A 143,481-nucleotide genomic window follows, 5' to 3' on the forward strand; every position below is an offset into this window, starting at 1 on the left:
GAGCCCAAGTCAGCTCCACAGGCTGGACAGAGCTACCCACAGACGTAGACCCCCTGGCGTTTCCATTCTCAGAGGTGCCTTGGCTGGGCTGAAAGAGAAATTTCTACAGTTACCATAGAAACCACTGGGACGAGCATTCTTATCTGTCCTTCCCTTTTGCTTTGGAGGGACCCCAGTGCTTTCCAAATTGCCTTTCCTGGTTGACGATATCCAGCTGTATCCCAGGAGGTAAAAACAAACACTAAAACAGCAAAATCAAGGCAGCCGTTCTGCTTGAAACATGGAAAGAATCAAAACAATTCTTTTGCTTGGAAAAGTATTAAATTTCTGATTTGTCAAAAGCTATACACATACTTTGCTGAATGTTTGACTTTCTTGGATGAAAAATTAAATGAAGCCATAAGGCAAAAGAAGGGAAATAACCTCACAGAAGTCAGCATGTGTTGCTTTGGGGAAGTTCTCACTTGCATAAAGAATCCCCCCAGCGTGTTTCTATTCTCGTTGCTCCGATCCGTGCTTTCCCACCCCTCTCTCTGGTAGACGTGCTTTCCCAGCCCTGCTTGCATGTCTGTCTTTCCAGATGCCTCAGAGAGCAAAACGCTACAGCCTCCAAGTGCAGGTTTCAGCCAAGCAGAGAGGAGGAACCCGCGGTCAGAGTGACGAGGGCAGCCCCACATGCTCCCTGACTGTCCAGGCCTGTCTGATGGGGTGTGCTCCTGCCTCACTTGCTTCCCCAGACTTTTGTTCCTGCCTTGGAATCCTTTCAGGTTTAAATCCCAATTGGGAACGGGTTCTCGCAGAACTGCCCCTCTCCAGCCTCTGGTGGCCTGGTGGGGCGTGGCTGCATCCCTCCTCTGCATCCCTTTACACAGAGGAAGGGATTTGCAGGAGACTCCCGATTCAAGGTTCATTACAGTTCTCCTGCAGCCCCTCTCCCCCACCCCCCCGAAGTGCTCCAGTGTCCAGGGCTGGCTTAGCTCAGAAAGTGTGTGCTATGCCAGATGCCCGCATTTCTATCCGTGGCAGCACATGACCAGCTGAAATGTGTCCCTAATGGTGCTGCCCAAAGAGTGTTCCGGGGCCCACGAGGACTGACCCACTCCAGTGGCAGCTGGTTTACAATGCACTGCTGGGTCCCACCTCAGATCTACCGGGTCGGAATCTCTGGAGGTAGAATAAAGCCACACAGGCCTCAGGCCAGGGGGGTTCCCGTACCTGCCCCGCTCCCCTGCCCTTGGCAGTTTTGGGTGCTTCTCTTCCTGGACTACGTCATGGAGTGTTCAGAGACAGAGGACACCTTAGACACTGATCCTGTGCCCCAGCAATCCTCGCTAAGCCCTCGCAGGGGCCAGTGGGGGTCTGCGCACCCTGGACACATGGATACAGCGGGACACAAAGCCTACAGAAGTCCCTGCTCCCCCCGAGTGGAGAGAGTGCACGAACAAGACAAGTGAGACGCGCAGGTGTCAGGGCTGGGTGCTGAAGAGAAGAGGCAGGGAACTGGGGTAGCGTGTGCCGAGGCGGGAGGAGTTGCCCTCGGAGACAGGCCAGCCTGTGAGAGCCCATTGAGAAGGTGGCGTTTGCCCCAGCCCTGCAGGAGATGAGGAACCAGGTCACGTGGGTGTGCGGTGAAAGTGTCCCAGACGGAGGGGCCAGCCAGTGTGAAGGTTTAGAGGCAGAAAGGGACGTTTTAGGAACCAAGAGGAAGTCAGTGTTCTGTCCCCCACCAATACAGAATTTTCCACACAACCAAAATACACATTTTTATGAGCTTTGTTGCTCAAAGTTACATATGTGTTATGGGGAGTTTTTCTTCAATCCCAGAGTAATTGGCCAATTAAAATGGGGGCCACACATTTCTTAGAAAAGAGTGAGAAAGAAAAGCTTGATTGGGATTTTCTTCTCCTCTGAAAAATGCAGTAAGATTTTGATGATAAGTTTATTTTTGCTTGTATTAAACAAAACCTCGGTTCAGTAATTGCCACTCTGTGTCGCTCAGGGCAAAGACTGCATCGTGTGTTGATAAGCCATTGTTATTTTTCCTACAAGTTTATTTTTTATTTTTTTTTCCTTTTTTTTTATTGACTTTGTAATAATATTACATTAAAAATATATATGTGAGGTCCCATTCAACCCCACCCCCCCACCCCCCTTCTCCCCCCCCAACAACACTCGTTCCCATCATCATGACACATCCATTGGATTTGGTAAGTACATCTTTGGGCACCTCTGCTCCTCATAGACAATGGTCCACATCATGGCCCATACTCTCCTCCATTCCATCCAGTGGGCCCTGTGAGGATTTACAATGTCCGGTGATTACCTCTGAGGCACCATCCAGGGCAGCTCCATGTCCCAAAGACGCCTCCACCTCTCATCTCTTCCTGCCTTTCCCCATACCCATCGTCCACCATGTCCACTTTTCCCAATCCAATGCCACCTCTTCTATGTGGACATTGGATTGGTTGTGTCCATTGCACCTCTATGTCAAGAGGAGGCTCAGATTCCACATGGATGCTGGATGAAATCCTCCCATTTTCAGTTGTAATCACTCTAGGCTCCATGGTGTGGTGATTGTCCTTCTTCAACTCCATCTTAGCTGAGTGTGGTAAGTCCAATAAATCAGATTGTAGGTGCTGGAGTCTGTTGAGGCTCAGGATCTGGCTATCACATTGTCAGTCCAGAGATTCAAATCCCCTAAATATATCTTAAACCCCAACGTTAACTGCACCTCCAGCACATTAGCATGAAAGTCTTATGAAGGGAGATCCCATCTGAGTCCAGATTCATCACACATAAACACCATTTCTGAAGAGGGGCCATCTGCCCTGGTAGTTAACCCCATCGGCCATGACCATAACTCTCATGGGTCTCTTTAGCCTTCAAAGGAACCAATATCTGGGGGTTGTATCTGCTTTATCTGTCTCTCTGACTCTGCTCAGTTGTGCATGAGGGCAATCCTTCTGCCAGCCTCCAGACTCTTTTTTAGAAACTCGTAGCCATATAAACTCATTTCTCCTTTCCATTTCCCCCTTACTTTAGGTCAAACAGCATTTTAAAGTCATGTTATTTTATGTAGACATGGATATTCTGCTGATCCGCATTGAACCTTCCGTATAAGGTCCTTTTCCAGTTGCATCATCAGTTGGTATTTGATAGTGGTCCCTCGTTGCCAGGGAGGCTCATCCCCGGGTGTCATGTCCCATGCTGGAGGGAAGGCATTGCATTTACATGCTGAGTTTGGCTTCGAGACTGGCCACATTTGAGTAACATGAAGGCTGACAAGAGGAAATTCCCAGGCACAATGTTGCTCTAGGCCTTGTTCTTATTTTAGGTTTATCAGCTCACAAGCATAGTCATTAGCATCAGGGGCTCACTGTTGAACGCTCACTCCCTCCCGGTCCCCGCCACTGTACCTGGGAGACTGTCGCTGCTCCCCTAGGGACCACAACAGAGCACCACTGGCCAGGAACCCAGTACCCCCCCTGCTGTGGTTTTTAATTGTTGCCACTATGAGTATATCCAATCGTTACCATGCACCCTGGACATATGTTCTGTACAGCTCCCTGTCAGCCATATATCACCTGTCATTGGTATCCCATACCAGTATCCCTCCATTGCGATTGTTGAAACACTCTGTGATCCAGAACTCCCCGAAATTTGAAGCCCATTATAATGTCATGGTCCCTTACTAGGGAATGGCATATAGCGATGGGTTTAAAGGATAGATAAAGAACTTGGATAAAGTTAGATAAAGAACTTAGATAAAGAATGTTGACTTGAAAAAATTCCACATCCTATCCTTTTTTTCTTTTTTTCCCCCTAATTATTCAGCATTTCTTCACAGGAGTCCTAGACCACAGCAATGCATATATATAATATACAGCACTCCCATACATCCACCACAAAACCTTTTTCCTTCCACAGCGATACTCTTACACCCTATTCACATCATATTTACTTAAGGTGATGTACAGAGTCTGAGATATTAGCTTTCTAACAAGGTAATATCTGTGCTTACATTATGGTGCATACTTTAGGATACACAGTTCTTTACATTTTTAGTTATCCTATGTTTTACATTATGGTTTACATTATCAGTCTGTCATCTCCTATATGTTATGGTGTAATATTACATGTTTTATATCCATCCTTGTGTACTCTCAAGAAACTCCTCTCTTGCCCCCCATTTACTTTGGTTCCACACATTTAACGTCCATTTTCCCTTCCACCTTGGTGCCCACAGTGACAGCCAACCTCCGTTTCCTAAGGAGCCACTTCCAGAGATAGATGGAATAGTGTTCAGGGCCTAACTTGCTCAACTGCCCCAATGCCCTGGGAGCCACCCTTTCTCTTGAGGGATACAGTTCCCTCTATTTGGTGGCATTAGTCCTCCCCAGGATGTGGGTCCACCCCCACTCTCACTACTTGAGATTCTACCCCATGGTGTCACCCACTCTGGCAGAATGAGCATTTAGACATTCCCCAGGAGCCCGTCCTACATCAGACCCTCCCCTCCGAGCATTCTAATCAGGTAACCCTCTTTATTATATTTTGATATGATTTTCTCGGCATTTTACTCTCCACCACCTCCTGACCCTCTCCTGTGTTCGTATGCTACCCCTCCCTCCCCCCACTTTTGGGCAACGTTACCCAACCGTCCCTCCCCAGCCACCCTCAAACCCGTAAAGCCCCAACCAAAGGCAACCCCTTGCCCCCATTTTATCTCTTCTTTGTGTTCATACTTACCACCATCTCGTCTTAAATTCCACCCCTGCAGACATCGGCTCATATCCTTCCTCCACCCTCCGATTTCCTGTAAGCCTATCGTTCAGTCTCTTGCTATCTAGGGCAGCTTGTTTATTTCATATCATTGAGGTCATGTAGTATTTGTCCTTCAATGTCTGGGTTGCTTCACTCAACATAAGGTTCTCAAGATTCATCCATGTTATCACATGTGTTTGTAGTGTGTTTGTTCTTACAGCCGAGTAGTATTCCATTGTGTGTATATACCACATTTTATTGATCCACTCATCTGTTGATGGGCATTTGGGTTGATTCCAACTTTTGGCAATAGTGAACAATGCTGCTATGAACATTGGTGTACATATATCGGTTTGTGTCCTTGTTTTCATTTCTGCTGGGTATATACCCAGCAGTGGTATTGCTGGGTCATATGGCAAATCTATGGCTAGTTTTTTGAGAAACCGCCATACTGTCCTCCAGAATGGTTGGATCCTTCTGCATTCCCACCAGCAGTGGATGAGTGTTTCCCTTCCTTCACATCCTCTCCAGCACTTGTATTCTTCTGTTTTTTTCATAGCTGCCAATCTAATGGGTGTAAGATGGTATCTCATTGTAGTTTTGATTTGCATTTCCTTGATAGAGATTTGGAACATTTTTTCATGTGCTTTCTTGCCATTTGTATTTCTTCTTCGGAGAAGTGTCTGTTTAAGTCTTTTTCCCATTTTTTAAATGGGTTGTTTATCTTTTTATTTTCAAGATATAGGAGTTCTTTATATATGCAAGTTATAAGTTTCTTATCAGATATATGATTGCCAAATATTTTCTCCCACTGTGTGGGCTCCCTTTTTACTTTCTTGACAAACTCCTTTGAGGTGCAGAAGGCTTTAATTTTGAGGAAGTCCCATTTATCTATTAGTTCTTTTGCTGCTCGTGCTTTTGGTGAGATATTCATAAATCCATTTCCTATTACAAGGTCCTGTAGATGTTTCCCTATACTGCTTTCTAAGGTTTTTATGGTCTTGGCTCTTATATTTAGGTCTTTGATCCATCTTGAGTTGATCTTTGTATAAGGTGTGAGATGGTAATCCTCTTTCATTCTTCTACATATGGCTATCCAGTTCTCCAGACACCATTTGTTGAATAGGCCACTCTCTCCCAATTGAGAGGGTTTGGTGGCTTTATCGAATATTATGTGGCTGTATATGTGAGGTTCTATATCAGAGCTTTCAATTCGATTCCATTGGTCTATGTGTCTCTCCTTATGCCAATACCATGCTGTTTTCACCACCGTAGCTTTATAGTATGTTTTGAAGTCAGGTAGTGTGATTCCTCCAATTTCGTTTTTCTTTTTCAGTATGTCTTTGGCTATTCGGGGTCTCTTTCCTTTCCAAATAAATTTCATAGTTAGTTTTTCTAGTTCCTTAAAGAAGGCTGCGTTGATTTTTATTGGGATTGCATTGAATGTGTAGATCAGTTTTGGTAGGATAGACATCTTAATAATGTTCAGTCTTCCTATCCATGAACAAGGAATAGTCTTCCATTTATTTAGGTCTTCTTTGATTTCCTTGAACAATCTTGTATAGTTCTCGTTGTATAAGTTCTTTACCTCTTTAGTTAAATTTATTCCTAAGTATTTGATTTTTTTATTTACTATTGTGAATGGTATTTGTTTCTTGATTTCCTCCTGATCTTGCTCATTATTGGTGTACAGAAATGCTACTGATTTTTGCGCATTGATCTTATAACCTGCGACTTTACTAAACTCATTTATGAGTTCTAGAATCTTCGTTGTAGATCTCTCAGGGTTTTCTATGTATAGGATCATGTCATCTGCGAATAATGAAATTTTGACTTCTTCCTTTCCAATTTGAATGCCTTTTATTTCTGGTTCTTGCCTCAGTGCTCGTGCAAGTACTTCTAAGACAATGTTAAATAGGAGTGGAGACAGTGGGCATCCTTGTCTTGTTCCTGAGTTTAGAGGGAAGTAGTCTAGGATTTCTCCATTGTAAACAATATTGGCTTTAGGTTTTTCATATATACTCTTTATCATGTTCAAAAAATTCCCTTGTATTCCAATCTTTTGGAGTGTTTTTATCAAGAAAGGGTGCTGTATTTTGTCAAATGCTTTTTCTGCATCAATAGATATAATCATATGATTTTTTTCCTTCAATCTGTTTATATGGTGTATTACGTTGATTGATTTTCTTATGTTGAACCATCCTTGCATACCTGGGATGAATCCCACTTGGTCGTGGTGTATAATACGTTTAATGTGTTGTTGAATACGATTAGCAAGTATTTTGTTAAGTATTTTTGCGTCTAAGTTCATTAGAGAAATTGGTCTGTAATTTTCCTTTCTTGTGATGTCTTTGTTTGGCTTTGGTACTAGGGTAATGTTGGCATCATAGAAGGAGTTGGGTAATGTTCTTTCCGTTTCGATGTTTTGGAATAGTTTCAGCAGGATTGGTGTCAGTTCTTTCCGGAATGTTTTGTAGAATTCACCTGTGAAGCCATCTGGCCCTGGGCTCTTCTTAGTTGGGAGATTTTTGATAACTGATTCTATCTCTCTGCTTGTGATTGGTTTGTTAAGATCATCAATTTCTTCTTTCGTCAATATGGGCTGCTTATGTGTTTCTAGGAATTTGTCCATTTCCTCTAGATTGTCATTTTTGTTGGAATATAGTTTTTCAAAATATCCTCTTATGATAGTCTTTATTTCTGTGGGGTCAGTGGTGATATCGCCTTTCTCATTTCTTATTTTGTGTATTTGCATCTTCTCTCTTTTTTTCTTTGTTAGTGTTGCTAAAGGTTTGTCAATTTTGTTAATCTTCTCAAAAAACCAGCTCTTGGTCTTGTTTATCTGTTCAAGTGCTTTCTTATTTTCTATTTCATTTAGTTCTGCTCTTATCTTTGTTATTTCCTTCCTTCTTCTTCCTGTTGGGTTACTTTGTTGTTGTTTTTCTAATTCCTTCAAATGTGCAGTTAGTTCTTCAATTTTTGCTCTTTCTTCTTTTTTGATATATGAATTTATGGCTATAAACTTCCTCTCAGTACTGCTTTTGCTGCATCCCATAAATTTTGGTATGTTGTGTTATCATTATCATTTGTTTCAAGGTAGTCATTGATTTCTTTTGAGATTTCCTCTTTGACCCACTGTTTTTCTAAGAGTGTGCTGTTTAATTTCCAAATCGTGGTGTGAAATCTGGGCTTCTGTCCCTTGCAAATCTCCAGCTTGACTCCACTGTGGTCAGAGATAATGTTTTGTATGATTTCAATCTTTCTGAATTCGTTCAGCCTTTCTTTGTGGCCTAGCATATGATCTATCTTGGAGAATGATCCATGTGCGCTTGAGAAAAATGTATATCCTGCTGTGTTTGGGTGTAGCGATCTATATATGTCTATTAGATCGAGCTCTTCTAATATACTATTCAGATGTTTTGTTTCTTTGGTGATTCTCTTTTGAGATGTTCTGTCCAGAGTTGATAGTTGTGTATTAAAATCCCCCACTATAATTGTAGATGTATCTATACTTTCACTTAGTTTTTCCAGCGTTTGCCTGACGTATTTAGAGGCACCCTTGTTAGGGGCATAGATATTTATGATTGTTCGATCTTCTTGACAGATTTTCCCTTGGACTAAAATGTAGTATCCTTCTTTGTCTCTCACAATTGTTTCACATTTAAAGTCTATTTTGTCTGATATTAATATAGCTACTCCTGCCTTTTTTTGGTTATTGTTAGCTTGTATGATTGTTTTCCAGCCATTCACTTTCAATCTCCATGCGTCTCTGGGTCTAAGATGTGTCTCTTGTAGACAGCATGTGGATGGGTCATATTTCCTTATCCAATGTCCCAGTCTGAATCTTTTGATAGGTGAGTTTAATCCGTTGACATTCAGTGTTATTACTATCAAGGAATTATTTGTGTTAGCCATATTTTGATTGGATTTGTGTTTGTCATATTTTGTTTGTATATATATTTTTTTGTCTTTTTTGTTGTTGTTGTTGGTCTTATACTCTCCTCCAACTTTGCCTTTCCTGTTTTTTCCTTTCTTCCTGCAGAACTCCCTTTAGAATTTCTTGAAGGGGAGGTTTCTTGTTGGTATACTCTTTCAGTTTCTGTTTGTCTGTGAATATTTTGAACTCTCCATCATGTTTGAATGCTAGTTTAGCTGGATAGAGTATTCTTGGTTGGAAGTTTTTTTCCTTTAGTACCTTGACTATATCATACCACTGTCTTCTTGCCTCCATGGTTTCAGAAGAGAAATCAGCACTTAATCTAATTGAGCTTCCCTTGTATGTGATGGTTTTCTTTTCTCTTGCTGCTTTTACGTTTTTCTCTTTGTCTTGAGCCTTGGATAATTTGATAAGTATATGTCTTGGGGTGGGCCTGTTGGGGTTTATGACTTGTGGAGTGCGCTGTGCTTCTTGGATATGTACATCTGTCTCTTTCAGTAGATTTGGGAAGTTTTCAGCCATTATTTCCTGCAACACTCCTTCTGACCCCTTTCCCTTCTCTTCACCTTCTGGAATGCCTATAATATGTATGTTTGAGCGTTTTGCATTGTCATTCAGGTCCCTAAATCCTAATTGGATTTTTTCTATCTTCTTATTGACCCCTTCTACTATCTGTTTGATTTCTGATGTACTGTCTTCCACATCACTAATTCTCTGCTCTGTCTCTTCTAGTCTGCTGATATTTGCTGCAAGTGTATTTTTGATTTCTTGAACTGTGGTGTTCATTCCCATCATATCTGTTATGTTTTTGCGTATGTCTGCAATTTCCCCTCCAAGTGATGTCTTCATGTTGTTAACCTCTTTCATTACTGCATCAAATTTGTCGGTGATAAATGTTCTGAGTTCTTTCATTGCTTGTGCCAAGTTTTGCTCCCCTTCGTGATTATTGGTTTGTTGATTGGATTCAGTCATGTTTTCCTGATTATTGGTTTGGTTTGTAGATTTTTGTTGCTTTCTGGTCATCTCTTTATTTTGACTAATTTAATCAGTTCCTTAGCTTCTTTGTCTGCTTTTGGAGGTTAATTAGTTGTTATTTTTGCATAGGTGTTATATCTTCTCTTTGTCACTTTTTTCTTCTTATTCAAGTTACTTGTTGTTGGTTAAGTTCACTTTAGAAGAAAGTATTAGTGTTGGGGAAAGGCAATTGTGTCAGCAAGGGAAAAGTGTAAAGTAGTATTGGTAATTTATGTTAACAAAGCAAGAATATGAGATCTGGGAGGATGGAGGTTAGATTCATGTAGATTGTATAGAGTTATAGCTGTAGGTAGAGTACCTTTTATGAAGTAGATGACTGAATATGGGCGGAATATGGTATGAACTACAAAGCTATTGTTTTCATGAGAGAGGGAAAAAGAAAAGAAAGGTAATAGTTTCAAGAGTGGGTAACAGACAGAAAACAGAACAAAGGTATTAGAAATTAAGAGTTAGACACTTTGTGGATCAAAGAACGGGAGGTGGGGGGTGGAATATAGGAGAGACAGTAGATGATAGTGGATATCAAGATGCAGGGGAAGGGGGATAGTGTAGGTAGCCTAAATCAGTTCACACAGAAATGAGGCAGTGGAGGATGGGAAAACCCAGCAAATGTGAGGTGTTCCCTGTAGCACCTATTGTGTACTTGAATTAAAATAAAATAAGTGGAAAATGAGGGACAAGAGGGAAAGAGAAAACTGAAAAAAAAAACACTAATTATAATAAAGAAAAAAAGAAAGACAAAAGAAAGGAAGAAAGAAAAAGAGGATAGGCAAACAGTGGGGAACAGATAGGGGGAAGAGAGATAGAGGTATACACGTGTCACAATTGCAACACTATCTAAAACAACAACCAAAAAAACCCCTAAATAACTGTATAAAAAAAAGGACTTTGGGGGACACGCTAGGAGAAAAGACTAGGGGATAATGCAATATTAGCAATCAGGGCGTCAAAAAGAGTAAAAAATAAGATAAAGTGAAAATAAAAACAAAACAGTATGAACCAATAAAGATAAAACGCAAACGTTAAGGTCCAGGGCACTCAAGGACCCCAGGTAGACCCCAGGGCATGATGGATTCAGGGGTGGAAAGTCTGAGACACTGAAGACTCAAGAGGTGTGAGTCTGGGGTGTGGACCACCAGAGTCCAGGGGACCCAGACCTGGCAACCTCAAATCTGGTCCACAGAAAGCTTAGGAGCCCCGCAGTGCAACACAGCCCTCAGGGATCCCCGTAGCTGGGTGCCAGCCCCGTGGGGGAAGCCAGATCCGCGAATTCTATATTGAATATCTGATCCCTGCAATTCACCTACTCCTCAGGGTATCAGCCTTTGGATAGCTCCCTCCCTGTGCTCCCACGCAACGGCCACTTGAGGGCGCCTCTACACCACGGCCAGTTCAATGACCCAGATCCCAAGCCCCGCCGGGTGGGGTGGGCTTCAGCTGGAAACGCCGAAAACAGACTCTAAGATCCGAAATCCCAAACTTCGCAAAATATTCCCCAATCAGCTTCCAGACGTGTCCTCCTCCCTCACTGCACCCTACAACAGTCTCCCAATTGTGTCCTCTTATTGCCCAAAATCCAATTCCGTTGCAAATCGGCAGCCGGACCTGTGGGGATGGGGCTCCAGGCGGAAGCGCTACCCCCCCTGTCCAGCGACCAAAATGTCCCCCGCTTCACAAGGAAACACCGTCTGTCTCCCCAAATCAATCTGCAAAGGAGTCTTGTCCCAACAATCCTCACCAGCCAGCCCAGTATCCGCGAATTTCTCAGCACCGCAAAGCCTCCAGAAAAAGGAAAAAAAAAACAAAAACCCTGGCCGCCGCGGCTCCGGAGCTGCAGGAGCGCCTGCTACCGCGGCTCCACCCACCCAAGGAGGGAACTTCCCGCGCCCAGCTGGGACCTCCGTTTATATATTATAGACGTATCCTCTCTGTTACCTTCCCACCGAATTGACGTCCAGACACCTTCCAACCAGCAAAAATCCCCGAAACAGCGCGGTCCCAAAGAGCCTTCAATGCTGCCCAGCCGCCCCCTGCAGAGACACTACCAGGTAAGCTCACGCAGCCACCATCTTGCCGCAAAACTCCCCTCCTACAAGTTTATACAACCAAGCAACACCGCATTTTTCATTTCATCTTTGAAATTGCTAGTAGGATCACAAAAGGATCAATTTAGCAAAAATATTTGCGGGTTTCCCCCATTTTCCCAGGAGCTTGACTCTACTTTGCTATTCAAATTGCTATCTTTCGAAGCACTTCTCCTCTTTGTTCATTTTCTCTTCCTCACTTGTTAACTGTCAACAAATATCTGTTGAGAGATGATTGGTGGACCCCAGCTGTATTCTCCTTGTCATCGCTCTGCTGGCATTCGGCAATCCTCTAGTGTGGCAAGATTTGCAATTTCACTCTGCAGTAGATTTGCATGACATTTGCTTTGGACTTAGAGCTGACAGTCAGCCGAGCCTGACCGGCCAAGATGGCGGCACGGGGAGTGGTGGGTGGGCACAGAGGCCGCTGCTGCCGAGGGGCGCGTGCCAGGGGGGCCGATACCTGGAGGCATCAGTTCATCTGTGCGTATTTTCTTATTCTGTCAATTTATTTCTCTCTCTCATTCCTCAATTTCAAGGATTTGGGTAAGAAAAATTGGTATAAAAACCCCATGAAATGTAAATATAAGTTAAGATGTATAATGTGTGTGTTAGAAAGGGATGAGACCATTAATCATGTGGTTTTAGATATTATAGTTTTAAAATAATTACATTGCTAAGAATATCCCCAAACCCAAAAATATTTCTCTAAAACTTAATGAATATTCATGACATGGATTTTCTGGGCTTAAATTGTTCTGACAAATATAAAATTAGAAAGGAGTTGGGTGGAAATTAGGAATAGTTTTAGGGCTTGTGTTTAGGAGAGAGAAGAGTCTCACTCATTTGACAGAAGGCTTGTCTCTTTGACGCCCCCATGCATTTCTTCTGGATTAAGCTGACTTTTCTTCTGGTGGTCTCGCCTTTCTAACCTCTCATGTGGCTCAGGTAAGATTAACCTCACCCTTAGTGCAGGGATGGCTGCTGGGACTGGCCCAACTCACCAGCATTATCCCACCACCCCACCCTCCAGGCCTCAGTTGTTGGTCCATAGTTGACTACTCAATCTAATTCAAACTTGTGAACCCTGTCCTGAAGATTTCTGTTATCAGTAGTGGTAGTAGGGGTCTTGCTTTTCCTTTGTGGATGAGGATGTGAGATCTAGATCTGCTGCAGCCTGCTTGTCATCATGAGAGAAGAAACTGTTAGAAGACAATGCCCACAGGAACAGGGTCAGGTGCCTGAGGGACCTAGGGGCATCATTTGAGCCTGCCCCCTCTCCCCCCCTGCCCTGTGGACATTTTAGCAGATATGTACCAGAGTTAGATTTTTTTTTATTTAATAATTGCAACCACCATATAATTTCTGATTACTTGTCAGGTGTATGTTGATGATATCTGAACTCAAGGGTTGAAGGTTGGATGTTTGCGACGATGGCAGATTTTATGAAAGAAATGGATTTACTACAACAAATGGAGACATTGCCTTTCCTTGGGATATGAGAAGAATTTTCTGCCAGGGAGCAAGGATCAGGGTCAGAGAAATCCAGTTTGGAGGGAGGTGGCTGGGATCTGGCTGAAGACAGGGAGCAGTTCCAAAGAGCACCCTCCAGGGAGGAGCCCGGGACTCCAAGGCGTAACTTCCAGGGAGTATATGGTAATTCGTGTATAGAAAAATAAAAATAATAACCCAGCTCATGGTGGATCAGTTTCTTTGTTCCAAGCATTCTTCAAATCACTATAGATAGATACGATCATTGTCCACATTTTATAGACAAGGAAACAGAGTCACAGAAGTTCAGAGACTTATCCAAGATCTCACAGCTTGTCGATAGTGTAGCCGGAAGGAGACCAGGCCTCCTGCTCCTGCTTCTGTCCTTGTCAGCACTAACTACCATCGCCAGAACTTCATTCGCGGTGTTCCCACCCCTCCTGGGGCGGGGGGGGGGGGCGAGCTGTGGTCTGATCTGTGGCCAAAACAATTAAGAATAAGCCGTGTTCCTCTGTGTATTTCCACGTGCCTCATGTGCAGCACATGACACTCAAAAAATTCACAAACGTTGGAGGACTGACCAGTAAGTGATTGAAGTGTTTCCCAGCACCTAAAATTTCAGGGTTCTACTTGCTCACTTCCTCCCCCATTCTGCAGCCACGGCAGACAGCGCACGACTGGACCTAACCCAACAACCAAACCCCTGCAGGTAGTTTGGACTGTTTAGTTCCAAAGGGGCTGGTCTAGGTATAAGGCAGAAACCTTCTGATGCCCTCGCAGGGCGGCTTGTCTCCAGCCCGGTGGTGGAGGCTCCAGGCTGGGGAGGACGGTGCTGTGGTCCCTGGCCCTGCTGGGGGAGGCTGGCCTGGCGCTGGTGGCTTTCTCTTTATTTGTAGCACTGGTATGTCGTCCACCCCGATCCACCTGGGAGGGCTGTTCATCTGGGTCCTCCTCCATCATGGACAAGTTCAAAGTTTCAGACTCTTGTGCCCCGGGGAGCCAAGGTGCAGGCCTGGACTCCTCAAGAGGTGGTGGAGGCCCGGGGAAAGCCCCTGCGTGTGTCCAGGGTGACCTTGAGACTGCCCACTGGACTTGGACGGTGTTGGAAGTCACTGGCTGTGACCTGGCTTTGTTTGAAGTTTTTATTGTACCCTAACGTCTGTACCTGAAAGGGCATGTATAACACGCAGAGAAGTGAGCAGAAGCCAGCACGGACTCGTGAGTTCTCACAGCCCACCATGAGTCAGCAGCCAGAGGCCGCCCTGGGCCCTTCCCATCTCCAAGGGGGCCACTATGCTGACTTCACCCCAAAGATTAGCTAGTCTCAGAAGTTCTTGAAGTGGAATTGTAGAGCGTGCCCATTTTTCTGTCTGGCTTCTTTTTCTCAGCGTTACACTTGGAGGTTCATGTGTGTTGCCATGTGACGAGACACTGATCATTCATATTATTTTCCATTTTATCACATTTGCTGACTCTGTCACACTTTGTCCTGTGGCTGACGAGCAATTTGGCTGTTTCTGTTGGGGCTGAGATGGCAGGTCTGCCGTGGATGTTTTTGTATGCATCTTTTGGTGAACACTTGTGTGCACTTCTGCTGACTAGCAGTGGAAGTCCTGGGTTACGGCGATGTGGAAATTCAGGTTCAGTAGACACTGCCAAGTGGTGTTCCAAAGACATGGAGCCAAATTACATGCGGCCAGTTCCAGTTACCCTGCATCCTTGCCAACACTTGCTGTGGTCTGTCTTTTCACTTTATTTTATTTATTATTTTAAAAAATATTTATTTTATTTATTTCTCCACCTCTCGTTGTTTGTGCTCGCTGTCTGCCCTCTGTATCTGTTCATTGTGTGCTTGTCTTCTTTTTTTCAGGAGGTACCGGGAACCAAACCTGGGATCTCCCATATGGGAAGGAGGTGCCCACTTGCTTCAGCCACCTCCACTCCCACTTGTGATGTCTCTCATTGTGTTTCCTTGTTATGTCTCTTCATTGCATCGTCTTTTTGCATCATCTTGTTGCGTCAGCTCACTGTCTTGCTCATCTTCTCTAGGAGGCATTGGGAACCAAACCTGGGACCTCCCATGTGGTAGGCGGGCACCCAACTGCTTGAATCACAGCTGTTTCCCTGTCTTTTCACTTTAGCCATTCTGATGAGTAAGCATCTGTTGAATTTTTTACCATCGAGTTTGAGTGAAGACATCATGTTGAAGCTCACTAGAGAGTACCAGGCGATTTACTAGAGTGGGTATCTAATAATAGTGATAATGATCATTAATAATTATAATAATAATTCAAAAATTAACAACAACAATCTAAAAGCATCCACAGAGGGCATCAGGCCCGTTGTGGCCTCAGACCATACGGAGATGGTTGGTGGTTCGTTTGTGACTTCTGTGTCCATGGTCGCTCTCTGCAGGGGTCAAAGGAGCTTTCTCAGCTTGGTTGTCCGCTCTTTGGGGAGGGTTAGGCCCCAAATGTCTGCTGAAGTCAACCATAGGGAAGGGGGCTGAGCTAGGGATCTGGTTTCTGGAGAGCTCCTCTTTGCCTGAAAGCTCACTGCATGGAAGTTTCCAGATCCCCTTGTGTTCCTTCCTTCTTTAAGTCTTAACGATGTTTTGATTTTGATAAATCCTTTGTATAAGTTTCAGTCACCCCTGAGATGAGTCCTTCACCTTTTCAAACTGACCCCTGAGACTGCTATTATGAATGGAATTGACTGATTAATTTTCCCTAGGGGACCTTTGCTTCCACGTTCTTGGTGGTGGTGGGATGTGTGTCTTAATGTACTTTTCTGGGCTGGCCCTTCTTGAACTCTTCCACGGACTATTTTTCTGCACGTAGCACTCTTCTTTCTTTGACTCATGTAAAAGATGCCCTGCACCTCCCGGGCATTTCTCGCTGCCCTCGGGCCCCGGGAGTAGAGGCTACCAGAGCTGGGCCCTGCTGGCCCCGCACACTGCTTCACTTCCAGGACTCCCGGCTGCCCTTTGGCGGGACTTGAGCGTGGTCAGGTCCCAGCAGCAGTGGGCGGGCTCCAGGCCGAGCTCTCCTCCCAGCTGTCCTCCAGGCAGGGTCACGGCTCTTCTGGGAAGGGGCTGGCCACTGCCCAAGAGGGGACCGAGGCCGCTGCGTCATGAGGCAGCGCCACTTAGGAGAGGGAAGGACGTGCAGACACTCGGCCTGTGGCCTCTCCGGCCTGTCCTCAGTGGCCGAGGCACCTGCTGCCTCAGCTTCTTTCTCAGGGAACTGCGTCCTGTGCACAATGCGCCGGGCAGCACCTGGCCACCCGGGCTGCCCCCAGTGCCACCTGTTCTCCTCCTGAGGCCCAAGTGCTCCCACTGTCACCCTCGCACCCCGTGGTCAGCCTGGCCCCCTCCGTGGCCCCCACACGCTGCCTCCCCAGGGCTTCCCCCAGGACCTCCCAGGGGCCTCCTGCCACACAGGGACTCTTCTGTCCCCATGTGAAGAGCAGGCCCTGCAGATTCCAGCCAGATGCCCCCACACCTGTTCCCACACACCTGTCCACACACACCTGCTCACATACACCTACCCACGCACACCTGCCCACACACACCTGTCTATGCACACCTGCCCCCACATACCTGCCCACGCATACCTGCTCACATACACCTACCCATGCACACCTGCCCACACACACCTGTCTATGCACACCTGCCCACACACAGCTGCCCACACACACCTCCTGCACACCTGCCCCCCCACCTACCCACAAATACCTGTCCACACACACCTGCCTACACACACCTGTTCACTGCTGTCACCCTGGGCTTTCTGAAGCAGAAAGTGATCTGGGTCCCAATAGCACCAGTGAAACAAAAAATTAACCTGTGGGCAGAATGCTGGGGTGGCCTCCTAGCTCAGGGCGCCCGTGAAAATGACAGACATTGGGTTTGTAAGGCAGGGCTGTTTGCTGCTGGCCTCTAGGCCTCTTCTGGTGGTGAAGGGAGGTGTAGTTGTTTCTCCATTTGAGCTCCATATTTTACTACTTGTTTGTAGTTGAAATGGTGTTTTATATCATTTTTTCCATCCAACAGAATTAAGGCAGCCGCAGGTGTGAAGATCATGGCAGTCAGAGTCAGCAGTGAGGACCACTGGGCGGTCCAGGAGGAAGTCGATAATGGCAGTGTGCAGACAAGTGCCGCCCTCACCTGCGTGGGCCATCGCCCCGACCTGCAGAGCAGGTAAGCGCCAAGACCCTCAAGGTACCTGAGCAGTGGTGGGGCTGGGGGTAGCTGCAAGAGCTGATAGCAAAATAGTGTGTGTATCAATCAAGCGTGCTCCCCATCGACCGCTCGTCAGCACAGAGCAGTCCCACGGCTTCTGCTCGGCTCCATTGTGGGACGTGCCTCTGAGGCTTTTATTCCTTAACCTCTCTATACACAAATGACCTCATTAGGGTGGCAGTCTCAAAAATTACCTCAGTCAACATTTTTCACTGCATGGGGTTTGATAATGGTATTTTAAACATTTTATTATTACCATTGTTGGCAGGAGCTGAAGACTAAAGTGGGGAAAATAGAAATGATTTTCGTGGCCAGGAGAAAATGGACTTTATTTATGGGCAAAACGAGGATGGCTGTAGCTCTTGGATAATTGCCCCTTAGTGGCTAGTACACGCCTGGGATTGGCACATGCTTAGACCAAACAGGTCTCCAGACTTCAGAAGGTTAAGTCGGGTGAACTTGGCATTGCAGGCAGGCAGCCTGTCTTCTCCAGCATAGACACCAGCCTTGGGGTTTCCGGGGCTGAGCTCACCTGGGCGGCAGAGAGGCCATTGCTAGGAATCTTGCATCAGGAAGCCCAACAGGTAGCGAGTGCTCTCTCCCCTGTGGCCACGGTCTTAGCCCCCAGGCTCTCTGCCTCCATATCCTCTCCTTTGACTGAGCTCCCTTGTCTATGGGGCAGGTCAGTGCTTTGACCAGAATGCCACTCTGACCTGCCCTCCCCACTCTGGAGCCATCATTGATTCCACTGTCACCCAGGATGAGGGTGAAAATCCTCAGCTCCCGCCCGAGTCCCTCACAGGCCTGCCACGTAATGCTGTCTACTGCCCCTCGCATTCTCTGTTCTGCCTTCTCGAGTCTGTGCACAGTCCTAGGTCTGCAGTGTTAGGCTGGGAGGAGGAACTCTATCGTTGTTTGCAGAATGAATGGGTGAGTGGGTGGGAGGAGCCTGAGACTGCCTGAAGGGCTCGGGCTTGCCTCTTCCAATGAGCTGTCTGATGAGCGCTACCTGTTCCTGGGTGGCCCCAGCGGGCCACGTTGGACTCTGTCTGCTTTTGAAGATGTCTTTCAAAGGGAGAGAAGTGACTCAGGCTGAGTGGCCCAAAGCCTTCTGTTAGAGAATTATCGATCAAGGCTCTGTGTGGCTCTTACTTGAAACTCAGTGTTCTGGTCATTGTCTTTTACGTCTGGTGACAGAGCTTTCAGTCTGCAACTTACTGGACCAATGGTTTTCCTAGACCTTTGTATGTGCCTGCTGAACAGTTCCAAATCCTGAGTTGTTAATATGTGGCGAGAGCCTGGGGTTTTTATACTGGTCCAGGCACCTTCGGTCATAAGCAATAGAGTGCTGCTGGGTGTCAGCTGGCAGTCTGCCACACCCCTCGGGGCTTACAGTTTGATTCTCTGCTTTGCACAGGGGCTCTGTGTGTTTGTATCCCCGGTGGAAGATGTTCTCTTGGCTGCTGGGGTGGTTATCAGGTGGGCTTTGTTCAATTGATGCCATAAACTATTATACTAATAAAGTCCCAGCAAAACAGTGACCTTTAGCCTCTCTTGTAAATGGGAAGGTTCAGGAGTAGACTGGGACCAGGAACATGTGGACACAGATAATGAGGCAGTATCCTTAGTGCCTGTCTCCTTGTCTTTCCTCCAGGTTGCCTTTTGCTCAGGCTGACTCTTCCCTCCTGGTGGCACAATGGCTGCCAGCTGCTGTCAGCATCCATCCCACTGACTTAGGCACTTTAGGAATAAAGCTTCCCTTCTCAGACAGGCCATGCCTCATGTCCTAGGGCTCGTCGTCACTGGCTCTATTGGGGGTAGCTTGGATCACGTACCCACCCGGCACCAATTGCCGTAGCCAACCCTGGATGTAGAAGGTAGATTGGCTGCACCTGAATGACATGGACTTGGAGGGGAACAGAGGGATCCCAGGAAGAAGGATACTGGGGCGGAGGGAAACAGATGGCCCTGCAGCTGCCGTCGTCTAGCCGACTCTCCTCTTGTACTGGTGTGGTCTGAGGAGCTTATGCTGCCTCTTTGGCCTCAGCGAGGCTGTCTGGGTGTTTGCTGGTGGAATCCATGGCCTGTGCATAGGAAATTAATTTGTTGAAATCTTTGACTGATCACGTGGTAACGTTTTAAGTGGAAAACAACACAGACCATGGTTGTCACTTTTGGTTTTGTGAGAATCCACTTTGCATTCTCTTTCAAAGAGCTAACAAAGGTTCCATGAGAACAAAAGTAGTTGTGTGAGGAGACTTCCAGAAGTATGAGACCCTCTCCCCTCCCAGTGTCCTCTTTCTCCTTCCCTTTCTTCACATCCAGTATCTGACCGCTCTTGGGCTGTAGGAAGGGCAGGGATTGTTGCTTTGGCATGATAATTTATGCTTATCCATTTCATAATCTAAATAAATAATTGCTTTTTTATACTTTTTGATGACTTGTGATATGAAATGAGGTGTGAAATACAGGCTCATGGCCGGGTCTGCCAGCTAACAAAGGGAATGTATGAATAGATTCCTAATGAAACATCCTGCGGAAACTTTAATCTCGGGATGGTGACAACCTTGGGTGGAATAATAGAATATAACATACAAACTGCCTGAAACACTGTGATAAGAATTAAAAACGTGTTGAACGTTAAGACCCAATAGAAAGAGAGCCATAGCCTTGATTTAAAATATTTTTAATGATCTCTCATTGTGAGGAAAGTGAGTAATGAAGATAAAAACCAGGTGATAAAGGGTAGGGTTGCCAGAAGAGGAGGGAAGAGATTAGAAAAATAAGCAAATCTGGAAGTGTTCAGAACAGATAACAGCGAACCAGAAGAAATGAAAGCTAGATGATGGGCCGTTTGCATGGAAGCCATGTGCCACCAGAGAGCTCGGGACACGGCTGTTCCTTGAATGATTTCTGTCTGGCTGTTGGAACCCAAACCTCAGAGCAAACAAGCTGCAACTTTTTACGTGGCTGGAAGCCGTAATGCAGAGCACATTCTCATCTGAACATCAGCACGGACAGAGGAAGGGGAGTTTGTGCTTCCACATGGAAGAGCAAATTCCTGCAACAGGTTCCTGCAAAGAAATAGACACGGCTGCATTTTGTAACCCCGCTCAAAGTAAAATGGACATCAAAGTCAAAGTGACCAGAGTGTTGCCATATTTGAAAATCTGGATCTCATCTTTCTGTTTTTATTTGCATGCTTTCTTTCATAAAATATTATAAGTGACTGAGCAGAGGAAGGGATTACCATTTTAATTAACTCAACTAACCCATTGCTTTTTGTGAAACTTAACAGTTGAACATAAAAGCAAAAACCTGTGCTAATGTAAGAAAGTTGCAGTGTCAACTGTCGTTTTATGGATTTGTGAAACATGAGCAGGCTAAATCTTTCCTTTTGCTTAATGACTCTTATTCTAGTAGAAAAAAAAAATGGGACCAGTTCACAGTTAGATACTTCTAACAGCTGCTCTGTTTCTGGAAGTAGGGAGAGTTTTTCTACTTGACTCAGTTTTACATTGGTTTCGTTCCTTCTGTAAAGTGTTTTATTACGAGTAAAAGGTAGTACACCTGGGGCATTTTGGTATGTCTTTGAGAACAAGTTTGGGTGATTCTTTTGTCTATTCCTTATTTTATTTAAAAACCATATTATGCCTGTTAGGTTCCAGACACTATTTTAAGTCATTTAGAAAAATAAACTTTAAAAAGTCTAAAGTAAGAATCCTGTGAGGCAGTAATTGTTGTTATTCTCATTTAACAGATGGGCAAACTGAGGCACAAGTGGTTTAAGTGACTTGCTGAGGCCGCAGAGCCAGTAAGTGGCTGAAACCATCTGACTTCAGAGTTGACCCACTTCCCTACTGCCCTGGGCTGCCTCAGGTGGAGCTGCGATGCACGCCCATCGCGTCCTCCTCCTTCCTGTGCTTCCTCTCTCTGGCTCACGCTGGACGGAAGAGCATGCCCACCGCACCGGCAGACCGCCTGGCATGTGGAAATATGGCTGCAGCCGGTTGAATGATGGCTCCCCAAAAGCTTCATGCCCATGTCCCCACCTGTGGACATGGATGTGACCTTATGTGGCAAAACGGCCTTTGTGGGCATAATCAAGTTAAGGACCTCGGGATGAGACGATCCTGGGTGACCCATTGGGCCCTAAGGCCAATGACAGGCGTCCTTATACGAGAGATGCCCAGAGAAGACAGTCAGGGGAGGGCTCAGAGGGGGACGGCCACAGTCAAGGAGGCCAGGGAGGCTGATGGCTACCCGGTGCTGGAGGATGCAGGAAGGGGGCTCTGCTGAGCTCCAAAGGAGCCTGGACCCTCCACCCAATTCCACACGCCCAGCCTCCGGAACTGTGAGGGCATAAATTTCTGATGTTTCAAGTCCAAGTCTGTGGTATTCTGTTACAGCAGTCGGTGGAAATGAATGCAGGAGCTTAGTGAGTACTTGTGGAATGTGTGAAGCAGGACTTGCCAAACCTGGCTGAACATCAGAGTAAAGGCCTGTGAGTCTTTAAAACGACACCCTCCTGGACCTTAGGTCCAGGGCTCTAGGTGGTGGTGGCACTTAAAACAGGCTCGAGAGTCACTGGGAGGCAGGAATGAATGAAATGTTGCAGAAATTTCTATGAGAAATGAACAACACTGTAAGAAAATAAAGATATTCCATCTTTAACAACTTGAGGATTTGAAAATAGGGATTTAGAAACACACAGTTCTTGGATTTCCAGTGCATTTGAACACGTGCTGTGCTCTGAGTACCAGCCACCACACTTCACGAGGGGTCTGACATTTAGAAAGACCCCAGGCCCCGGGCCTCTCTGTCGTGGATGGCCCCATCTACGGGCCGGAGGTTGATTGTTTTAATTCATGCTCAAAAGCAGCCGCAGAGTTCTCCTACATGAAGCGGAGGACACTGCGTCCCCTCTACACTCAAAAGGCCAGCAGAAGAGAAGGAAAAAAGGAAATATTTGAAAAACATTGTCCCCTTTGTACCTCAAGATGACTCTGTTAGTGATAGGGGAGGGGCTGCAACTCAGAGGCACCCAGGCCATACAGTGGTGGAGGGCCAAACTGGGATTCGAACCCAGTCCTCAGGATCCTAGGACAGTGCCTGGTACATGTGGGTGCTTGTGGCAGTTTGGTGAGTCCCAAAAAGAGAAAGATTATATTTTTAAACTATTCCTGTGGGTGTGATACTCTTTGATTGCATTAAATTCGGTTGAGGTCCCTTTGCTTAGATTGCTTGGTAAGATCACGTTAGGGCTTTCGATGGGACCACGGTAGTGGGCAGGATTTGTGTTGAGGCGCCGCCTTCTCGTGAGGCTGGTTAAAAGGGAGACAGAGCGCGAGACAGACTCAGGGAAAGGAAGCCACCACTTTTGACTCCGCCACGTGAGTGAGCACTAGAGGATCGCCTAAGCACGAAGTCCCTGAGAGGGTGGGCTCACGGGGCAGCTCAAGAGAAGCCGGTGAGCCGGGGAAGGCTGAGCCCGCGGCAGGCATCGGCGGCGTCTTTATTCGCCACGTACTGGGACAACAGGGTCAACAGAGGCTGACTTGGGTGAGAAAGCACCTCTCACGGTGCCTCGGTTTGGACTTCCCATGGCTTTGGAACTGTAAGCTTTTACCCCAAATAGCTCCCCTTTATAAAAGCCAACCCATTACTGGGACTTTGCATCATCAGCCTTTTGGCAAATGAAAACAGCTCCCAACAGATAGCCAGTGAAGGATTCTAAGTCCAGCCCTCTCCTCTCAGCATGAGCCTTACCTCAAAAAGACGAGCGGTGCCCAAGGGAGACTTTGCCAAAGGCCAGTACTTTGGTGGGATTTGGGTGTGCCCCCAATTCCCAGTTTAAACCACATCACCTGAGACCTAGGAAGCTCAGGCACAATCACCACATTGCCAGTTTCTTGCACTGTGAGTCCTTGTAGAACTAGAAATAGAGAAGAGTTTCTCCTGGCAAACCCCAAGTGTCATTTCGCATCTGTCAGGCCCTCTCTTGCTGAGTGCAGATTTCATTTTGAATGTGGGATTTAACTTCTAGATCTCGTCACCTTGTGCAGACAGAAATCGAGCCAGAGCAAACTGGGAACTGTCTTTCTAAAGTTCTGCCAGCACCGTGATTTTAAACCTGAGTCCTCTCCCCAAATTTCTAATGGGCAGTTAGTAACACTAACCAAGGGTAATTTGCAGAGCTACTTCTTAAGAGGCGATGCCAATGAGAATGGCTCTTCATTGGATCTTTTATGGTGGCATTTGCTTTTCAGTAATTTTTAGAAATTTTATTATGACACCTGCCCATGGATCACCATCATCAATCAGATTGTCCATTAAAAGTATGAACCTTCTTCTGATGCAGCACAAGTCTTTGAAAACGGACCTTTGAGTGCCTGCTTCCCTCCCCACCCCCACCTCCTTCCTCACAGTCTGCTGGAGAAACTTCTCCCTGATTTGAAAGCACTCATTTTCCCTCAGCCTGCCTCCAGCAGGGGCCAGTTCACGCGCTGGGCCTTTAAATTTCAAGAAAAGGTTCGTTTAGTTTTCCTTCCCTTTATGGGTGAGAAGAAATCTTCTGAGTCTTTGAAAAGGACCCAGGTTTGATTTCACCCAGCCTGTGGCCAGCGTCCTGTGCCGCTCTGCACAGGTGAAGGCTCAATGGTCATGCGCGTTGTGCTGTGTGCGAGGAGTTCCCATCCTTTCCCTGGACACGGTGTCTGGCAGCCGGATGCGGCCAGAAGGGGCGTGGAAGCCCCTTGCCCCTGAAGATGCTCCTCGGTCCTGACCTTGCCCCCTTTTCCTCCCGATGTTCATTCTGACTTGTCCTCGAGCTCCAGGAGTGCAGACACTGCTTCTTTCCACACCCAGCATCAGGGCCACTTTAGGGACCTGGTACAGATTGACTGAAAGAAGGAAGCAGTGGGGAGGCATGAGTGTGTTAGGGGCACCTGCTCTCCCCTGGGCTTCGCTTTCTTCTGCTAACGCTCCAGAAGGAGTGCTAGAGCGCCGGGTTGGGTGAGCATGGGTGCCACGTCCATTGGTAGCTGGTGGGTTTGACTTTCCAACCGCTGATAATTGGATCATCGCTCTGATGTGGTGTGCAAGTGGTTTAAAAAGGGGTCGCCTGGTGGGGGTGGTGGGTGGCGAGCGGGCCCTTTAGATAGGGTGGGCAGAGAAGGCTGCCAGAGGACATGTGGTTGGCTCTGCGAGGTGAGGAATAAGGAAGGCCAGGCATGCAAAGCCGGGGAGAGCTCTGTGGGCAGAGGGCATGGCGCGCAGGGCTCCCGGGCAGCCAGGGCCACGCAGAACCATGGGGACCTGGCCGAGCTTGAGCGTCGCTGCCCAACAGTTGTCCTCATGCTGCGTCCTCTGCTCCCATCCCATGGTGTTTATGAAGTGCCTCCACCTGCCCAGCACTGTTCCAGGCACTGGGGTCTGCTGGGAATAAAGCCTGCAGGACTGTCATTACTCCCCTGGAACTCATGTTTTGGGGTGTGCATGGGGGGCGGCAGGTCTCCAAAGAAAGAAATATAGAATAACCCATCAGGTGGTACTCAACACTAGTAAGAAGACTAAAGCAGGCGGGGGGACAGAGTGGCAGGGACGTTCTGTTTCAGACAGGGTCTTTGGGGTAGGGTCTTAGGGACAGGGCCTTGAGGGATGGATGTGAGGGTACGGGTCGGCTCGATGTGGGAGAGGACTCTTCCCCCAGGCCCCGGGGCAGCTGGCCCTGGTGGGCTCAGGCCTCAGCTCGGGGGCCAGTGAGGCTGGTGTGGGGCGAGCGGGGGTGGGTGTAGGGGCCAGCTCAGAGAGGGGGCAGGGGGTTGGATTATTAAGGGCTTGCTAGCTCTGAAAGGGCTCTGGGTTCTATTTCAGGGCTGGTGGGCAGCTACTGCAGTGTTCTGCGTGGAAGCGTCATGCTGTACTTTATATTTTTAGAAGTGTGCTGGTTGCCAGGTAGAGAAGGGTCTGTAAGGAGGAAGGCTGGAAGCTGAGAGACCAGGTGGATAGACAGTCCTGGGGCTAGCTGAGACGAGACATGTCTTACTGCCTTGGTCACGGGATGCCCCCACGTTAATGATGATATAATGAAAAAAAGCATATACTGAAGCAAGCGGTGAACAGGCCGAGAATCAGAGGGCCTGGCTCTGTCCACTTTGGTGGAAGGGCCGGTGGGAAGGGGTGGGAACCTCAGGGGAGGCTGGGGTCAGAGCCCGAAGGAAGCGTGTTGGGCCATGTGCTCAGGGACATCTTGCTTTCTGTGGACATCCTCAGTGGAAATGGATGATGCGCTCAGATGTCCCCTCACCCCACCTCTCCCACATGACCCCCTGTCATGGGCAGGAAAGTCCAGGGCTGGGAGAAGGCCATGCCCATTTTCAGGGCTGGAGGCTTCAGGGGTATAGATGGTGGTGGCCAGTGGCCTTGACCGGGCGTCTTACCTTTTGTGCCAGCCAGAGGTGGCTAGATCGAGAAATAAAGTGATCCAGGAGGCTAAAACCAGGATTTGGTCCCTGGTACTTCCAGGGATGTCCGCCTATTGTCTCGCTCTCTGGGCCTCTGCTCCACCCCGGTCTTGTAGAGATGGGGGCTTTAAAGCCCTGTTCCTGTGCTACGGAGACAGAGCCACTCCCGGGACACAGGCTCTTTGCTCCTGCCCTGCCTGGGATGTTGGCATGGAGCAGCGGATTGGCTGCTCCTTGGAGAATTAGTTCTCCAGATCCTGTAAGTGAGAGCAAGGTGCCGTCTCCGTGGTAAGCCATGCTGGTTGTGCTCAGTCGGGTGCATCTGTAGGCTTTTCTTTAATTGGAATATCACCACTCTGATCGCACAGGGAGTTTGGTGCCTGGAGAAAGCTGCCTTTTGTTGAGAGGCAATAGGTTGGTGGGCAAAGGGGATCCTTGAATATTTTCTCTGATATCCAAGGAGCATGACTTACCCTACCCATATTGCCTTGTCATGGGTACCATAGTGTGACCTATTAATTATGAGCTTTGCCTTTGCCAGCTGGGGGTGCAGAGACAGAGAATTTCATTTCTGATGAATCAAGTTGCTTATTTAACAAGCAGTTCATTAGAAAGTATAAAAACTAACCAGGACTGGCTTCAGCCTTTAGCCACAGCTGCTGGGACTGCCAGGCTGCAGTGGAATCAGCGGGCTTTGACGTGTGTGCTTGTGATGTTCCGTGATCACTTGGTGCCAGGCAGGTTCCATGTGTCTCGGCATGAACTTGGCTCAGATTAATTTTCACCTTAGTGAGGACTGTTTTCCTTTCACAATTTGCTTTGGTTCCACAGAGTTCAGAGTTAGCTCATTTGGTTTAGGAATAGTCGAGAAAAGCCCTTGGAAATGAAAAGGCAAGTTGGCCAAGAAAAGTGGGAACCAGGAGGCATTTACTGGAGCATTTGCATCTGATTCTCAGTGAGTGATGGGCAGTGTTACAGGTTGGCTTTCGTTCCCCAGAAGACATAGTTAGGTACCAACTCATTGGAACCTGTGAATGGGACCCACCCTATTTGGAAATAGGGTCTTTGAAGAGGGGAGTAGTCAAGACGAGGCCAAACTGAGTCCAAAATGACAGGTGTCCTCATGGGAAAGGGGGAATTGGACACAGGAAGACAGAGAGAAGGAGGCCATGTGGCAGCAGGGGCAGAGGTGGAAGAGAGCACCTGGTAACTGCCAGCAGCCGGAAGAGGCAAGGAAGGCTTCTTCCCTGCAGGTTTCAGAGGGAGCATGGCCTGAGGACACCTCCATTTCAGACTTCCAGCCCCCAGAACTGGGAGGTCATAAATTCCTATTGTTTAAAGCTGCCCAGTTGGTGATGCTTTGATATGGCAACCATGGGAAACCAAGGCAGGCGGGCATTTCATTACCTCAGAGGATGCCATGTGCTGCACCTCATTGTTGATGAGTCTTGGCCAGAAACCTTCGGGAATCAGCTGCCATAGGTAGCACCTTCAGAGATGCTTATTATGTATTTTAAATAATTGGAGATTTACAGGATTTAGACTCAGCGTGAAAATGACCACTTCCTTCCTTGGTTGTAAATGGCCATGTTGAGTGAGGCTCTCCCCCCGATGTCTGTTAGTGTCTTTGCTGTGAAATATTGCAGCCATCGAGGCGATGCCAGGGTCTTGAGGAAAGAAGTTCTCTCAACACATGCTCTAAGTGGCTTTATTTCAGGAATGACACTTCTATCACCTCCCTCTTTGAAATGCTCTCCAGTTCATCCGGGATTTCTAGGCTTGTAATCATAACTGACCATGCTGATGGTATCCTGAGCTAGACAAAGAAGGAGATGCGCTGTTTTGTATTTTCTGCATTCTCTATTCTACCCATGCCAAAGCTAGGTGTTTTGCTTGCAGTTCACTAGGAAATGCCACGTAGTTCTTTCTCGTTTTTCATTTTAGAAGACTTTCCAGACAGAGTGCTAAACCCGAGGTATTTGTTGGGTGTGTTAGTTTCCTATGGCTGCTGTAATGAAGCACCACAAACTTTGAGCTTAAAACAATTCAGAGTCATTCTTTTGTGGTTCTGGAAGTCAGAGGTCTGAAATCAGTCTCAGCAGGCTGAAGTGGAGGTGTTGGCAGGGCTGGGTCCTTCTGGAGCTCCAGGAGAGAGCCCGTTTGCTGTCCTTCCCCAGCTTTAGAGGCTGCCTGCACGGCTCCTCCGTCACATGGCAGGGCACGTGGTGGCATCTCCCAGTCTCTCCCTTCTCTTCTGGGTTCACTTGCTTTCAGCATCTTGTTTCCCTGGCTTTCTCTCCTTGAATTTCATTCTCTTACAAAGGACTCCAGTAAGAGGATAAGACCCACCCTGGGCCACACCTTACCTGAAGTGACCTCAACTAACGGTCCTGCTTACAATAGATTTACACCCAGAGGAGTGGATTAGCTTTAAGAACATGATTTTTTGGGGTACATACAGTTTCAAATTACCATACTCCACCCTCTGGACCCCAAAAGACATGGTCTTTCCATATGCAAATACATTGACCCATCACAGTATCCCCAAAGCCTTAAGTCATTCCGGTAAGAATACTAAGTACAAAGTCTCCTCAAAATCAGGTATAGGTGTGGTCTGTCCTGGGGCACAGTTTCCCTCCGGCTGTGGAGCTGTGAAACCTAGAGAACAAGTTATCTTCTTCCAATATACAAAGGAGGGACAGTCATAGGATAAACATTCCCATTCCCATAGGGAGAAACTGGAAGGACATCAGGGGTCACAGGTCCCAAACAATCCCGAAATCCTGATATTAGATTTCAAGTCTGAGAGTCATTTTTGGAATGATGTTTTGTCCTCCAAGCCTGATGAAGTGGCAGCCCCACCCTGTTCAAGGGCTTGTGCGAGAGCCATGCTCTTCCCAAACACTGGGGTAAAGGCTCCAACATCTTCAAGAATTGGGGTGGCAGCTGAGCTCTGGGCTCTACCCTTACCAAGCATTGTGGTGGCAGGCAAATTCTCTGCAATCCTCCAAGCATCTGAGACCACTGGGGTTGTAACTCTTTTCCTGAACAAGGGAAGGCCCCCCCTCTCCAAGCTCCAGGGCATACTCATCCTTTCCAGTTTTTCTGCAGGGTGGAGTTTAGACATTTCCACCCTGGTTGCCAAGAAGCATGCCAGCTGTAGGATCCCGCAGTTTCTAGAGTACAGTGCGTTCTTATTATCTGAAATAGCTATGTTCTATGAAGTTGCCACAAACATAAATTAGCAAATACTGACTCATGGCTTCTAGGGGAAATCCAGGGTTAGGTTCTTGTGTGCCTCTGTTCACAACATTTTTATCAGCTGGTCAATACAAACTTTTTTTAAATGTGTGTTTCTGTTTAAAGACTCCTTATTTAAAATATATCATTGATTTATCAACTTTGAAACCACAGCCAACAGCACACGCCTAATAAACCCTATTTAATGCATGAACTTTCTCTGCAAGGCATGTCGCAGCCTTCTTGTGCTTAGGAACACTAGACAGCACTTCAGCACTACGCTTGGGGGTCACCAACAGTAAAATCACTAACAGAAAGTACAAAAATGTGATAGCTATGCCACTAAATTTATCATGAAAAGGACACTTGTTTATAGTAGGAGAGCTGAACAAGGAGGTGGGCATCGCTGTGTTCACCTGCAACTGGGAGCATGCGTGTCAGGTGACTCCAGGTATTTCCTGTTCTGCTCATGTCCACGGATGGCCGTGAAAGTGCTGCAAGCATTGGTTTTGGGTTACAAATAAACTTTGTGAGAAGATGAATAAAAAATACCTTTAAAGGTATGGTTGGTTAAGCTGAGGTCAGACTGGATTAGAGAGGACCCTGGCGTCCTCCTTGGAAGAGGAGGTTGTGGCACAGAGGTACAGGGAGCGAAGCAGCTGCGAGCCAAGGAACGCTGAGGCCTGCTGGCCAGCAGCCACTGGAGGCTGGTGCAGCCCTGCCTGCACGTTGATTTTAGACTTCCGGCTTCCAGAGCTGTGCGACGGTCAATTTCTGTCACTTTAAGCCCCTTCGGTTTTGGGTGCGCTGTCATGGCCAGCCCTAGGAAACTAAGACAGACGGCGGAGGCCCTGGGGGGAATTACAGCCGGGAATTGAATAGCGAGTGTCCATGAGGGGTTTGCAGCTTTGGAGAAGGACCTCAAATTGAGGTCCTTGGACTGAAGATCTGGGAGACGAGGGGCCATGCAGTGGCCGTCAGGGGCCGGTGGGGCTGTAAGGGGCAGCCGGGACCAAGGCCCAGCTGGGACTGGGGACGGCAAGGAGGTGGGAGGCGGGGTGCAGGGAGAGGCTGGAGGGGCAGACTGGCTTCCCTGTCCTGCCCCTCGGGGGCAGCCCAGGGGAGGTCTCCCAGGGGCTTCGGGCACATCCTTCCTGCCTTTCTGGCTCAAACGAACCATCCGGGCTGGCCGCCCTGCTTGCGCTTCTCTCCCACCCTGCCCCCGTCGCCTGGGCAGCTTCGAGGGTCACAGTGGAGACTTGGGCAGAGCCCGGCTGCCTGGGTCTTACCAGCCGTGGGACGCGGGTGGGTTCCTCGGCGCCTCGGGCCCTCGCCACTGCAGTGAGGCTCCGAGGGCTGCCCCACAGCCGTCCTCCTCCCCGACAGGCACGGGGTTTGTTTTCTGTTCTTTTTTAAAGTTATAGACTATTTTAAGCGTACTTACAAATGCAGAGGACATTGCAGCAAACATCCATCCATCACATAGCTTTGTCGTGATTTAGCTTTTTGCCAGATTTGCTGCAGGGCTTGAAAAATACAAGAACCAAAAGAAACAAAGGAAACTCCCCTGTCTCGTTCTCCCACCTGCCTCGACCCTGAATCACGTGCTTATCACGGTTAGCAATGATCCGATAGACGGTGTGTGGGGCGTGTTTTCAGACTTCACATGAATGGGATCGTGTGGTAAGAGCCCTTCCGCAGCTCACCCCTTGTGCTCAGCGTGGCGTTTTCTAAGTTAATCTCTGTTGGTATGTGGCGCTAGTTCTTCTGTTCCCCTTGATGTGTAGTTATTCCATTCTACAGCTGTTCTGTGATTTACTTACTCTTCCGCTGATGGGTGAATGTTATTTAAATTTTTTCCCCCACAGCTCTCTGTGCCCATTCTTGGACAAGTAATCTTGAGTAGATCCTCAGGGAAAGTGGCTTTCAAACTGGAGGTGAGAACCCATTAATGACAAGCATACCAAAAGGGAAATGGAATCGCCCAGCGCAGAAGAGAAGGCACCGGCCCATGGCATGTGGGATGGGTTGATTGTGGCCTCCAAGAAGGCTGAACTCTGAACCCCATGTCTGCTGTTGTGGCCTTGTTTGTAGATAAAGTCTTTGTAGATGTCATCAAGTTAAGATGAGGCCACACTGGAGGAGGGTGGGCCCTAAGCCCAGGGCCTGGTGTCCTTGTAAGGGGAGGAGAGATACAGAGAGGAGGAGCCATGAGAAGTCGGGGCAGAGCACCAGCTGCACATCCAGGAGCCGGGGAGGCGTGGGAGGAGGGGAGCACGGCCCCCAGCACCCTGAATTGGGGGCTCTGGAACCGTGAGAGAATCAGCTTCTGCTGCTCAAGACACCCAGCTTATGGTCATCCGTTAGGGCAGCCCCAGGAAGCGACTACTGTGTACAGTATGGAAAAGTGCGATTTTGTAACATTGTAGGGTCTTTGTCTGTGTGTGTTCTGAGCTGTCCCGAAAAATCTACTTATTACCATGGGTTGGAGTGAAACAATATACTGCCGAAGTGCCAGGATCGTACTCAGCAATGGAATTCCTACATCCTTGCGTGTAAGTGTCATCAATTTTCTGTGTTGCCAAATCAGTCCTCAAAGTCGTTGTACCAACTGGTATGTCGCATTTGAGGTTAGAAAGTTTCTTAACTTTCTGAAAGGAGAGGATTTTTCCAGAAGCCTATCCTCGTATATCTCATTGTGAGTTGTTGTTCTTCTGACTTTATTTTATAGACATGCCTTTGGTGTTTTGTTTTCTTAGAGAAACACTCATCTTAATGACATGCTATTTAATTTCTCTGCTGTCAAGAGGCAGAATTAAGTTATTCCTTTTTTTTAAAAAAAGAATGATTTAAGTAGGAAATCATGAATGCAAAATGCTGTAGTTAAAAATCAGTAGATAAGCTGATGGATCATCTGTCACTTGGCTCTTGCAATAAAGGGAAAGAAAGTGATACTTAATCATTTTCAAAAAATAAAAACAATGATGATGGATTTGGTGTATTTTGATGCTGAATGACTCATTAGGGAAAACTGCTATTTTCCAGTTATTAAAGGAACTAGTACCTTCCATTTCCCCCTTGATCAGACAGGACAAATCAAAGAATTCTTTTTTTCAAGGGCATATGAGGTCCGTTTAAACTGTTTAAACATGTGAACAGTTGCTACTAATCGTTGACTCAACTGGAAATCCTATATCTAGGTGGCAAATCGGTGACCCACAAACCTGTTTTGTTTGGACTACACATTGTTTATTTTTACCCCCTTCCTTTTGGTCTCACTTTGTAAAAATCAGGAGATACTACAAAGTGTGGCGATACTAGACGATCTGGCAGCATTGGGTTAGCATTTGTGAGTGGCCACACTGGCTGCTCAGCTCAATAGACACCGTGCTCTCATGCGCACTACAGTCTCCCACACTCCCTATCGTGCCCCTGAAACTGGGGTTGGCTGGGTGCTGGCTGGTGTTTACCACCACGGATGTAGTGATGCTCTTCTCATAGGAAAGAAGTGTGTCCTGATATCACCATTTTTCAGCTCTGTGACTCTATGGGATTGAATGATGTGCCCCTCCCCACCCATCATGTCTACCTGGAACCTCAGAGCAGGACCCTCTTGACCCTCTGTGGAAATAGGGTCTCTGCAGGATTAAGGTGAGGGTGGAGACCCTGGATTAGGGGGCCCTGAGTTCCAGGAGTGTATCCTCAGGGGAGACAGAAGAGGACACAGAGACAGAGGAGAAGGCCATGTGGAACTGGGAGGGATGCAGCCACAGCTAGGGGACCCCGCAGGATGCGGCAATCCCCAGAAACAGGTGAGAGGCAGGGCACAGCTGCCCATCAGCGCCTCCCGAAGGCACCACGGGCCCCTGCGTTGGACCCCAGCCTCCACCTGTGAGTGCACAGGTTTCTGTTGTTTGAAGCCACCCAGTTTGGGGTCATTACTTACGGCCCCCCAGGAACCCAAGGCAGTACCCTTAGACATGCTATTAAGGTTCTTGTGCCTCAGTTTCCTCTTTTAATTTTTAAAAGTCTTTAAAACTGGGTGAATAATAGTACTCACCTTAAAGGGCTGTTGTGAGGATCAAAGAAGTTTAGATGTGTAAAGCATTTCAACTGCACCTACAATAATTTAAATTATTGTATCAGCCATGCCTCTGTTGGGTGGGAAATGCAGACAAAGAGATGGAGTGTTTCAAGATACATGAGAAAGCATATTTCTTTGTAGGAACAAAGAATATTCTTCTATGTTTAAATAGGACAACAGAAGATTTCTAAGTTGAAAGAAACAACTAAGATACCCATGAGAAACAAAATTCAGGACACTCTGTGATACACAGAGAAGGCATATGCTGGAAAACTTAATGAATCCATTAAAGGGCTTAGGTTTCCAGCAGGCCTTCTGCCCACGCGCAGAGGAGCCGCTGCTGCCGCTGCACCTGCAGTCGTGGCTGACTCTGCACTTGGTCCCCCTCATGGAGGGAGCTGCTGGCCCCCCAGGCATCAGAGCCCCTCCTGGCCCCGTGTTCTCCATTGCCTTGAGGAGAACTCCCTGGGACCCAGGGGAGAGGAGCGCGTGTAGAGCAGGGGTGCCGGGGCTGCAGGCAGAGAGCTGCGTTCCTGGCGCTCCTGGGCTCTGTAGGCCCCGGGAGCTGGTGACCCCAGACTCCGGGGATTCTGCTGCAAGCCCAGCTCTCCTGCCCCTCCCTGCAGGCTCACTGCGGGGATTAAATGGAGTAAAACAAAAAAGCAGCTTCTTCCCTCGGCAGAAATCCACCCCAAAGATGTGACTCCAGATGCAGCGCTTTTTGAAGATTTTTTCCTCTAAAATGGATTTTTTTTTTAAAAAAGCAGAGTTTACACAATTAGGGGAATGAACATGGACCCTTACAGAGCATTTCAAGTTGCATTTGGGTTTCTCCCCAGAAGCGCTTTCGGATTCCCCTTTTACCTCTGTCAAAGCCCTCAAGCAATAAAGCCATCACTGCGGGCGTCCTGGGTGGGGCGGGGGCCGGGGCAGGTTGAAAAGGCTCCCGCCAGGGGCCTGCTGCGGGCCTGGTGTGCTGCCGCTGCCTGAAGAGGGAAACTGGAGGGGGTTGTTTAAACTCATGTCAGCCGACGCCGGCGGGGCTCGAGTTGGGATGGTTTTGTGGTTTGTCTGAACCTCTACAGGAAGGTAAAATGCCACCATCATTTAGATGTATGGTCTTTGGAGTCAGCGCTGGGTTCCAATCCAGGCCCTGTCATTTAGTCATGGTGCGACCTTGGGTGATACAAGACCTCCGTGACTCAGTTTCTCACCTGTGATCTGGGGAAAAGACTAATCCCCACTTACTGTGGGGATTAAATGAGATGATTCATGTAAACTGTTGAGTTTGGTGTCTGGGGAACAATCTCTTCACAAAGGGAGGAGAAGTTTGGGAGCAAGGGCCCTGTGTGGCAGGGGACTCCACTGTGCCTGAGCCGAGCCCCTGGGAGGTGTGCCTCTCTGTGGCGTTTGATCAGCTGGTGTAAAGCCAGGCTGTCCTGTAAGTGGATCGGTGTTTCTGGCAGTCGAAATGCCTATCTTTGCATGGCATCTCTGGATGCTAATTTAAGTTTTGACAAATGCTGAGAGGATGGACGAAGCGGGTCTGGGGGTCAGGGTTGGCCCCTGGTCTCCAGTCGGTACCCCTTAGACACTGGCCAACCACTCCCTGCAGTCACGGGCAGGCCTCCAGTTTCTCCTTATCCCAGGACACGGTCGGATTCCCATTTGTCATCCTGATTCTCTGACATGCTGACCAGCTCCTCCACTCACCAGAGACCTTCCCTTCTGCGAGGGTCTATCGTGGAAAAAGCAGCGCCCGCCTTGGGTGGCGCTGCCTGCAGCACTTCCAGCCTCTCCTTCTCCAAGCAGAGCACGGGCTTCTGTCCTTCCTTTCACTCACACATGTCAGTCAATAGTTCTCGGAGCCTGAGGTGCGCAGAGGAGGGGGTCCCAGAGGTTCCAGGGTAGCCCGCCGTGGCCCAGCAGTGGCCAGGAGAAGGGCGCTGTGGGTGGAAACGTTTATGGGCCATGAGCTTTGAACTTGGTGCAGGGTGGGGTGGGGGCTCATGGGATGTCCTGTGTCTCCCGGGGCTCCACAGAGCCAGAGACCCTGCTGAGGGCAGTGCTGACGTGCCCTCGTCTGTGACTGTCAGTCCCTGGTCGGCTGCTAAGTGGCAGTTCTGGGACCCCTGCTGGAAGAGGTGACGGTTCTCCACTGGAGGGGTTTTGAGGAGCTGGTAACAGCCACGGCTGTGGGGTTTGCCTTCCGTGTGATGGCCTGGTACTAGTTCTTTCTTAAGATAGAAAGTGAATTGATCTTCAGTTGAAATGGAAACAACTTATAATTAAACATTTGCAGCCAAAGTGTATTTATAGTTAAGGTGGTTACATTTTTCATTGCCAGCAGATGCCAGTGAAGCAAGAAAAATGTGTGTGCGTGTTTAAAATCTGTTAACAATGGTAGTCTTTATTCTATTTGTTTTCTCTGGTGCCTTAGTGACAAGAAAATAGAAGGCAATTGTGCACCGTGAAATTGAGTTGAATTGGGAAGGGCAGGGCTCGTGAAAAGTGTATTTTTTTTCCTGTGGCAATTCATTCAAGTTGCCTTCACCGTCTGTTAAAAATGTTTTATCTATTTGGGGTTTGCTGGGTAGAAGTAAGTGTCTTTTCCACACTATTGATCCACTCACTTCTCCTTTGTCTTAAAGATGAGGTTGGTCACTTGCCTCATTTGTATACAGAAGGTTTGAGATCTGTAGCTGGATAAAACAATCCTAAGTAACTGGAATAATATCTCTCTGTTATATCTGCTTTGTATTCTGTGTAGAACATTCCTGTTTATTTTAACTTTGCATAATTTAAAAAGTAATACAAAGTCATTGTTGAAAAGTTGGAAAACAAAAAGCATGAAGAACCACTATTAATATTTTTTCCTAGTTCCATTTAGTGTTTTCAGCCTATGAATTTATTACAATTTTCTCTCCTGCTTTTTTCAGCTTAACTTCTTTTCATAGGTTTTTGCCATTGTGGTTGCAAACTTACTATAAACTTCTGATAGCTCCTCACTGTTATCTCAAATGGGTGCAACAAAATTTACTTAACAGTTTCTCTAGTAGAGGCCAATTAGGTTGTTTCTAAATATTTTACTGTTCTAAATAAATCTTGAATCTTTCTCTTTTACATTCTTTCTTTAGGTAAATTCCCAGATGTGATTTCACAGGGTATTGACATTTTAAAAGATTTATTATAGAATTTTCAAAACTTCTTTCCAAGAAATACTAGTTAATATTCAACAAGACATATATGATATACACATCTTATCTTTGTAGCACTGAGTGCTATCATATTAACATTCTTGCTTATTTGATAGGTGTGAGCACATATTTAACTATTTTCTAAATTACTTTTTCTCTCTAATGGTGCTGAAAAAAGATTCCAAGGTTTATTGGCCATTTATATTTCTGTTTTTGGATATTGTTTTTCCACATCTTTGGCAGTGAAGCACAGTGGTTGAGAACACAGGCTCTATGTGTTTGTGTCCTGTCACTAACTAATGACCTTGCTACCTCAGTCCCTTCATTTGTAAAATGGGGACAATAATGTGCCACCTATGCCAGTTATCAGTTTATTGTTTCTCAGCTCCACTTCACGCTTGCTCTGGAATAATGGGGTGGACTCCACGTATTTCTCCTTTGCGGTGAGCATGGTATTAACCTTCGCTGGTAGAGGGTGCTGGAGAGACACGCAGGAGGCAAAGCCCTCTGTTTTGTCTTCTTGCCACTGCTTAGCTTCACTGGTGTGTGTGGTGGACATCCAGTGAACACATGAGACACAGAATAATAAAGTATCCAGTTCAGTTCTTCATACATAGAAAGCAGCCAATAAGTTTTAGTTCTTTTCCTTCCCCAATTCAAGTCCTCCACTGTCAGAGAGAAAGAAGTACTTCATTTGGCATTCATAATAATATTATGAAATCATCAAGGTAGGTGTTATTTTATCTACTTTTGCAGATGAATAAAAACCAGGACACAAAGGTTTTTTTTTTTTTTTTTTAATGATTTAGCTCCACACAGGTAGTAGTTAGTATCAAAGAAGGGACCTGAGTATTGCCTCTGGGATTTGTTTTTACTTTACTTAGAAGGTAATAAATTACTCCATCCTCTGCAGATCCGTGGTGAATTGTACCTTTCATCACTGTGAAGCGACTCTCTTTATCTCTATTTGTACTTTTTGTCTTAACATCTACTTTGACATTACTATTATTATACCAGTTTTCTTCTGGTTACTGTTTGCATGGTGTATGTATTTTTCAAACTTTTAATTTCAACTTTGTGTCTTAGATGTTTTAGTTGTCTTCCTTGTATTTTTTTATTTTGCCACTGTCAATCTTTTGCCTATTAAATGGCATATTTTGTCCATTTACATTTAATGTGATTGTAAATATTTTGTGTTCTAACCTATGATTTAATTTTTTTCTCATTGCCCCTTCTCCTCTTTATTCTTTTCTTGCTTTCTTTTGGATTCATTGAAGGAAAGGAGGGAAAAATAAAAAAAATTAGCTTGGAAGTTATACAATATTTTATTATTTTATTCCATGTCTTTTCTACTTATCAAAGTCTAATATTTTTGGAAACTTTACCATCTTTTTGGATGATTCCTTATAATATTCTAATTCTATCTATCATTCTTGCTACTTACATGCCACTGTTGTTTTTTTTATATTTTTTTCAATAAAAGACATTATTAGTGTTGTTTTATATAGGCAATATTCACTTATTTTACCCATGTATTTGCCATTTTCTTTGTTCTTTTTCCTTTCTGTGTCCCTGGTCTTCCATTTGGGATCACTTTTCTTCTGCCTTCTTTAGTGTATACTATAGATCAAGATCATCAGTTCTTGTTTGTCTGAAAATGTTTCCATTTCATTTTTATTCTGGAAGAATATTTTCCCTGGCAATAGAAATCTAAGTTGGCAATTATATTCTTTCGGCACTTTGACTATATCATTATATTGTCTTCTGGATAACATTGTTCTTGTTGCACAGTTATTTTCAGTCTAACTATTTTTACTTTCAAAGCAATCTTTCTTCTTTTTGTATCTGCTTTTTAAAAAATAAAAAATTTTAAGGTGTAATTTGGATGCAGTAAAATACACTAATTTTAAATGTACGTTTCAATGAATTTTGACACATTTATTCACCCACGTAATCAGCACCACAATCAAGGTGCGGAATATTTCCATGATATTTTGAAAGTTCCCTTGTGCTGCTTTGTCACAGTCAGCTTCCCTCTCCTATGTTTCAGGCAACTGGTGGCCTGCTTTCTGTCTCTATAGATTAGATGGGTCTTTATTTTAGAGTTTGATATAAATGAAATCATATGGTATGTACTCTTTGTGCTGGCTTCTTTTGCATAGCATAATGTTTTTGAGGTTAATTTATGATGTCATGTGTATCAGTATTTCATCCCACTCCTCAGCTCCAAGTAGTGTTCCATTGTAGAGACACAATTTGGTATCAGCCAGTTCATGGACATTTGGTTGTTTCTAGTTTTGGGCTATTAGGAATAAAGCTGCTATGAATATTTATGTACAAGTCTTTGTGTGGATATATGTTATCATTGCACTTGGGAAAATACCCAGGATAGGATTTCTGGGTCATTATGGCAGTTATAAAAAACTGCCAAATTGCTTTTCAAGCTCATTGTATCGTTTTGTACTTCCTACAGCAAATGAGAGCTTCAGTTACCCTATATCCTTGCCAACATTTGGCATTCTTTTCTTTAATTTTAGCCATTCCAGTGAGTAAATTTAGGGGTTTTTCATTGTAGTTTTGTTTACGTTTCTCTAATAAATCAAGGTGTTGTGCATCTTTCCCTAGGCTTATTTATAATTCTTACATCTTCTTCGGGAAAATGTTCAACTCTTTGGCCCATTTGAAAAAATGGAGTTGAGGAGTGGGTATAGCTCAGTGGTTTGATGAAATGAAAAGAAAAGAAAAGAGAAGAGTTTCCTTTGAAGTTTCAAGAGTTATTTTTATAAAGTGTACCAGTCCTTTAATATATACATGTTCTGCAAACATTTCCTCCTAATGTGTGGCTACTCTTTTCATTTTCTTATTTATTTTTTTGTTAAATTACTTTTATTATTTTTTAATTAATTAATTTTAAATGTTACATTAAAAAAATATGAGGTCCCTATATACCCCTCCACCCTACTCACCCCACCCCTCCCATAACCACAACCTCCTCCATCATCATGGGACATTCATTGCACTTGGTGAATACATCTCTGAGCACTGCTGCACCACATGGTCAATGGTCCACATTACAGTTTACACTCTCCCCCAGTCCACCCAATGGGCCATGGGAGGACATAAAATGTCCAGTAACTGTCCCTGTAGTACCATCCAGGACACCTCCAAGTCCTGAAAATGTCCCCACATCACATCTCTTCTTCCCATTCCCACCCTCAACAGCAGAAAGTGGTAATGGCCACTTTCTCCATCTCAGTGCTACATTTACTTCCATTACTAATCACATTAGTTCCAGAATAGAGTATAAGTAAGTCCATTCTAATCTATACTCTATTCCTCCATTCTGTGGACCCTGGGATGGTTATGTCCACTCCACCTCTGTATCGAGAGGGTGCTTTGATTTCACTTGGATGATGGATGCAACTCTCCTGTTTGCAGTTGTAGGCACTCTTGGCTCCCTGGTGTGGTGGTTGACCTTCTTCACCTCCCTGTTAGCTGACTGGGGTAAATCCAATAAGCCAGAGGGTAGGAGTTGCAAGTCTGTTGAGGCTCAGGGCCTGGTTATCACATGGAGAGTCCAGAGATTCAGGTCCCCTGGGTATACACTAAACCCCAGCGCAAACCACAGGTCTGGTAAAAGTGACAGGAGAGCCTTGTGAACAAAGATCATACCTGAGTCCAACTCCATCACGCTCAGGACCACAGACTCCAAAGTAGGGCCAACTGACATGGCACTGAAGTCCATCTGCCATGGCCATAGAACCTGTGGGTCTCTGTAGCCCTCAGAAGAACCAATACCTGGGGTTGTATCTACTTTAGCTGTCTCTGGGACTTTGCTGAGGTGTGCATAAGGGCGACCCTTCTGATGACCTCCCAGCTCTTTTTTGGAGACTCATAGCCATATAAACTCATTTGTCCTTTCCATTTCCCCCTTTTACTCAGGATCAAAAAGCATTTTTAACTCCTGATATTACATGTAGGCTGAGATATTCTGCTGGTCTGAGTTGACCCTTTTATTCAAGGTTGTTCTCCAGCTACATCATCAGCTGGTACTTGGTAGTAATCCCTCAGTGCCAGGGAGGCTCATCTCCTGGAGTCATGTCCCATGCTGGGGGGAAGGCAATGCATTTACATGCTGAGTTTGGCTTCGAGACTGGCCACATTTGAGCAACACGGAGGCTCTCAGGAGGTAACTCTTAGGCACCTTGCAGCTCTATTTCAGGCCCACAGGCCCACAAGCATAGTTATTAGCATCAAGGGCTCATTGTTGGACGATCCTTCCTTATTGGTCTTAGCCATTGCACTCGGGGTATTGTTGCTGTTCCATTAGGGAATGCGACAGAGCTCCCCTGGCCGGAAACTCAACACTCCCCCAGCCATCGTTCTCAACTGTAACCACTATGAAAATATCCAAACATTTTTATGCACCCCACACATATGCCCTGGAGAACTCCCTCCCAACCATGCGCCCCCCCATCAATAACACCCCACACCAGTATTCCTCCCCTGCCACCATCGAACCCCTCTGTGGTCTAAAACCTCCCTGAAAATGAAGCCCAATGTATTGCCAGGTTCCATTAAGTAAAATGGAACATAGTGATGGATTTAGAGGTTAGATATAGAATACATACTAATTTAGAAAAATTAAAGTAAAATAAATTGGGGTATCAAAAAATTAAAAAATGCAAAAGCTTTGTTTTTGATGTTTTGCCTTCCATCACTGCAGTAAGTGTTGCCCTGTATGCACATTGGCAAGGCAACTTCTTCCATCTCTTCCTCAGGGTCTATGTCCTTTCTTTTACTTTTTTCTTTTTTCTTTTCTTCTAATTATTAAGCTTGTCTTCACAAGTTTTAGACCACAGTAATTCATATATACAATATACAGTACTCCCACATATTCAACATCAGACACTTTGTCCCTTCCCCAGCAATAATCTTTTTACATGTTCATACTATATTTACTGCAACTGATGTACAGATATTGAGACAATAGCTTTCAAACATGGTTACACTTGGGTTTACATTGTGTTCTGTATTTTAGACTATACACTTTTCTAAATTTTTAGTTATCTTATGTTTTACATTATGATTTATATTTTAGCCTATAGGCCTCTATATATTTTTGGTGTAATTTAACATGTCCTATATCCATCCTTGCATAATCTTGTGGAACACTTCCATTGCCCAACAGTTACACTGATTCCACCTATTCAATACCTCTTTCCCCCTCCCCTCAGGACCCACAGTGACAATCACTCTTCATTGCTTGAAGGGCCATGTTCAGAGATACTTGCAACAATGTTGAGGGCTTGACATGTTCGACTGCCTTAATGCATTGGGAGCCACGATTGCTCTCGAAAGATACAATTCCCTCTATTTGAGAACATCAGTCCTCCCCAGGATGTGGGTATACCTTCACTCTCATTGTATGGGTTTCCATCCAATGATATAACCCACTACAACAAAATGAGCATGGGCACACTCCCTAGAAGCCTGTCCTGTGTCAGATTCTCCCCTTTAAGTGTCTTAAACAGGTAACCTTCCTTATTATATTTTTGAAAAAGTTTTCTCAACAATATACTTTCAACTACATACCTGACAATCTCCTATGTTCATAGGTTCCCCCACCCTCCCCCCAGTTTCTTGGGCCATATTACCCATCCTCCCATCCCTAGCCCCCCTCAAGCCCACAAAGCCCCACCCAAAGTTATCCCTATGCCACCATTTTATCCCTTCCCTGTACAAATACTTACCTCCAGCTTATCATAGATTTCACCCATGTAGGTGTCAGCTCGCAACCTTCCTCTACCCCCGAAATTCCTTTAAGCCTATCACCCAGTCTCTAGCTCTCTGAGGCAGCTTGGTTTACTTATTTCATATCATTGAGGTCATGTAGTATTTGTCCTTCAATGCCTGGGTTGCTTCACTCAACATATGTTTCTCAAGATTCATCCATGTTATCACATGTGTTTGTAGTGTATTCATTCTTAAAGCTGAGTCATATTCCATTGTATGTATATACCACATTTTATTTATCCATTCATCTGTTGATGGCATTTGGGTTGATTCCAACTTTTGGCGATAGTGAACAATGCTGCTATGAACATTGGTGTGCATATATCGGTTTGTGTCCTTGTTTTCATTTCTACTGGATATATACTCAGCAGTGGAATTGCTGGGTCATATGGCAAATCTATAGCTAGTTTTTTGAGAAACCGCCAAACTGTCCTCCAAAATGGCTGGGGGAAACGGACTTGGCCCAGTGGTTAGGGAGTCCGTCTACCACATGGGAGGTCCGCGGTTCAAACCCCGGGCCTCCTAGACCCGTGTGGAGCTGGCCCATGCGCAGTGCTGATGCGCGCAAGGAGTGCTGTGCCACGCAAGGGTGTCCCCCGCATAGGGGAGCCCCACGTGCAAGGAGTGCGCCCATGAGGAGAGCCGCCCAGCGTGAAAAGAAAGTGCAGCCTGCCCAGGAATGGCACCGCCCACACTTCCCGTGCTGCTGATGACAACAGAAGCGGACAAAGAAACAAGACGCAGCAAATAGACACCGAGAACAGACAACCCGGGGTAGGGTGGGGTGGGGTGGGGAGGGGAATTAAAATAAATAAATAAATCTTTAAAAAAAAAACCAAAATGGCTGGATCCTTCTGCATTCCCACTAGCAGTGGATGAGTGTTCCCATTCCTCCACATCCTTTCCAGCACTTTTAGTCTTCTGTTTTTTTCATAACTGCCAATCTTATAGGAGTAAGATGGTATCTCATTGTAGTTTTGATTTGTATTTCCCTAATAGCTAGAGATTTGGAGCATTTTTTCATATGCTTTTTAGCCATTTGTATTTCTTCTTTGGAGAAGTGTCTGTTTAAATCTTTTCCCCATTTTTAAATGGATTGTTTGTCTTTTTATTTTTAAGATATAGGAGTTCTTTATATATGCAGGATATGAGTCTCCTATATATGATATATGGTTACCAAATATTTTCTCCCATTGTGTAGGCTCTCTTTTCACTTTCTTGACAAACTCCTTTGAGGTGCAGAAGACTTTAATTTTGAGGAAGTCCCATTTATCTATTTTAGCTGCTCGTGCTTTTGGTGTGAAGTTCATGAAGCCATTTCTTATTACAAGTTTCTGTAGATGGTTCCTAACATTGCTTTCCAAAGTCTTTATGGTCTTAGTTCTTATATTTAGGTCTCTGATCCATCTTGAGTTGATTTTTGTATAAGGAGTTGGTAATCCTCTTTCATTCTTTTTTTTTTTTTTTTTTTAAAGATTTATTTATTTATTTAATTTCCCCCCCTCCCCTGGTTGTCTGTTCTTGGTGTCTGTTTGCTGCGTCTTGTTTCTTTGTCCGCTTCTGTTGTCGTCAGCGGCACGGGAAGTGTGGGCGGCGCCATTCCTCGGCAGGCTGCTCTTTCTTTTCACGCTGGGCGGCTCTCCTCACGGGCGCACTCCTTGCGCGTGGGGCTCCCCCACGCGGGGGACACCCTTGCGTGGCACGGCACTCCTTGCGCGCATCAGCGCTGCGCATGGCCAGCTCCACACGGGTCAAGGAGGCCCGGGGTTTGAACCGCGGACCTCCCATATGGTAGACGGATGCCCTAACCACTGGGCCAAAGTCCGTTTCCCATCTCTTTCATTCTTTTACATATGGATATCCAGTTCTCCAGGCACCGTATGTTGAAGAGGCCATTCTCTCCCAGTTGAGAGAATTGAATATTATATGACTGTATATATGAGGATCTATATCAGAACTCTCAATTCAGTTCGATTGGTCTGTGTGTCTATCCTTGTGCCAATACCATGCCATTTTCACTATTGTAGCTTTGTAGTATGTTTTGAAGTCAGGTAGTGTGATTCCTCCAATTTCATTTTTCTTTTTCAATATGTCTTTGGCTATTCAGGGCCTCTTTCCTTTCCAAATAAATTTCATGGCTAGTTTTTCTAGTTCATTAAAGAATGCTGTGTCAATTTTTATGGGGATTGCATTGAATGTGTAGATCAGTTTTGGTAGGATAGACATCTCAATAATATTTAGTCTTCCTATCCATAAACAGGGAATGTTCTTCCATTTATTTAGGTCTTCTTTGATTTCCTTGAACAGTGTTGTGTAGTTCTCCGTGTATAAGTGTTTTCCATCTTTAGTTAAATTTATTCCTAGGTATTTGATTTTTAAATTTATTATTGTAAATGGTATTTGTTTCTTGATTTCCTCCTGAGGTTGCTCATTATTGGTGTACAGAATGCTCCTGATTTTTGTGCATTGATCTTATAACCTGCGCCTGTACTGAACTCATTTATGAGTTCTAGAAGCTTTCTTGTAGACTTCTTACGGTTTTCTATGTATAAGATCATGTCATCTGCAAATAATGAAATTTTGACTCCTTCCTTTCCAATTTGGATGCCTTTTTTTTTTTTTTTAATTAATTTATTTATTTATTTTATTGAGTTTGTAATAATATTACATTAAAAATATATATGTGAGGTCCCATTCAACCCCAACCCCCCACCCCACCTCTCCCCCCCCCCCAGCAACACTCATTCCCATCATCATGACACATCCATTGGATTTGGTAAGTACATCTTTGGGCACCTCTGCATCTCATAGTCAATGGTCCACATCATGGCCCATACTCTCCTCCATTCCATCCAGTGGACCCTGTGAGGATTTACAATGTCCAGTGATTGCCTCTGAAGCGCCATCCAGGGCAGCTCCATGTCCCAAAGACGCCTCCACCTCTCATCTCTTCCTGCCTTTCCCCATACCCATCAGCCACCATGTCCACTTTTCCCACTCCAATGCCACCCCTTCTATGTGGACATTGGATTGGTTGTGTCCATTGCATCTCTATGTCACGAGGAGGCTCAGATTCCACATGGATGCTGGATGCAATCTTCCCACTTTCAGTTGTAATCACTCTAGGCTCCATGGTGTGGTGGTTGTCCTTCTTCAACTCCATCTTAGCTGAGTGTGGTAAGTCCAATAAATCAGATTGTAGGTGCTGGATTCTGTTGAGGCTCAGGACCTGGCTATCACATTGTCAGTCCAGAGATTCAAATCCCCTAAGTATATCTTAAACCCCGACGTTAACTGCACTTCCAGCACATTAGCATGAAAGTCTTATGAAGGAAGATCCCATCTGAGTCCAGATTCATCACACATAAACACCATTTCCAAAGAGGGGCCATCTGACCTGATAGTTAACCCCATCGGCCATGACCATAACTCCCATGGGTCTCTTTAGCCCTCAAAGGAACCAATATCTGGGGGTTGCATCTGCTTTATCTGTCTCTCTGACTCTGCTCAATTGTGCATGAGGGCAATCCTTCTGCCAGCCTCCAGACTCTTTTTTAGAAACTCGTAGCCATATAAACTCATTTCTCCTTTCCATTTCCCCCTTACTTTAGGTCAAACAGCATTTTAAAGTCATGTTATTTTATGTAGACAGGGATATTCTGCTGATCCGCATTGAACCTTCCGTTTAAGGTCATTTTCCAGTTGCATCATCAGTTGGTAGTTGATAGTGGTCCCTCGGTGCCAGGGAGGCTCATCCCCGGGTGTCATGTCCCATGCTGGGGGGAAGGCATTGCATTTACATGCTGAGTTTGGCTTCGAGACTGGCCACATTTGAGTAACATGAAGGCTGACAGGAGGAAATTCCCAGGCACAATGTTCCTCTAGGCCTTGTTCTTATTTTAGGCTTATCAGCTCACAAGCATAGTCATTAACATCAGGGGCTCACTGTTGAACCCTCACTCCCTCCCGGTCCCCGCCGCTGTACCTGGGAGACTGTCGCTGCTCCCCTAGGGACCACAACAGATCACCACTGGCCAGGAACCCAGTACCCCCCCTGCTGTGGTTTTAATTGTTGCCACTATGAGTATATCCAAACATTACCATGCACCCTGGACATATGTTCTGTACAGCTCCCTGTCAGCCATATATCACCTGTCATTGGTATCCCACACCAGTATCCCTCCATTGCCATTGTTGAAACACTCTGTGATCCAGAACTCCCCGAGATTTGAAGCCCAATATGATATCATGGTCCCTTACTAGGGAATGGCTTATAGCGATGGGTTTAAAGGTTAGATAAAGAACTTGGATAAAGTTAGATAAAGAACTTAGATAAAGAATGTTGACTTGAAAAAATTCTACATCCTATATTTTTCTTTTTTTTTTTTTTTCCCCCTAATTATTCAGCTTCTCTTCACAGGAGTCCTAGACCACAGCAATGCATATATATAATATACAGCACTCCCATACATCCACCACAAAACCTTTTTCCTTCCACAGCGATACTCTTACACCCTATTCACATCATATTTACTTAACGTGTTGTACAGAGTCTGAGACATTAGCTTTCTAACAAGGTGATATCTGTGCTTACATTATGGTGCATACTTTAGGATACACAGTTCTTTACATTCTTAGTTATCCTATGTTTTACATTATGGTTTACATTATCAGTCTGTCATCTCCTATATGTTATGGTGTAATATTACATGTTTTATATCCATCCTTGTGTACTCTCAAGAAACTCCTCTCTTACCCCCCATTTACCTTGGTTCCACACATTTAACGTTCATTTTCCCTTCCACCTTGGTGCCCACAGTGACATCCAACCTCCGTTTCCCGAGGAGCCACTTCCAGAGATAGTTGGAATAGTGTTCAGGGCCTAACTTGCTCAACTGCCCCAATGCCCTGGGAGCCACCCTTTCTCTCGAGGGATACAGTTCCCTCTATTTGGTGGCATTAGTCCTCCCCAGGATGTGGGTCTACCCCCACTCTCACTACTTGGGTTTCTACCCCATGTTGACACCCACTCTGGCAGAATGAGCATTTCGACATTCCCCAGGATGGATTGGATGCCTTTTATATCTGGTTCTTGCCTCAGTGCTCAAGCAAGTACTTCTAAGACAATGTTAAATACAAGGGGTGATAGTGGGCATCCTTTTCTTGTTCCTGATCATAGAGGGAAAGATTTTAGGATTTCACCATTGTAAATGATGTTGGCTGTGGGTTTTTCATATATACCCTTATCGTGTTCAAAAAATTTCCTCATATTCCAATCTTTTGCAGTGTTTTTTATCAAGAAAGGGTGCTGTAGTTTGTCAAATGCTTTTTCTGCATGTATAGATATGATCATGTGATTTTTTCCCTTCAATCTGTTTATATGGTGTATTACATTAGTTGATTTTCTTATGTTGAACCGTCCTTGCACACCCAGAATGAATCCCACTTGGTCATGGTGTATAATTCATTTAATGTGTTGTTGAATATGATTAGCAAGTATTTTGTTGAGGATTTTTGCATCTAGGTTCATTAGAGAAATTGGTCTGTAATTTTCCTTTCTTGTGGTGTCTTTGTTTGGCTTTGGTACTAGGGTAATATTGGCATCATAGAATGAGTTAGGCAATGTTCCTTCTGTTTCAATTTTTGGAAGAGTTTCAGCAAGATTGGTGTTAATTCTTTCTGGAATGTTTTGTAGAAGTCACCTGTGAAGCCTTCTGGCCCAGGGCTTTTCTTAGTTGGATGGTTTTTAATGACTGATTCTATCTCTTTACTTGTGATTGGTTTGTTGAGATCATCAATTTCTTCTTTCGTCAATAGAGGCTGCTTATATGTTTCTAGGAATTTGTCCATTTCCTCTAAATTGTCCTTCTTTTTGGAATATAGTTTTTCAAAGTATCCTCTTAATGATAGTCTTTATTTCTGTGGGGTCAGTGGTGATATCTCCTTTCTCATTTCTTATTTTGTGTATTTGCATCTTCTCTCTCTTTTCTTTGTTAGTCTAGCTAAGGGTTTGTCAATTTTATTGATCTTCTCAAAGAACCAGCTTTTGGTTTGTTTATCTTTTCAGGTGCTTTCTTAATTTCTGTTTCATTTAATTCTGCTCTTATCTTTGTTATTTCTTTCTTCTTCCTTTGGGGTTACTTTGTTGTTTTTTTACTAATTCTTCCAAGTGTGCAGTTAGTTCTTCAATTTTTGCTCTTTCTTCTTTTCTGATGTATGCATTTATGGCTATAAATTTCCCTCTCAGTACTGCTTTTGCTGCATCCCATAAGTTTTGGTATGTTGTGTTATCATTTTCTTTAGTTTCAAGGTAGTTATTAATTTCTTTTGCGATTTCCTCCTTGACCCACTGTTTTTCTAAGAGTGTGCTTTAATTTCCATATCTTGTGAAATCTGGGCCTCTGGCCTTGCAGATTTCCAGCTTTACTCCACTATGGTCAGAGAAATTATTTTGTATGATTTTGATCTTTCTGAATTCATTAAGCCTTTCTTTGTAACCTAGCATATGGTCCATCTTGGAGAATGATACATGTGCACTTGAGAAAAATGTATATCCTGCTGTATTTGGGTGTAATGTTCTGTATATGTCTATTAGGTCCAGCTCCTCTAATACACTGTTCAAAATTTTTGTTTCTTTATTGATTCTGTTTTGAGATGTTCTGTCCAAAGTTGATAGTGGTGTATTAAAGTCCCCCACTATAATTGTAGAGGCATCTATTCTTTCACTTAGTTTTTCCAGTGTTTGCCTCACATATTTGGAGGCGCCCTTGTTAGGAGCATAAATGTTTATGATTGTTCATTCTTCTTGAAAGATTATCCCTTTCACTAATACGTAATGTCCATTTTTGTCTCTCACAATTGTTTTGCTTTTATTTTATTTTATTTTATTTTTTAAAATTTATTTATTTATTTAATCCCCCCCCCCCCCAGTTGTCTGTTCTCTGTGTCTATTTGCTGTGTCTAGTTTCTTTGTCCGCTTCTGCTGTCGTCAGCGGCATGGGAAGTGTAGGCGGCATCATTCCTGGGCAGGCTGCATTTTCTTTCGTGCTGGGCAGCTCTCCTTACAGGTGCACTACTTGCACGTGGGGCTCTCCTACGTGGGGGACACCCCTGCGTGGGGCGGCACTCCTTGCACGCATCAGCACTGCGCATGGGCCAGCTCCTTGACCTACACAGTCAAGGAGGCCCGGGGTTTGAACTGTGGACCTCCCATGTGGTAGATGGATGCCCTAACCACTGGGTCAAGTCTGTTTCCCTGTTTTGCTTTTAAAGTCTATTTTGTCTGATATTTATATAGCTACTCCTGCCCTTTTTTGGTTATTGTTTGCTTGTAAGATTGTTTTCCAGCCATTCACTTTCAACCTCCTTGAATCCCTGGGTCTAAGATGAGTTTCTTGTAGACAACATATAGATGGGTCATATTTCCTTATCCAGTCTTCCAATCTGTATCTCTTAACAGGTGACTTTAATCCATTGACATTTAGTATTATTACTTTCAAGGAATTACTTACATTAGCCATGCTTTCTTTGGATTTGTGTTTGTCTTATGTTGTTTTTTTTTTTTTTGTAGTTTTAGTTCTTACACTCTCCTCCAACTCTGTCTCTCCTGTTTCTTTCTTTCCTCTTGCAGAACTCCCTTTAGTATTTCTTGAAGGCAGGTTTCTTGTTGGCATACTGTCTTAGTTTCTGTTTATCTGTGAATATTTTGAACTCTCCATCACTTTTGAATGCTAGTTTAGCTGGGTAGAGTATTCTTGGTTGGAAATTCTTTTCTTTTAGTACCTTGACTATGTCATACCACTGCCTTCTTGCCTCCATGGTTTCAGATTAGAGATCAGCACTTAATCTTATGGAACCTCCCTTGTATGTGATGGTTCTCTTTTCTCTTGCTGCTTTTAGTATTTTCTCTTTTTCTTGTGCATTGGGTAATTTGACAAGTATATGTCTTGGGGTAGGCCTGTTCGGATTTATGCTGTTTGGGGTACATTGTGCTTCCTGGACATGTACATCCATCTCCCTCAATAGTTTTGGGAAGTTTTCAGTCATTATTTCCTCCAACATCCATTCTGTCCCCTTTCCCTTCTCTTCTTCTTCTGGGATGCCTATAATGCGTATGTTTGTGCGTTTTGCATTGTCATTCAGGTCCCTAAGTCCCTGCTGGATTTTTTCTATCTTTTTATCAATTAATTCTATTATCTGTTTGATTTCAGATGTACTGTCTTCTACATCACTAATTCTTTCCTCTTCCTCTTCAGATCTGCTATTATTTGCTGAGAGTGTATTTTTGATTTCTTGGATTGTGCTATTGATCCCATCATCTTTGTGATCTTTTTGTGCATGATCACAATTTCTTCTGTATGCTCCCCAAGTATTTTCTTAATATGCTTAATCTCTTCCTTCTTTCATTGAATTGGTTCATGATACATTTTTTGAGAGCTTTAATTACTTGTTTGGTGTTCTACTTTTCCTGATTTTTAGTTTGTTCGTTGTATTGGGCCATGTTTTCCTGATTATTGGTATGGTCTATAGTTTCTTATTGCTGTCTGGTCATCATTTTATCTTGTTGGGTTTATTCTGTTGATTATCTTCTTATTCTAGTCTTGGGGTTTAATTAGTTATTGTTTTTGTGTGCTTGTTAAGTCTTCTCTTTGTCACTTTTTTCTTCTTATTCTATTTCCTTGTTGTTGGCTAAGTTCCCTTGAAGGAAAATATTAGGTCTGGAGAAAGTAAAAGGGGTGAGGAAAGAAAATATAATAATAGTATTGATAGTGAGTGTTAGCAGAAGAACCATATGAGATCTAGGAGAATGGATATAGAACTCATGGGAGCTGTGTATAGTTATAACATAAGAAAGTGGAGGACCTATAATGAGATATTACACTGAATATGGGGAGGAATATACTATGAATTAAAAGGTCAGTATGGTTAGGAGAGAGGGAAAAAGAAAAGAGAGGATAATAATATAAAGAGTGAATAAATGATAGAAAACAGATTAGAGGTATTGGAGATAAAAAGTCAGAAATATTGGGGGCTAAACAGAGAGAGGTGGAATGTAAGAGAAACAATAAATAATGAAGGAGAGAATGATGTAAAGGAAAGAGGATAGCGTTGGAAGCCAAAATCAGTACACCCAGAAAAGAGAAAATTAAGGATGAGGAAGCACAGCAAATAAGAAATGTTGCCTGCAGCACTAATATAAAAAAAGAAAAAAAGGGGAGGGAAAAAAAGAGAAAGAAAGAAGAAAAAAAGTAGAGAGAGGGGAGAAAAAAGAAAAAAGAAAAAGAAAAAAAGGGCAGTGGGGGGGGAATAAAGAGGAAGAAAAACAAGAAAACAGACCACCAGAAAAGACCAGACAAGGCCTCAGGCAAAGACTCCTCTTTGCAATTGAATAAACTGCTTAGGATTCTGATCTTCCCTCTTTCTCCCTTCCTCACTTTCTTCTCTCCCAAGGCAGCAGGAAGGCTGCATGAGGGCTCCTGTAGGAAATTCAAATGGATCCCTGGTGAACCAACTCACCTAAGAAAAAAATGACTGTTAATTTCTTGAGAGAGCACCCACCCCTTGCCAGGAGCCCTAAATATGCTATTGGAAGCCTGTAAAGCACGTCCTACTGTCCCTCTCCCTTAGGTGTGCTGCAAGGGGGCTGGTTAATTTTCTGACTCCACCTTCTCCCAGACCAAGTTTCCTATCCCAGGGCATTTAGGTAAATTGGGCTTTCTTACTAGATTTGCCTCTTCTCTATTAGGCTCTCCCCAGGTCACCAAATATCTCCTCCAAACTCAATAAAAAAGGGGGGGAACCAGAAAATTGAACCTACTCTCCTTGGCCCCTCTGCAACTCCCACCTAAATTCTCCTACTTCTGGAGTTAGTCCACGTCCGGATGGGTAGGGCAATGCTGGGTTTCCAGGAGTGCTGGGCTCGGGAAACAGAAACCTGGGAGAATGTGGACTCGGGGTATTTAGTGTGGGCCGCAGGGGTTCAGGGGACTCAGGCTTGGGGATCACGCGTTGGGGGGACACGGGGCTTGGAGACTCCACCCCACAACTGGCAGTTCTCAGTGAACACCCTGGCTCTTGGCCCTAGGTAGGGAGGGATTTACCTTCCCACTGCTTCCACGTTCAGTGTTAGAAACCCGCAGTTCTACCTTGAGCAAACACCAATTCTGCTGCAGTTTCTCCAGATTGATGTCCAGACACCTCCCGCCCTGCAGGTTCCCGAAACAGCCTGCTCCGGTAGGACTCCGTCACCACACCACCAGTCTTTTGTAAGAGAGATGACAACGGTGTGCTTACTCAGACCCCATCTTGCCCCTGCCTCCAAGTTTTACGGTTTGATTGAAGTCCAGTTTTTCAATTTTTAATTTTATGGTTCATGATCTTTGTGTCCTATTTAGCTTTTACTCCCCCTGAGATCATAAAGGTTTCATACTATGTTTACTTGTAGGAGTTTTATAGTTCTTATGTTTATGTTTGTGATTAATTTCAAGTTTATTTTTTTATATGGCATGAGGTAAGGATCCAGATCCTTTCCTTTTCTTTTTCTTTTTTTCCTCCCTCCTTCTCTCTTGCCCTCAATTACTTCCTCTTTCCCATTCGTATTGCCATTTTGTTAACAAAGACAGTTTTACTTCTTTTCCCATTTGATTATCTTTTTTTTTTTCATATTCTGCTCTTAAGGGTTTATTAGAGTTATATTAATGTGAAGCTTTATTAAAGAAATCATGGTTTAAACTCTCATGAATAAACGTCTAAAGTAGGACTTAAGTTGGTAATGACAGAGCAACACAAACAGAAATAAAATTGGGAGAGAATTTTAAACAGTGTCTTGAGAACTTTCACAGATATGAGATCCCTACTGAAAGTTGGTAAATTTGAAAAGAAGCTGTATTACTTTTATGTATGGTATTATCCTTTAAGAATAAAATAGGGTTTCCCAAAGCTTTCTGACTATAAAACTCCATCTCTAATGAATATTGATACCTCCATAGAACCCAAATACATTTTATGAAAGACTGCAGTCTGGTTATCTTTTATTTCTTTTTCTTACCTTATTGTTGGGAACTTAAGTACAATGCTTTATAGAAGTAGTGAGATTGGACAGCATTAACTTCTTCCCAGTTTTACACTGAAGGCATTCAGTCTTTCATTATTAAGTGTATTGTTAGCTATAGTTTTCTTTGTGGATGGCTTCTATGAGATTGAGGAAGTGTTCTTCTCTTCCTACTTTTCCAAGAGGACTGTGTCTCAGATGTTGTAGATGTGTTCTGAATACATCTTTTTAAATTTATTTAGATCATCAAAAATTTATTTTTTCTTAAATATGTTATCATGGTGAAATACGCTGGTTGATTTTCAAGAGTTAAACCAGCCTTGCATCCTTGTGAGGAACCTTACTTGGTTATTCTGTGTTAACCATTTTGCTGGCTTCTATTTGTTAATATTTTGGTAAGGAGATTTTTGCTTATGTTAATGAGAAATATTGTGTATAGTTTTCTCATATTCATGTTTTTGTCTGGTCATATTATCAGGGTAATGCCAGTCGCATAAAATTAACTGGGGAGTATTACCTTCTCGTCTACTTTCTGAAAGCAATTGTGTAGAATATGAATTTTTTCACCTTATATATTTTGTAGAAATGACCAGTTAGCTATCTTGTCTTGGAATTTCCTTGTGGGAATGTTTTTAACTATAAATTCAATTTTATTTATACATATATGCAAGGTAATTTGGGTTATCTTTTTCTTCTTGGTAAACCTGGGTAGTTTGTCTTTCAAGGAATTTGTTCATTTCATTTAAATTGTTGAATTTATTGGTATAATGTTCCTATTAATAATATCTCTTATTATGCTTTTAATGTCTGTAGAATCTGTAGTGATGTCCTCTATTTTATTCCTATTTGTTGCTTGCATCTTCTCTCTATTTTTTTTTTTTCCTTATTGGCCTGGCTAGAAAGGTTTCAATTTTATTACTCTTTCTAAAGAACTAGCTTTTGGTTTTATTGCTTTTCTCCCTGGGTTGTCTATATTCTATTTCATTACTTTTGCTTTCATCTTTATTTCCTCCTTTTTGATTCATTTGTGTTTAATGTGCTCATCTTTTTCTAGTGTTTTGCTCAGGATGGTGTGCCATGGGAGAATTAAAAACTGTGAACTCTTTTTAGTAGGTTTGTTTTATGTGTTGGTATGGGCAAAACATTCTGAACCATTTTTATTTTATAAGGATGAACAAATGTGTTGGTGGTGTTGGAAGCTAACTGAGGAAGAAGGATGGTATAAATATGGAATATGGAAAGGGAAGAAAGAACCACTGGAACTGAATTGTAGTTGGAGATATTGCTGTGACCTCATGATTTCAAAAATAAGCATTTGTGTGTGTGTGTTGGTGTGTGTGTGTGTGTGTGCTTGAAAGTATTATGTCCTTTAGATCTAGAGGCCCTCTCCCTGGGTCTCTGACCTCACTTGACTCTGGCCTGGTAATTCGTCTCTCTTTTTATTTCTCTAATGCCTTCAGCAAATCATCTTTATATTCTTTTTTTTTTTAAGATTTATTTTTACTTATTTCTCTCCCCTTCCTCCCCCGTCTACTCTCCGTGTCCATTTGCTGTGTGTTTTTCTGCATCTCCTTGCATTATCGCAGCAGAAACTGTGTCTCTCTTTTTTGTTGCGTGTTCTGTGTCAGCTCTCCCCATGTGCGGCACCATTCCTGGGTGGGCTGTGCTTTTCTCGTGTGGAGTGGCTTTCCTTACAGGGTGCACTCCTTGTGCGTGGCGCACCCCTATGCGGGGGACACCCCTGCATGGCATGGCACTCCTTGTGCACGGCAGCACTGCACATGGGCCATCTCACCACACCGGTCAGGAGGCCCTGGGTTTCGAACCCTGGACCCTCCATATCGTAGATGGATGCTCTATCAGTTAAGCCAAGTCTGTTTCCCCATCTTTTTATATTCTGACCAGTTTTGCTAGTTGTCCTCAGCAGAAGAATTGGTCAGTCTTACTGAAGCTGCCTTTACTGGAAGCAATAAACATCCAACTTTATTCTTCTAAATATTCAATAGTAGGGATATATCATGATCTATTTAACTATTCCTATATTGATCGACATTTAGTCTGTTTCCAGATTTTTACCATTTCCAATAATGGTGGTTAATCATGCCTGTACATGTGTGAAGTGTTTTCTGGAAAAGGTACAGGAAAATAGAAATGTAAGGGCATAGTTCCGTCTATTTTGAATGGTAATGGAGACAGTCAAGTTGTTTTTGAAAGTAATTGCACTCATCTATACCTGAGAGTTCTCATTTCTCCATGCTTTCAATGTTGACATTATAAACTTTTAAAAATGTAGCTGTTTGATGAGTGATGCTATATCTTTATTATTCTACTTTTCATTTCAGTGACTGTTAGTGTTACTGAACCTCTTTTCATATGTTTACTGAAATCCCTTTTCAGATTATTTGCCTATTATTAGTTGATTTTTCTTTTTTTTTTTTTAAAGATTTATTTTTATTTATTTAATTCCTCTCCCCTCCCCCGGTTGTCTGTTCTCTGTGTCTTTTTGCTGCGTCTTGTTTCTTTGTCCGCTTCTGTTGTCGTCAGCGGCACAGGAAGTGTGGGCGGCACCATTCCTCTGCAGGCTGCTCCCTCCTTGGCGCTGGGCTGCTCTCCTTATGGGTGCACTCCTTGCGCGTGGGGCTCCCCTACGCGGGGGACACCCCTGTGTGGCACGGCACTCCCTGCGCGCATCAGCACTGCGCATAGGCCAGCTCCACATGGGTCAAGGAGACCTGGGGCTTGAACCGCGGACCTCCCATGTGGTAGACGGACGCCCTAACCACTGGGCCAAAGTCCGTTTCCCATAGTTGATTTTTCTTTATTGATTTATAGGTATTCATTTATGTTTTGGATATTAATCTTTATAATTTGTATGTCAACTATTGTCTCTAGTTTGTTACTTGCCTTCAAGTGTTTGGAGTCCTTTGTCTTATGTATGTTTTAAATTTTGTGGTAAGCCAATTATCAATTCTTTGTTCAAATGACTTAGCATTTTATCTCATACCAAAATCTTCAACCTGTTTTCCTAATTATCATGTTTATTTTTTGCATCTTAATGACTTGCATACACACACACACATATATAATCCACCATTAAAAGTTGTTTGTTCACTCAGGCATTGTGGACTTTTGCTACTTGCCTTTAACTTTTGCATTTCAGGCGTGAATTTTAAAGGAGAGCTCTTGGTGGCCTTTTTGGTAGACTGCAAAAGGAGTTGCCTTTATGCCACATCTTCCCTGTTTCTTCTTTCTCATCTTCTCTCTAGTGATGATAAGACATTGCAGTGAGAAGTGGTGACAGAGCCCTGGGAATGTGGACTGGGGTCTTGACTCCTACACAGCTTGCTATGTGTGTTTTCACAAACCTTTTTTCTCTTTGGGCCTCCATGTCATCAACTACAAAATGAGAGCCTTAATCTACTCTGCAAATTTTCTTTTGGCTCTCACATTTTTATAACTCCATTATGATGAAATTTAAGTTTTAAAAAGATTTTTTATCAATGTGCTTAAGACTTTTGACTTGAAAGCAAATTATACATTGAAAACCAAGGGCAAAAAATCATTGAAAACCTTCTCCCAGGTTTATTCTCCCAGTGTCAATGTCTGTTTAGAGATACTCCATGAAACAGCAACTATGAAAAAGTCTGGTGTTCAAATAAGTTTGGTAGGTACTTCATATTTCACTCTCTGCTCATATTTTATTCTGGGAGATTCCAAAAGCATATTAGCCTATTAAATCTCTGCCACTTGTGGGCAAGTGACTGTCTCAGAATCCCAGAGAATACAGGAGTTCTCAGCTGGAGTGCCCCTCCTGCCCCAGCTGTGCCCAGTCCCACTGCCCTACTGGGGTGCTCCTGCCGCTTGTCCTAACCTCCACCCTAGGAACCAGGCCAGGCACCACAGAAGCCCTTTCTTGTTCTGCCTGCATTTACTATTGTTTTGCGTCTGCACATGGCCCTGGAGAGTTATGAATGGAGCTTTCAAGTCAGGCTGGTTTTCACAACGATTTTTGAGTCCTGACTTAGACCCACCTGTGCAGATGATACCCTGTTAAGAATGCCAAGTTTCTCTTTTCAGAAACAGAGAAGTTATCGCTACGGCAACTTTCCAGTTAAAGAATGCTGTGACCTATCGTTGACCTGGCATCTCAGATAAAGTAATTAGTGTAAGGTGAAGCTGCTGACCCTGAATTCACTGCGTTTCTTCTCCCTGGGCTCAGTGTTCATTGTGAGCCTATATATGGCATCAGTACAGTAAGACCTCAAAAGGACATGCCTGCATAAACCCAGGTGTATGTGCGTGTGTGTGTGCGTGCATGCGCGTGACTTCTGATTATTGCCAGCCTCTTGCTGGATGGCAGAGCAGCGGAGCTCTGTGTGGAAGCTAAGTGTCAGCAGTTAGCTTGGTCTCCTCAGTAATTTAAAGCCTTTTCACATAGGCATTTGCAAAGATAGAGCTATGATTACAAACGTCTGGCTTAAAGCTTAAAAGAGAAAACATTTCTGTCATCATAAACCTGCTTATTTATCTTTTAGGAAACCAAATCCAGTTTCAAGGAGAAGAAGCCATCCCATTCTGGGTGATCTGGCTGAACCTCTCAGCTTGTCTGCTTTGTATATGGCGGTTTCTTATTTCCTTTTCTAAATTTCTTTTTAACAAGTGGGTGGGATGTCTTATCTGGTGCTTATTTTCACCTGTGGTAGAAACCACAAAGTATCTCAAGTGGAATTTTAGGTACAACACAGTAAAGCTTTTTTCTCTGTGAAGCTAATAAGGGGACTTTAAGGGTAGAACTTAAAATGAGTCTACACTCAATCGGACTCATTAAAAACTTAAACTACACCTCACCATCCAAGGCCCTCAAGCAATTTGAACAGAAGGTGCTCTATGTATTAAAAGGAGAAATAAGCAGCTTGAGCTAAATAGGACACAACAGGCAACCCTTGACGATTCAAGGGAATTCTGGAGTGATTCCTAATTGGGAGTGGTGGGGAGGCAACTGCACATTTCAGGGGTGGGAACAGCGGAGCAGGAGGAAATTGAAGGGGTGGAAGGGGAGAGAATAAAGACCCCACAAAGGGGAGAGAAAGGGGAGGGGAAAGCAGAAAGCAGAAAGTTGGGAATCATAAAATGAAAGTGGCAAATGCTATCTCAGGAACTGAGGGACCTCGTTCAAAGACAAGAACAAAGTGCTGACAAGACTCATGCTCTCTTAGGGGCATTTGTGGGAATAGCAGCTTGTACGCAGTGAATAAAAGAAATCAGATTTGAAATTCTGCCCAGCCCAGGAACACACAGCGGACTTTCCTAAAGGGAGGGAGGGAATTTTGCAAGGATATGTTGATGACTGGAGGATTGAATAAGAAAAAGTACTAAGCAAAGAAAGGAAGTGTGTGTGGTGTGCTTTGTTCCATTCTGTTTTGGTGGTGGGGGGTGGGCAATGGTCCTAGTCGCTCTTTATTTCCATATGAGTTTCCTGGAAAGATTATCAGACCATATCTTTTCTACACATGGTTCTCCCGGGATAGATTGCTTTCTAAGGTTTGCTGAATGCTTTCAAAAAGCAGAAATCTGCCAGGGTGGTCAGAAGTGTAGTTCATCAATAATCTGGTTGCACCTACCGCCCCCTTGTGGTCGGACGGGGCCCTGCGAAAACGTCTAGCCCCGGGCAGTCAGTAAAAGCGGAAGCGTGGCATTCCTCCTGCCACTGACCTTCCCGAGCTCTTCCCCGAGCTCTTCCCCGAGCTCTTCCCCAGGGTGAACGGTCCAGAAGTGCAAAGATGAGGAGCAGCCCAGGGCTCCGCACCCTTCTCCTGTGAAGTCCAGACAGTAAATATTTTTGGCTCTGCAGGCGGTGTGCAGTCTCAGCCACAGCCCTTCGACCTGTCGTTGTGGGAAAGCAAGAAACCAGGGAGCGTGGCTGTGTTCCAGAAACACTTCCATTACAACAACAGGTGCAGGCAGAATTGGGCTCGTGGGCCGGAGTTCCGACCCCTGAGGTAGAACACCAGCTGGTCTATGCTGGACTCGCAGCACGAGTGAACAGTACACCTTCGTTTTTAAAGCCAGTCCGAGTAGTTTGTTACTTAGCGTCACCTAGCCAGTATGACGGGTTCAAGGTGCAAGGGGCCAAGTGTGCTCCTTGTTTTAAAGATGAGCAACATTTCCTGGGAAGACAGCCGGAGTGAATCCACAGACCATTCCAGTTAAAACTGCATTTATTGATCACCAGCTGTGTGCTTATAACTGTGTTCTTTCCTGAGGCTTCTAAGGCAGGTCCCAGGGAAGTCTAAAAATGACCCCTTGCAAGAAGGATCCAAGAGTCAGGGATCCCGAAGGAGTGTGGAGCAGCCAAGAGCTCTTCTTATTTTGGGGACCTTCTCTGTGGCGGCAGGGGGCATGAAGGGGAATGGGGTGGCGGTGGTGGCTTGAATCCTGCCAGCACCTTCTGCTGGGGCTTTGCCTGCTGCGGCGCCTTCAGCCCTGTGGGGAAGACCGAGGTAAAGGTTTTTTTTTGTTACAAACTCACCTGGGGACACTGGGCCCTCTGTACTTCTGTGCCCTGGGCCCGCCTCAGCCAGGCAGTGGATCACTCGGCGTCCTGGTTTAGTCTTGGGGGGTGCCCCGCCTACAATGACTCTGCTTGCCTTGAAGGAGAGGACTGGGTTGAAATGCCTCTTTAGGTCCTCTGGGGCCGGCGCATAGCGCTTCAGAAATTTCTGTGGCACTGCAAGCTGTATGTCTGCATGTTTTGAATCTTATTCAGGGTTCCTGTAGCAATTTTTTTCTAATTTCTATTTGAAGTTTTGTTCTCTTTCAGCTGAGGAGCCCTCCTCGCTAACGCATTTCCTTGGCGGTTGTCTGTCCCCACCCTGGACGCACAGCCACCCGCATCTCTGTCCCCCTCCCCCAGGAGGCCTGGCCTGGGAACGGGGAATTCCCTGAGCCCCGCCCCTCGCTCTCTGCAGCCGCCCTCCTGAAGTTCATGCTTGCCCTGTGACTCCGCAGGGACTCTCACCCTCTCACTGGCAGGACAGCTGCCTGCTGCGCGAGGCGGGGAGCCGGTGGCGGGGAAGCGCAGCGACCCAGGCCTATGGCTCAGCCTCCTGCCTCCACCTCAGGAGCTCGCTGGTTTCTCTCCAAGTGTGGTTTTCTCTTTTCCCTCTGACTTTGCTTGGCGTAAACTTTTCCTTGCGGCTGATTTTGACCAGTTTCTCTCTCCCGTTTTAGGTTCTGCTTGGGGAGGCAGTGGCTGGGCCTGCTGCGCTCAGAGGCGGCCGAGGGCTGCGTACCTGAGCCTCGATGCCCTCACTGGTCACGGCCGGCACGGCCAGGGCGGGAGCCTCTGCTGGGGGTGGGAGGGGCCCTTGCGGGGCCTGGGGAAACCGGGAGAGGATGGGGCCTGCTGCCCTGGGTGTTCTCAGCTCTGGGGTGAGGGCACAGCTCCGGATGGGGGCACGGGGGATGTGCTGCACAGCCCGGGCAGAGCGCAGTTGGTTGACCCGAGAGGACGGGGCAGGGGGCAGCACGCCGCCTGGGCGGGGCTGAGGCTCCGAGGCGGGGCTGGAGGACGAGCGTCCTGAGTGGAGGAGAGGGCCAAGGTGCGAGGGGCGGGCTCAGTGGTCCACAGGACTGGGGGGCACCACCATGTGCAGGGCGCCCCCTCTGAGGAGGCCCCTGCCTGGGCGTCTCCCTGGGCAGTGCCGTCAGGTGACCCGAGTGGACACTGGGCATCCGGAGGAGCCAAGGGGCGGGCCCTGCAGGTCCTGACAGCGCCGTCCAGGGCAGCAGGCTTTCCTCTGAGGGAAGGGCGCGCCCGGCTTTATCTTCTTCCCTGCGAGGGCACAGGGTTTCCTAAGCCCTGCGTGGGGAGGGCTGGAGCCCTTTGTGAGGATTCTCTTCAGCGAGTGTGCCCGCGGGCGTGCAGGTGCCTGTCTGTAAGGAGCGGGGGGAGGAGGGGAGAAAGGAGGAGGGGGTCGGGGAGGGGAGGGGGAAGAGGAGCGGGAGGGGTGACGGGGAAGGTGGGGGCCTGGGCCTAGGGAGGCCTTTCTGACCAGCCCCTGCGGCGCTCCCTGACCCCGTGGGCTCCAGCCCCACACGTCTTCCCCTGGGTCTCGCAAGCCCCCACAAGCCTGCCTGGCCTGGCGCTTCCACCTGCTGCACTGGTGCCTCTGGGGATGTCCCTGTGCCCCCTCACCTCCTTCCCATCCTTCTGCAGATGTGGCCAGCAGTGGGGCTTCTCTGGGCACCCCTCCCCAGGGACCCTGTCCCCCCTTACTTTACTTTTCCCCATAGCATATTCCACTATCCAATTAGTCACTCACTGTCATGTTCGATGTCGGCCCTTGCCCACTAGAATACAAGCTTTCTAAGGACGAGAATCTGTGACTTTTGTTCCACCGTTGTATCCTCAGTACCTCAAACAGTACTTAGGAGGGGCTCAGTACACATTTGCTGAACGAATGAATGAATGAACAAATGAACAGATTACATTGTTGGACACTAAGTGCCTAGCACTGTTCTTGCCCCCCTTTTTACAGCAGCCATGGTGGAGGCAGGTTTTTACCCCGATGGAGCCGCTCTTTGCTGCCATGACCATGCGTGTGTGTGCACCCCACCTGTGTGTGTGTTTGCACAAGGAAGGCCAAGACCTGCTTCCTCTCGTGATGCCGGCCCAGCCCAGAGAAGCCCCTCCCCTCTCTGAACATCAGCCCTTCATGTCCACCTCTTCTCTTGGCCTCTGGCTATGTGCCATCCTGCAGGGATCTCTGTTTCCCACTCTGCTAGCCCCCTGTGGGGAAGGCAGGGCTGCTACTGCCAGCGCTAGATGGTGCTGGGAGATCATTAGTGTTTTAAGGTTGATTGTTCTGGCTTGCCCTTCTTCTAGAAGCAGTGGCCAGGGAGACCATAAGACAGACTTTCTAAGTTGCTGGTAACCCAAACCAGTTCTCAGACACCATCACCAGGAGAATGAGCCCCACATTGCTCAACCTGGTTGTCTTTATTTTCTTTCCATGCTGTGATGTCACCAACTAGCACAGAAGAGTCAGTGTGGATGGAGAGCAGTCAAATTGCCCACCTATGACACGTCAGCAGGAGCTGCAAGAGGTGCGGCCAGGACTCGGGGCTCCACGTGCCTCCTTTTATGTACATTCAGCCTCTTCTCATGATGTCATCCTTTGTCCACTGCACAGCCCTTCTTGAGTGTCGCATCGACCTTGTACCCACATGGAGCTGGCTGTACCTGAGATTCCATGCTGGTTCCTTATGTCACATGTGGCCATGCAAACGTGGCTTTCTTACCTTGAGGCAGGCCTTAAAACTGGGGTGACTGGGAATGTTGCCTCATAGTTCAAATAGAGGGAACCCACTTCCATACTTTGTAAACGCCAACTGTGTTCTTGGCTCAGTTCACCCAGGGGGTCGTAGCAGTGTAACTGGGCTGCAGCTTCCCGGTGTTATCTTGCTTCCAGGGTCTTGCTGACCAAGACACAGCTTTCCAAAATCTCCTGGCAGCACATCTTATTGTGTGTCCTTCAAACAAACACGTCATCTCCTCCAGTCAGTCCGTTTCACTCTTGAACAGGATTGCTCGGCCATTCGAGTATCATGCTAATAACTCCTTCTCTCCTTTTGTCGTGGAGGCCTTTCTGTTGTTCTCAGCCCATAGGTGGGAGTGAAAAGGAGGAAATGACACAGCAGATCCCCCTCCTTTGGGTTCTCCATCATCAGGGCCTGTCCTTGGCGCTGGGCTGGAAGGGACACCCTTTGGGACCAGCTAAGGGCTGCTTCCCCACAAGGTGGTCACCAGGAAGGAGCCGGAGGTCACTCACAGACTCTAAACGTGGTCATTCTCAGAAACTGCTTAATTGGGCCCTTTCTGAAGATCATGAAACACAGTATTTTTATTTTCATTCTTAAGAGTTTTTCAAAAGCTCTTTAAAATTCTGCTCCTCTTGGGAAGTTACTTTGTCTTCATATTGTCCCATAGCTCCTGTATTTTTCATTAATGAAATGTAGGGAAGGGGCGTGGCTCTCTCCCCAGCGGAACAATATGAGTTATGAGAGAGATTATTGCAAAGGGCTTCTGTGCACATTTGAATAATAAAGGCAGGTCAAGAAGGTGATTGCAGCGAGGAATAATTTCAGAGTTAATCCAGAACATTCACCAGGGGAGGTGTTAGCCACATCCTCACCAGCTGTGGATGTAAATGAAAGCCACCCAAATGAGAACAAGCAAAGGCTGTGGATTCAGAGCTCGCTATGGCAGGGAGTGCCCCCTATCACTTGTGTTGGGCAGGGGAGTGAGATGACAGAGGCCTTAGGTGTGCCTGCTGGAGGCTGTCGGCACCGGGCTGGCCATCAGCCCCAGCTGTGCCACGTGGAACGGAAAGTGTGGGATGGGTTGTTTGCCAAAGGAAAATCGACAAACTGATAGCAGAGTAAGGGGAATAGATGCTAAGCTGGCTGAAATGTGTATGTCTTCTGCAGTTAGAGCTCCAACTGGATTAGAAAATTGAGCCTTTAGAGTGTCAACCAGGACTCAGCCAGTTTTATCACTACTAATTCCAGCTATTTGTTTAAATCACTTAATCAATCAAGAACTAATCTTGTTTTCCTTCTTGAGGACCTACTCCGTGTGATGGGCTGGGTGGTGGGGTCCTGTACTGAGCAAAAGAGACCCTGGCTTCATGGACTCACGAGCCTGACAGTGCAGACTGAAGAATGGCCAAATAATTGCTTATGATTGTGAAAAGTGCATGAAGGGGAAGTATTAGGAACTTAGCATAAAATTGGGATGTCTGGGAGGCCAGAGATGGCTCTCCTGAAAAGGTGATGCTAAACTGAGACCCAAGTGGTATCATCCAAGGGAGGGTAGGGGGATGTGGGGGGGCGGGCATCACACCCTGGCTCCCTGTGTTCCCTGATCCCAGAGTGGACACTGACATCATCACTGGACAGATTCTCTTCCTACGAGGATGCCTCCATGAAAAAGTTTCTGTGGACGACTTCCATGGATGGGACTTGGTGACTTTTCTCTGGAAGGACCCTGACCTTGACCTTCAGGCTGAGCTCTGCATAGTAACGATATTTGGGGGAGGCTTGAGCCATGCACAAAGCCTCATGCCAAGGAGTTGACTAGCTAAGCATAGCGATGGAGCTGGAATTTTCTGCCAGAAAGTTAACTGGTCCCATGATGAAGGAAACTACCAACCTTGGTCTCATGATCATCACAAAGGGTAAGAATTTAGCTCCAATATGATGCTCACAAAAAGCAATTTAACTACTCCTCTTGAGCTAAATAAAACTTCCACTTGATAACACCCCAGTCCTCTCTTGACCCAGACTGCTTTAATTCCAATCCTACTTGTGGGGCAAATAGGTCTTCATTAGCAGCAAGGTGTTTTTAAAGTGCAGTATCAACACTCCATGGTCTGAGCAGCCACATCCTTTAATTAACGTTGTCGCAGGAGCATTGGGTGGTAAGGGGAGTCGTTCCCCATGTGACGTGACAGTCAGGATCAGATCTCTTTGCCCTTTGCTAAGATAAGCTCCCCATTAGTCAGTTAGTGGTTTATAGATTTCCTCCTCTTTGGGCTGTGGACTTTTCTTATTTTTGATTTATAAAATCAATTTTCTTTCCATGGCATTTACTCTATTTATGATTGTGAATGCCTGGACTGATTATCTTTGGAAAACCATGACTGTGCATTGGGAGCGAAATTAATGAGAGAAATATCCAGTCACTTGTCAGCAGAGTTCTTGAAATCTCATCCCTGCCTGGTGTAAAAGGAAGCTCTGGTGAAGTGATCTGCCTCCAGCTTCTCTTTCCATCTCTTTGCTGATGGAAAGAATGGGAGGAATGGTTTCTCCTTGGGCCAGCAAAGGCTTTCCTAACACCCACCATTCAACTACTAACACCCACCAGTCAACTACTAACACCCCCCAGTCAATTCTGATACCGCCCATTCGACAGGATGACCTGACCTCTGAGCCCAGGGCCACCTCTGCGGGGCAGCAGGGGGGCAGTGAGCCTCGGGCGGCTGTGAGATGAGAGGGGCCCTTTGGGCCCTGTGGGCTTTTCTCTGACCAGGTCCAGACGCCTCGTGTCTGCTTGGGGCCAGCCCACCTGCCCCTTGGCTCTTGGATGCGGGGACAGGCAGGAGCTAGCTGTGGCTTCGCGGTGTGTCCGTCCCGTTTGATGGATGCAGCTCTGCCCTGGACCCTCGCCGACGTGGACTGTGGCCTTGTCACTGCTCCCGGTGGAGCTTGTGCTTCTTGGCGAAGGTCCTTGCCTGGCTGCCAGCCCCTCGGGCCGCCTCTGTCCCGTGTCCCCAGCACCTCATGGGCCCTGGCACCTGGCTGTGTGTGAGGTGACACTGCCCCTTCTCCTGAGCACAGCCTCGGCCCCCGTGGGCTGTCGTTTCGTGGTGGCCTTGGTGCCTGCCGCCTCCGCCGCTGCCTGGCAACCCTCCGCCCTCCTTGCTCAGGTGTTCAGTGACATGTCCTGGGATTGGTTTCCAAAGCAGACGGCAAGAGCGCCCGCGCGGTGCCCCACGTCAGCCACGAGCGCGGGGCCCGGGTGATGGTGCAGTTTGCTGAGTGCACAGGCGCGCTCTGGCGAGTCACAGAGGTTCTGCGGTGACACAGGCTGGTGCTTCTGCGTCCTGTAGCTCGTTCTTGAGACTCGCTCCCTTCTCCAGCAGCCCTCTGCAGCGCCCCGCGGTTGGAACGATGCTCGGATTTGCTGCTGTCACCTGTGAAAGAGGAGCATTTCCAGGTTGTCCCCCGAGGGGAGCAGTTAGGGCTCCGGAAGCCTCCGTGGTAGCCTCTTCCAGGGGTTCTAGACCTGACCGCGTGGAAACACCGCGCCGCCTCCGCGTCTCAGCTCCTCAGCGTCACCCCCTCTCAGCTCCAAGCAGCCCCGGGTCAGGGCTGACACCAGGGGTGCACGGCTGCAACCCCAGCTGTCGAGGGGCCTGTGCTTGCACCCCGGCTCCGCCCCCAGGGAGCTGGGTGGCCTTGGGCAGGTTACTCAACCTCCTGGGCCCAGTTTCCTCACGTAGAAAGTAAGAGGGTGCGTTCCTCATCAGGTATTACCTGAGCGCCCACTGGGTGCCGGGGACTGTCCAGCCCAAGGAACACAGCAAGAGCAGGACCTGCCCAGCCCTCGGCTCCGGGGCTTAGGGAGCACGTACGTGAGTGACTGAGGCGTGTGTGAGTGAGTGGTAGTGCCGTGGCACGGAGAGAAAGCAGCCGAGTGAGCCGGGGGGTATTGCTGCAGGGAGGGGCGTCAGGAAGTGCCCCTCGGAGGCTGGCGGTACTTGGGGGGAAAGCGGCCAGCCAGCAGCTCTGCACCTTTGGAGGAACAGCTTTGCAGGCGAGGCCCTGTGGTGGCAGCTCCTGGGCCTCCCAAGGGCCACCAGCTGGAAAGCCCAGAGGTCAGTACCAGGCACCTCAGCACTGGGTCCCGTGGGTTTTCTGGGGTGTCTCGTGTCGACCGAGGTTACTCGCTGCCAGGGGTCAGATTTTAGTGTCCTTCAAAGGCTTAGTTTTTGTCTTGCTGCCTCACTGTCAAGTGTAACCCACTCTCCTTCTTTGTGAATTCAATCCGGGCACCGCCTTGCCTTGTCCTTCCCACTTACTACTGCTACTTGCCAGTCGATTTGAATGTAGTAGAGGAACAAGAAAATCCTTTGCTGAAAACTTCTTGTAGATTTCTGTGTCTCACTCCTCTCCAGAGTACTAAAAATTCCCAGAACATTTATGCCATTTAGGATTGTAATTTACCTGTTATTTTCGGTGAAATCTTATGATGAAAAGTGTTCACAAGTCTAACTAAGTATTGGTATAATTGTAATTGATGAAGTCGATTAGGAGAACAAGGGAGTTACTAAATAATGAATGCCTTGAGCAGGTAAGGCATAACTCTTCTAATGAATACAGTATGTCTTTGTGAATCTGTCTGGTATCTAGAAATGAATGAGCTACCCAGTGACAAGTTCGTCCATCTCCGGTCAGGAAAGCACCTGCTGTTCGGAGCTGAGGCGTGCAGTTCTCTGTAGCCTCCGGAGTCACCACCCGCGGGTTCTGCCCCGTGTTGGGCTGAGCCCAGACCATGCTGTGCCCCGGCAGCCCCCACCCCCCCACTGCAGGGAAGCCAGGCCACGCGGGCATGCCGAGGGCAGGCCATGTGTGCCGGGCAGGCTTTGCCCCGGGCTCCTTGTCGCCAGCTGTGGTAGCCGGAGGCTCTCGCTGTCCAGTCCTGCTTCCTCACCTGTTCACAGGTTCCCCCCAGTGACACCCCTAACTTCTTATCAGCATCTCTTTCCAGCAAGAGGCACAGGGACCAAAGCACCAATTTGCTTTGTACCAGCCACGGATTCCAAACATAAGCTACAGAACTGAGTTTCTTTGAATAGCATCTTCAGTGGGTATTGGAGATCAGGGAGCAAGGAATCACGAAGAGGGGGTCCAGAAAAGTTCCAGGTTCATGTCAGTTGCCAGGGAGCCATTTGGGGGTGGGGGAGGGAATGCAGATGGCTCAGCCGTGCCTGGGACTAGCTCCTCTCAGGGCGCGCTGGTTTGCCCTGGCTCCAGGTAGACCCGGTTTGGAGCTCCGGACATCTTTTAAGTAGGCATCTTCCCTTCAGGTCATTTTCTTATGCCTTGTAATTCCTCCCCCTCTACTGCAGGGGGTGCTGGAGAACGTCCATGTGTCGGAGGGGTCAGCAGTGCCCCTGCGGCTCTCCCTAGCTGGTCTGCTGCGCCCATGGCGGGGGTTTTGCTGATGAAACAGCTCTGTGTGCGGAGGGTCTGGGGGCTGTGGTTTGTTTTCTCTTTAGATGCAGCCCCCACAGCAGCATGTGGGTGCAGCCATTACCTGCCATCTCAGGCCTGTGGTCCCAGACCTTAGCCTTCCTCACAGCCCTGTCTTTTGGGGCTAGTTCCGCTTCTTTAGAAGCTCACGTGCTTCGGGAGAACCTGCTGTATGGGAGTATGCTCCTGATGATTGTGAGGAAACACAGGATTTGCAAGTCCAGTCATGCTGTCAGTTGCACGTAGGGGCTTTATTTAAAAGAATGTACTTCGACTGCAGTGATACAGTGAATATCCCTCTTATCTGTCCTCAGGCTGAGTGGCAAGCCCTCTACCATGCTTGATGGCTAATTGTGGCTCGTTGCGACTATTTTATTCTGTGTCACCCCTTCCCCTCCGTTCTCCTGACACGCCGACCTTGGCTCACGTGCCCGCCTCAGGGCCTTTGCACTTGCCCTCCCCTGCCTGGGATGCTTTCCCCAGCCTTTCCACCTGGCGACTCCCACGCACTCAGTCGGGATCAGCTCCAACGTCCCTTCCCCAAACAGGCCCCTTCTCCCCATTAATTTTTCTCAAGTATCCTATTACATTACATTGCATTTCCCAATATTTCTAATTGTATATTATTTAGTTGTTTTTATCTCCCCAACTATTCTATAAACTTTACAAATAGAGGCAATATGCTTATTTTGTTTGCCACCGAATCCCCAGCAAATATCAAAGTGCCTGACCTATAATAGCTGCCTAATAAATCCTGACTGGCTTCATCAGTCTTTATGGTATGGTGTTGCATAAATTGAAGTATATTGGAGTTCTGTGGTATAGGCCAGTCCACAACTGTTTTGCAAGGCCCTGCTATGGCCCTTCTGTTTCTGTAATTCCGTCCATGCTTTGAGCCTGCATCCACAAGTACCTTGTGAGGCCGGGCACCTGCCAAGTAGGCTTAGGGTGTTTCTAGCTCTCAGGGGTCCCCAGTCTTGTAAGGGATCTAGTGGACATGTTAAATGGCCTCCCAGCTAAAGGATTTTTTTTTTCTTTAAGTCCCTGAAAGACCCCTTTGCCTGAGCACAGCCACAGGGTTAAAGTCAAGGACTAAAGAGAGACCCAGGCTTTCTTGTTCTGATAATTAAATAAATACCAGTGTGAAGTTTTTAATGTTGTTTTTTATGCCACTGTTTTGTTTACTAATCTCTAATGTTTTGAGCTGGGTTCTCCTGAGCATAACACCATACTCAGTTAGAACCGACCTCAGCGCAAAGGATATGGATTGGCTGATGCAACAGAAAAATGCAGGGCAGTGCTGGCTTCAGGCACAGCCTGATCCAGGGGAACTCCACACTGCAGCAAGACCCATTCTCTGTTGACCTCAGGGTGCTGCCACCATGAGGTGGGTTCTCTGCTGGGTATGGGGGGTGACTGTCATCAGTTCCAAGCAGCCCCTTGACAACAACCCTGGACAGGTGCCAGCTCCCACGAACACCAAGAAAAGTCCCAGAAATGAGAATCCCGGTTCTCGCTAACTACACCTAGGGGGAGCTGGGGGAAGCCAGGGGCAGTGTCAGCCCCACCTGAGCCAGATAGACCCCTCAAGGAAAATCTGTGCTGTAAGCAGAAGGGAAGTAGGTAACGGGTAGGTGTCTCCTTACCTGATGCCCCATTTAGAGGAACATTTGAGTTAATGAAGTGCTGGGTGGGGGTGAGGGGCCACCCAGCGCAGTGCCTGGCTCACGGAAACAACTACTCAAAGGCAGAGTTTGTTCAGGTTAATCTTACTAGCATTGATAGTTTATTAGATAATGGCATTTATCAAGGTACATAGTCCCTTCTGTCACTGCTGGACTAAGAAGAGCAGCCGCAGAAATGGGTCACTTCTCCCTGTACCTTTCTTTGTGATGGTGAGAAGTAAATGGTCTTTTTTTATCCTGTTTCTAGGACACTGTGGAGTCATTTGAGACATTGATAAAGTGTTCCTCTGTGTTGCCGTTATAAATCTTGAGTGTAAACGTGACTGTGGAGCCTAGCCCTGTTTTTACATTGGCGTCGTCTGAACATGTAGCCGTGTTACTTGCTCTTGGGCCTTGTAATTCAAGCCGGTGTGTTTGAGGTAATGACCAGGAAAGGGGATGATCAGACTGTGTTAAAAAAAAAAAAAAAAAGAACAGTTTGATAGTATGAGCTTATGTATTATACTATTCAAACTGGAAGGATTGGCTTTTGATAAAAGTAATCAGACACCTTAATATTCTGATATAAGGCCAGCTGGGACACTGCTCACCCCAGAACTAGTGCCATGTGGAGCTGGCCTTTCTGACAGATGTGGCTCTGTGGGGACAGAAAGGAATCTGAGGTGCCTGCTTGTTGTTGAGGCATAAATGCTGAGAAAAAATTGGCCTGGGACACGGTTAAGCCTAATTGCGCTCTCCACCCAAATCTGCAGGGTTGTACGCCGTGTATGCTTCAGAAGAAGATGTCTGAACAAAACTTACAATGAGGCTCAGGAAGGCATCACTGCAAGCCTAATTTATACCACCTTCATTAGAACCAGGCTCTCTCCAACTCTGTGCAAATGATAATTTACATCTCCATCGCCTGGATACCTCTCACTGGATTTTGGAGCAAACCTGGATATATACCCCTTTTAAAGAGTACAGTCTATTTCATTTTCACTTAGAGGTGTCTGAATGGATTATGAAAAGAGTCAAACTCTAAACTGGTCTTATCATCATTTAAAAAATTTATCGGGGGAAAGCTGAGCCGTGTGGACAGCGAAGTAATGCAATTATTCTGATTGACGGTGCATATTCTCATTGTCTTGTGCAACCCACCCTTGCCTTATGACAGAGAATCCAGCAGAGTCTTGTAGCTAGCATGGTTAACTCTTCCTTCACCTGACTTTTCCTTCTCAAGTAAAACCCTTTATTTTTTCCCCAAGAACCCTAATTTTTTCTTTTCTCTATCCTGGGCAAAATTGTTGTCTTTTGACTTTGGGCCTATTACATTCTTGTGATTTCAGTTAAAAATTCATCAGCTCTTGAGACCAAGCATACTTATCTGGTCATTTTTTATTTTTAGTTTGCTTCCTTTTAAAGTGTAGATGAAAGCATTTTGGTTGGTTAATTAGTTGAGTTGTTTTTGGCAAAGAGAAATGTCACATCATTTGGTATCTGTCTTCTGGTTAGCTGAGGTCCATGTGAGATTTTTACTTTGGACTAGACTTTTGCTTTGAGAAAAATAGAAACACAGGGATGAGGGAAAAGGGGGTTTTATTGGGAGGATGCTGGGTGAAATCCAGAGGCCTGTTGAATGGACAAATAAAGCCAAGGGTATTTCCAAGGGCTAAGAGGAAAGAATGCCTGAAACTCACTTACCTCAGTCTCACCGTCTGCTTCTTTAAGCTCAGTTGGTCAGAAGAGAATTGATGGACCGGCTCTCCGTGGGTCAGCTGTTGTCCTGGTTCAGTTGGTCATGGCTGGGATTTGTGTGGTGGGGCAGGATTATGTAACACCCACATGGTTTATAGAGACCAGACCTGAGTGGAGTCTTTCTCAGGGAAATGGACATGAGCTGAGCAGATACCCCGAAAGGTAGCCTATCATACCCCAACCTTTATGTTGGGTGATTTCTGTGTAACCTTCTCTTCTTGCCTTCTTTGTGCACAGACAGTATGACATGGACACTGTTGGGCTTGAACCACCGAGCACCCATCTCTGCTTCCTTAAGTACCACTCCCCGATTCTCTTCTGGGGCCTTCCTTTCTTGAATCATGTGCATCGTGGGTGGGGCTATTCATCAAGGTGCCCTGCCCTGCACTGACCAACAGGTGGGGGTCTGACCTGTAGTCAACCAGGCAGATGCTCTCTTCTGGGACTTTGACTCTTGAGTGAGTTGATGTATGGTTGGATGAAACAGTAGGAGCTTATTCACTTTATCTGTGCCGCTGCTGAGCTGCCCTAGACTCCAGAGCTGCCCTGGTCTCGTTTCTGAGATTGGGATTTTTGTCTTTTCTTTTAAATCGGTCTTCTGACAAATTCATTTTTGCTCAAGTTACCCAGAGTCAGTGTCTGTTGCTTGCATCCGAAGATCCCTAACTCATTTCATATTGAAAGTCGGGATGAGTCTCTCATACCTTGGAGGATCATCAGTTAATGCCACAGGATGATTTGAACTGAGTCTGGAAGAGAGTCTTATGTCCAGAAATTACTCATAAGAGAAGAAACAAAAGGTTTCCTTTTTGATTCCCACTTAATCAGAAAATTAATTTGGTTATCCTTTATATGAGCACTCTGATTAATGGAGGTTTTATAAAATTGCCCTCCACGTTAATTATATGTTCATATTTTTTACTTTTCCAAATGGGAGGGTAAAGTGAGCAGCATTTGCACGTTGTTTCTTCCTTCCTTTTCTCCCCTTGGCAAAGTTCCACTTGTCCCTCTACCCTCTTCACGGCGCTTCCACCCCTGCCAGCAGTGTTAATTGCTCAGTGTTCTGTGCTATCTACACTTTATTACTGCTGTTGGAAGTATTAGCACACTGTAATGTAATTAGCTAGTACACATTCCCCTCACTTCTTTTTGACCTTTGTGAGTGCTGAAGCTAGATCTGATGCATCTTCTTAGCCATTATGTCAAAGTCAGTATTTGGCACTAAGTGGTACTCAATACATACTGATCATACCACATTGTTACCTGAGATCCCATTGTAGAGTTCTTGGAAGTTACTGTAGTTGCATCTATGGAGTGAGTTAACAGCTCTGAGGCTCTGCTCTGGAAGAGCTTTGGAATTTGAATTTTAAGTATTAAATATGGTGAGTTTGGGCAGGTTAGACTGGCAGTAAAGACCTCCCATAGCTACCTATAGCTTCTTGACTCATTCCATTTACTGCAAAAGGGATTACTCTAAGTTCCCCTTTCTCCCCATTTCAATTCTAAGAACCAATTACAGTCCAGCCTTAACCTTGCTGACTGCCATGTTTTCTTTCCTACTAGTTTTCAACTGTAGAATTCATTTGTCATGCACTTTAGGTATTGGCAAGAATATTAAAATTGCCTGGGATGGTTCGGAAATAATGTGTATGGTGTGTGTGTGTGTGGTTTGGGAATCATTGAATTACCTCTTGAAGGAATATCATTTATGACTACTGCATTCCTCTAAGTCCTGACATTTAGTTAAAAAAATATATGCTTGAGCAGCGAGAGGCTGGTGAAGAGACAGCTTGAATGATTTTTTTCAGTGAAGAGGGCATGGAAGTGAAATCAGGTGTGATCCCCACCTTGTTTTAGGTACCCTGTATTTATTATTGGTGTATTCTCAGTGCATGGTCATTAGGGAGGACTCTGGCATTAAACTGCCTTGGCCCTGCTACTTGCTAGCTCTGTGACTTTGACAAAAGTCGGAATGGCCTGACCAAGAAATGTGTTATTGAGGTTGTGTTAGAACAGGGTGGCTAGTCTTACTTGCTCTGCTGCAGGTGCGAAAGGTTCTGGGCCAAGGACTCGGGCTCTGAGTGCTTTTTGGCATTACGTGTGAAGGCTTTGAGGTTGGACACCAGAGGCCTGAAAGTGGTGACAATTCCTCTTGAAACACCACCGGAAAAATTATTTTGCCATCAAGTACTATTGCCCTCTAATAAATAGGAGGCTTTCGGGCTCTGCAGGACCCCTTTGGGGGTGGGGGCTGGGGCGGTCACTGTCGAATTTCTGTTTCCCAGTGCCAGGAGGCAAATGTGCCTGGTTGCTGGCTGGTACAATTGCTTCTGACTGACTTGCTACCTTCACTGATTTAATTCCTGTCTTCCTTTGCAATGGCATTCGTCCTGCTGGGTCTTAAACTTGTGGCATTCTGCCAGCTGGAGTGGAGAGAACTGAGAGGGAGCCCATGTTCTACCATCCCGAGCAGCGTTTTCCCTCTGCCCTCACTGGGTCATGGTTAGGGCCTTTAGCTTAACCTTGAGAACCCGCACTCTGTTGCCCATGGCTGCTGCAGCTCTAGTCGACTTGGGAGCAGACAGCCTCAGTCTGTTCTGTCCCCTTCCCTCTGAAATACATTCAGCACATCCTTCGTGACCCTTTATCCAACAACCTGTGTGGATGGAGGTTTGCTCCAGCAGGTACATAGTTCTTCACAGGAAAAGCAGTATTGTTCTTTCTTTGCTCCAGAAGTGAATGCTGCCTTTGAAAATGTGGAGTGGAAAGCCAAAATTCCAGGTCAGCAGGTGTGGCTGAGTGGCTGGTGACCAAGGAATCCACTGGAACAGTCCACATCTTGAAACTCTTCGTCTCCCCTAGGGTGACTTACGTGAGCGTCTAAACAGACACCCTGTCTTTCTGCGGCTTCACCTGGCCAGTGAGGCTTGGAGGGCAGTTCTGAGCAGCAACTCTCGGAGGCTACATGTCTGGGTAGCGATCAGGGGCCCTGGCTGCTTTTGTTCTGTGCCTTTGCCATCTGGAGACTGTGCCTGTTGCCATGCCACCTTGGAAGTTTCCATGGAAACCCTGGAAGGTCTTGCAGGATGTTTTCAAAGGCCAGGCCTGGAAGTGGCTTGTATTACCTTTGCCCACATGCCATTAGCCAGGATGCAGACACACGGTTGCAGGGGAGGCTGAGAAGTACGGCCTTCAAGGAAGGCTGAGAAATGAACTCAGGAAGAAGAAATGGGGAGGTGAAGGCACAATACAGCCTTGACACTCTTGTCAATCATTTTGCCACTTTCTACCCTTAATCTGTGTCTTTACTCCTTGCTCTGTTCTCACCTAAAAGCTTGTTTACCATCTCCTATGTTTCTAAAGTCAAGCTCAAAAACCAGCCTGAACTTTTGTTGAAGTTGAGGTTACGCCTTTAATATTCATAATTTGATAGTAGGTTGCCCTGTATAATTATTTAAACATTTTCTGTGTCTTGGTCTTGTCTCTTCCATTGCCAGCTATTCAACATGTTCCCAAAATGGTGTGCTTCAAGATGTTTTTTGTTTGTCTGGAAAGGGCTGCTCAGCGATGAAAGAATCAGGGCCATTTCTATTTTAGCTCTTAATTTATGCAAAAAGTCTTAGCAAAATAAGAATACAAAAACACTTTCTTAACTTGATAGACAGTATCTTCCAGAATCCTAAAACAAACATTATACTTACTAGGAAATCAAAGTTAGGAAAAAGACAAGGAAGCCCATCAGGGTCCCTGCCCTAGCATTGTACTTCATGTCTAGCCAAGGCAACAAGACGTGGAAAATAAATGAGCTATAAGGATCATGTATCAGCTGGTTTTTGCTGTGTAACAAATTGCCTCAAAAAGAAGATGCCTAAGGTAACCATTTACTTACCATATCGTTATCCGGGTTTGAAATTTGGATAGAGTGCTGCTGGACAATTCTTTTTCTGGACTTTTCATGCACCTATGGCTGCCTACTGGAGGGTTGGCTGATGTTTTAAGCCACTAAGTTTCAGAAAGATTCATTATACAGAAAGCTCTAACTGATACAGATTAGAGAAGAAGGAACAAAATTGTTATTATTTGCAGATAATATTCTAGCCTCGTAAGAAGATCTTGTATTAGGAATAAGGCTGAATTGCAGAAATGGGATTTTATCACCTTTAAGCAAGTATATTTATTTATACCAAAGAGCATTTTGGGGGCAGGGAGGTGTTGCTCTTGAGAAGCTTTTTTCCTAAAGAGATAAATTTGTGATTAGCAGTATCATTATTTATATACAGCTGTCCTTTTAATTGCATGCATGGGTTTTCTTGTTATCCAGTCTCAGATATAACAGACAAATTCTGAGGGGTCAGAGGTGGTTAGAGCTTGGCAGAATAGGAGGTCCTGCAGTCAGTGTTGTTGAGAAGCCTGATGCTCAGAGAGGTTAACTGACTTATTCATGATCACACAGCATACAGCAAAAGGGAGTATTATTAGTATGAGTGCTAGTATCGTGTTGGAAGCTGGGCTTTTTGATACCTGGATCAATGACCTGCAATGCCTCATGAACTATTCCCTGGCTTATTTCCATTTAGAGGAAGTGACAGCCAGTTTGAAAGGTCCTAGTGGAAGGCGACTGAGCTGTAATACTCAATTGCACTTGTTTCCTTCGAAGGCAGAGTCTACCTCTTAACTTCTGTGGACTTGGGCTCTGTCCTAGTGCTGCTCAGCAGTGCCTTGAGGACATCAGCGACCTTACAGCCTCTTGTTATTCTGTTGTTCATAACTTACCTGTTATAAATTTTAAAAAATCTACTCTCTATCTAAATAAATTCCACATGTGTTGTTTTAGTTATGTTGGGGTGGGTTATATCAAAGATTAACTGTGCAAAGAATATCAGATATTTCTCCTTTACTCTTTTTTTTTTTTTAGCATTTTTTTTGGTATTTTTTGAAGATACATAGGTCACAAAAATGTTACACTAATAGTAATTGAAGTCTTAATAATGTTGAATTGAATTCTTACTATGTTCCCTGCAGTAGGTTGAATGCATACATTATCTAATTAAATCCTCACAGTAATAAGATGAAGTAGGTATTGTTCTCCTCACTTACAGATGAAAAGACTAAGAAATGAATTGGTTAAACCCAAGGTCAAAGAGAAGCGAGGTGACAGAAGGGGGATTCAAAGCCAAGCTGGTCTAGCTTCAGAGTTCTGAGCTCAGCTCTCATTGATGTTTGCTCGGTAGGTCTGTAGTAATTTTAAAATGGAAATGCATGTTCTTTTGCTATTCCTTTCTTCAAGAATTAGTGCTTCAGGAATTGTGGGCTGGATTTAATGACTTGCTTCCAATGATTGCAGTATGTGGAAGTGGCATGAGGGATTTCTGAGAGGAGGCCACACAAGGCATTGCGCCTTCCTCCTTGCTCTCTTTGGATCCCGTGTCCTGGGGAACCGGCAGCCATGCTGTGAGGACACTCAAGCAGCTCCTTGGAGGGGCCTGTAGCGAGGCGCCAAGGCCTCCTGCCTACAGCTGTGTGAGTGCCTCGGCCGAGCCTGGGTCAGAGAGCAGGCATCCTGACTCCACCTCGTGAGAGACTGAGGCAGAACCACCCGACAGAGCTCTCCCACATTTCTGACCCACAGGAACTATGAATCCATAAATGCTCGTTGGCTTGATCTACTAATTTGGGGATAAGTTGTCACACAGCAATAATAATTGGTGCAAAGCCCTTCCAAGGTAAGGAAGAACCCAGGTGTGCTTCTCCAATGGTCCCAAACCCTGATCTGGTGGGGCCAGCATTTGCTAAGGCATTTGCCCCTGCAAAGCCACAGGCAGTTTGGCTTTGCCCCATTGCCCTTTGGCCACTGTGATGGGGCATTGGCACACACATCTCAACTTCTCTCTCTGCCTCGAGAGCCCTGTACCTAACCTTCTGCCCTCACACCTGGGAGCCCCCAGCAGGGTGGATGTCCTGCTTGGCTTGACTGCTGGCCCACGTGAACCTCCTCAAGTCTCCTTGAGCTCAGTCCCATTAGCCAGGTGCTGTACGAGCTGCTGACATGACGTGTGGGCCAGTTTGATGCATCTGCACATGGCGTGGAGAAAACCCAAGCAGGGTTTTGCCTTTACCTGAGGACACCGTGGACGGAACAAGCACTGTGAAAGCAGACCGCCTGCAGTGGGCAGGGGTGGAAAAGCCAGTATCTTTCTCTGGGAAACAGGTTCAAGGTCAAAGGGCCCTGCAGAGCCATCTATCAGAGTGGCAGGTAAACTGAGGTGATTGATTAGATTTTCAGGACATTACTGGAAAGGGGTAAAGTTTAATAACAGTGGATTAATAACCATGGGTGAAAGTGCCGAGTCCCAGGTACCTGGGTGTCTGGGGGTTCAGGAGACATCCCTGATGCCTCTGCACCTCACCTCACACACCCAGGAGCACAATGGGTCTCCTGCACACACATGTGCAAAGCCTTCATCTGTTGGCTGACATCCGCTGCTGCGCCTGCTGATTAGGTTTGGGTTCCAGGGCTCGTGGGGGCGGCGGCCTCCCTATGTGCTTTATGCCTCTTCGACAGTTCAAGAGCGCCGGCAGAAGTGAATTGTCTCCTGAAATCCGAGGGAAAGCAGAGGGGCCGGTGGGGCTGGCCTTTGCAGGGACGTGCGCAGCCTCTGTCCCTGGGCAGCTTGGCTGGGCACACACCTGCGGCTTTCCCAATCCAGTGGCCGCTCTGCTTCTAGAAGTCTCATCTCCCCACAGGGGTCAGGGGCCTGGAGCATCCCCTTCAGGCAGGGCAGGCCTGGAGGGGCAGCTGGGCTCTCGGCTGCCAGCAGGGCCATGAGCGCAGTGGCACCCGTTGGCGGTAATTCATGGAGCCCACCTCGTGCCCCGGGAGTGGGTGGAGGACGGGAGCTGTCAGGGAGAGACGGGAAAGGCTGCAATGCCTCGGCTGACCGCGCTTCTGCTTTGGTTCTCCTGGGCCCCACGGTCACTCTCTCTCTCTTCCAGCTGCAAACAAGGGAAGGAGGGATGGGTCCTGCGGCCTGGGAGGTGCATGGCCTTGGGCAGGCCCCTGTTTCGCAGGACTTGTGTTCCCACCGATCATGTGTGAAAGCATTCTGTGGCTGTCAGGCCACAGATTACACTTAGGGCCTTCCAGGTGCACTGGACACTGGTGTACAGCCGGGACAGAAAAGACCCAGGCCCTGCCCCCGGAAGCTTACAGGCAAGTAAGGGAGACAAAAAGGTGCATCTAAAGATGCCTAAAACCTACCTGCTGTGTGCCCGATGCACGAGGAGTATGAGGTGCGCTAAGCAGGGAGGGGCTGCTTTGTCCTGGAGACTGTCCCCGTGAGGAGTGTGCCCCCTGTCGCCTGCACCTCTGAGATCAAGCACCTCTGGAGCACCTGGCAGGAGCTGCGCAGGTCAGCCTGACGATCCTCACAAGGACGCTGTGTGCCAGCTTCCAGGTGCTCAGCATTGCAGGGACCCTGACCACGCCTTCTTGGAATACTTCGACCAGGGCGCTCTCAGGTCAGGGACTCCTCAAGCCAGGCAGAGAAGCCTCGCAGGGAGGGTGTTTGCAGTGGGTTAATATCTGCCCCAGACCTCCCTTCTGCCCTCCACACGCTCCCACCCATCTCCCCTGTGGCTCACCCGGGCTGGAAACACGGAGGGCGCTCTGGGGAAGGTGATTCCTCCCTGCGGCCTCCGCCTTCAGGGCGGTCCTGGGCCACCGTGCGCCTCCGGGGCTTCCACGGCCGTGCCCCTTCCAGGGCTGACACCATTCCCACTCCTTGGTACTTCCGGGGCTGCTGACAGCGTCCCGCCACTGCCGGTGCCTGCTGCTCAGTGTCCTTTGTTAGTTCCCCTATCCCTGCCCACACCTTTGTAATATTGAATATTGCCTTTATTAAATTCTTTTCTATTACACCAATTTGAGTGGAATCCCGCTTCCTGCTGGGACCGTGGTGGATTCCCCAGCCAAAGCGCTCCCACTTCATTCGGTAAGTGACGGGCAGAGATGCCAGGCCTGGGCCTGGGTCCTGAGGCAGCCTCTGGGCACACTGGCTGGACCAGCCCTGATGATATCCATGGGCACGGGGCATGGGCGGATCCTGGCCTTCCTGTCGTGGGCGTTCAGGGACGAATATGTCTCGGTCTTTTAAGATAAAGTCCATTTTAACAATTTAGTACTTTACTGCAGTGTTTAAGGAACTTCTCTGAACAGTTAATGTGCAGGATGGTTGAGAGGCAGTTACAGGAGTGTAATTCTTTTAGATTAATTTCGGTTGTAATGTCACGCAACATCCACATCCTCCTGAAATTACATTATCTTCGACTCCATGATTTCTTCACCTGGTTGAGTTAGGGTGAGATGTCAGCCACTTAGTTCCAATTTTTGAAACAAAAAAACTGGAAAATAGCCTCCTTGGATTTCAAGATGAGCTTCTAAAATGGCATTGGGAGATGTCTAATGATAAGTGTTTGTAATTTAGCCATTTCAGGGAGGTTTCATGTTGGCATTTGGGTCCATTTTCTGGGAAGAGAAGGCTTCCAGAAAGGAGGTTTGCCTGGTCCTGGATACCGATTTATTGTTTGGCTTGACTCTCCCCATAAATCAGTTGAAATATAGTTAAATGCCAGGGTTAAGTCACCACAGCTGAAATTATGAGACAAGTAAAATAATGCCACTTGTGTACTCCAAAATACTGCATCTCGGCCTCATGATAGACTTCACTGCTGTCATATCAGTATATAGATTTTTAGTTGCAAGCAGAAGCTTAAATCAACCTAACCAAATAATAGGCTGCTTTGGCTCAAAGCATCTAGGGGAGGAAGCTGGCCCATTGGCTGGACCCAGAAGTCCACTTGGCTTCATTCTCTCCCCTGCTTCCTGCCTCGGCCCCCTCTGCTGCAGTCTCTCTTGCCTTCATTGTAAGGTCGGGCACTCTACATGCCCAGAACTTATATCCTATCAGCACAGGATCCCCTCCATGAAAAGGTCACGTTTTCAAACCCCCCAACCCCTACATCTTTCGGGGGGCTTTGCAGAGACAGCATCTGCTTGTTAGCAGAAGGTTTCTTTAGGCTCTGAAGAGTGTAATTGATTAGACTTCAGCTCTCTTCATAGCAAGCACACTCCTTTTCTGATGAGCCTGATTGGACTTGACAATGTGCCCAAATTCTTAACTCTGTATTTGGGCAGTCTTGTGAGTCACTGATACAGCTGAGGAAAACACGGAGTCCTAGTATCATTCTTCTCAAGAAGCCAGCTACTTTAGTCCCATGCTCTGGAGTCCCTGTTCCCCCTCTGGGCTGCCATAAGTCTGCTCGCCAAGGAGCACTTGCCTTCCTGGTCCCCTGTGCCCTTGACCTACATGGAAGCACTTAGCCCAGCAGTCCTTTGAAGTGTCTAGTACAAAGCATTTGAAATCTTGCACTAGATGTCCTTTCCAACTTGAAGAGTTATGCCTTCAATTATTGTGGATCAAAGGATGCTTTTTTAACTTTAGGGCATTATAGGAATCTGGGATTTTAAAAAATAATGGAGTGTGTGGAGGGAGTGTGGGTTGTCCGTTCACTACTGTCCTGACTGTGAGAAGGATTTCCGGCTGTTACCATCTTGAGTGCCCGGTGTGGGGGCTTTCCTGCCTGCAGCACCCCACTTCCCCAGGGGCCCAAGCCCCATGCCTAGAATACTAGGGGGTTAGGAGGGTCCTGGGCCATTGAAGAGAGGGCTTGTCCATCCAGGGAGAGTTGGTGGGGGCTGTGCTGTGTCCTAGGGCCCAGATAGTTGTCACTCCCACCGGACCCCCAGTGGCCCATGTGTGACCGTGGACTATCCTTGCTTTCTTCATTTCTCACTCTTTTTAAAGAAATTGATTCAGGCCCTCTCCTGCCAGGCCCTGGGTTCCCCCTCTCCTGTACTTCCTGGTTGATTTCCGAGGTGAGGAATGAGGTCCGCTCACAGCAGATGATTGCTGGGTGCACTGTGGGGTGGGACTGCTGTTGCCAGGCCTTCTTAAGAGGTAGAAATTCAGATCTTTCTGTTGACATCTGCCGATTTTTGCATGTTGCTTTACATTAAAACAAAAACCACTGTGGTTCTGTGGAACAATCAGAAGGCATTTGGGGCCTGAGTTGGAGCCTTTAGGTAGGGAGCCCCCTGGAGAAGCTGCACTGCTGGGTTTCTGTTGGACCACGAGGAGCTCCTGGGTTTTGATTCTGAGCCTTTTCCTTCTGTCGATCTGTTGAGGCAGAGCCATTTGAAGTACGGTGCGTTAGGTGAAGGCTTGGTATATTGATTCTAGGTGGAAAAATCTTGGCCCTTTGAGTCAGGTGATTATTTCATGGGTATTTGTCACAATAAGGTCCACTATGTTGGGATAAAACGCAACTCTGAAATGTCAGAAGCTTAAAACCACAAATTATTCATATTTAATCATGAGCTGGCAAAGGGACTCTGCTCATTGTTGTAAATAAAGATGAAGCAGCCACCACCTTGGCAGTTGCTGGTCACCACACGAGAGGGGAAGGAGAGCTCTGAAAAGTCTCCCACCAGCAGTGAAATGCTCAGCCCAGGACTGATGCACTTCCCTGTTAATCACACCGGTGGTCAGAGCTGATTGCCTGGCCCAACTACCTACCAGTGCCTACAGGACAATCAGATGCATCCAAGGGGACTCCCCTAGGCACTTTCCTGGGCCGCTGCTCACTCTTTGCCAGGAGCATCCCCGAGTCGAGTGACAAGCAAGAGTGCCGCTTGCATGCCCTGTGTCACCTCGGCAGAGAATTCCTGCAGCCTGGTGCCTCTGGCCTCTGGTGAGGGGGCCATTGTGGGAGCCCCGACACTTCCAAATCCCTCTTGGAGGAGCGGGTGCAGGAAAGGGGAGTCTCAAAGCTGGTGGGAGGGATTTCAGGCCTTTATGATCTTTAGAATGAAGTGAGAGTGAACAACAATGACTTTTGTTATTTTATTTTATTGGTACCTATTTTCAGACACATTTGATGTTACGTGTGATCTAAAATCAACTGCTTTTTCAATCACCATGAGCATATAAGGCAACAGATTGGAGACAAGTGTTAACATGAGAATTACTAGAAGGCTTTGGAACATGCCTCTTTTTTATTTTGTTTGTTTTTTTTTTTTGAACATGCCTCTTAACTAATATTCTCTTCCTCCCCATGGGATCTGCTTAGGAGAACAGATCCTATACACAACCAAAAGCCATCGAGAACAGAGGTTTGATATCAGTAGCTTTATAGATATCTCTTTCATCTTTCTGATTGTCCCAGAGTAACAAATGTAGGGAAGAAACTGAAGAATCTCATTTTAGGGATTAAAAAGCATCTTAATAGAAAATAAAAAAGAGATAGTCACACAAAGAAGAAACAAGAGACAAAAAAGTGTGGCAGCTAGCAGCTCCCAGCCTTGGAGAGTTTCATGCAAAGGTGTTGAGTAGAAGCTTTTTGATCCAAGGTTCCTGTGAAACTTGTTTTCTTCTTGAAACAATCTGCTTTATGGGAATCAAAGAGATTTGCAGTATTAGATGTCCTGTTGGTGTGAAAATCTAAGAGGTATATGGATATCTTTTAAACTGGTAAACACAGGTCCAAGAGTGGATTCCCTGGAGTTTTGCTGCAGTATTTGGGTTTAATGGTGTCTAATGAGGTCCCTTCCAAAAAGCTTCAATTATAGGCTTACACTGGTGCCATTTCCAGTAAACCAGGTCTTTGAAGGCTGTGCAGATTTCCTGTGGGTTTTCCTAGGGAATTGACAGCTGAACCTGTTGACAATGTGTCTGGGAATCCTGCATTAACTCTCTTCAAGATCTGGCCATTTTGTCTTGTAAAGCAATAGAAGCAAGGCTGGGGGGAGAGATTCCCCATGATGATCAAGTGGACGTATGGCCTTGAGAGCCAAGGACAAAATCTTTGGCTACAGCAACTGAAGATCCTCAAGTTGTTTTGCAGATTTCAGTTTTAATGTGGCATTCATTCATTTATTCTACTTTTTCTGTGATCTGAGGGTGGTGGTGGCTGTGAGTCTTCTGGGTGACTGACAGAGCCTAACAGATTTCCTTAACTATGCTCCACTCAGGGTGCCCTGATCCCTACACAGATAGGTGGGTATTCCCCAGATGGGAAACATGCAGTTTAAAATTTTCTTTGCTATTGTCAGAGTCATTGCTTTATGGCAAGGAAATCTTCCAGCCAACCAGAAGTTGGCTGGACAATAGTAAGAATCTATTCATGACTACACGAGGTGAGTAACTAAAAAAGATTCATTTGTAGATTTTCAAACATGTCTAAGGACTTTGGCTCATGTTTGTGTCTTGTCTTCAGAGCTTTCCCAGGATTGTGGGATTGACAGATGGGATCACCATCAGAGGCATCCCTGGCCATCTTCTTTAGGATTATCCACCAATGCTATTTAGAATGTGTTTTTTTTTCTTTTTAAAAATAACTTTATTTCAAATTCAAAAAATAAAATAAAATACAGAAAAAGGCAGCTCAACAAGTTATGGAAGCATTACTCCTAAAAAGTTCTTTCCAGGCACTTTCATCTCATCTAATTCCAGCTACTAGCTCAGTTGTTCCCCTAGTGTTCAGAAAGATGCACAGATGAACACAGATTAAATGACATAGTCAAGGTTTCCTTATTAATGAAAAAAATGAAGAAGAGAAAAAAAAACTTAATCATATTCATATCTCACAAAAACAAATCTCATATTCTTTTTTTCACCTTTAGCATTAAGACAGTGCCAATCTTGATTTTGCTACAAAACATTATAATATCATTTTTTAACTATAGTCATAAATTACATTAATTCTATTTTTCCCAAGTAGCACCACATTCTTAACACCCTGTAGTAGAACATTCCTGCATTTATATTATTAACCACAATCCACATCTACTGCCAAAATCATTGTTATACATTCCCAATATTATCTTCCAGCTGTCCTCCAAATAACATTAATCTTCCTAGAGTACTAGTTTCAGCAATAATTCCATCCATAAATCATGTGTTTGTTACATTCATTATGTGTTACCATCAAGTCCAGCCATTACTACATGTTTACATTTGACATTATTAAAACGTTGTACACATCCAGCATCATCTACCCCTTCCTTTTCATCCAGCATTCCATCTCCCACCTACACTTCATAGCCCAACTCCATAAGTCTGTTCATTGTATTTAGCTCATTATCAGTGAGACCGCACAATGTTCATCCTTCTGTGACTGACTTATTTCACTCAACATAATATTCATAAGATTCTTCCATGTTGTTATGTGCTTCCCCAGTTGATTTCTTATTATAGCTGAATAATATTCCGTCCTATGAATATATCACATCTTGTTTATCTATTCTTTGGTTGACGGATGCTTAGGTTGTTTCCATCTTCTAGCAACTGTGATTAATGCTGCTATGAACATTGGTGTGCAAGTATCTGTTCACATCCTTGCTTTCAGTTCTTCTGAATATATACCTAGCAGTGGGATTACTGGGTCATATGGCCGTTCTCTATTTAGTTTCCTGAGGAACCACCGGATCATTTTCCACAGAGACTGCACCATTTTATACTCCGACCCACAATGAAGGAGAGTTCCTATTTCTCCACATCCTCTTCAGCACTTGCAGTTTTTCGTTTTTTAAATAATGGCCATTCTGTATGGTATGAGGTGATATCTTATTGTAGTTTTGACCTGCACTTCCATAATAGTGATGCTGAACATTTTTTTGTATGTCTTTTGGCCATTTGTATTTCCACTTTGGTAAAACGTCTGTTCAGTTCTTTTACCCATTTTTGAATTGGGTTGCTTTTCATTTATCTTAAGTTGTGTGATCTCTTTACATAACATGGAGATCCATCTCTTATTAGAGACATGATTTCTGAAGATTTTTTCCCATTGAGTATTCTGTCTTTTTACCTTTTTGACAAAGTCTTTTGAAGAACAAAAGTGTTTAATTTTGAGGTAGTCCCATTTCTCTATTTTTTCTTTTGTTGCTCATGATTAGGGTGTAAGGCCCAAGAAACTACCACTAACCACAAGATCTTGAAGATATTTTCCTACAGTTTCTTCTAGGAATTTTATGTTTCTAGTTTTTATATTTAGGCACCCAATCCATTTTGAATTAAGTTTTGTATAAGGTGTGACATAAGGGTCCTCTTTTTTTATTTTAGATATCTAGTTCTCCCAGTACCATTTAGCTGAGTGGGTCAGACACTTGACCATAGATGGTGAGGGTTTATTTCCAAACTCTCAGTTCAATTCCATTGATCAGTCTGTCTCTCTTTATGCCAGAATCAGTTCATTTATCATTTCATAAAATCTCTCAGTTTCCCTTTTGTTCCTCTGTCCAGATGTTCTGTCTAATGCTGAGAGTGGAGTGTTGAAGTCTCTAACTATTATTATAGAGATGTCTATTTCTCCCTTCAGTTTTGCCAGTGTGTGTCTCATATATTTTGGGACACCTATGTTAGGTGCATACATATTTATTATTTCTTCTTGACGAATAGTGCCTTTTAAAAATTTTAAAAAAACTTTTTAATTGTATTTTTTGAAGATACATAGATCACGAAAATGTTACATTAAAAAAAAGAAGAGGTTCCCATATACCCCACATCCCACCCCCCACTCCTTTATCCCTTGTAGCCATTTTACATTTAAAATTTATTTTATCTGATATTAAAATCACTGCACCTGCTCTTCTTTGATTGCTATTAGGTGGAATATCTTTTTCCACCCTTTCACTTTCAGTCTGCTTATGTCCCTATACCTAAGGTGAGTATCTTTAGATAGCAGATATATAGTTTTTTTTCTATTCTATCAGTCTATGTCTTTTAATTGGGGCATGCAGTCCATTAACATTCAGTGTTACTACTATAAAGTTATTACTTACTTCATCCATTTTATCCCTTGGTTTTCTGTTTTCATATCTACTATTGTCTGCTTTTTAACCCTTTCAGTTTCTCTTACTTATATTCTTCATTTCTACACTCTTCTCCAGGGCTCTCGCCCTTGTCTTCTCCTTTCAAGCTGTAACTCACCCGTTAATATCTCTTATAGATTTGGTCTCTTGCTAACATACTCTCTTAGTTTTTGTTTGTCTGTAAAGACTTTAAACTTGCCTTCATTTCTGAAGGATAATTTTGCTAGATAAAGCATTCTTGATTAGAAGTTTTTGTCTTTGTCTTTCAGTACCTTAAATATATCATCCTGCTGCCTTCTTACCTCCATGGTTTCTGATGAGAGATTGGCACTTAGCCTTATTGAGGCTCTCCTGTAAGTAATGCATTGCTTCTCTCACTGCTGTCAAAATCCTCTTTTCTTCATTGGCCTTTGGCAGTCTCAATAGATGTCTCAGAGTAGGTCTATTAGGGTTTATTCTGTTTGAGGTACATTGTCCTTCTTAAATATTGATATTCATGTTTTTCATAAGGATTGAAAAATTCTCAATCAGTATTTCCTCAAATATTCTTTCTACCCCTTTTCCATTCTCTTCTGCTGGGACATCTATAATGTGTATGTTTTTGCATTTCATGTTGTCATTCAATTCCCTGAGAACTTGTTCGATTTTTTTGCATTCTTTTCTCTGTCTGTTCTATCTTGTCAGGTTCAAATGTTCTGTCTTCAAATTCACTTATTTGTTCTTCTAACATTTCAAAGCTGCTGTTATATGCCTCTAATGCATTTTTGCTCTGTTATTTTATTTTGCAGGTATGTTAGTAAGCCGAAGGCGGCTGATGCAAAGTACCAGAAGTCTGTTGGCTTTTATAAAGGGTATTTATTGGGAGTACAATCTTACAGTTCCAAGGCCCTGAAGATCGAATTCAAGGTTGCTTTCTCACCAAAGTCAGTTGCCATGTGTTGAAGCAAGTTGGTGGGCGATCTCTGCCTGGTCTCTTAGGGCTTCCTGTATCAGTCTTAGGCAAGGCTCATTTCTTTCCAGGGCTTAGCTGCTCAGCTGCTCAGTTCTCTTCAGCTGCAAACTATCAGGCAAATGGCTCATCTCTCTTCCTGGGGTGTTAAATGTTTGAGCCTTCTCCCTTCTGGCACATGGCAGGACCAAAGTAACCAAGTTCTCTCCTTTTCTGTGTATCTTCTTGAGGGAGTGTCCATTTATATCGGCTCACCAAGGGGGAAGGGACTCAACCCTGAGTCATGCCCTAATGATGTGGTCGAATCAAAACCCTAACCTTAACAGGTAATTTAATCAAAGACATCTCAGGTGAATCTACTACAATAAAGGGGTGCACACCCAGAGGAACAGACCCATTTGCAAACATAATCCTCTTTTTTTTTTGGATTCGCAAAAATAATCTCAAACTGCCACATCAGGCTTTCAAATTGTTCTTTATGCTCACACAGTGTCATCTTAATATCCTTTATCTCTTTAATCTTATTTTCCTTCCTCTCCTTAAATTGATGAAGTAGTTGGTGGAACATGATTAATTAGTTGTCTTTAATCCTGAGTCTCATCTGGATTCTTGGCTTGTTCCCTTGGCTGGGCCATCTCTTCCTGTTTCTTAGTGTAGTTTGTTTGTTGATACCTAAACATCTGTTTATGTTGGTGATTTTACTCTTGATCAAGTTGCCCCTCTTGCCTAGTGATTCTATTTCACAGCTCTTCTTTGATTTTTAGTTTAATTTTTTTCTAAAACTTTATTATTGCCCTGTTTAAGTAGTCAAAACAGGGGCAGGGAGCCGCTAATAGGGCCCACTCAGGTCTACCATGCCTGGGAAAGATTTGGGAGAGACCAGCCTGTCTTCCTCCGCCTTCCGGCTGGCCAGCAAATGACGCTCTTGGCAGACCCCTCCACAGAGACGAATCCTTCAGTTTCCACCAGCTCTTCTGAACTAGTGAGTTGTCCTGTCACATTCTCTGAAGAGAAACCACACTCAGCCCTCCACCACAGCCTCCCTCTTGCCTGGAGGAATCTGACCTTTCCCCTCTCTGTTGTCCACTCAGCTGCGATTTTACCCAGGTTGTTTGCCTTGGGGTCTGGGATGGGCAGTGTTCTCAGCTGCAGAGGCATCAACTCCCAGTTTTCCCTTTGATCTCTGTCCCCTTTGTCTCTCTGTCCCAAGTCCCTCCTGGTGATGCATTTGGCACTGTCCTGGCCCACAGGGGTCCCCAAAGTGGCTTCCTTTGGTGACTTCTATACTTCTCTCCTATTTTGTAAGAGAGCTGCACCCTGCCTGAGGTACTTTGATGCCATTTTGGATCTGTATTTAGAATCATTTTCAAGTTTCCCTTTCCATTATGGGTCCTGGCAACAAATATTTTGGAGAGACTCTACTCCAGCGTCTCAGGCAGATCCAGCAACCATCCTGGATTGTCAGAGATCACCAGAGTGAAGTGAATAGTCTGATCATTCCAAGTGTGTTGTCTAAAAATCACATGCTTGCGACTGGCATGGACTCCAGACCCGAAGCTGAGAGTCTGGTGTTAGTTTGGGCTTCGATTCCTGCACTTCGTGGGTGCCCTTGATATCTGCTAAAGGAGCTCATTTAGCATAATGTCTATTAAGAAATTACCCTTTCCCTCTAGAGTCCACTTTTAATAATTCTGCAGCCTAAATTTCCTGGTTTGGGAAGAGGCAAGTCCTCCAAAGGGCCTTTTATGTATACTTTACATTACTATACAGATAAGAAACTGTGTTGCTTTCAAAGCATACCAAAATCACAGATCATTTCCAAAGCAGATCTGCTGTCTGGATAGACATTTGGTCTCTTGTCTTGAGTTAACTGGAACACCCTAGTAAAGGCTAACATTTTGGTAAAAAGTTGGTCAAAATTTGGCATCTTGGCCTTTGGGAGAAGGTTGGATTTGAGCACGGCTGATTGAGTGGCGATAGTCTCCTTGTTTGGCTCTCAAATAGGCCCCAGCCATAAATGATTGTAAGTTGGTGCAGATTTCTCAACATTGGCTGGGTTGACATGGTGGCCTGGATATTCTCTGTGGTGGGGGCTGTCCTGGGCATTGTAGGATGTTTAGCAGCCTCCTTGGCCTCCACCAACTAGAAGCCGGTATCGTGTCTGACAACCCTTGGTTGTGATGAACAAAAAGGTCTCCATACATCGCCAAATGCCTCCTGGGGGGCAAAATCTCCCCTGGTTGAGAACCATCGTTTAAAGTGTTTCAAGGAGATTTGATGTGGAGAAGGTCCAGGGAGACATGAGTTGATTGTGATCAAGGCAGTCTGAGAGGTACTTGAGAGTCTTACCAGCAGGCCTTTTGGAACCCCAAGGAAGGAAGGCTGGAAAGCTGGTTTAAGTAGAGTAGAGCCCTGCTAGCAGCTGGAAGTGAAAGGTGAGGTTTTTGCTTTTATGTAGACTCTGTCCCTTTTGTGCTGAGTGAGCCTGTGGGTAGACTGGAAGGTCTCCTTCCTCGGAGAGCCTTCGTTCTGGAGGACAAGGTTTGTCCTCTGCACTGTTAGATGTTCAGGACTTAAACCCTGATGATTCCCTACTCTGTGTGGAGGCAGGAAGACAGGGCTGGAAATGGGGCAATTACAGTTCAGTAGCAAAAGGGTATGTAGAAAAACATGGGCTTTGGGGTCAGATCTTGTTTTGAACTCTGGTTCTACCGCTGACTGGTGGGGACAGCTTGGGCAGGCCAGAGGACAGTTCTTCTTGTGTTTCACCATGGGTAAGTGGGCAATAGTAAAGCACATCTCAGGGTCCGTGGAGGCACCTGGCACAGCACTGGGCACCACGAGGTACCCAGAGAGGTGCTGCTATAACACACCCAGGCCCAGGGCCTTGGCTAGGAAAGAAAGTTAACCTGGCAGTGGAACCATGGATATCCCTCTCTTCTCTGGATTTCTCAGTGTTTGGGAATTCTTTCTTCTTGTTTATTCTAATAGCCAGCTGGGTCAGGTGAGTTCTCTGTAGTCGGAGGGCTCTGAATTTTCAGCTGGTCCCTGCACAGTCCAGCCCTTGCTGGGAAGGCATGAGTTATTATGAAACAGGCCTAAACCACTGATGATGGGCTCAGGCTGGGGACCAGCCCAGGAAGTGCCTGCAGACTACAGAGCAGCTCCCTCCCCCAGCCTCTGCCTCTTGTTCTTCACCCCTGCTGTAAGTTCATTTGGGTATTAGTGTGTGTGCATGTGTATGCCTGAGTGCATGTGTGTGTGATTGCATGTATGTGTGCATGCATGTGCAGGTATGCATGTAAGTGCATCTGTGTGATTCAGTGTATATGTGTGCATGTGTGTGAATGTGTATGCATGCTTGAGTGCATTGTGTGAGTGTGCATGAGTGCATTGGTGTGCAGCTCTGCACACGAGCACACCTGTGTGCATGAGTGTGCATGTGTGCAGGTGTGCATGAGTGCATTAATGTATGCATGAGTGCATGCATATATAGGTATTCATGTGAGTGCATCTGTGTGCATTAGTGTACACATGTGCATGTGAGAGTGCTTGGACATGTGCGTGAGTGCATGCATGTGCATGTGAATACATCTGTGTGCATAAGCGTATATGTGTGCTGGTATGTGTGAGTGCATTTATATGTGCATAAATGCATGCATGTACAGGTGTGCATGTGAGTGCATCTGTGTGCATTAGCGTATGTGTGTGTGAGTATGCATGCATGCCCGAGTGTGTGTGTGAGTGTACATGAGTGCATTGATGTGCAGCTGTGCACACGAGCACACCTGTGTGCATGAGTGTACATGTGTGCAGGTGTGTGTGGGTGCATTAATGTATGCATGAGTGCATGCATGTATAGGTGTGCATGTGAGTGCATCTGTGTGCATTAGTGTGTGTGTGAGTATGCATGTGTGCATTAGTGTGTGAGTACGTGTGTGTGTGTGTAGGACATGTGCATGAACATGGTGAACCTATTGCCCCCTTGGGCCCTTTGCCCTTGCTCTCCGCCTTGTCTGTAGCACTGATCCCCATCTGTCCTTGCTGAGATCTCAAAGGTCATTCTCCCAGAGAGGCCTCCTTTTGCTCCTCCATCTCAATTCTCCCTCTCCTGACACCACTTCCCGTTGGTTAATCTTCAGCTCTGCCTATCTCTGATATTGGTCAGGATGGGCTAATACATGCTGGAATAGTGAGCAACCCCAAGTCTCTATTTCTCACTCACAGTTGGAGCCCTTCAAGGCATGGCCATCAGTCTCTCTAGTGACTAACAGAGCAGTCCACCTTGAATGTGGCTGGGTGCTGAGGTGGAGGAGAGTCTACACTAGCAATGAAATACTGTCACCTGGAAGTGAGACCCAAAACTTGGGTTCACAGTGCAGTGGTCAGAACTAGTTGCTTGACTCTGTCCAACCTCTCGTGGGCCAGGAGTGCAATCCTGCCCTTGCTTAGAAAGGAGTATTTAGGAAAGAGTACTGATGACTGCCATATCCACTATTTAATAATTGCTTTTTTTCTTAATTGCTTGTTAGTTGTTTCTTTCTACAAGAAAATGAACTCCAGGAGTGCAGGAACCTCATTGGTCTTGCTCACCATGGTATTCTGGTGCTGAGAACAGAGCTGGGCCTTTGGTAGATGCTCAAACATATTTTATTGAATCGTTGAATGAATAAGTTATACCCAAATCTTGGAGACCCAGCCCAAGAGCATACATTTGTGCAACTCTGGCAGAATTAGAGCCTGGACAATTTGTGTCTCTGGCTTATTTTTATGTCTTCTTAGGCACGCTGACCTTGAAGTTCTAGGACAGTCCTAACTTCAAATATTCTGTTCCCATTAGAAGCTCACACATCTGAGACCATGATTTCAATTCTGAGTTCAGAAAGCGTGGTCCCCAGACTCCTAGCATCTCTCACTAGGGTGACTCAGCCAGCCTAGATCAGAGAGAGAGGACAAATTTGTGCCTTAAGACTCAACGGAGCTTACAAAGAAACTGGATTTGCCGGCGCTGACCTTGACGGTTTGCAGTAGAAGAAGGAATTTACTCTTTGTTTGGGTGTCAGGCCTGAGCTCAAAATGCCCTCAAAGCTGTGCTTTGTTTCCCAGCCTGCGCTGGACCCTCACCCATGGTGGTGGGGATGTGTGTGGGGGACGTAGTCATGATGTTAAAGGTCAGTCTCTGGGAATGGGTTGATTCCCACTGCCACAGAGCCCCTCGTTAGTGTGGCCCGGCTCAGCCGCCAGAACAGATGATATCCTTCCTCCTAGAGTTTCAGGACAGTCAGTGGTCTTTATCCTCTGAGGGTCTGACCTGGCACTGACTCCCATCCAGATCTCATCATTATCTGGAATCATTCTTGTTCTTTTGAGAACATGCCCCAGTGAACTTGTTTTGTGAAAATGAGGTTGCTACGAGGTGAGCTGTTGCCTGAGTCCTGTGTGAACTCAGTGTCCCCTTTCCTGGAACCCAAAGAAATAATGCATATGAAAGGCACTCCTGGGCCATTTTATTTTTGCCTCCTGCATCTGGGTATACAGACAATGAGAAACAGTTCCACATTTACCACTCTTTTCTATCATTTCTTGCAGGCATGTTTCCTATTTGCTACTCTGGACCAATTGCTCTCTCTTAATCAAAATGGGCACAATTCATTGTAAAGAGTTTCAGGAGTAGTTGACTCAATATAATCAGTAAAGGAGAAGTTAGAGAAATTATATGCACATAATCCTTCCAACTGTGGTTGACTTAAGACCTAATTACTTTTAGAGTAATTGGCCTATAAGAAAGATTTTGAGGCTGTTGTAATTAATACAATAGGCCAAGTAGGAGATGTGATTGAACCATTGGGTTTTAATTAATTGGAGAGAGGGGGATTTCTGTTTCCTGAAGGAAACCACTTAGGGAGATTTATGCGTTTTGGGATTATAGCTGCCTGAAAACCCCTTCTATTGAGTGTTTGCCCAGCTGACATTTATTGAAAAGCCTCCAGGTAAATTGAAGGTTACAAGAATTCTAATCTGATTCTTGACCCAAATGGCATTCAGAATGTCAGTCTATTTTTGGCTTCTCTTAACTCTATTAAATTTCAAGGTTAATGAGGTTAGAGATTCTGTTTGGATTTGTCTTTGCATATCCAGAGTGTGTGTCTGTTTATTTTTCGATCTCACTCTTGTGTTAAATTTCTATCTTTGCCTTTGTGGTGTTGAAATAATTACTGGTGATTTTGTGATGCCATGAGTTTTGGGAGTGATAGAGTAAAATGGAGATTCTTTACTCCTTAGAGAAAGTTAGTAATCACTGTCATTTGTGACACTCCTTGGGAGAGTCATTTTTATTGTCCTTATTTATTTTTAAGTCCTTTGTAACAGCACCTGCCTTCAAAACATTAGCATTGGCTACTCTACCTCCAGTGGCAGCTGAGAAGCTCCTGTCCTGCTAACACTCTCGTAGGTAACAACGGTAAACGTTGGGGAAAACACACAAACACCTGCCTGAAGGATGTAGAGAATGACCTAAAGAAGTGTTCATGTGGAAACGGGAACATTTGGGGCATCCACAACCCCTGGAAAGTGAGGGGGGAATCCTGGAAAGGGAGATCAAAAGACTGGAGGCTCCAAGTTCTGTGACCCTGACCCTGGAACATTGTGCAGTCCAAATTAACTGCCTGCTTCATGAAAAAAATAAAATAAAACCAAACCTGAAGTGCTCTTCTTCAGAGATGCATAACAGAATCCAGAGCTTCTACATTCACTACATCCAGCATTCAATCTAAAGTTACTTGATATAAGAAGAAACAAGAAAATGGGACCCATACTTAAGAGAACAACCAACCAATGGAGCTAGATCCAAAGATGACCCAGATAATGGGATTAGTGGACCAGAGGTATAAAGCAGCTATTATAGCTGTGAATGGGCTTATCGGTAGATTGAAGGTAACAGAAGAAACAGTCAGTGAACTTGAAGAGAGCTTACTGGAAATTATCTAATCTGAAGAACTGTGAGAAAAAAAAAACAGTCTCAGAACCTTGGGTAACAAAAGGAAGTCATCTAACCTATGTGGAATTGGAGACCAAAGAGAAGAGAGAGAAAAGGGGATGTTAAAAATAGTTGAAGAAATAATGGTTGTAAATTTTCTAATTTGGTGAAAAACATTCCTTCCATACGAGCTAGCAAACCCAGTCCTAAATATTTAGCTAAGAGAAATGAAAATCTATGTCCACACAAAGACTAACATATGCATGTTCACAGTAGCCTTTTCAGGGTAGCCCAAAGCTGTAAACAACCCAAATATCCATAAATCGGTGAGTGGATAAATAGATTGTGGCATATCCAGACAATGGAATACTATCCAGATATAAAAAGGAAATCTGCTACCAATAGATGCAAAAATATGGATGAATTGCTAAAGACATAAGTTGAGTGAAAGAAGCCAGATTCAAACAATGACATATTGGGTGATTCCAATTTATATGAATTCTAGAAATGGCAAACTGGACTGAGAGAAAGCAGAGTTTTGTCTGAGTTTGAGGGTTGGCAAGTGGATTGTCTGAAAGGGGGCAGGAAGGAGCTTTTCAGGGTGATAGATATGTTCTCTATCTTGATTGTGGTGGTGGGGACATGACTGTATGCATTTGTCAAGACTCATCGTGTTCTATTCTTTTTGTTTTTTTTAATGTTACATTAAAAAAATATGAGGTCCCCATATACCCCCTACATCCCTCCCCCCACTCCTCCCCCCATAACAACAACCTCCTCCATCATCATGAGACATTCATTGCACTTGGTGAATACATCTCTGAGCACCGCTGCACCTCATGGTCAATGGTCCACACCTTAGCCCACACTCTCCCACAGTCCACCCAGTTGGCCATGGGAGGACATACAATGTCCAGTAACTGACCTTGCAGCACTACCCAGGACAATTCCAACCCCTCACAATGCCCCCACATCACATCTCTTCCTCCCACTCCCTACCCCCAGCAGCCACCATGGCCACTTTCTCCACACCAATGCCACATTTTCTTTGATTACTAATCACAATAGATCATGAATAGAATATCAGTAAGTCCACTCTAATCCATACTCTATTACTCCATCCTGTGGACCTTAGAATGGTTGTGTCCACTCCACATCTATATCAGGAGAGGGCTTAGATTCCATATGGATGCTGGATGCAATTCTCCTGCTTTCAGTGGTAGGCACTCTTGGCTCCCTAGTGTGGTGGTTGACCTTCTTCACCTCCATGTTAGCTGAGTGGGGTAAGTCCAATAAACCAGAGTGTAGGGGTTGCAAGTCTGTTGAGGCTCAGGGCATGGCTGTCACATGGTCAGTCCAGAGATTCAGGTCCCCTGGGTATACACTAAACCCCAGCACCAACTACAGATCTGGTAAAAGTAACAGGAGAGGCTTGTGGACAAAGATCACATCTGAGTCCAGCTCCATCACACAGAAACACAAACTCCAAAGTAGGGCCAACTGACATGGCACTGAACTCCATCTGCCATGACCATAGAACCTGTGGGTCTCTGTAGCCCTCAGAAGAACCGTACCTGGGGTTGTATCTACTTTATCTGTCTCTGAGACTCTGTTCAGGTGTGCATAAAGGCAACCCCTCTGATAACCTCCTGGCTCTTTTTGGAGACTCATAGCCATATAAACTCATTTGTCCTTTCCATTTCCCCCTTTTATTCAGGTCCAAAAGCATTTTTAACTCCTGGTATTACATGTAGACTAATATATTCTGCTGGTTCGAGTTGACCCTTTTATTCGAGGTCATTTTCTAGTTACATCATCAGCTGGTACTTGGTAGTAATCCCTCAGTGCCAGGGAGGCTCATCCCCGGGAGTCATGTCCCATGCTGGGGGGAAGGCAATGCATTTACATGCTGAGTTTGGCTTCGAGACTGGCCACATTTGAGCAACACGGAGGCTCTCAGGAGGTAACTCTTAGGCACCCTGCAGCTCTAGGCCTTGTTCTTATTGCAGGTACACATGCTTACAAGCATAGTCATAAGTATCAAGGGCTCATTGTTGGACCTTCCTTCTTTCTTCGTCTTTGCCATTGGACTTGGAGGATTGTTGCTGTTCCTTTAGGGACTGTGATAGAGCTCCCCTGGCTAGGAACTCGGCACTCCTTTAGTTGTTGTTTTTAATTGTAATCACTATGAAAATATACAAACATCTTTATGTACCCTGGATATATGCCCTGGAGAATTCCCTGCCAACCCTGTGTCCCCTGTCAATAACATCCCACACCAGTATTCCTCCCCTGCCATTGTTGAACCTCTCTGTGATCCAAAACTTCTTAAAAAATGAAGCCCAACATATTGCCAGGTTCCATTAATAGTAAAATGGAATATAGTGATGAGTTTAAAGGTTAGATATAGAATACATATTAATTTAGAAAAATTAAGGTAAAAATAAATTGGGGTATCAAAAAATTAAAAAATGCAAAAACTTTGTTTTTGATGTTTTGCCTTCCATCACTGTAGTAAGTGTTGCCCTGTATGCAAATTGGCAAGGCAACTTCTTCCGTCTTTTCCTCAGTGTCTATGTCCTTTCTTTTTCTTTTTTCCCCTAATTATTAAGCTTAGCTTCACAGAAGTTTTAGATCACAGTAATTCATATATACAATATACAGTACTCCCACATATCCAACATAAAACCTTTTTCCCTTCCACGGCAATATTCTTTTTACATGTTCATACTATATTTACTGAAACTGATATACAGATATTGAGACAATAGCTTTCAAACAAGGTGACCTTTGGGTTTACATTGTGGTTTATATTTTAGACTATACAATTTTCTAAAATACCAGCCCCTACATATTTTTGGTGTAATTTAACATGTCTTATATCCATCCTTGCGTAATCTTGTGGAACACTTCTGTTGCCTTCACAGTTACACTGATTCCATCTATTCAATACCTCTTTCCCCCTCCCCTCAGGGCCCACAGTGACAGTCAGTCTTCATTGCTTGAAGGGCCATAATCAGATATACTTGCAACAGTGTTGAGGGCTTGATGTGCTCAACTGCCCTAATGCATTGGGAGCCACCATTTCTCTCGAGAGATACAATTCCCTCTATTTAAGATCATCAGTCCTCCCCAGGATGTGGTATACCTTCTCTCTCATTATATGGGTCTCTATCAAATGATATAACCCACTATGGGAATATGAACACTCACACACTCCCTAGGAGCCTGTCCTATGTCAGATTATCCCCTTTAAGCATCTTAAACAGGTAACCTTCCTTATTCTATTTTTGAAAAAGTTTTCTCAGCATTATACTCTCAACCAAATACCTGACAATCTCCTATGTTTGTATGTTGCCCCACCCTCCCCCCAATTTCTTGGGCAATATTACGCATCCTCCCATCCCTAGCCCCCCTCAAGCCCACAAAGCCCCACCCAAAGGTAATCCTGTGCCCCCATTTTATCCCTTCCTTGTACAAATACTTACCTCCAGCTTATCATAGATTTCATCCCTGTAGGTGTCAGCTTACATCCTTCCTCTACCCCCCAATTTCCTTTAAGCCTAATCATCCAGTCTCTAGCTCTCTGAGGCAGCTTGGTTTACTTATTTCATATCATTGAGGTCATGTAGTATTTGTCCTTCAATGCCTGGGTTGCTTCACTCAACATAAGTTTCTCAAGATTCATCCATGTTATCACATGTGTTTGTAGTGTATTTGTTCTTAAAGCTGAGTAGTATTCCATTGTATGTATGTACCACGTTTTATTTATCCATTCATTTGTTGATGGGTATTTGGGTTGATTCCAACTTTTGGCAATAGTCAACAATGCTGCTATGAACATTGGTGTGCATATATCGGTTTGTGTCCTTGTTTTCAGTTCTACTGGGTATATACCCAGCAGTGGAATTGCTGCGTCATATGGCAAATCTATAGCTAGTTTTTTGAGAAACCACCAAACTGTCCTCCAGAATGGCTGGATCCTTCTGCATTCCCACCAGCAGTGGATGAGTGTTCCCATTCCTCCACATCCTCTCCAGCATTTGTAGTCTTCTGTTTTTTCCATAGCTGCCAATCTTATGGGAGTAAGATGGTGTGTTCTATTCTTAAAATAGGTGAATTTTGTTGCGTGCCAATTTTATCTCAATATGATATGCTTCTTGCCATGGAACTCACTTAGTGAACCATTCCAGGTTTTGAAATAAAAAACTTTTATCTAACAGTGATTGACTCTGTGTGCTCTGAGGGATTTAAAGATACATGGGAGGTTGTCTCCACTTCACCAGTCTCAACAGGTAACTTCAGTTTACCTTCCAGATCTCATGCCAGCCTGAACCTCACAAACTAAGTTGTAAGTGTTGCCAGGGATGGAGCTTGGGCCTGGCACTTTTCCCAGTGCTAATATGCATACTTTAAGGTGCTCAGTACAGAGACAATTTTTGGCTAAGGCACACTGAATGCCAACTAAGTTAGTAGTCAAATCTTATGCTAGACTTTTTGAGATAACAACATATCATGGCTTTGCCATATCAAGCTTTTCCTGAACAAAGGGAGACGCTTTGAAGGAAAATCTCCCAAGCTTTTACAGAAAATGACATGGATCCTCACGGATGAATACCAATCTTGGGAGATGCATGGTGCATGAATGGGCTTAGCCTGGGACAGGCAGGGGTGGGGCCTCGGTCACCACGACTGGAACATTAAGCTTCATGGAAACTGAAGCGGTGCCACATTGAAGGTCTTCATGCTGTGATTCTCAGCTTATCCATCCATCCATCCATCCATCCACCTGTCTGTCCGTCCACATCTAATGTGTATTTATTGTGCACCTCCTCTGTGCCAGGTACTCTTCTGGGTGCTGGAGGCGTTGCTGGGAACATGTAGACAGAATCACTGCCTCATTGAGCTTACAGTCTAGTGGGCAAAAACAGGTGCTTCAAGTATAGCTTGTCAGATGGGGTAGGCATGCGAGCTGTGGGGGGAGAGCAGGGCAGGTAACCACGGGGTCACCAGGGCATGAGGCGGGTCTGAGTGGGCAGCATCGGAGCCAATCGGACCCAAGTCCTGAGGGTGGGAGTGAGCCGTCCAGGTGGCGGGTGAGCAAGTGCAGAGACCCCGAGGCAGAAGACCTGTGCTGGGGGAGCAAGCAGGGGGAGGGGAGGGGAGTGGCAGCAGGTGTGCTCAGGGAGGTAACTTGCTGTCGGGGCAGAGGAGGCCAGGCTGAGCAGGGCCTTGGAGATCTTTGTAGACTTGGGCTTTCTTTCATCTGCATGAGGTGTGGATTTAGCAAGGGAAGTGAAAATATCCAGCTTATTCTATGATGGATATTTTTAATATATATTTATGTAATAGCACCGGTGGCCTCTCTTAGATTTTGCTATAGGGAAACCCAGCATTCCTTGAGCCAGTGTTCCTCGGCCTGATCTTTGCTCGACTGGCCACGAGCAAAGCCCTGGTCATCCAGTTCTACTGTCCCCCTAATGGAAAGCACCTTGTTATCCTTTGTACAGGCCAGTTGGCCCTGCTTGCAGCTCAGGTGTCAGCTGGCTCCCTGCTGAGCAGAGTAGCTGGCTGGGTGCTGGACTTAAGGGGGTTCCAGGGCCACTGGGGAGAATCCGGCTAATCATTGTGCAGAGGGCGCAGTCCCTGGACCCTGGCCTCATTAGCAGCTGCTGTCCCTTGGAGGGGCCTCCCAGTCCACGAGGCCTGGGGAGACGGCCCACCTAATGAGGCCCTAGCCAGGATGGGGCAGAGCAGTCTACAGAGCCTGGCGGAGAAAGGCTGCCCTGAGAAGCAGGCTCTTGGCAAGGTAAATCGAGTGCTCTGCAGGCGCCTCTGCCCTTGTGTGTAGCTGGCCTGTACAGGACTGGAGACACAGCAGCCCGGTGCACCTGGATGGATAAATGAATGGGTGTGATGTTTGGCATCTCCCCAATGTGGTGCTGGGGCAGGCAGGTGGTGAGACCTGGCCATGCGTCTCCTTGACCAGGTGACCTGCCTCAGCTGGGGTTCCCCACGGTTCAGTCGTGCAATGCTGATTACCCCTCCCATGCTGGGCTACCATGGCCACTGGGGACCGTGGGACTGTGCCGTGAGGTCCAGGCCAGAGCCCCCATGGTCAGTGAGGAGCACGCCCACAGCTCTCATTTGTCTTTGGGTCAGAGCTCAGATGTTCTAGATGCAGAACAAAGTTCATGGAGTGTGCACCGTTCGTGTCCACCGAGGCCACAGTCACACATTTGCACTGCAGACACAGGGGACACCTGGGAGGGCTAAGCAGGAAACTAATCATGGCTTTGTTGGCTGGTAGGGGGGCAGTTGCAGGTCCAGGGAGTGGTGGGAGGAAGCTTTCCATTATTTTCTTTTATATTTTTTGAATCTTGAATCCTGTGAGTGTATTATTTATTCAAAATTAATATTATTTTACAAAGCGAAATGCAAATCTCCAATTCCACTCTCTGGCAAAGCCACGGATCTCTGTCTACCTTGGGAACCCCAAGGAGAATTAAGATCTGATACCCCATTATTTCTGCATCAGGCGGCATGTTCTTTATTCTTTAAGGAGACCTAAATAGGAATAGGTGTCATGAGGATCTATAAGTCATTTTAGATAGCAAGAGCTTTCCTCAAGGTTGGTAATGGGGAGCGACTAAGAGAGGACCGAACTCCTAAAAGTCATATTTGGGGAGTCAGTGGAAGATGGTTTCTGAGCTGAATTTCCTGGAAGGGGTTTGGGAATGTGGTCACCCCTCGGGCTGAAGTGTGGTTTGCTGGCCTGGCGGGGGAGCAGCCACGGTAGGCCTAATTCCGCTGCCCCCATAATAGGGTGGTTGGTCGGGCCCACCGCCACCCCTGAAGGAAGCTCGGCATGGGCGCAGAGTGCCCTCAGGTCTCCCCTTCTCGGCAGCCATGCTTCCGCGGCCGCCCCTCCTCCCGGATGGCGCCACACGATGCCTGTGGGGCGGCACCCTTCTTCTTCTTTCTCCCTGCGCAGGCGCAGGGCGGAAAATTCCAGTCTGCCCTTTTCCCCTCCCCCAACAGCAGCAATAGCCAGGCGTGGGCAGAAAAATCCAGTCTGCCCTTTTCCCTCCCCCCACAGCAGCAACAGCCAGGCGTGGGCGGGAAACTCCAGTCTGCCCTTCACCCCAGCAACAGCAGCCACCAATCCCTAAACCCTGCCCCTTCCCCCAGCAACAGCGACAGCCAATCCCTAACCACCACCCCTCCCCCGTCCAGTACCGCCCACTGACCTTTCGCCAGCAACCAATCAGAACAGGGCGTGGCTTCGACCAATCAGCCTTCCCCAGCCCCTATAAAACTGTTGCCTCTCCCTCAATAAAGTGGACTTGCGTGTTTACCTTGTCTCCACGGTAGTTTTTCTGCCGTGCGCCCTCCAGTCCTGAGAGCCCCTGACAAGGGCCTGGCCTCCCTTGTCCCCAGTTCATCGCCTGCTTCTCCGGGCGACCCCTTTGTCACCGGCTTCGCCGGGCGACCCCGCCAGCCGAACCGCGCAACCCCTTGTGAGACCGATCCCTCGTCTGCTGCCAGACCGACCCCTCGTCCCAAGCAGGACTGACCCCTCGTCCAGAGCTGGACCAACCCCTCATCCGCAGCCAGACCCCACCTCTACCGACCGAGCAAGCCGCCGCAGTTGGCGCCCAACGTGGGGCAAGGCAACCCCACCACAGCACAACGTGGGGCAGTGCAGCCCCACCTCTACCGACCGAGCAAGCCGCCGCAGTTGGCGCCCAACGTGGGGCAAGGCAACCCCACCACAGCCTCACTCCATAACCTGGCGGCCCCCCCCTCCTCTCTTCTCACCATAGGACTTCTCTCGTGCAACATTGCTGCTACCTGAGCCTTGGCTACCTCATATGATCCACGGCGGTCTGGGAGAATCGCTGGATGGCTTTCTCCTTCCATGTTGGGGGCTTATACCGACCCGCTATGATTAAGAGGAGCCTTGGATTTCTCGGGAGCGTGCGCTTGCACATCTGAAGTAATCCTACCACAGCCCTACGCCCTCCTCTCTTCTCACCTTGGGACTTCTCTCGTGCAACATTGCTGCTACCTGAGCCTTGGCTACCTCATATGATCCACAGCGGTCTGGGAGAATCGCTGGATGGCTTTCTCCTTCCATGTCGGGGGCTTATACCGACCTGCTATGATTAAGAGGAGCCTTGGATTTCTCGGGAGCGTGCGCTTGCACGTCTGAAGTAACCCTACCACAGCCCTACGCCCTCCTCTCTTCTCACCCCTATCTTTTTGCTCTGCATTGCTGCTCCTGAACCTTGGTGACCTCATATGATCCACGGCGGTCTGGGAGAATCGCTGGATGGCTTTCTCCTTCCATGTCGGGGGCTTATACCAACCCGCTATGATTAAGAGGTGCCAATAAAACTCTCAGGAGCGCGTGCCTAAGCACCTCCACCCCTGCCTTCACCTCTGCCTCCTCCCCTCCGTGCTTGCTACCCTTTGCCTTGCTCCACTGCTCGTCGTTCCGCTCTCCCCTCGTCGGGGCCTTCTCTTGGCCCGCGACCACCGTCGGAGTCCCATCGGCTCCGACCCCTCGTCTCACCGCGCACCTCGGCTCCCATCGCCACGCTCTCAAGGTAAGGGCCCCTTTCCTTATTGGCTCCAAAAGGCCATTAGCAATGGGTAACATCCTATCTGCTAAGCAAGCCCCACAAGTTCGGGCCCTCGCCGGTCTCCTAGACACTCACCGGTGTAAGATCTCTTTCAAACAGCTTCAAGTATATTGGGACCTTCTTCTCCCCTTTAATCCATGGCTTACCACGTGTCAGCTTTGGGACCCGGACACCTATACTCGCCTTACAGATAGGGTCACTTTTGCTGTGGAGCAGGAAGGTAAAAGATTCCCTCCTGGCTTATTACAGAGAACATGAAGTCCAGAAGAAATCTTGAAGGGTATAATCTATGATATGCTATATAAAAAAGGATTTAAAAGCAGCTATACCAAGAAAGTAAGAGTTATGAGTCAACTGTAAATAAATTATATATTTCTGTTAATGTGTTGTAATTGTTCTGTGTTTGTCTGTCTGTTCGTTCAATGTCAACATATATTGTGATACCTCCGGATGGTAAATATAAATTACTAGAAATCTTTAAAAGAGCTCTATTCAAATGGCCAAAAATTAAATAAGCGCTTATATTAATACTTAAGTTTATTATATTAATACATAAGTTTAAATGTTAATAAGATATCTACAATTAAAAAAAATTGTAAGTCTTAATTAACAAAATTAACTGTACGTCTTCATAAAAAGTTGTTCTTGCCTAGATTAAAATGAATAACTTATTTTTCTTCACAGGATGATATAAAGAATGTAAAACTTATATGAATATTAAAAAGGTTAAAAGTTTGTAAAAATGCTAACGGAAATGTAATAAGTTTTGCAAAAAGACGTATTTTGTCCTAAAGTAGGATGGCTAATTTTTCATAAACTCTTGAAACTTAATTTGCATGCGGCAAGTGTAAAAGGTATTGTGATAACTTTACGTAAGGGAATGTGTTCTGTAAAGATAAAATTTATCTTCAATAGTTTACATTAAGGTATTAAATGGCTAATTCCAAAAGGTCATTCTTAAATATATATATATAAAACTGAATTGATGATAATAATAATAAAAGGTAATTTTATAACAGGAAAGATTAACAGCAACCAAGCTCCCCTGCCAACTTGCTTTTAGGAAATGGTTTCTAATATTGCATGCTACTAAGTATTTAAAGAAAAGTTATTCTTAAGGAAACAGAAGATGATTTTGTCTTTGCAGCCATTGTCTATTTAGCAACACCCCACGCTATCGGCCTAGCCACTGTTGCGCCGGACGATTGGAACCTTAAACAAAGACTCCTCCTCACTGTCATCTTCCTATCTATCGTTACTATATTTACTGCCCTCATTCTCCTTCGTTTATAAAGCAGTCTCCTACAAACCACAAAGCTTCTGTCTTAAACATACCATTCTCAACCCTATCCTCTAAATGATCTTCTCACTTCCCCCACAGCCTTTAATACTTTATTTCTTCCTCATAACCTTTGCTTTCTTGATAATAATTTCCGCCATCTGTCTAGCCGCTACCGCCCCAGAAAATTGGAACCTCGGCCAATGAATTCTACTCTCCATCGCCTTTCTGTTTATTATCCTCTTTTATGCTTTACTCCTTATCTTCCTCCCATAATGACTTCACCAAGCCTCCTCTTGTCCAAAACCATCACCCTTCTTTTCCTCACATTCCCCATTGCACTCACCAACCCCAGCCATCAGCCTTTTAATTGGACAGTAAGCCTCTGGCAGGAAAAAGTAATCCTCTCCTACAATGTCTTCGCTGCCAAGGAGAGATCAACTACCTGCAACGCGCTGTCATCCTGGACTTTTAACAACAGATGGATCTTATAGCCGCCGAGATCAACAAGAATTGGACATTGGCCACCCTTGCTTGCAACGGCAAGATACCACCCCCTAAATTGTACATTTATATCCCCGTCATACTCACCTCCCTCTTCAGCCCTGCTTCCCTCATTGCTTACTGCCTCTTGGGCCTCGGCTACTTATTGCTGCTGCCATCCTGGCCCTTATTTGAAAAGAAGGGGGAAATGTGGTCACCCCTCGGGCTGAAGTGTGGTTTGCTGGCCTGGAGGGGGGAGCAGCCGCGGTAGGCCTAATTCCGCTGCCCCCATAATAGGGTGGTTGGTCAGGCCCACCGCCACCCCTGAAGGAAGCTCGGCATGGGCGCAGAGTGCCCTCGGGTCTCCCCTTCTCGGCAGCCATGCTTCCGCAGCCGCCCCTCCTCCCGGATGGCACCACACGATGCCTGTGGGGCGGCACCCTTCTTCTTCTTTCTCCCTGCGCAGGCGCAGGGTGGAAAATTCCAGTCTGCCCTTTTCCCCTCCCCCGACAGCAGCAATAGCCAGGCGTGGGCGGAAAAATCCAGTCTGCCCTTTTCCCTCCCCCCACAGCAGCAACAGCCAGGCATGGGCGGGAAACTCCAGTCTGCCCTCCACCCCAGCAACAGCAGCCACCAATCCCTAAACCCTGCCCCTTCCCCCAGCAACAGCGACAGCCAATCCCTAACCACCACCCCTCCCCCATCCAGTACCGCCCACTGACCTTTCGCCAGCAACCAACCAGAACAGGGCGTGGCTTCGACCAATCAGCCTTCCCCAGCCCCTATAAAACTGTTGCCTCTCCCTCAATAAAGTGGACTTGCGTGTTTACCCTGTCTCCACGGTAGTTTTTCTGCCGTGCGCCCTCCAGTCCTGAGAGCCCCCGACAAGGGCCTGGCCTCCCTTGTCCCCAGTTCGTCGCCTGCTTCTCCGGGTGACCCCTTCGTCGCCTGCTTCTCCGGGTGACCCCTTCGTCACCGGCTTCGCCGGGCGACCCCGCCAGCCGAACCGCGCAACCCCTTGTGAGACCGATCCCTCGTCTGCTGCCGGACCAACCCCTCGTCCCAAGCAGGACCAACCCCTCGTCCAGAGCTGGACCGACCCCTCGTCCGCAGCCAGACCCCACCTCTACCGACCGAGCAAGCCGCCGCAATTTTAGATAGCAAGAGCTTTCCTCAAGGTTGGTAATGGGGAGCGACTAAGAGAGGACCGAACTCCTAAAAGTCATATTTGGGGAGTCAGTGGAAGATGGTTTCTGAGCTGAATTTCCTGGAAGGGGTTTGGGATGTTGTCAGAAAGCCAGAAGCAGAGGGAAGAAAAAAATAATTGTGGCAATTGTCCTAGCTGTCTCCGGGCTTGTCATGGTGATGCTGATAAAATCAAGTGAGCTGGAAGGGAGGGTGAGAAATTGTCGTGGACTTGGCAGCCGAGAAAGCGGAGGTGCTTAAAGTGTTTGCTCGTTATCCAGATTTATTGTTTTCAGCTCTGGGAAAGTGTTGGTAAGCAAAAATAAGGTCACTCTTACCGGCCTGCAAGGTATGTTAAAATGTTTTAAAAGAAAAAGAATATGACATCAATTTCTGGTGGTGGGGAAATGGGGTGATGGTGGGCTTACCTTTTGGGTTAGCTTACTGATTAGGAGCCGGATGGAGAGTTTCTTGGAGCATTTAAGCCAGAAAAATGTATTTGAGATTTAAACAAGAACAGACTCTATCAAACAAGAGAGAGTTGGGGACATCTTTCTATTTTTAAAGAAAATATTGCCTGATGAGAGAAAAGTATAGAAAAGAGTATGAAGAGAGAAAGTGATTTTCTTATTAGAGCTGGTCACATAAATGGAAAGATGCAGGGAAGTGGTCAAAAAGGACCATAGACCAGGCCTGCCTGGGCTTTTGCAAGTTTCAGGCCAATCTCTCGTCTTCCTCCTGTCTGTCTGAGCCCATAGAATGAAAATGAAATCCCTAATGAGGAAGTCTTCCCCCAGAAATCAAGCTTTATTCGTGGTCACTAGACTGTGGCTTAAGGCACAAGAGTGGATGTGTATATATTAGCGGGATTTTTTAACAATTGTGGAAAGAAAAAGATTCTAATTAGACCTAGCTTAAGCAAAAAGGAGTACAGGCTGTGGGGATACGGGGCGCTTCCTGGGAGCCTGCGAAGAGTGAGCCTGGGTTCCAGGCAGTGGGACCAGGAGGGAGCACTCCCCTAGGACTGGGAATTCCATTTTCATCTCCACTGCCTCCTTTTCACTGTAATCTCCCTTCCCAGTTCTTATCCCCTTCCCCCTTTTCTTTCTTTTCTTAAATAGTTGTTAACAACGAGATACATACAAAAAACCGTATCATTCACTTTTTAAAGTAATCATATGGTGCTGTACTTTCTAGGGCCTAATTTCACTTTCGAACTTCATGCTGGAGGCAAACTAAAGATAATCACTTTTTTTTTCCCTTTAGGCAATAAAATCCCACACTGGGATTTATGAATGAAATAAATAGATATCAGAAAAACAACTCACCATGATCCCCTTTGCCATGAAACAGGTAGCTCTGGTCTTCCGGATAGTGATAAAGTGAGAGAAGAGACGGTAGCAAATCAATGGACCAAAACCCAATGGGAGGATGCCAGGCTGGCTTATTGTCCCCTGCCCCCCCCCCGAGGAAGACTGGCCCATCTGAGTCTAGTTACACCTCGACCAGCAGAGTCCACGTGCCAGCAGAGCTCACCCCGGCTGCTGAGACTGCACATCCCTGCTCGAGAAAGCAGCCCAGATCAGATTTCTCAGTAGGAATTTCACATTCCTAGGAAGTGTCCCTGGCCCAGCTGAAGTCAGGGGTCAGCTCTGAGTCCAGAGGCCGTGGCTAAGGCCAGGGAGGGGGTCGGTGATAATATCAACATCACTTTCCTGCCCTGTGGATGGGGGTGGGGCATTCAGAGCTCTGGAGGGCCTAAAGATGGTCTGCAAGCTAGGAAGACAGCTCCTCAGGGGTCTCCCAGAAGTCGGAGCCCAGGTTCCTCAGGGATCACGAGTGCCTCCAGGGGCCCCAGGGCTGTAATAAATGGGCGGAGTGGTCCAGGACTTGTGGAGAGTGCCAGTCCCGTTGAAGAGGGTGGCACCTGGGCTGCCCTGGCTGATGGTTGCCCTGTAGGAATGTGGCATAGTGTTGCCTGGTCTTCCAGTTTTTTCCAGAGAAGCCAGAAAGACCAACTCATTGCCTTTGGTGTAGAATCTTCTCGTTTAAAAATATCACAGCCAATTCAAATTTCGTACAACCATGGTTGGGGCGTGGTTTAACAAAGCCCACATGGTGCCAGGTTGCAGCCTCTGAGTTTTCTATTTAACTTCCCCATCAGCCAGGAATGCAAGAAAAGAACCCCCATTCTTGGGCTGTTTCCATTGATTGATATAGTCCTAGAATTTCAAAAAGTCCTGTTCAGCAGTTTGATGGTAGGGAGCCAGGAAATCAACCCCATAAGGAGAAAATGCTTTGGGCCCCCAAAGATAAGAGATCCCTTTTCTAGACTGGGGACCCTTAAATACTTTCAGACTCTAGACTTCTGATGCCAACCACTGCCTGGGTTGTCAGCTGGGTTGTCGGCAAGTTCAGAGGGAGCAGCGCTGCTTTTGACAAAATGTAAGTGAGGAGGCAGTGTGGATTTTATGAAATGGCAGAAGGTGATGATTAAATTTATTCATGCACGATTCTGAGCTGGCCATTAGCTCACGATGGAAAGATTTGTCCAACAGGCAGAAAGACAGACAAAATACCTCTGCCCGCTGAGGGGACAGGGAGCAGGTGTCTTCCCTGTTCCACTCTGGGAGGACTGGTGGTGCGGGGAGATGTGCAAAGGGGGCAGCGGGTGTGCTGGGGGTCCTGGAGTGGTTGCCTGTCATGTAGCCCCATTCTTCAGGGCTCAGCCCCAACCTGACCTTCAGGACACCTTCGTGACCTGCCATCTTCTGGGGCTCTGCATCCCCCCACCCCTGCAGCATAGTGTCTGTTCTCATTTAGCATGGGTTCTTCTAAGACTTTCTCAAACTGTTGTTTGATAATAGTTCGTTTGTTTGCTTGTTCATTCATTCATACATTCATTCATTCAAGAGATATTTAATGAGCATCTACTATGTCCTGGGCAGTGTACCAAGCACTGTGGGTACATTAGTGAGCAAAACAGGCATTTTTACAATGAAATAACTTGGTTTGAAGGGAAATGCTACAGGAAACTTACAGGGAGGTAAGGGGATCAGAATTGCAGGGAGGGGGGTGGGATTTTAAACGGGGTGGTCAGTGCAGGCTTTAATGAGGAGCTTGGCATTTGAATAAAGGCTTGAGGGAACTTCTTTTTTATTTAGCACCTTGTGTTCATGCTCATGGTTTGGGATAACATTTTCCCATAATTTTTTTTTAAACTTAAAATAGATGTGCTCGTTTATTCAACAAAACTTTGTTGAGTATCGGGGTGGCTTCTATTCATCCGTAGTTTTCAGCTCCAATGTCGGTTTCTTATGGAGACATTCCCAAATGCTCTTTCATTCTCTCCAGTTTTTTAAAATTATGTTTTAAATTGCTATCTTTATATTTTTATCATAAAGTTTTATTGAACTTCTTTTTTTTTTTTTTTTAAAGATTTATTTATTTATTTAATTTCCCCCCCTCCCCCGGTTGTCTGTTCTTGGCGTCTGTTTGCTGCGTCTTGTTTCTTTGTCCGCTTCTGTTGTCGTCAGCGGCACGGGAAGTGTGGGCGGTGCCATTCCTTGGCAGGCTGCACTTTCTTTTCACGCTGGGCGGCTTTCCTCACGGGCGCACTCCTTATGCATGGGGCTCCCCTACGCGGGGGACACCCCTGCGTGGCAGGGCACTCCTTGCACGCATCAGCACTGCGCATGGCCAGCTCCACACGGGTCAAGGAGGCCCGGGGTTTGAACCGCGGACCTCCCATATGGTAGACGGACGCCCTAGCCACTGGGCCAAAGTCCGTTTCCTTGAACTTCTTAAAAACAAATTCAACCTTCCTCTTTTATTTTTATGATTGCATTAATCATTACCCGAAATTACCTTGTTCTTTACCTGACTGTTAAGGTGGGGCACTGTTCGTTCTGCCTGCCAGTGAATTCCCAGGGCCTGGCACATAGTAGTTGCTTGATAAATGATACTGATGAGCTGAATGTGCCAGGTACGGTAGTGAGACTGGGAGTGAGGACGTTGTCAGCACAGGCTCTGGCCTTTGAAGAATTCATGTTCTCTTGGTGGAGGCAGAGGGTGCATCAGTAGACTTAACCAGTGTGAGGAGGGGCTCAAGGCTCAGCTGGCTGGTAGTTCTTTGTTTTCTAGGACAAGTGACATCCTCCAGGATTTCACTGGGTGCCCTGTAGCCTTTTGAGGATGTTCAGTGAATTAAACAAATACTTGTTGAATTCCTGCAGTTTGCCAGGCACTAGGCCAGCAGCTGCAGACAGAGCAGATGCTGTGTCGGGCTCCTCTGGAGGGAGACTGGAGCTCAGCCTTGGAGGGCGCCCGCTGGGAGTGACTGAGCGAGCCCCTTTCCAGGAGCATTTCTTCACTGTGGTCCTTCTTCAGTGTTCACCCTGATTTCAGGTCGGACTTTAAGTTAATGCCTAGAAAGAAGGTTCCTGGGAGAAAACAGAGGCTCTGAGCCCAGAGATGCAGCCTCTCTGCACGGTTTCCAGGACAACCCATGTGGGGACGCTTCACCATCTCAGCCTGGCAACTCAGCACCATCCAGAAGGTGGGGGGAGCAATCCCAGTAAATGACCACTTGCTGGAGAACAGGTCAAGACTTTGAGCTCGCTCACTCTTTCTGTCCTTCCTCCCCCTCCCTCCCTCCCTCCCTCCCGTTCCCACTTTCCCTCCTCCCTCCCCCTTTTCTTCCTCTCCCCCCCTCCTTCCCTCTTTCCTTCCCTCCCTGCCCCCTTCTCCCTCTCTTGCCCATCTTCCTCCTCCCTCCCTCCATCTCCCTCCCTCTTGTCCCCTGCTAAACAGCCATTATTGTCAGTAAGTTCCCTGCTGAGAAATAGCTGGGTACGGTCCCTGGGCACAAGGGGTGGGGCGGGGTGCTGTCCCTTCCCCCACTTTCCCCTCGCCTCCTTCTTGCAGACATTTCTGAGCTGCAGTCCCACTGAGCAGCCACAGGTGGCCTCAGCCCTGCTTCGGGGGTCCTGGGATCGTGGGGAGACAGCTTTTAGGAGAGGTGCAGCTCCCTGGGCACCAAGCCTTCAGGAGGCCTGTCCTTTGGGAAGGCGGCGTGTGCTCCCGCTGAAGGAGAGAGCAGCCACGCAGTGCGGCCACTTCCACTCAGCCGCCAGCCCGCATGCACGCACTCGGGCATGCAGGCACACATGCCCGCCCTTCCTACCCCGGGGAAACAGGACTCATGAACAGCTCGTGGCTGAAACACCGATCTTGATTCCTGCAAGGCAGCTGGTAATGGTTCACCTGAGAGAACTGTTCAGCACTTCTCTAAATGTCAAAGGCCTAGTAAGACTAGACCAGGTACAGGCAGAATTCATAGTTATGAACCCATCTCCATGGACGTGAACTTCCCAGCAAGCGTGCCAGCTGCCTGGAAGTATAAGACCTCCAGCCTCGGATTTGAGGGAAATGACTTTAAAGAACACATGGGGAAGCAGATGTGGCTCAATGGATAGAGCATCCGCCTACCACATAGGAGATCCAGGGTTCAATCCCAGGGCCTCCTGGCCCATGTGGTGAGCTGGCCCACATGCAGTGCTTATGCGCGCAAGGAGTGCCCTGCCACGCAGGGGTGTCCCCCACATAGGGGAGCCCCATGCGCAAGGAGTGCGTGAAAAAAGCACAGCCTGTCCAGGAGTGGCGCTGCACACATGGAGAGCTGATGCAGCAAGATGACACAACAAAAAGAGACACAGACTCCTGGTGCCACTGAGAATGCAAGTGGACACAGAACACACAGCAAATGGACACAGAGAGCAGACAATGAGGGGGGGGGAGAGTAATAAAGAAATCTTTAGAAATAAATGGACACATGGTGGTTGACCCGCGGACTTTGTAGAATTTCTATGGGCGGTCCATGTCCCAGGCCAGAAGTCAGAGAGGAGAAGGAAGGGCCCACAGCAGGGCTCAGCCCGCCCACACAGACCCCGCCCCACCTGCCAAGGCCTGGCCCTTCTCCACCCATGCCCACAGTGCGGATTTAGCTGGGCGAAACAGCCACTGGCAGAGTTGTGCTTCATCTCCAACCTCGCTGGACTTCCTCTTTCTTGGCATTTTCCGAGGCCTGCAGTGCACTGAGGACCTAGTGGGTATTAGCAGCAGCTCCTTGGTTCTGGTTAGACACACGGAGCAGCCCAGGAAAAGGCTGAAGGGCGAGGCTGAACAGATGCTAGGCAGAGGATCCTCTGACCAGAGAGGAGACTCGAGGCTGGATGGGAAATGGGGGTGACCGAAGCTGGAAACTAAATGCCTCCCTACCAAAGTTCCTGAAATCTCTCCAGCCCAGGAAAACACGGGTCCCCTTGTGGGGGAGCCCCGTGCGCCCACCCCCCATCCTTCCAGGAGCCCATGGTCTGTCAACACGCCTTTTCTCCTGGTGCTGAGTGCCTCACACAGCCGGATCCTTGAGGATTCACAGCACCCGGGTTGGGCTCAGGCAGCACCACCAGGCTGTGTCTGCCCGTGGGAGCCCCTGGACTGGGCCGAAGCTGGGGCTCTCTGACTCCAGGGTGGTCAGAGTATGTGTGCATGGTAATGAATGGGCCAGTTCACCCCCCTTGACACGCCCCAGCCTCATAACTCTACCACCAGGGGAGACACATGTGACTGTGACTTCCCCTTCTCAGCGGCGTAAACTGAGGCTGGAAGAGCGTACCTGGATTGCCCAGGATACAAAGCAAGCCATCTGCCCTGCATTTGCGCTGTCCAGTGCGGCAGCCGCTGGCCACGTGAGGCTCCTGAGCACTTGAAATGAGGCTGGTGGGAGCGAGGGCCTGCACTTTAAATTGTACTTGTTTTCATCTAGGTTACATTTATTTTTATTTTTTTAAAATATTTATTTATTATTATTTTTTTAATTACATTAAAAAAAATATATGAGGTCCCATTCAACCCCACCGCCCCCGCCCCCCACTCCCCCCACTCCCCCCACAGCAACACTCTCTCCCATCATCGTGATACATCCATTGCACCTGGTAAGTTCATCTCTGAGCATCACTGCACCCCATAGTCAATGGTCCACATCATAGCCCAGACTCTCTCACGTTCCATCCAGTGGGCCCTGGGGGGATCTACAGTGTCCCGTAATTGTCCGTGAAGCACTATCCAGGACAACTCCACGTCCCGAAAACGCCTCCACATCTCATCTCTTCCTCCCGTTCCCCACACCCAGCAGCCCCCATGGCTACCGTTCCCACACCCATTCCACATTTTCTCTGTGGACATTGGATTGGTTGTGTCCATTGCACACCTATGTCAAGTGAGGGCTTAGATTCCACATGGGTACTGGATGCACTCTTCCCGCTTCTAGTTGTAGACACTCTAGGCTCCATGTTGTGGCGGTTGACCTTCTTCAACTCCATGTTAGCTGAGTGGAGTAAGTCCAATAAGTCAAAGTTTAGGAGCTGAAGTCTGTTGAGGCTCTGGGCCTGGGTGTCATATTATCAGTCCAGAGATTCAAATCCCCTACATATATCTTAAACTCAGCACCAACTACAATTCCAATAAAGTAGCATGCAAGTCTTGTGAAAAGAGATCCCCTCTGAGTTACATTTAAATGTAAATGCCGCTTGTGGCCAGAGGCCACCTCCCTGGGCTGTGCCGTGCCGTGCTGCAGAGTTTCCTCAAGTCTACAGGGAAACGAGGTGATGTGGAGTCAAAGATGACTCTGCTCTGGGTAGAATTTCACGTCAGGCAGGCCAGGACCACCCAGCTTTGTCAGTCCCCCACTGTATCTGAGGACATCTTGACGTCTGTGGGGGAATCTGGTTGGGGATCCCCAGTTCTTACGTCAGCCCTAAGGGCCATGGGGGAGCTGTCCAAGGTGGGAGAATCCTCTCTGGCAAGTGGCTTGCAATGCATTCTGTGCAGGCTGCCAGTCGGGGGTGTGGGTGGCGACTGTGCCCTGGCCCCAGCGAGGCAGGGCAGAGGCTTCCAGCCCAGTTCAGTCCGGGCCAGCCCGGTGGCAGTCAGGGGCCACTGGTTAGGCTTGTTGGTGTGACTCAGGCCTTGGGCAGCTTGTGGGTCAGTCTCGCTGGGGCCACGTTCCTCAGATCTGGGGAAAGCTGGGTTCTGGGGGATGAGGCAGGCTGACGGATCAGTGGTGCTTCCCAAAGCTGGGGCTGGAGGGGTGTGCACCGCTCAGTGGGCCCCGGCACTGCGCAGTGCAGTAGTCAGCCTGCACCGTAGCAGGCTCTGCCGCGGACGAGACCTTTGGAGAATACAGATGCTGAGAAGGCACTTGTCCTTTTGTTTATGTCCCCAACCACCTCCTTCACGCTCCCCCCTTCCATGAGCACACATGCAGCCTCGGTGCTCCAAGAATTAAGGCTCATAGGATTTTCTTGGATTCAAGCAGATGAGATGAAAAATCAGCTCTCACCCCTTGCCTGTTGCTCGTGTAGCTTAGGAAGCCCTTCCCTCTTCTGGGGCTCCCAAGGCCCCGCACCCACTGTTCTCTCCACTGGTCCACAGACAGACGGCTAAGTCTAAGCAGAACTAGGCAGAGCCTACTGTGTGCCTCGTGGAGTAACAGTGGAGCCAGATGTGGGGGTTTAGGGGTATTCCTGGTGTGTGGTGCTTGGACCGGGCTTGGGCACACGAGGGAACGGGCAGGGGAGAGAGCTGGGCAGCGTGCCCGGTCACGACACGCTGTCTGATGCCTCGTTGAGTGGGGACAGTCGGATTTCCACGCATCCCCGAAGATGGGTCGTCTGCCTGTTCCAAGGAGGAGGCCGTTGATGGGCAGCCTGGAAATAGCCCTGTTGGCATCACCATGTGCTTGTTGGACTTGGACATAATTCTTCTGGTGACAAAGGGGAATGTGACAGTGCATTACATTCTTGCCATTCTGCTAAGTCTTGGGTTTTAAATTGCACTTTAACGTGTGTTTGTTTTCCAGAGCAAATGGCTCCCTCTACGAGATCTTGCAAGTGGACTTTGGAATTGACAACAGCAGTGGCCTGGCTGGGGCGCAGCAGATCACCTGGCAGGCGGAGTACCCAGGGGAGGCCTCCATGAGCGAGCTGGTCGTCTCTGAGATCTTTGTCAGCCAGACAACCTTCGTGGGCATTGTCCCTCTCGCAACGGTAGGAAATTGGGCCTTAGGAAAAAGTGTCACGAGGAAACGATCTCCACCCACTTTCAGTATTCAGAGAAACATGAAACATTTGATAATCCGTTATTTCCCAAGTCCCAGATGCACATTGTTTAGGCTTTTTTCCCTGTCTAAACTTCATTTTCTTTACTTGCTGTCCATAATGGCTCCTTGGAAATGACTGGGGGTCTACTGTGGAAACCGCTTGTCGTTTGTGGGCGTTGCTGAGCCGTGTCTCGGGGAGCCCTTGTGTGTGATTGCCTTACTCTGCATGTTCACCAGGGCTGAGAGCTGCACTGAGTGAAGGTGGTTTCATTGAAAAGCAGCAGGGTTAGGTGGCGGTGACAGAGCTGTCAGCCAGGGAGCCAGCCGCTTGCCAGCCACCTGCCTTGTGGGAGTAAGGGCGCCCGGCTTGCCACAGTAGCAAACGGTGCGGCAAGAAGTGATACCGCCTCTGCCCACTGGGTCTAGATAAGGTGACCACGCCTGACTAGGCCTTTGCTGCTAACGGCTGGCCGGCGCTGCCCTCCCCCTTTTTATCTCCCGCCTAGCCCAACATCCGGCCAGCTCTCACTCCCCCTTTCCCCTCCCCTATTCCAAACCTCTCAGCCAGCCCTCTGCCTAGCAACCACTTACAATCACCTATCAGGAAGCAGTACCCGCCCGCACCTATCAAATCCCTCCACGCAGTCCCTAACCCTATAAAGCTGTGTCCCCTTCCGCAATAAACCGGACTTGTGCACAGACCTGGTCTCCACGGCTTTCTTCCTCCCCTTGCCGTGCGTCCTCCACGCCTGAGAGCCCCTCTGAGGCTGTCTGCCGTAGCATCAGACGCCACTGCGGTCTAGTCTGACCCCTCCAAACCCCCCCGTCAGCATCGGGGTGCAAGCCGCCCCAGCCGCACTGCCTGAGCGTCCCCAGGGCTCTTGGGGGTTGGCAGACCCTAAATGCAGGTGGAGAGCCAGAGCCTTGCTGGGGGCTGACCCGCTGATGGGAGGGGCTCTGGGAGCCCCCCAGCCGCCCTGTGTTTGTGTTTCACTGGCCTAAAGGCCAGGATTTCTTCCCCCAGTTTTGGCTGGAGCTCCATGCCTGACCAGGGTGAGGGGCCACGTCTGAGAAGAGTCGTGGATGAGCCCCCAAGCCTGAAAAGGAAGGCGCTGGGGGTCAGGAGGATGACAGCCCCTGGGTCTGGCAGGCTCGTGATCCCCTTTGCCGCCCAGGGTGCTGAGAACGTGCCAGGCGTGTTCTGCTCTGGTTTGGCCTTCCTTTCTGGACACCTGGACGTCCCGGGGACATCTGTGGGTGCTTTCATCACCCATCTCTTGAGGCAGCACCACAGTCAACATCCTGGCAAGTGAAAACCCTGCGTCCTACGGTCAGTTCTGTGTTCCCCAGGTCTTGCTACTTGGCTCTTCTCTCTCTTTTCTTCGCCTGAAACAGTTTCCCCCCATCTCCCAGCCTGGCTCCTCCTCTTCCTGCAGGACTCAGCTCAAACGTTAGAGGCGCCTCCCCTGTCCCCTGGGCTGAAATCGGCCCTCGGTCACCCTCCTCGCCTGCCACTACCCATCTCCTTCCCGTCTTTTATGTTCTCTGAAGGCCTTGTCCCTATTTGAGATGAAGGGCCCACCATCATCCTGTCACCAGGTGAGCTCAGCGAGGGCAGCACCTGGTGGGCCTCATCCACACCTGTGAGCCCAGCCCAGGAACATGCCTGGCATGGGGGCACTGCCCATGTGTGCTGGCTGGCTGCGTCTTATGCCTTTATCCAAGCTCCAGGGGGGGCCGTCTGGCTCCTGAAGCCTGGACTGATGGAGGTCGCCCGTCCGCACTGACCTCCATTTTGGTTTGGGGGCAGCCCCGGTTTGTCCAGCTTGCTTTCCCCTCGGGAGCGCTCTGTCAGTTCTCTAGGTTGATCTCTTACTCAAAATTCACACAAGTTCGCTCTGCACTTCACCGGCAGCGCTCGGGCCACGGCGGGTCTGGCGCTGATGTTGCCGGGGGTGGGGTTCAGCGGGAGAGCCTGCCCGCCCCCATGAGCGGGCCAGTTCTCAGAGGAGCGGGGCCTGGGCCCGAGCTAGACCAGGCCGAGGCCCGGCCGGCCACCAGCCGTTCCTGTAAGCCAGGTTCCACGGGACATGGCTGGGCCCAGTCCTTGCTCCTTCTCTCCGCTGCTTTAGTGCTGAGGGCAGAGGGCGGCCTTGGCCAGAAGCTCCACTTGGCCCCCCGCAGTGAAGCTCTGCGGAGCCTGGGAGCGGGCTGCGTCCCTGGTCCTCGGGCTCAGGGAAGCTTGTTCTCGGCGCCTGAGGAGGCCTCCAACCGCAAAGCTTCTTTGGCCTCATGCCGTCCTGAGGGCTGGGTCCTGGGGGCTTCCCTCGTGGTGCTGGCTGGAGTCACCAGGGGTCAGGCCACGTGGTGGAGACAACGGAAGTGGGGGGCACGCAGGTGAAGCCCTCGGGAATGAAGCGCGGCCTGGGTCCCACGGGGCAGGCCGGCAGGGAGAGGAGCGCAGGGCAGAGGTGGCCTTTCCCAGGGAGGGCGTCCACTCCCCGCCTGCGTTTCCTCCAGGGAGGCGCGTCCCAGGCGCCAACGCCCCACGCAGCCCTCCCCTGCCTTCCCTCCCCTGCCTTCCCTCCCGAGCTCGCCGGCGGCGGTGCCGGAGGCCAGGGCATTTCTGTGAGGTGAGTGCCCCCCCGGGCTGACCGCGCTGGGCAGGGCTGGCCTCTGGCTTAGGGACCACTGGCTGCAGCGCCAGGCTGGGGGGCACGTGGTGCTCCCCCTACCTCTCCACCCCACCGTCCTTTTGACACAAGTTTTCCTTTTTCCTCCATTGTGTCCCTTCTCTTCCTTTCACTTCTGGTAGGTTTTCTGTCTAATTACGGAGCTTTGAGCTTATTTCTGTGGGTGGCTTGGCGTTTCAGGCTCCAGCCCACCTTTCAACTCCAGTTCTTAAAACTAAAAAGCCCAGCTCTGCGCATGCAAATAAAAAACCACATTATCTTTCAAAAAGGTTGGAATAGAAAAATGAACAGACTGCATGAGTTTCTAGGCAACTGGGAGCATGGGTGAGAGCAAAAAGATAATCACACTCCTCTGTGGCCATACAACAAGGCCTGGGCACCAGTGTTTCTTTATTTCAGCCAGTGTTTGTGTGCCTGCTAGAACTTCAAAGGAGCATTGAGCGCAAAAACCCTTTTGAGATACCTGCAACACGTGGAGCGTGGTGTGAAAAATCTGTGATTTTCATTGGCGATGAGAGCTTGATACTGTCAATTCCACTTTGATTTGCTGCCCACATTTGTCATGGAATTAAATGCCTAAGCTCAGTTAGAGGTAAATGGAATTAAAGACGTGTGTGTGTGTGCATGTATATTTACCTGCGTATGTCTGTGTAGATGTGTGTGTGTGTCCTCCCCACCCAGCACCCTGGGCTCCCTGACTTCCAGCAGGGGTGCCTCCTGCAGGCCTCCTTAGGACATGCACAGGGTTTTATCCTGGGAAGCCACAGGGGCTGGATAAGTAGCACCGTCTGATTTAGGTATGAAAACACGCGAAGGAACGCTGAATTTGGACTCGAGATCGGGCCTCTTAACAAATACTTCCTGAGCAGGGCATTGTCAGGCACTGGCTGGGGCCCGGGGCCATGCCGACCAAGTGGCCATGGGCAGGCGGCGCTGGGATACATCTTTTCATTATGATGTGGCATGTGAAGAGGTGGAGCTAGGACCGGCATGCAGAGCCCCCAGGCCCACCCCCTTCTCTCCACTCCCACTGGCTGCCCCCTGCTCGAAGCCCACCTTTGATGACTGTCACAGCTTCTTAGTCTCCCTACAGACACCCTCCATACCTCCCAACTACCCACCACATGCCACCACATGCCACTCTGATATGCGGCTCCTGCCTCCAGCCCTCCCTGGCTGCTCACTTCCCTCAGGTAAGAGTCGCCCTCCTCAGCCATCCACTGCCCGCTCCTGCCCCCCGGCCTCCCCTCCCCACTCTCCCTCTTACTTTCTGCTGCCACATTCTTTTCCACCCCAGGGCCTTTGCTTGGCCTTGCCTTCTACCTGGAAGTCTCTTCCTGCCTCTGGAATCTCATTCAAACCTCAGCCCAGATAGTGGGAAATGTACCCCGGGGAGATGATACTTTTTGTGTGGGTTTGTAAATTAGCCTCAGCACAGGCATTCTACACATTTGGGAAGGGAGTGGGGAGGGAGAGGTGCCTTTGATGGTAGGAAGAGGAGGGAGAGAGAGAGAGGTTTTCCCAGCCCAGAATGAGGATATATGGTCTGCAGAGCAGAGAGGGAGCAACCACGTTGAACAGTGCGTTTTTGTTTGATTTGCTGGCACAGGACCAGCAAAATACCCACTTGTTTGAAGTGCCCAGGCCGCCGGCCAGAGGCTGCGATTCACCCTACCAGCCACAGTGAAGCTCCTGGAGTCCCAGGGACGCCCTTTCTTTGCTGAGATCGTCGTGCCTGCTGACCCCAAAAGGCCAAGTGGGGACTTAAATCTTGCGATGGTCCTGCTTCCTGCCCCCAGTGTCTTTTCTCACTCCCACTGTGGCTGTTTGTCCTCTTCCTGTTGGCTTTGCATATTGGTAGGGCTCCGAGAGAGGCAGCCTTTGTCTCCAGAGCCCCCTGTCCCTGAGCCAGCTCTGGGGAGGGCTCCTTTACCCCAGAGGCTGCGGCACATGGGCCCCTGGGGGCCAGCCCCAGCTCTGGGAACTCTTGTTTTGTAGGAGGGCATTTCAGAAAGCTTTGAAGGCCTGTGAGTGAGTCTGTTTCTTGTCCTTTGCCTTGTATTTGTTTTGTTTAAAAGTTTTAAAAATAAAATGTAAATAGTGCTTGATGTGTTCTCCTAAAACAGCCTCCTGTCAGGCTGAAGTGCCATTGACTAACTCCCACTTCCAGTCCTCTGTCCCCATTTCACTAGTGTTGGTCATTTTCATTGTTCTTCCAAAACTTTATCTTTCTCTCTGTATTCATGCAAGCACACGTGGCTGCAGAAAGCGCATGGCACTGCTTTGTGGGTGGGTGTTTCTAAAGCACAGGGTGCTATGCGGAGCCCACTCTTTGCCATCAGCCACACGTCCTGGAGACTTTTTTATGCCCGCCGTAATAGATCCACCTCATCTGTTTTTTCATAAGGGCTCATCGTGTTCTGCTGTAGGATATGCTACAGTTTATCTGGCCATTTCCCTACTGATGAGCGTGAACACTTTGAATATTTCAATTTCTTTGTCCTGCCCTGAATCCATCTGACCTGGGGTGGAAATCCCCATTACATCTTGTCCAAGTGGCAGCACCCTGGCACACGGCGACGAGGTGGGAAGCCAGTGGCCAATGAACAGTGCTGCCGTGGGTGTGGAAAGAGGGCTGGGTCCCACACCACAGCCTGGCCCCTTGCATCCTGGATTGTGCCCAGACCCTCCGCTGTCAACTTCTCCAGCAGGCGGTGACTCCAGACAATCCCTAACCAGGCTACTACAGAGTCCCTTTCAGTAGCATTGACTTGGCGCTGGTTACCAGGGTGGGAAGAGAACTCTGCCTCTGGTGGTTGTCTTTGTTGACCCCCACTTCAGGGGCCCATCAGGGGTCACTGTTGGGATAGGTACCTTTTCAAGACCCTGCACAGCAGGCATTCTGTCCGCTGGTTAGCAGTAGGTGTCCCAGATACACAAGACAGTTCAGTCCTGTGTATTCTCTCCTGTGTACCGGAAAGAGCTGTCACCTTGGTTACGTACACATGGCCTCTCCTGGTTGACCCAAACTGCTCTCAGCTCCACGGGAGCAATTCCAAACTGTCAAGGAGGATGTGTCTCTCGTGGGTACACTTTACAAGTGACCAGAAATCACTATTTTGGTTGGAGGAGATGCAAGCCATGAGCTTTGTGGATGCTGCTGTGGGCAGTGACCACAGGTGTGCCCCATCCCCCGCACTCCTGCCGTGCCCAGGGCAGTGAAACCCATCACCACAGTGGTCCAGAATGGAGACAGCCATTTCCTAACACCCAGTCAGAAACATACAATATAAAAGGATTGCTCCTGGAGAGTGAACTGGAGGCAGCTGAGTGGAAAAGAAGGAAAAAAACACAACAAAACCCATTAAGATGTTTGGTTCAGGTGACCTGCGTCTATTTTAGAAAACCTTTGTTGACATATAATTTCTGAAGGGGAAAGGGGAAAATAGACCCAGAGAAACAAGTTCAGGAAACAAATGGGTGGTTGTCAGTGGGTAGAACAAAGTAGTAGAATTCCAGGTGCTTCTGCAGCAGGAACAGGGCAGGACACATTTTTATTTATTTATTAGATTTATTTTTTTATTTATTTCTCTCCCCTTCCCCTCCCTCCACCCCCCCCCCAGTTGTCTGCTCTCTGTCCATTTGCTGTGTGTTCTTCTGTGACTGCTTCTATCCTTCGCAGCAGCACCGGGAATCTGTGTCTCTTTTTGTTGCATCATCTTGCTGCGTCAGCTCTCCATGTGTGTGGCGCCACTCCTGGGCAGACTGCACTTTTTTCCCGTGGGGTGGCTCTCCTTGTGGGGCACACTCCTTGCACATGGGGCTCCCCTATGTGGGGACACCCCTACATGACATGGCACTCCTTGTGTGCATCAGCACTGCACATGGGCCAGCTTATCACATGCGTCAGGAGACCCTGGGGATCAAACCATGGACCCTCCATATGGTAGGCGGACGCCCTATCCATTGGGCCAAATCCACACATTCTTAAACTCTTGGTCTGTCCCATTAGCATCTCTGACATCTATCACAAAACCCAGCATTCCAGGGCCCCTTCAAGCCATGCTCCTTGGAATTGCCCTGCTTTGTTGGGTGATGAGTCCAGGATGATGAACTCAGTCGAGGGTGATTATGTGAAGAGCTTTCTGCTCCTGTTTTACGCCCCTTATAGGAGTAAATCTTCAGAAAAAGAAAAAATAAGAAAAGATCACCTTGACTGTGGACGGGGATCTAGACTACTTATCGCCGCTTGGCATCATGAAGAGGCCAGTTGTCCCTCCCAGCCTGAGACGGTTGAGAAAAGCCAGGGAGCAAAGCGGCCTGTAGAGTGGCGCCCGCAGCCCCCCAGCCTGGGCGCTGCTGCATGCTGAGGGGGAGGCAGCCCCCGCCCAGGCCTGCTTGCCCTTTACCTGAGCCGTGTGGCCTTGCTGCCTTGGAAACCTCGGGTGTGTTTAAAAGGTAAAACAGTTCCCACCGCAGTAACTTTATTGCTTCTTAGGAGGAGGAAATGCAGTGTTTGTCACACAAATATATGACAGATATTAAGGGTTTTTTTTTTATCAGAATGCCAGCATGCTTAAAAAAGGAGACATGTAAGAATGGGGTTGAAATGCAAACTAAGTGCTAACAGGTCGCTGGTAAAGAGCGACGCAGCCCCCGCCCCGGGCGCCCCCGCTGCGGCTCGGCCCCGCCGGGAGGAGGGCAGATGAGCTCCTGTGCTCGTTCTTGCAGAGCCTCTTCCAGAACCCAGCCCAGCCGCTTCTGAAACCGCCCAGGTGGCTTCTCCCCAGGCCTCCACGCCTCTCCTCCAGGATCGGGACTCCCGGGCGCCCCCGGCCTGGCCACTAGATGGCGCCGCAGACCAGCTCGTGGCCCGACGCCCGGCCCGCCCCTCCCCCGCAGGCCCCTCCACCCCTGCACCTGCCCGCTCCCCCCCGGAGCCGCCAGCGCCAGGCCGCGACCTTTGCTCTCCAGGGACGCCAGGTCCCCTGAGTGTGAGTGAGGGGCGCCTCCTGCAGCCCACCCAGCGCCCCCGGGCACCTGCCCCCTGCCCCTCCACAGAGGACCCTGCGTGCTTTTCCCTGGGCGAACTTATTGTTTTTACTAAAATACCTACTCATTATAAAACTTAAGCAACATTGAAAAGTCACCTCACATCCAAGCACCACAAAATACCATCAGTGCTATCAGAGAGCCGTCATTCCTCACTATACGGCGGGACGGATACACAGACATGATGTTTGGAAAGATGAAATCATACTCTGCCCGTTTCTTTGTAAGAAGTGCTGAACCCTCCCTTTTGGTTATATTTACCTGGAGACAGAGAATCTAATGTTGCGGCAGCTTGCTCGGTCGGTAGAGGTGGGGTCTGGCTGCGGACGAGGGGTCGGTCCAGCTCTGGACGAGGGGTCGGTCCCGCTTGGGACGAGGGGTCGGTCCCACTTGGGACGAGGGGTCGGTCCAGCAGCAGACGAGGGATCGGTCTCACAAGGGGTTGCGCGGTTCAGCTGACGGGGTCGCCCGGCGAAGCCGGCGACGAAGGGGTCGCCCGGAGAAGCCAGCGACGAAGGGGTCGCCTGGAGAAGCAGGCGACGAACTGGGGACAAGGGAGGCCAGGCCCTTGTCGGGGGCTCTCAGGACTGGAGGGCGCACGGCAGAAGAACCACCGCGGAGACAAGGTAAACACGCAAGTCCACTTTACTGAGGGAGAGGCAACAGTTTTATAGGGGCTGGGGAAGGCTGATTGGTCGAAGCCATGCCCCGTTCTGATTGGTTGCCGGCGAAAGGTCAGTGGGCGGTACTGGACGGGGGAGGGGTGGTGATTAGGGATTGGCTGTCGCTGTTGCTGGGGGAAGGGACAGGGTTTAGGGATTGGTGGCTGCTGTTGCTGGGGTGGAGGGCAGATTGGATTTTTCTGCCCACGCCTGGCTGTTGCTGCTGTCGGGGGAGGGGAAAGGGCAGACTGGATTTTTCCGCCCTGCGCCTGCGCAGGGAGAAAGAAGGCATCGTGCGGCGCTACCCGGGAGGAGGGGCGGCCGCGGAAGCATGGCTGCCGAGAAGGGGAGACCCGAGGGCACTCTGCGCCCATGCCGAGCTCCCTTCGGGGGTGGCGGTGAGTCCAACCAGCCACCCTATTATGGGGGCAGCGGCCTGGCCCGCCGCGGCTGCCCCCCCGCCAGACCAGCAAAGCACACTTCAGCCCGAGGGGTGACCGCATAATGTGAAATTTCTGAACGTCATAAAATATTAGTTGATTACAAGAGGTACTGGTTTTTCCCATATTGCTATCAAGGGAAAAAAGACATCGAGCGGAGACAGTATGAGATGATTGTCACTGCCACCACCTCTACTTCTGCTCTTCTGGGTAACACGATTTAACTCTAGAATAAAAGCTGTGCTGTCCAATATGATACGCACTGGCCACACGTGGCTTTTAAATTTATATGAATGAATATTCAATAAAGAATGCAGTTCCTCAGTTGCACCAGCCAAATCCAGGTGCTCAGTAGTCACTTGTGGCCAGAGGGCATGTAATGGACAACGTGAGCAGAGGACATTCTGTCAGTGAAGAGAGTCCTGCTGGACAGTGTTGGCATAACTGGCTCGTTCTTGGGAAGATGACTAAAGAGTGCCCTTAGACTGCTTGCCACTCCCCCGCCTGGCGCTTAATGGTTTTATAGATTCTTTTACGTTGTCAAGGTTCATTACACTTATGTTCAGATACAGACTCTAACTCCTCCACTGGTTTAATATTAACCCTTTACCCAGGTCCCGTACTAAAGGCATCCTCCTTGCATCATCAGCTCCCACCATTGTTCCCGAAAAGACCGCTGTCTTTGCTCACTGCCTCTCCCTTGTTGATGAAGGCGCTCCATTTTATCCCTTAAATGTCACTGCACATCTCCATCAGAGCTCTTGGGTGACAAGGCACATTGTCCATGAACAGTAATATTTTGAAAGGAATCCTTTTTTTCTGAGCAATAGGTCTTAACAGTGAGCTTCAAATATTCAAATATTCAGTAGCCAGGTTTTTGTTTGTTTTTGTTTTTGGCTGGGTACAGTGTGCTTTATTGATGGTACATGACAAGGAAGAGGTGGGGCCCTCTGAGTCTCTCCCCTTCTTCCAGAGGTCTGGGATGGAAGCAGTGGAGGGGGGGGGATACTCCGAGCTGGGGGACTCAGTTGGGGCTAGGAGTCCCCAGCAGCTGACAGCTCTCTCTCCCTCTCACGCCATTGCTGGGACAGGGGTCCAGGGGGCTCTTACTTCCTGGAGGCTATGTAGACCATAAGGTCCACCACCCTGTTGCTGTACCAACCAGGAGGTGCACTTGATAAAGTGGTCTTTGAGGGCAATGCCAGCCCCAGCATAAAAAAGGGAAGGATGGCTGTCACTGTTAAAGTCACAGGAGACAATCTGGTCCTCAGTATCTTCCAGGATGCCCTTTGGGGGCCATCTGATGCCTGCTTCACCACCTTCTTGATGTCATCATATTTGGCCACTGGAAATGGAAATGCTGACGGTCATGCCAGTGAGCTTCCCATTCAGCTATCGGATGACCTTGCCCACCACCTTGGCAGCACTGGTAGATGCAGGGATGATGTTCTGGGTGGCCCCACACCATCATGCCACAGTTTCCTGGAGGGGCCATCCACAATCTTCTGGGAGGCAGTGATGCCGTGGACAGAGATTATGAGTCCCTCCACGATGCCAAAGTTATCACAGATGACCTTGGCCAGGGTGGGGGCATGCAGAAGGCATGGATGACAACTTTCAGGGAGTTGACAGACTTCCAGGATTCACGCCCATCACAGACATGGGGACATCAGCCAGCGGGACAGAGACGACTCTCTTGGCGCCCCCTTCAAGTGAGCTCAGCTTTCTCAGGGTCGTGAAGACCCCAGTGGACTCCACGGCACATTTAGCACCAGTGTCACCACAGCTGATATTAGCAGTATTTTACTTCTGGAAGATAACAACAGCTGTGCTGCCATCCAGGCTTTGTTGTTCCATCCATAGAGCACAGGCAGAGCAGATTGAGCACCGTTCCCCAGCGCCCTAGGAGTTTTAGAATGGTGAGTGGAGCCTTGGCTTCATTCCGCCAACTGCACTTGTCCTTAACAAGAGAGTCAGCCTGTCCTTGGAAGCTCTGAAGCCAGGCATTGCCTTCTCCTCTCTAGCCAGGAAAGCCCCAGGTGGCATCTTTGTCCAACGTAAGGCTGTTTCATCTATGCTGAAAATGTGTTGTTTAGTGTAGCCACCTTCATCCGTGATCTTAGCTAGATCTTCTGGGTAACTTGCTCCAGCGTCTACACTGCTCTTGCTGCTTCCCCTTGCACTTTTATGTTAGGGTGATGATGTCTTTCTGTAAGCCTCATGAGCCCACCTCTGCTGGCTTCCAACTTTTCTTCTGCAGCTTGGTCACCTCCCTCAGCCTTCACAGGATTGAAGAGAGTTGGGGCCTTGCTCTGGATTAGGCTTTGACTTAAGATTGTTGTGGCCAGTTCGGTCTTCCCTCCAGACCACTAAAACTTTCTCCATGTAAGCAAAACTGCTGTTTTGCTTTCTTACCATTCGTGTGCTCACTGGAGTAGCACTTTTCACTTCCCTCAAGAACCTTTCTTTGCACCCACAATGGGCTGACCGACCCAGGAGGCCTAACTTTTGGTCTGGCTCAGCTTTCAACATGCCTTCCCCACTGAGCTTAATAGTTTCTAGCTTTTGATTTAAAGTGAGTGACGCGGGGCTCTTCCTTCCACTCGTTCACTTAGAGGCCACTGCAGGGTTATTAATTGGCCTGCTGTTGCATCTCAGGGACTAAAAGAACAAAGACTGATCTCTTGCTGCTGCTACATATCACTCATAGGTTGTCGAGGGTGGAGGTTGGCAAACCTAGTCTGTGGGCCCAAGGCCTGTTTTGTTTTGTTTTTGTACAACCCACAAGCTAAGAGTGTTTTTTACATTTTTAAAGGGTCAATTAAAAAACCAAAACAAAGAGGAATATGTGACAGAAAACTTTTGTAACCTGTGAAACTCTTACAAAAAACCCAGTGAGAGGAACGGCTTGGGGTGCTCATAGAAGCATAGTGGGGTAGGGGTGTAGTTTAGTGGGCGGGGGTGTAGCATAGCAGGTGGGGGCATAGCATGGTGGGGGGAGCCTAGTATAGTGGGTGGGGGCCTAGTATAGTGGGTGGGGGCCTAGTAAAGAGGGTGGGGGCATAGCCTGGTGGGCGGGGGTGTAGCGTAGTGGGTGGGGGTGTAGTAAAGTGGGTGGGGGGATTGCCTGGTGGGTAGCAGCATAGCCTGATGGGTGGGGATGTGGCATGGTAGGTGGGGGCATAACCTGATGGGTGGGGGCCTAGCATGGTGGGTGGGGGCTTAATGAGCCCAGGGCAACATGGAGCAGGACGTGGCCAGAGGGGTGGGCAGCCTGCAGCGTGGACAGGCAGGCAGGGGTCAGGCTTCCTGGCTGCTGTGCAGGAGTAGCCTGGAGGGCTGTGAGTTTGGAGGTGACTGCAAGGTCCAGGCAAGACAGGACAGTGGCTTAGCCAGGAAGGAGGCAGCAGAATTACTGAGAAGTGGCAGTGCAAATGCACCTTTAGATGGGGTGTCACTGAGCTGGCTTCTTTTGGTGCCCTGTGATAAAGCCATCAGGGGTTCCGGATGGCATCATGAATTAGAAATAAAGCCTCGATGGTCGGGTATATTTACTGTTATGAGAGATCCCTTTAAAGTTGACTTCAGGCCACAGGAAATGGTTCGCTCCAGGAAAGTTTCAAAAATGCCACTTCCTAAGACAGACTTTGGCTGTTGAGATCTACTGTTTATTATTCTGGAGATAAACTATGCTCACTGGGACAGCAGGCACTGGGAAGGAGAGGGCTGCAGGTATTTATCGGGTTAATCTCCGTCACGGTTGGAGGCAAATGGTCCTCAGTGCCTCCACCTCCCTGGCTCCTTGCACCTACCCGCACCCTGAGGACTGAGAAAGGAGCCTTTCAGATCCGCTGTGTGAGCCAAGGGCTCTTTGTGACGTAGCTTATCCACCACTTTGTGTGTAGGAGGCAATTGTACTTGTACGTGCTCCATGGAGGAGTCAAGTTGGGAAAACACACAGGGTCCTCTCCTCAAAGTGCATTTCAGCTCTCCCTGTTCCAAGGGAGTGCAGCACCAAGCCTTTTAGAATCTTCCAGATACACTTGATCCCTCTGCTACCTTAATCTAAAGGAATCTTGGGAAACAGGATGGAAGGTTTAAGCACTAGTTTGGGAAACCAATATTAATTTTTAGTTCATCTCTAGTTTGCTGTGTTAAGCACATTACTTAGCTTCTCTGTTTTCATTTACAACTTTAAAATTCAGACTCTGCTAAGTGAACAATTGTAACCATTTAGCAAACAATCTCAAATGTGTTACGCATTGATCAGAGATTTAGAACACCCAGAATAGGGACAGAAAATTAGCAGCATAAGTAGAATTGAAGAGGAGTGAAGGGACATTCTGAGTACAGATTTTCTGGACCTTCAGGAATACTGAAGAAACGCTGTGCTGGTGGCCGTCAGCTGCAGCACTGCCCTCTCTGCCCTGCTGGTGACGTTGGAGCTGTGCCCTGCCAGCTGGGGCAACATGGGTCTTTTCCAGGAGAGGGTGCCGCAGGGACACACGAGGCAGAGCAGGGGAGGGGCTCTTCCAGATTCCCTGTGCTTGCTCCTCCTTCCCGTGGCACGGCTGCCAGCGGCCTGCGGGAGGCCGCGAGCTCACCGCCAGTGACCTTCCCTGGCCCCTGGCAAGCAGCTCCTTGCTCGCCAGCTGCAGGCCATCTCTGGCTCAACTCCCACATACTGGTCACACTGGTTGCCACCCCGTGGCTGCAGCCCACCTCTGCGGGAGGCCGGAGCTCAGCCCACCCCTGACTGCAGCCCCCTCTGTGGGAAGCTGGAGCTCAGCTCACCCCTGACTGCAGCCCACCTCTGTGGGAGGCTGGAGCTCAGCCTTGGGGGAGGGTGCCCTCCTTGTCTGCCCCTGCCCAGGGTCCACTCCCTAAGCCTAGAGGCCAGTGCAGCTGCCTGCCTTTGCTCTATAACTTTTTCCTAGTGATTCTTTTTTTTTTTTTAAGATTTATTTCTCTCCCTTTCCCTCCCCGCCAGTTGTCTGCTCTCTGTGTCCATTTGCTGTGTGTTCTTCTGTGTCCACTTGTATTCTTGTCAGCGGCACCAGGAATCTGTTGTGTCATCTTGCTGTGTCAGCTCTCCATGTGTGCGGCGCCACTCCTGGGCAGGCTGCACTTTTTTTGCGCAGGGCAACTCTCCTTACAGGGTGCACTCCTTGTGCGTGGGGCTCCGCTACGCGGGAGACACCCCTGCGTGGCACGGCACTCCTTGTGTGCATCAGCACTGCACATGGGCCAGCTCCACACGGGTCAAGGAGGCCTGGGATTTGAACCCTGGACCTCCCATGTGGTAGGCAGATGCCCTATCCATTGAGCCAAATCCGCTTCCCTCCTAGTGATTCTTTATCTTCAGTGCTCCCCCATCAGGTGACTGGCATGACTTCTGTCTCCTGGCTGCGCTGTGCCTCCTATACAGGTGTGTTGTCAGGCGTGTGGTCACAACATTTCACGCTGCCAATTCTTCTTATTTCTCTGTTGTTTTAAGCAAGTTTCCCGAGGCCACTTTCAGGCTCTTCTTTTTCATGAATGAGAGAATAATTTTCTCGAGGCTGATGAGAGGTATTGAAAGTGCTGAAAGTAACCACACACCATTTTGGTTTCAGACTCTTAATACAGAGGCTGGTGCTTCTTATTCTTGAGGGAGTCCAGAATCACCAGGGCAAGCAGGTTACAAAGTGGGGCCCGGGACCTCGCCCCAGGCGGGAGTTCCCGGATTTAGATGTCTCATTAAATGGCCTGTCTGTAGGGGACAATCCTTAGGACAGTCCTGGTAGGCATCTTAACTCCATTCCACTGCTCCGTGGCTCAGAGAAGTATCTGGTGGGCCGATTGGGCTGAGCCCAGGGCCTTCCGTTCCCGATCCCTTCCCTCTCCACGAGCACTGCTGCTTTTCTGGCACAGAACGAAAGCTCTTCTCCATTTCTTCCATACAAGTGATAAGGAAATGGAGTCAGAGAAATACTTCCACTTTTGGAAGTATTTTTTTCCCATTGTAGAAGAGTTCTTACACATAGAAAATTTTAAAGAAGAAAATGAAAATAGCCCTCCCTTTCACTGCCTGGAGACATGTTTTGACACATTTACTTCTAATTTCCTTTCTTTGCTTCTCTCTTGATTTTAATGAGATGGTGATCATATTTTACTTCCTAACCTGTTGTGATTTTCATTTTCATACTGACGTGGATTTGCTACAGTCACACAGTGGAGGACCCTAGAATCCAGTGGCTTATACCCACCGTCATTTGCTGTCGCTCCTGCAGTGGCTGGCCAGCTGGGGGAGGGGTGCGGGGGAGTGCTCCTGTGCTGGGTGCCCCTTTCCCTTCTCCTGAGACCAGCAGTCTAACCTGGGCACAGTCTGTGGCAGGAACACAGAGGGCAAGCAGGAGTACCTGCCACCTCTCATGGCTGGGCCTACACCAGGACACTTCTGCCCACCTCTGTGCCAAGTAGAAATAAGCTCTTAGCTGCTCACATTTTTTCCTCAGTAATAGCTCCTACCACCTTGCATTGTATATGAATACTTGGGCTCATTTAAAATACCATCCGATAAAATAACCTGTGTCGTTTTCTTTACAAATATCAGAAAAAGTAATGATAGCAATATCAGATCATGGCACTGAATTTTACCTGGCTCTAAGCTCCTGATGAAAATGTTGAATAGTTTTAGCTTCCCACAGAAATGCAATGAGGAAAAGTACCCAGCTCGTCATTTTCCTCAGGTAACAGCCCATGTGTGGCCCCAAAGGTTCACCAGCCACCTGTGGGTGACTGGGTTTTTCTCAGCAGAGTGGAGAGAGGGTGCCACATGACGCCTCGCTGAGGTTTTGGTGAGGGGAGGGGTGGTGCTGCCTTCAGATTGCCCCATTTGCGAACCGCTTTGTGGGACATCTAGATTAGAGCTGTAATCTAGACAAAACAGTGTCGCTGAGCCCCGAGAGCTACCTGATGATGTAATCCATCAGAGAGGAAAACCATGTTTGGAAGATAAAGGAAGAGGTCAGTTGCCCCTAAATTGACCTGCTGAATGAATTGAATACAACCCTAAAATCATAATCTTAGAGGGATTTATTTATTTTTTTGTAGAAATAGATAAGCTGATTCTGCAACTTGCATGGAAAATAAAAGGATCTAGGAAAGACAGAGCGATTTTGAAAAAGAACAGAGTTTGAGAACTTTCTCTAATTTAAGGACTTACTACAATGCTTTACTAATCAAGATTGCGGCACTAAAGTTAAGTGTGATGTGAGTCAATGGAACAAAATAGTGATGCCAGGGCAGACCTACACATAGATGGCCAGTTGTTTTGCAAGCTAAGTCACTGGGGACAGGATGTTTTCTCTAACAACTTATGCCAGAAAAATGACACTCATATGAATATCAAAGAACCTTGACCCTTATCTCACACCATAAACAAAGAGTCACTCAAAATGCATTGCAAACCTAAATACAAAAGCTAATACTGTAAAAACTTCTAGAAGAAGACAAAGTCTTTGTGATCTTGGGTAGTCAAAAGCTTTTTATATAGGACACAAAAACATTAACCTTAAAGAAAAAATTGAGAACCTTAAACAACATAAGAAAATTGATCAACATTAAGAAATTGATACTCTTAAAAACCTGCCATTAAGAAAATAAAGCTTTAAGTCACAAACTGGAGGTAAATATTAGCAATATATATATATATTTGACAAAGATCTTGAATCTAGGTTATATATAGTAAAGAAGATAAACAGCCCAATTAAAGAAGGGTAAAAGTTGAGAAACTTCACAAAAATAAGATATGAAGAAAACCAGTGAACACAAGGTCAGATGCTCAGTATCCTTGTTCATCGAGACAGTGCAGATTAATATCATTATGTTACACCAGAATGCGTCCACTAAAATTAAATAGATTGACTAGCAAGTTTTGGTGAGAATGTGGCCCAGCTTGAACCCTTATATGCTGCTGGCTGACCATAAAATGGTACAATCATTGTAGAAAACACTGTGGCAGTTTCTTATGATGTGTCATACTAATTCCACACAAATGTTTGTAGCAGTTTATTTAAAATAGCCAAGGGCTTGAAACAATCCAAATATCCATCAACTGGTGAAGGGACAAACAGATCAAGGTGTATCTGTACGGTGGAATGGACTACAGATAAATACTATGATCTGAGTGAATCTCAGATACATTATGGTGAGAAATAAGCCAGACACGAAAGAGGATGTACTATATGATTCCATGTATATGAAATTCTAGAACAGACAAAACTAATTCCTAGTAGCAGAAAGCAGATGTTTGCCTGGAGCTGGAGATGAGGGTTGATTGACAACTAGCAGGCATGAGAGAACTCTTTGGCATGATGGAAGTATTCATATCTTAATTGTCATAGTTACCCATAGTATATATTTGTCAAAATGCATCAAACTGTGAATACAATTCGTACATTTTACTGTCTGCAAAGTATACCTCAATAAAGTTGATGTAAAAGTAAATGATGTGGCATTTGGCTAAAGGCAAGAAGACATTAAAACATGGCTAAAGCTATCTGCAGCAGTAAAATTCTTAAGAGTCATGCTGAAAAAAGTTGACAATATTGTGGAACAATATCCTTTCAATTTTAAAGAAAGGGAGAGGAAAACAAAAACAAGTCATGAGTACAGTCCTTTGAGGGTGTTAAGTGTAGGAATAAAACCAGCTGAGAAAAAGGGCAGGAGTCTTTCACAGATGCTACCCCAGCTGAGAAGTACCTTGAGTTTGTGCGGAGTGATAATTTAGAAAGCAGAAAGTAAGACTGATCTTCCTTTGATTTCTTTAAAATAAGGAATGCTGTTGAGCAGAGCCAGGCATAAGGGAAACTGCCATGCAGCTTTGACATTCAAAGAGACCTGTCACCTGTGAAAACTGTAACAACCTGCTGTCTTGGATTTCTGCTGCCATCTATATCTTTGGAGAAAAGGTCTAACACATATTTCAAGCTCATGAAAGAAATTCTATTTTGACTTGGAATAAAGAGGCTCCCAGTTCAGGAATTTTATTCAACCTGACAAAATCAATGTGTATATCACATTAGTTGTCTCTCATGCCTTACATTGTTTTCCTGTGTCCCCTTTAAGCCACTTATCAGTTAACTCTTATTCCATGTGTCTTATCTTTTCTTCCATTTCACAGAGAGTGAATGTCCCATTGGTCCCAGGTTCTTTCAGTTTTCCTGGCTTGAGCATCAGTGAGAATGTAATTAGTATTTATCATTTTTAAATGGTTTTCAAATGAAAGAATATCTAGCTGGTATGAGCTCAGACCAATGGGAGTTTTTATTCCCACAAGACAGGATGGCTGGAGGCAGGCAGTTGCCATCCTGTGCCTTTCTTGCCTCTCTGGAGTTGGAACTGGAGGCGTTGCAGAAGGCACAGACCACTATGCTGGCATGGGGAGTCATCTTTGATTTCCATTTTGCTCTGTTCTGTCTTCTCTAACTCAGCAGGCACTGCTGCTTACCTAGAGAGGATAGAAAATTCCAGATAGAAAAACTCAGGGGTTTCTTATCTATAATCTTAAAATCGAGAGACAGAGCTAGAAAATTTGACCTGAGGCAGAATTGGCATAGACACTGTCAACATGGTTTGAGATTTGTCAGAAGGACTGAATCACACCGAGTCTGGTCTGGGGACACCCAGGGGGTCGGAAGGTGGGGCCTTCTCTGTGACCTCACTGCTGATCTGAGTTCACTGGTACAGGTGAGTTCCTTAAATTCAGACTTTTGTGGAGGGGGTCATGGGAGACACATACACCAACAACTAAAAGCTTGATACTACTTGACATTCCAGATGCTACGATTGACTTAACAAAGTGCTTACCCATTTGACTCAAGTATTATGTTTTCTTTTCAGGGAACGATAACTTAGAAGGGCAGCTCTTTTGTATTGACTTGGGCTATGGGTGGGAGGCTCTTTGTCTCTTCAGAGATAACCTAAGCTCTCTGACTTGTGGGTGTGATGGTAAGAGGCTGCAGTCCTGCACTTGGTGACAATGGCAACGACTCCAGTCCCAGGATACAGTTTCAACAGTGCAAGGTCTATAAACTTTAAGTATTCAGGGGAAATGCAAACCAAATATGCTAAAAGCTTATCTAGAATGCCTGAGGTCCATGCTAAAAGCTTACCTAAAATGTGGAAGATATATATGCTAATTGAAGCCTATTGAGAACTGAAACAAAGGGACCATTTGGCCTTTCCTCTCTGTATAAAAGGGATTAAAAAATCTTGTTCGGGCTCCAGATTGAAACAGAAAGCTCCTGAGTCCAGCCAGCCATCAATAAATCATTTTTCCTTCTCAAAATCATTCCTGAGTCCTGGCCTCTCTATATGCAAATAATTGAACCTCTCTCAAATTCTACAACAGTACCAGATGGCTTTAGTGTTGGAGGTCAATGGTGTGGGTTCCAAGGTCTATAAGTTCCAGAAGGAGTCACTGAATCAGCTGTTGTACTGATTGATCCACCTCTTGATCCAGCAGTTTTGCCATTGGTCCTTTCTCCAGCACCCCTCCGTTCCCACCACTACTCTGAGGGAAGATGGCAAGTGAGCAGGACAGACAAGGTCCCTGCTCCCAGCAGACCTGAGTAAGACAACAAACAGATGAGAGAGTTAATTTCAGAGGGGATAATGCTCGCAGGAAAACAAAACTGGGTGACGTGGTGGAGGACGATGATGGGTCTTAGAGGGGAACGTCCCCCTGAGGAGGTGACTTTGGAGCTGAGGCACATCCAGGACAGCCAGCCAGGCCAGAGGTGTGGAGGGAGCAGTCCAGGCGGGGGACCCGCCAAGGCAGGACTGAGCAGAAGCAAGCTCACGGCTGGGAGGGCACGTGGAGGGCAGTACAGCGGAGGCTGCGTGAGGGCTGGTGAGGAGCTGGCGGTGAGCCGCAGGCGACGAGGTCGGCATGTGCAGGGTTCTTGTAGGCTGTGGCAGTGAACTTGGGTTTATTCTTTCCAAAGAGAGCTGAAAATTCCTTCGGTTTCTTTTTGTGATATTGTTGTCTGGTAGGAAAGAAAGGGTCTGTGTGTGTGTGTGACAGATATTGAGAGAGAGTGGAGAGAGAGGAGAGAGAGAAAAGGAGAGAGAATGCTTAATGGTTGTCACTTGTCTGGAATTAAGACAAGTTTGCATGAACAGAAGCCAGACTAATATTTGGGGAGGGGTCAGTTCAGCCACCCAGATTATAACTTCTGTCCTACCCATGAACATCTGCCCCCGGCGTTTCCCATCCTGACAGTTCGGTTCTGGCTGGAGCACAGAGCCTGAACTGCTCTCTCTTGTGGTTTCTCAGGACCAAAATGGCCCAGAGCCAGGACCTTGTGCTTTTGAGGAGGCCAGCTGCCATCCTGGCTTTGAAATTCATTCCCCTGAGCACTGAAGCAGGGGGTTGGCAGGATTCTCACCGAGGCCTCAAGGCAGCATGTCAGATGACAACTGCCAAAGCCCTGTCACGGCAGATAGGAGGGTCTGGGCCCATCCTGGAGGAGCACGGGTGAACGGAAGAGGTGACTGTCCTGGCAGCTTGTAAAGGCAGGGCCAGCTGCAAGGCCAGGGCACTCTGGGGCCCTTGGGATCACCTCTGTGTCCTGAGGACGCAGCGGGGCAGCCTCTTGCCCCGTAGGGCTGGTCTCTGCAGGAAGGGGCACTTGGATGCTCGAAGGCATGGCGCTCAGGTGAGAGTCCTGCTCAGCCGGCACTGCCTTCAGCTGCCGGGTGTCGTGGGTGAGCAGGACACCCTGCCCCCTGCGGCCGCTGGGTGCTCCCAGGCCTAGGCCTGGTGAGGTGGAGGTGGGGGGTATTAGCATCATCCACAGCTGCTGCTGGTTCTGGAGCCCTCCTTGCCCCCCAGCACCATGAGCAGGAGCTCATTCCCCAGGACCCGGGTTTCAGAATTCCCACTCCTCAGCTCCTGGCTGAGCACCGCTGTGCACCAGACACTGTGTCAGCTGTGGGGGTCAGTGGTGACCCTGACACAGGCATCCTGCCCTTCCTGAGCTGACCTTGCAGGGTGGGGAGGCAGACAGAGCAGCATGGGAAGGCCAGGTGCCTCCGCCAGGAAGGAAGACACCCAGGTAATGCGGAAAGAGCCTGGTGTGGGCCGGACGGGTGCTTTAGCAGGGGCCAGGGGCAGGGGTCGGAGGAGGTGGTATTCCAGGTGAGTCCTGCACAACGAGGAGCCAGGCTTGGCCATGTCGGTAGGAAGAGTGTGCCAGCAGAGGGGCCAGCACAAGTAAAGGCTCACAGGGGGACAAAGGCGGTGTGTTGGAGCAGGCCACATAGATTGCCACATCCAGCCCTCACAATAGAAGATGTAACTAGAATGAGCCCCTTGTGGAGACACCACAGTCTGAACGCTTTACCCAAGGCTGCGGAATTCCAGGCCAACAGTGACCGCCGAGTCTGGCCGCCTGACAGTGCTGCGCTGCAGGTGCCAGCGCTTGAGATAACCCCTTGCTGAAAGGAACAGTAAAGAAACACCAGCAGCCCGGCCAGCCTGGCCAGGTTGGCATCGCTGGCGGTCACCTGGGGCCAGCCAGGTGCCAGCTGGGGGCCCTGGCTTCCCGCCAGCATGGTGGGGGCGGCCGTCCCTTCCCACCCCCTCCTGCCCGTGGACTGGAAGGTGGGGTGCACATGGGGGTGCTGCAGGAGGGGAGCCCTCATGACTTCCAGCGGAGACGAGAGTGGGCAGGTGTGGTTAGGGGAGAAAATCAGCGAGAGCCAATTTTGCAGGCAGGTGTTCCCGGGGCTCCGTGGTGTGCAGGAGGCTGGGGGTCTCCCGCTGCCTGGCACCCTGGCCGGTGAGCCCCCGGCATTTAGCAGGGGCCCTTCTGCGGCCACCTGCCTGTCGGGGACAGAGCTGCAGCGTTGGCCAGCTTGATATGAGGAGCCATTCAAGGTGGCTTGGTGCCATGAAGGCTGGGAGGAGACCTCCCAGCCCTGGCAGCGTCCAGGAGCATCAGCTCCTTAACTCTGACCTGAGACACACGTCAGCGCTGCTGGAGGAGCCCAGCCCCGGGTGTGCAAAGGGCCTGTAACTGCCACGTGTCAGGAAAGAGGGCTGGAAACCCCGCCCTATTGGACCACCACGGAGCATGTGTCGGTCCTGGAACCAATCACGGGGCTGGGGGAATGCCAGGTGCTGACTGGCTGCACTTCTTGAGGGGGTGGGGTCAGCTCCCGCAGTAGGGGGGCGGGGGCAGGGGCGGGGCACGTGCCCCAGGGCTGCAGGGTCAGTGCGGTTGGGCCAGTGCTGACCTGCCTTAGGGTGTGGATGTGCTCAGCAGCCAGCCTCCTGAAGTAAGAAGGCACTCTGCCCTCAGGGCTTTTATGGCCTGGCAAAGGTCATTTCTAAAATCCATAACATGGAAATACAGAAACTAGACAAACGCTGGGCATCAGTGGGCATTAGGGATCTAAATTCCTGGGTCCAGTAACTCTGTCCTTCAGTCATGCGTCATCTGCCTTCCTGACATAGAAAACAGCTTCTTAAATTGAAGGATCAAGTAGGAGCCTAGCTGTCACCCCTGCAGGATTAGCTCAAATCCAGTATCAAAAATGGCTTGTCTGCCCACCCCCTTCAAAGGGCATTGAGGGGAGTTTTTGTTTGGGAGCAGCAAACCTGACAGGAAATGGCTGAGCTGCGGTTGGCTTCCTGCTCCCACGTCACTCTCAATATGCCCCTTTGCCAGCTCCACCGTTGCCAGCTCCCGAGGAGGCCAGCCGAGCCACTCCCTGCCTTCAGCATTGTTTATCACTGCCGGTGGCCGGTGGCCCTCGGAGCAGGCTTCCCAGGCAGCTGGCTCAGACCCCCATCCCCCTGCAGGCATCCCAGCCCCAGGCGTGTGCAGAGGGGAGTGTGCCTCTCGCAGCATGTGAGAGGAGAGAAATGCTCTTTAGGAAGAGCTAAATTGGCACTCTTCCTCTGTCTTGATTTTTATTTATTTCTCTCCTCTTCCCCCCTCCCCTGGTTGTCTGTTCTCTGTGTCTATTCGCTGCATGTTCTTTGTCACTTCTGTTGTTGTCAGCGGCATGGGAATCTGTTTTTGTTGCATCATCTTGCTGTGTCAGCTCCCCGTGTGTGCAGCACCATTCCTGGGCAGGCTGAACTTTCTTTCACACTGGGCAGCTCTCCTTACAGGGCGCACTCCTTACGGGGTGCACTCTTTATGCGTGGGGCTCCCCTACCCGGGGGCGCAGGCAGGGCACTCCTTGCGCACATCAGCACTACGCGTGGGCCAGCTCCACACGGGTCAAGGAGGCCCAGAGTTTGAACTGCGGACCTCCCATGTGGTAGACAGACGCCCTATCCACTGGGCCAAGTCCGCTTCCCTGTCTTGGTTTTTAAAAGCAAAAATGAAACCTTACAATTGACAGGTTTTATAGATCACTAAATATTGATTCCTTTTTGTAGGCAAGGAGGTAGGAGCAATGGGCAATGGCTTGTTTTGCAACTTGAGTTTACTATGAAAATAGAAGAAAAACAAAACTTGTTTCCCCAAGTAGTGAGGAAGTTCTTTCTTAGAGAATGAGACAGAATGAGCTTTCTCCTAATAGCGGTGAGGGCCAGAGTTTGGCCATTGTTTTCCCAGCAGCATGAAGGCAGAGCGGGTCATGCTGTGCCTTCCTTTCTGCAAGAAATAAGCCCATCTAGCTGCTGAAGACTCAGGCAAAAGGGATGCCTCTGGGCTTGAGGAAACACAGTGCTGGAGACGGAAATAGATTTGCAGCGGCAGTTTCATTAATTTGAGTCCTGAAATTCTCTGCTCAAATGCTGGAGCAACACAGCAGTTATTTTGAATTATAATAATAGAACATGAATTATTATTAGCAATAGTATTATTGATTTAATATTTATGCATGTTAAGGAAAAGATGGTGAATAGTCTTTAAAACAGATAGGAAGAATGGATTCTCTCCTAACATTACACATTTGCTCTTGGCAGATTCAGGGTGGAATAGAAAAACGAGGATATAATTTTCATGGCGTTCTGTGTTCTGTGCTGTCTTTGTTCAGCTTTTTCTCAAGACAAAATTTCTAAACTGCTTTTAGCGGAAAAAGTGTTTCTCTGTCAGGTTGGCCCATAAGGACACGCAGCTGTCTTTTCTTTAAGGACAGAATTCTGGAAGTGTCCTAGGCAACCTCGTTTGGAACGAGCTTTATAGAGAGCATTCCCATGGACGTGTGCTGGGCAAGCTCCTGCGCGAGGAGCTTTAGTTCTCGAGAGGGTTATGGCAGCCCAGGATTAAAGGGCCCAGGGGGACAAGGCAGATCTCATCTTCCCAAGGACATGACCTTTGCTTTGCCCATGCCCCACTTCACCTGCACTTATTGCCACCTGGTGTAGTCTCAGTGAGATATCTATTTTGATATTTGTGGGTTGAAACAGTTTTGGTGTTTCTAGGTTTGTTCTAGACTCCAGCATTTAAAGTAACAGGCAGGAGATAGCTATGTGAGCTATGTGCCACAGGCTAAGAGGAGGCATTTGTAAAATGCAGATTTGCAGAAGCAGTTCATTCTGACTTGGGAAAAAGTCGTCTGGGAATGCTTCACATGAAGGCAGCATTTTAGTAGAGCCCTGAAAAAAGAAAAAAGCAAGTGGGAGTAATAAAGCCAAGAAGAAACCTTTGTGGAGCACCTACCATGCTCCAAGTGTTTTAAATTCATTTCCTTAGTTAACACTGAGGGACAGCTACAATTGTTAACCACCTTTTATAGGTAAGGAAACCATGTTGGATGTGTTTAAACGACTTGCCTGGGACCCCAGGTAGAAGGTGGCAGAGGCAGGATTTGGACAAGGGAAGCTGGCCCCTTGCCCACCCCTGAGCTCTCTTGCCACACTGCGGGTGGTGCCGGGCAGAGGCGCGTTGGGGGACAAGGAGCAGAAGCTTGAACCCACGTGTTAGGGGAGGAGCTTACGTCACCCCTACCCGGGCCTGCGTGTGGCACTCAGCAGCTGCTGCACTTAGAGAGAGTGGTGAGCCTTGGTTTTCTCACAAATGGGATTGGAGAGTGGGCGTGTCCTTGGGGACACGTGTGTCCCTTCCTCCCTGGATTCCTGTTCTTCCCATGCCGCCCTTCCTTTACCTTCTGAACCAACAGTTACAGCACGACAGATCCGGGCTTGCAGTAATGAGCGATCAGAAAGGAAACCGAGTTGTATCATTAGTTTCACTGGAGTATAGCTTACACAGAGTAAAATTCACCCTTATCACAGTTCAGTGAGTTGAATGAGTCATTATGTAGCCACCAGCACAATCGAGATATGCACAGATCTCTCCTCCCTGATGGTTTCTTCATGTCTCTGCTGCCAACCCTTCCTCCATCGCCAGCCCCTGGCAGCGGCTCACTCGAGCACCATCATTTAGAGTTTCATGTTCATAGACTCCTGTAGTATGTACTTTGGCTTCTTCCATCTAGCATAATTTTTTGAGGTTCAGCCATGTTTTTGCATGAATCAGTAGTTTTTTTAAAAAAATTGCTGACTAGTATTCACTTGTATGGATATACCACTGTTTGCTTAACTATTCCCCAACAAATGGGCATGCAGACTGTTTCCAGGTTTTGGCTAGTATGACTAAAGCTTCTATGTCTGGTTCTCATTTATCTTGGGTAAATAGCTAGAGTCATCCCGTTGTCTTTCAGCTTGACTCTTCTCTGTGGAGAAGTCTCATCTTCTCTTCCTCTATACATACTTCCATCCTCTCCATCTGGGTCTTTTGACACGCATTTGTCTTTCTCCTGGTTCTGGGTCATGTTTCCTGCTTCTTTATGTGCCTGCTAACTTTTGACGGGCCCCTGAGGTTTGTGACGTCTCCATTGTTGAGTGCTGGCTCTTGCTATATTCCTTCAAGTAGTGTTGACGTTGGATTCTCATCTGCAAAATCAAGAGAATAAGAGTTCCTCCTCAGAGATTTTTGTTATGCAAATTACATGTGTCAAAACCTGCGAAGAAGGAACAGTGCTCCCTCTTTGGAAGGATCCTGCCAGTGTTTCCTGCTTTGTGGTTTCATCTTGGATGCCCAGCAGAGCCTCGGGCGCTGCTGAGCGAGTCCCGCTGGGTGCGCGGCGCCTGCCGTCCTGCAGCCTCGCGGGGCGGAGCAGAGGCTGCCTGGAGGGCGCCCCAGCCGGGGGCCACTCTGCCCAGTGTCCCGGCCCTGCAGGGACTGGGCTGAGCTCCGCCCCCGGGCTCGTGGGCTGGCCCGTTTCTCCTGTGCTGCCTGTCTTCCAGCCTGCCACCTGCAGTGCGCTGCCCCTGCTGGCCATGCCCTGGCTGTCTCCCTTTCCTTAGTCTCCTTCCAGGTGTCCCTGACCCATTGCCTTTTTCTTGCTTTGCCTTATCCAGGCTGTCTTCCTCTCCATATTTCTCTGCATGTTCTTTTCACTGATTTTCTGTCCCCCTGCCATCACTCTCCAGCTCCATTTCTACCTCTTTAGGACTATAAGTTCTCTTCCCATCCCCCTCCTGGCTTCTCTCTCGTTTTCCTCCCTCTCCCTCTTTCTCCTCTCCATCCGTCCATAGGTGGGGTCTGTCCTTAGGGTTGAGGATCAGCCTGAGACCCCAGCCCAGGCTCTGGATGGCTCACTGGGCTCTTCGCAGCACCGTCCGGTCGCACTGACAGTCGCTATCCAGAGGTGCTTATTAGTGCTAGAATAAAGTCCTCCTCGGGGCTTGAGCTTAAATCGTGGTAAGTGTATTCTTGGGAGTACTTCTCTCTTTTGAGCGCCGTCTCATCAGGTTTTACTTTTAATTGAACGGTTTCTCTTTTCCTTGCTGGTCTGATGGCAACTGGAAGTTGTGTTAAATGTTAATTGAGCTCAAGCTGGATGAGAAGCTATTTCATTTTTCAGACAACAAAGAAACACTGTTAACAGGTTACAGTTGTAATTAAGCAAGTGCTAAGAGGCACAGGAAGGCTGGAGAGGGAACACTTACAAGATTCACGCTAGAATGTTCTGCAGCTTCTCATACCATCCCCGCGACGTGGTACAACCCTCCCCAGGTGCTAGCACAGCCAAGGCAGGCCCACGTTGCCCCAAGTGCTGCGTGGCCTCCCCGGGGCCCGGGCACTGGTGTGAGCGTGTGCTGGGGACCTGGGCAGACCCCAGCTCAGCCATCAGCCACGGGTGCGACCTCAGGCAGGTCACCCAGCCCCTGAGCCTCTGTTTCCTCTTTTGTAAAATGAGGGTAATCATAGCGCCTTTCTCTGTGGGCTGCTCTTTTGTGTCAGTGTCCCCCCGACTCCCATCCACCACCTGCGTGACCTTCGTGGGCTGTCCCCCGTGGTGACCCCCACTCTACTGGTGGCTCCCAGCTGGCACTCCCTCTGTCACTTAGTAGTGTTAATGGTGATTATTTTCTTTCATATTTGATCCTTTTCAAAGCATCTTGGGAGCTGATAGGTTGGATATTAGGATCCCATTTTACAGATGAGATTTGAGGGCCCCCTGGTTCAGCACCTTCATATGGACCAATTGTGCCCCCCAGCACCCAGGCCAAGCCCCTTGGGTATGGGTGTAAGGTCTGGTGCCCACCGTAGCTGATAGAGTGAGACACTGGTGCCACCGAGGGCCTAGCTCCTCTGCACTTAGTTACCGTGAAAACTGTTGAGCCTTCAGGCCAGCACGCCTGCACCCCTTCCCACGGGACTGGGTAAGGCTCTCTTGGGGGCTGACACCCGTTAGGGCTAGTGTGAGCAAAGGGGAGCTAACTGTAAGGACACAGTGTGGGGCAGAACCCAAGCAGGGAGGTGGCAGGGCTCAAGGGGTGACCTGGAGCCAGCACTGGAGCGCCCTCGCAAGCTCCAGCTCACTCCTCTCTCCAGAACCCTGCTTCATCTCTCTGTGCTGTCGGCCAGCATCCTCCGCATGCCAGTTGACTGGCAGAAAATGGGCGGCAGCCGCTTCTGAGTTTACATCCCATCCCCGCTGGAGAGGAGCCACTCGAAGGCTGGGATCCCTCCTTCCCCATTCCAGACTCTTCCGAGGAAATTGGCCCAGTGTGGTCACCGCTCGCATCTGCCTGCGTGGCAGGTGGGGTCGTTTTGAATAGTATGATGACCAGGGGAGGAGGAGGGGACTTTCCATGGGTATCTTTGTAGCACCCTTGAACAGCTTTCTCTCCACTCCCAACAGTTGAGAGCCTGCCTCACCCGCACTGGGAGACCCTGGGAAAGGGGAGCCTGGAGCTCACAGGCTCGTGGCATTTTCTTGGTTCTGCTCCTACCCCCTGCAGGAGAACCTCCACGCACACAGCCAAGTCAGGGTCTCACCTATTGATCTGTGCTGCAGCAGTGGAGAGGAACCTGCCCCCGAGGCCCCTGACAGCTGTCTTCCCTGGGGGGGCCTCATTGCATCAGGCCAGTAGCCTC

General features: G+C 47.5%; 1 protein-coding gene across 1 annotated transcript; it reads left to right on the plus strand.

Annotated features, from left to right (window-relative positions):
- Positions 1–17,372: 17,372 nt before the first annotated feature.
- Positions 17,373–116,180, plus strand: LOC139439102 (transmembrane protein 132B-like). Its single transcript, XM_071215584.1, has 3 exons — positions 17,373–17,512; positions 114,995–115,239; positions 116,065–116,180. The coding sequence occupies exons 1-3, from the start codon at positions 17,394–17,396 to the stop codon at positions 116,178–116,180; spliced, it is 480 nt and encodes a 159-aa protein (XP_071071685.1). The 5' UTR covers positions 17,373–17,393.
- Positions 116,181–143,481: the final 27,301 nt, after the last annotated feature.

Source organism: Dasypus novemcinctus, chromosome 6 (genome assembly GCF_030445035.2).
Source record: "Dasypus novemcinctus isolate mDasNov1 chromosome 6, mDasNov1.1.hap2, whole genome shotgun sequence".
Lineage (NCBI taxonomy): Eukaryota > Metazoa > Chordata > Mammalia > Cingulata > Dasypodidae > Dasypus > Dasypus novemcinctus.

What these genes read in the sequence shown, in the direction of transcription:
- LOC139439102 (XM_071215584.1), top strand. Translation starts at nt 17,394, where the DNA reads ATGGCAGTCAGAGTCAGCAGTGAGGACCACTGGGCGGTCCAGGAGGAA. An exon ending in CGCCCCGACCTGCAGAGCAG is followed by an intron (nt 17,513 to 114,994) that starts GTAAGCGCCAAG and finishes TTTGTTTTCCAG; the next exon opens with AGCAAATGGCTCCCTCTACG. An exon ending in ACGATCTCCACCCACTTTCA is followed by an intron (nt 115,240 to 116,064) that starts GTATTCAGAGAA and finishes CCCCCCCGTCAG; the next exon opens with CATCGGGGTGCAAGCCGCCC.